Source organism: Equus asinus, chromosome 27 (genome assembly GCF_041296235.1).
Source record: "Equus asinus isolate D_3611 breed Donkey chromosome 27, EquAss-T2T_v2, whole genome shotgun sequence".
Taxonomy (NCBI): Eukaryota; Metazoa; Chordata; class Mammalia; order Perissodactyla; family Equidae; genus Equus; species Equus asinus.
The window spans coordinates 2212680-2355016 of record NC_091816.1 but is presented as its reverse complement, the minus strand read 5'-3'; the positions used below and the strand labels follow the sequence as shown (position 1 = coordinate 2355016).

The 142337-nt window shown below is 43.5% G+C and overlaps 2 protein-coding genes across 3 annotated transcripts; one reads left to right on the top strand and one right to left on the bottom strand.

Moving 5' to 3' along the window:
* The first annotated feature begins 57579 nt into the window (after window positions 1-57579).
* Window positions 57580-81077, top strand: AP3M2 (adaptor related protein complex 3 subunit mu 2). 2 transcript variants are annotated; one of them, XM_070500063.1, is made up of 9 exons: window positions 57580-57714; window positions 59062-59403; window positions 62414-62585; window positions 68459-68596; window positions 74567-74652; window positions 74911-75044; window positions 76315-76522; window positions 76789-76933; window positions 78929-81077. In XM_070500063.1, exons 2-9 carry the CDS (start codon window positions 59131-59133, stop codon window positions 79027-79029), a joined length of 1257 nt encoding a protein of 418 aa, XP_070356164.1. In that variant the 5' UTR covers window positions 57580-57714; window positions 59062-59130; the 3' UTR covers window positions 79030-81077. The 2 variants fall into 2 exon arrangements, with proteins under 2 accessions (XP_070356164.1, XP_070356165.1); XM_070500064.1 differs by lacking the exon at window positions 57580-57714 and adding an exon at window positions 57730-57884.
* Window positions 81078-84039: 2962 nt separating this feature from the next.
* Window positions 84040-106957, bottom strand: PLAT (plasminogen activator, tissue type). Its single transcript, XM_014837774.3, has 14 exons — window positions 106757-106957; window positions 95869-95966; window positions 94510-94558; window positions 92988-93125; window positions 92483-92593; window positions 91940-92114; window positions 91184-91275; window positions 89951-90125; window positions 89337-89422; window positions 87810-88005; window positions 87564-87700; window positions 87251-87391; window positions 86231-86397; window positions 84040-84944 (listed from the first exon to the last, which is right to left on the bottom strand). Exons 2-14 carry the CDS (start codon window positions 95941-95943, stop codon window positions 84786-84788), a joined length of 1701 nt encoding a protein of 566 aa, XP_014693260.1. The 5' UTR covers window positions 95944-95966; window positions 106757-106957; the 3' UTR covers window positions 84040-84785.
* Between the last annotated feature and the right edge of the window lie 35380 nt (window positions 106958-142337).

Genomic DNA, 142337 nt, shown 5'->3' with positions numbered 1-142337 from the left:
GGCACGGAAATCCGGTAGCAGATGGGATCTGAACTCTTGATGGCGTTTGTTGACAGTGAGCAGATCCTCCCTCCCCACTTCTGCGCCCTCACCCCGCTTCCACAGCGACGCTCCCGGAACCTGAGGCCGGGAGCCGGGGCATGGGGAGGGGGCCAAGGGCGGGGAGGAAGTCGCCTCCCTTTTTCATTCCGTTTCTGCTCGCACCCTCAGCCCCCACTGCTCACCCCTGCTGTAGGAAAGAGTAGGTGCGACGAGGCGCGGGTCAAGGGTAGAACTTTGACAGCCGTGTCAGGTCCTTTCACCACAATGACTTCGTCCTCCCCACAACTGAGAGACTTGTTGGACCTTAGCGTTTTTACGGTATTTTTATAGGAAACAGCACAGACTTATACAAGGTCACACAGCTATTTCGTGGCACACATCTGAGTTTAGACCTACAGCTGTCTTATTCCAAGGCCTGCCTTCTACTCATGCCCTATGCAGAATTGCTCGTGTCTGAATCTGTGGCTGAACCACAAACCAGCACTTTTTCGTGGTCTGTCTTCTACTGACTGCATTTATGTTTCTTTGTCTCGTCTCTCATCTAGTTTAAACTCCTTGAGGCCGAGATTGTCATACTTTTTTTTTCCTGCGTTCACTGGAAAAGCAGTAAATGACAAATACAAAGACATACCAAATGCTTAACAATTTTGCAAAGAAGGTTTTCCTGCTGCTGTACCTTCATCTGCTTTGTGCCCCGTGCGTGGACTGTCTTCCCCAATACTTTCTCATTTTATCTCAGCTTTACCTTTCAAAGACTACTCTCTCTCTCACTGCCTTAACTTTGATGTTTGCTTCCTTTTCTGAACTTTTGTAGTATTAACTATTTTGCCCTGTTGGTTTGGCGCTTGGTGTTCGGCTCTTATATACATTTTATAAATATATTCGCAGATACATGCTCTTCTAGGATGCCTCTTTGCATTTCCAGTGGCATAGTGTTGTACAAGTAGTACAGACGCAAAAAAAGGTGTATAGTGAATGAACATTCTTCTTCTTTTTTTTTTTTTTTTTTGAGGAAGATTAGCCCTGAGCTAACATCTGCTGCCAATCCTCCTCTTTTTGCTGAGGAAGACTGGCCCTGAGCTAATATCCGTGCCCGACTTCCTCCACTTTATATGTGGGACGTCTGCCACAGCATGGCTTGCCAAGCAGTGCCGGGATCCAAACCGGCGAACTCCGGCCACTGAAGCAGAACGTGTGAACTTAACTGCTATGCCACTGGCTAGCCCTGAATGAACATTTTTTAAGCCACTAAGAGAGAGAATTTCCACCCCCAACTCAAGCCCTGCCTTGTTTACACTTCAACCTATACCTTCCTATCTCTGTAGCTTTTCTCCACTCTAATCCTTAGCTTTATTGTTCTATACCATAAACTCTCTAGACCATTCACTGATAGCGTAAAAACATATTTTCAGATGATAGTCCAGCCAACTCAATATTCTCCCACTGACACTGATTTAAGTGTGGTGTGGTGAGATTCCTGAATCACTCTTTATCACCTATTTTCAAGAACTATCCCTACATTAAGAGAGAAATTTGGGGATACAAGATAATCTATTAGAAAGGACATTTTTCATCCTAGATAAATGAGGCATTCTCAGGTAAAGTGGGAGCTATTTGTAATAGAAATAGATCCAGAAAAAAAAGAGGGGATTCTGTTTTAGAAGAATAAACAAGGTCTTTTTCTCCCCTAAAGAGGACAGATAAAGTCATATTAATAGAAAGAAAATGAGTTCTTGTGAGACTAGTGTATGGTCTTCAGAAGAAGAATAATACAGAGATGAGTTGTGTTTGCTTTTGGATAATTTAGAAGAAAACTAGCTTCAGCCATTCCTGGGAAAAGACCAAAGTGGGGTCTAAACACACAGTAGCAAGAATTTAAAACAATTTGCGACAACAAAGCACAGTTTAGCTTTTCAAACAGCTTCCATAGAGAGTGTTTACTTTATATTTGCATAACTTAATGACACTTTCAGGAAGTCTTCTCATAATAAAAGGTTTGCAACAAAGACAGATTAAAGTCCTCATCTTCTGCATGTTAAAAAACAATCTGCATTACTGAAAGGACAGTTTTTCTTGGTTCAAACTTTACTCAGGATTTGTCCCTGTAGGGCTGGCAGCTAAAAGTTCTCTCTCCCTTCCACATTTTGCGCTAGGAATCCCTGCCTTTTCAGTTGTACTTGTAACTACATTTTATGCAGAGTCCGGCTAAGCCTAAAATTGCAAGGCTGCTCTATCAGGTTTCAACAGGAAAAGTTTTTAGTCCAGTTACATGTAATATAATTGCCGCTGTATCTGAATTTATACCTCCCATCTTACTATTTATTTCCTTTTGTCCATTTACTTTATATCCCTTATTTTCTTCTTTCTTGCCTTCTTTTGAATTAATTAAAATATTTTATTATACCATTAACCTCCTTGATTAGCTTAATTTTACATTCTTTTAGAAGTCTTAGAGATTACAACGTGCCTGTTTGATTTATTGCACTCTGATATAAATGCTTACTTGTACCACTTTCCCAAGAATGTCGAGATGTTAGAACACCATGCCTCCACTTACCCCTTCCCCTTTTGGGTTTGTCATGGATTTTAACTGTGCATATATTTTAAGCCACAAAAGATTTATAAGCATTGTTCTGTACAGTTACTGCTCATTATATTGCCCTTTATGTTGCTTCTTGTTCAAATATGCATTTATGTGCTTCTGACAGGATTTTTTTCCTCCTGTTTGAATAAGTCCTCTGTTCAGGGCAGGTCTGCTGGTGACAAGTTCTCTCTGTTTTTGTTTGCCTAAAAACTTTATTTTATGCTTCATATTTTTGCTGGTTGTAGCATTCTACTTTGGCAAGTTTTTTTCAACACTTTAAAGATGTCCTTCCATTGTCTTCTGGTTTCCATCATTCCTGTGTTACTCTTTTGAAAAGCAATGTCTTTTTCCCCCTGGCTCCTTTTAGCATTTTTTTTCCTTTAATTTTCAACTGTTTTCCTGTGATTTGTCTACATGTGATTTTCTTTCTGTTTATCTGGGTTCATGAGTAGGATAAGTGCCACTCATGGAGTACCTTTTATTTGTAGCTTGATATCTTTAATCTGTGTTAGAAAATTATTGGCCACTCTCTCTTATCTCTCTTTTCCTTTCAGGACTTCAATTCTACATATGTCAGAATTTTTCATTGTCTACCATCTGTATTTCCTATCATCTTTTCTGCCTGCTTCTTGTGCCTGAGTTTGTATATTTTCTACCCAACTATCCAAATCTTTTCCAAAATCTCCTTATTGAGTTCTCAATATTGGTCACTGTATTTTTAAGCGCTAGAATTTTCATATGATTTTTTAAAAAAATAAAATCCAATTCATTTGGAGAAATTCCCTATCTTTTTATTTATTTTCTCCACTTTTGCCTATACTTTCTTGAACATATCAATTCTAGCTATTTTAAATCTCTTTCTGAACATTACAATTGCTAGATCTTCTGTGAGTCTATTTCAGTTGTATATTCCTTCCCCTGGTTTTAGGTTGTTGTTTTGTTTTGTTTTACTGACTCTTGGCATGCCTGGTAATTTTTAATAGAATGCCACATATTAAGTATGAAAAATCATAGAGGCTCTGGATAATATTACTTTCATCCAGAGAAGGCTCACCCTGTCCTTGCAAAACAGAATGAGGGCTGAGCACCTTAATCAGTCAGAGACTGAGCTAACTTGAGGTTGGGTTTGGCAAGGCTTAATCCACCTCTTTTTTGCTGCTACTCCTACAGCACAGCCCTCCAGGTGTTCCAGTTGAGAGTCTTGTGTGTTCTCTGGGACCCTTGACCCCAGTGGATACTGAAGTCTAATCCTCATTTCCTCGGGACCATGAGACTGCAAAAAACTCTACTCCACTTTTCAGAGGCTTTCTGCTTGGTGTCTTAGCCTTCTAGCTCACGCATCTTCAGAATTTGGCAAGTGACTTGAGGGGAAACTGGCAGAGTATTAGGCTCCATTATTTACCTCCCTCTTCCCACTGGCAATCTGCTCCCTTGGGTCTTTAAGTTTTGTCTCTCCAGCCTTGCTTATCTGCCAAAATCCCTGCTGGTGTCTTTGCCTCTTAGGGATTCTTTCTTGGCTCCATTTCAAAACTCAGACTCTGGCCTTACATTCAGAATTTCCCTGAAGGACAAAGGTGCTGGAGAATGTCATCTCACCTCTGTGTAAGGCCTCCCCTTCTATGATGTGTCCTCTCAAGTCCTTGGTGCCTCAGCTGCTTGCCAATACTTTCAAATAGATGTTTTATATTGTATCTGCTCTCCTAATTGTTTTCAACTGGATCATTGGTTGGCTGTATGTACCCCATCAGACTCAGAACCACAAAAAGTTTTAAAAATGGAAACTTCTGGTCTTCCTTCTAATTAGGAAAATGTCTAAACAAGGCTTTGCCTGAGATATCAAGATACAGTTTCCAACACTGCGTGTGTATCAGAATCGCCTGAGTAGTTTTTAATAAGTAAAGAGTCCAGGATTCCACACCAGACCTACTAAATCTGAGTTTCTGAGAGTAAGATGAATTTGGTTCCGTATTTTAAAAAACTCTCCAGGTAAGAACTTCTACTGTGACCATGATTTAGTAATGGGGACTGGATTTATCCTCCCCTCTTAAGCAATGATAAAACCTGACAAAATATATGAAACAATGGTTTTCAGACGTTGGGCAATAGACACTGAAGGTCACTGATTACGGAAACAAGAGAAGTGAGCAAGTCGAGCCATACAATTGCCCCAGCCTCCTGCTTTGAGGCAGATTCCAGGCCACAGGACAGAGTTGGGGAGCCCAGAGCCCAGCAATATTCCTGAGTTGAGGAGACAAATAGCAGAACTGAAAGAGACCAAGGTAGCTAACGTCTGCAGGACAGAGAACCAGAAAGAGGGAAAATGCATTTCTAGAACTCCATATATCTACAGAGGAATCCTCTTGATTCTGTGGATGAGTATTGATTTGCACATGTTTGAGAAGAAACTAATTGGGGAAAAGGACCACCAAAAAAGGAGTAGGCAAAACGATTCCCAGAGCTCCCATATGGATGGAAATATAGTGCCTGTTTCCAGAAGCCGGAATGGAAAAACCTTTCAACACTTTAGGCCTTAAGTAGAGTCCTCAGGAAGGTATAATCTTATTAGTGAGGATGAATTTACCCTATATTGAAGGTTAGGGGAGATATTTGAGGAAATAATGGCAGGAATATTCCCAAATTGAATAAAAACTGTAAACGCACAAATTCAAAGAGTTCAATGAACACCAAGCAGAATAAGCAAAATCATAACCATACCAAAGCACATTATTAAAAAATTGCTGAAAGCCAATGATAAAGAGAAAAATCCTGAGTTGCTGGAGAAAAAAGACACATGACATATAAAGCAACAAAGATGAGAATTACATCAGACTTCTCATTAGAAACTATACAACCAAAAAGAAAATGAAAAAATATCTTTAGACTACTGAAAGACTAAAAAATCAACCTATAATTCTTTATTCAGCAAAAATGTCTTTCAGGAATGGGGGCAAAATGGACTTTTTCAGACACAAAAAAGCTAAGACAATTTATCACTAGCTGACCTGAACTGTCAGAAATGTTGAAAAACTTTCTTCAGAAAGAAGAGGAAAGGATATATCTTTTCTTAGATGGAAATTTGGATTTATAAAAGGTATTAAGAGTACTGGAAATGAGAAATATGTGGATAAGGATAATTTTTTTTTAATTTTAATCTTTTTAAAAGATGATTGATTTTAAGGCAAATTAATAACAATGCATGTGAGTTTAAAACGTATGTAGAAGTGAAATGGATGATGGGGTTTTCTGGGGGAGAGGGAGTAACTGTTGCCAAGTTTTACACTGTAAGTGCAGTGGCACAATGTCTGAAGGTAGACTGTGGTAAGCTTAAAGATGCGTATTGTAAACTCCAGAGCAAGCACTAAAAGTAGTAATAAAACTGAGGTATAGTTAATAGGCCAATTCTGGAAATAAAATAGGGTCATAAAATTACTCAATCTGGAAGACAGGAAAGGAAGGGAAAAGGAGCAAAGGATAGATGAGACAAATAGAAAACGGTAGCAAGATGATAGATTTAAACTCAACCATGTTGGTAATTATATTACAGTCGTGCATTGCTTAATGACAGGGATACATTCTGAGAAATACATTGTTAGGCAATTTTGTCATTGTGCGAACATCATAGAGTGCACTTACACAAACCTAGATGGCATAGCCTACTACACATCTAGGCCATATGGTACTAATCTAATGGGACCACCATCATATATGTGGCCCATCGTTAACTGAAATTTCATTATACAGTGTGTGACTGTAAATATAAATGATATAAACATCCAACTAAAAGCTACAGTTTATCAGATTGGATAAAGGTATGAACTAAATATGTGGTGTCTATAAGGAATACATTTCAAATAAAAAGACAAATAAATTAGAATTAAAAGAATGGGAAAAGATATACCATGCAAACCCTAATCAAAAGAATGCTAGGATAACTATATTAATATGAAAAGTAGATTTTAGAACAGGAAATATTGTCAGGAACAAAAAGGGATATTTTAGAATGATAAAAGGGTTGATTCATCAAAAGGACATAATCATAAATGTAAATGGAACTACTAACAGACCTTCAAAATACTGTAGCAAAAACTGATAGAAATGAAAAGAGAAATAGACAAATCTACAATTATAGTTAAAGATTTCAACATTCCTGTACCAATTATTGATAAAAAATCAGTAGAAAGAAAATGAGTGATGATACAAAATACTGGAAAAACATTGTCAACTAATTGAGATTTATAGAACATTGTACCCAACAACAGAATAATCCATGTTCTCTGCTAGTGCATACAAAATATTCACCAAGATAGACTATATTCTGGATCATAAAACAAGTTACAATAAATTTAAGAGGATTGAAATTATACAAAATATGATCTCTGACAAAACAAATTAAACTGAATACTAATTACAGAAATTTATCTGGAAAGTCAGCAAATATTTGCAAATCAACCAACACATGGATAAAAGAAGAAATTACAAGAGAAATTAGAAAATGTTTTAGTGAATGAAAATGAAAAGAATCATATCAAAACGTATGGAGTGCAGCTAAGTCAGTGCTTAAAGGAAAATTTAGAGCATTAAATGGTTATATTAGCAGAGAAAAAATGTCTCACGTCAATTAAATAAGTATCTATGTTAAGAAATTAGAAAAAGAAGAGCAAATAAAAAGTAAGCAGAATTGAGGAAATAATAAAGATCTGCAATCAATGAAATGTAAGGCAGAAAATCAATAGAGAAAAATTAGTGAAACTAAAAGATCGCTTGTTGAAAAGACTGATAAAATCAATTAAATTCTAAGAAGACTGACTGGGAAAACAAAGAGAGAAGACGTGAATTAACAACATAAAGACTGAAAGGGGAGACATAACCACAGATCCTACACACCTTAAAAGAACAATAAGGAATATTATGAACGACTTTATGCCAATATATTTGACAACTTAGATTAAATGCAAAAATTCCTTGAAAGACATAATCTACTAAAGGTCACACAAGAAGAAATAGATAATTTGAATAATCTTGCATCTATTAAAGGGATGGAATTTATACTTAAAAAAAAAAAACCTTCCACAAAGATACTTCAGGCATATATAGTCTCACTGGTAAATTCTACCAAACATTTAATAAAGAAATAAAACCAAGTCCAGATAAATTCTTCCAGAAAACTGAAGGGGTGGGAATATTTCCCAATTTATTTTTAGAGGTCAGCATTACTCCGACTCCAACACCAGACAAAGGCATTACTATAAAAAGAATTTCTTTCATGAACACAGATGCATAGATGCAAAATTTTTTTTAAACTTTTAGCAAATTGAAGCTGACTGTATGTAAAATGGATAATATATCATGACCAACTGGGTTTATCCCAGGAATGTAAATCTGATTTAACATTTGAAAATCAATTGATGTAAATCACCGCATTAGCAGACTAAAAAAGAAAAACCATATGATCTCTCAGTAGATATAGAAAAAGAACTGAACAAAGTCCAACATCATTGCTGATAAAAATCTCTCAACAAATTAGGAATAGAAGAGAACATTCTCACACTGATAAAAGACATTTATGAAAAATCTACAACCAATGTGATACTTAGTGATAAAGGACCAATAGTTTCCCTTTGAGACGTGATCAGAACAAATGCATCTGCTGTCACCACCTCTATTCAACATTGTGCTCTAGAGTCTAGCCAGATCAATAAGATAAGAAAATAAAAAGGCATCCAGATTGGAAAGAAAGAAATAAAACTGTCTTCATTCATAGATGACATGATTATCTATCTAGAAAATCCTAAAGAATCTACAAATAACTACAGTCATCCCTCGGTGTCTGGGGGGGATTAGTTCCAAGACCCTCACAGATACTAAAATCCACAGATGCTCAAGTTCCTTACATAAAATGGTGTAGTATTTGCATATAACTTACATATTTCCTCCCATATACCTTAAATCATCTCTAGATTACTTATTATACCTAATACAATGTAAATGCTGTGTAATTAGCTGTTATACTGTGTTGTTTAGGGAATCAAGATAAGAAAAATAATCTGTACATGTTCAGTACAGATGCAACCATCATAGGGCTTTTGAGCCATGGATGGTTGAATCTGTGGATGCAGAACCCACAGATACGGAGGGCCAATTGTACTCAAGTTAATGTTTATCAAGGTTCCAGATATAAGATCAATATACGAAAACCAAGTGTAAAAACAATGTGATTAAAAAATGGGGAAAGAATTTGAATTGACATTTCTCCAAAGAAGATATACAAATGGCCAATAAGCACACAAAAAGATGTTCAATATCACTAATCATTAGGGAAATGCAAAATCAAAACAACAATGAGATACCACCTCATACGCATTAGGATGTGTACTATGAAAAAACAAATAGGAAATAACAAGTATTAATGAGTATGTGGAGAAATTGGAACCCTTGTGCATTGTTTGTGGAAATGTAAAATGATGCAATCACAGTATGGTGGTTCCTAAAAAAATTAGAAGTAGAAACACCATATGATCCAGCAATCCCACCTTGGGGTATATATATCCAAAAGAATCAAAAGCAGGTCTTGAAGAAATAATTGCACATTCATATTTGTAGCAGAAATATTCACAGTACCCAAGGGGTGGAAGCAAGCCAAATGTCTATTGATGGATGAATGGATAAAGAAAATGCGGTATACACATTACAATGGAATATTATTCACCCTTAAAAATGAAGGAAATTCTGACACATGCTACAACATGCATGAACCTTGAGGACATTATGCTAAGTGAAATAAGCTAGTCACAAAAAGACAAAAACTTTATGATACCACTTATATGAAGTACCTAGAGTAGTCAAATTCGTAGAGACAGGAAGTAGAATGGTGGTTGCCAAGGGCTGGGGGAAGGAGGAAATGAGAGTTATTGTTTAATGAGTACAGAGTTTCAGTCTTGCAAGATGAAAAGAGTTTGAAGATGGATGGTGATGATGGTTGCACAACAATGTGAATGTACTTAACACCACTGAACTATACATTTAAAAATGGTTCAGATGGTAAATTTTATGTGTATTTCACTACAATTAAAAAAGTGTATTTCTATATACCATCAACAAACAATTGGAGACGAAAATGTAAAAAATAATACATTTTAAAACAGCATCAAAAATATGAAATGTTGACAACATGGATGGACCTTGAGGGTATTATGCTCAGTGAAATAAGTCAGAGGGAGAAAGTCAAATACCGTATGATCTCACTCATAAGTAGAAGATAAAAACAACGACAGACGCATAGCATTGGAGACTGGATTGGTGGTTACCATAGGGGAAGGGGGGAGGGCAAAAGGGGTGATGAGGCTCACATGTGAGGGGATGGACTATAATTAGTTTCTGGGTGGTGAACATGATGTAATCTACACAGAATCCGAAATATATTATTATGTACATCCGAAAGCTATGTAACGTTATAACCCAATGTTACTGCAATTAAAAAAATTAAAAATGAAAGATTTGAGAAACATAAAAAAAATATGAAATGTTTATGGGTAAATTTAACAACAGATGTGCAAGATATGTTCATTGAATACTACAAAATATTGCTGAGAGAAATTAAAGATGACCCAAGAAAATGGGAAGCTATACTTGTTCTTAGGTTGGAAATCTCGATATTGTTAAGATGTCAATTATTCCCAAATTGATTCATAGATTCAATGCAATCACAGCTATAATCCCAGCAGGATGTATTTGCAGAAACTGACAAGGAGATTCTAAAATTCTTATTGAAATACGAAAGATATAGTATTGTCATACAACTTTGAAAACGAACAAAGTTGAAAGAGTTATATGGCTTGACTTTAAGACTTTCTGAATTTTCTCATGCATGGCACATCAGTTAATAGTGCTTAATGCCTACCATGTTATCACATAGGAAAGTTGTGAGAATTTTAAAAGTTACTATAGTTATAGCGCTAAAATAGTCTGCATTATATAGTAAGCACACTATAATGTTAACTCATTATTATTGTAGTATTTTAATTTGCGTTTCCCCGATTACTAGTGAGATTGACCTTTTTTTCATATGTTTATTGGCCACTTGAATTTTCTTTTCTGTGAAGTCTTGTTCTAGTCTTTTGCCTATTTTTCTATTGTATTGCTTGTATCTTTCTTAGTTCTTTATATATTCCAAGTTCTGATACATGTCGGTTATATATGTTGCATGTTATTTCCCTAGTTTTTAGCTTATTTCCCTTTTCTTAACGCTGTCTTTTGGTGAACACTGGCTCCTATTAGTAATTTACATAAAAGTATCAATCCTCTCTTTTATCATTTGAATAGTGATAGTTGGTATGCTTGTCTTGCTTCTAATCTTAAAAAAGGAATGTTTTCAAAATGAGGATGATATTTGCTGTAGTTTTTGAGAATGCTCTTTAAGAGGACGAAGAACTTCTCTTCTATTCCCACATTGCTGAGAGTTTTTAACATTATCAAATGTTGAATTTTGTCAAATGCTTTTCCTGCAACTAATGACAGGATTTCTGATATTCTCCTTTAATCTCTGAATATAATGAGTGGCAATGATTGTTTTTCTTTTTCTTTTTTTTTTTGTTTTTTAAAGATTGGCACCTCAGCTAACAACTGTTGCCAATCTTCTTTTTTTTCCTTCTCCCCAAAGCCCCCCAGTACATAGTTGTATATTCTAGTTGTGAGTGCCTCTGGTTGTGCTGTGTGGGATGCTGCCCCAGCATGGCTTGATGAGCTGTGCCATGTCTGAGCCCGGGATCCGAACCAGCAAAACCCAAAACCCCGGGCCGCTGAAGCAGAGTGTGGGAACTCAACCACTTGGCCACGGGGCCGGCCCCAATGATTGTTTTTCTAATGTTAAATCAACTTTGCATTCCTGGGACAAACCCAACGTGGTCATGATATTACCTTTTTTTTTAAGAAATAACAGGATTAGATGCATCACTAATTTGTTTAGGATTTGTGTGATTATGTCCATGAGTGAATCTGATCTATAATTTTCCTGTCTTGATTTATTCTTGCTTGTTTTGGTATCAAAGTTATGCTGGCCTCATAAAATGAGAAAGGAGATTTCCTCCTTTTTCCATTCTCTAGGTAGCTTTATAAGATAAAATTATTTGTTGTTTACACATTTGGAAAAATCCACCAATAAAACTATCCAGATCTAGAGTTTTCTTTGTGGGAAAATGTTTGCATACTGATTCAATTCCTTAACAGTTGTAAAATTTTTATGGTTTTCTATCTTCTTTAATCAGTTTTGATAACATATTTTTCTCAGAATTTGCCCATTTCATTTTCATTTCCAGGAAGTTGTTTATAATATCCTTTTATAATCCGTGTAATTTCTGTAGTATCTGTAATTATGTTTTCTTCATTACTCTTAATATTGTTTATTTTTGTCATCTCGCCTTTTTTTCCTTGAGCGTTATTGGCAGAAGTTTATCAGCGCTATACATCTTTTCAAAGAAATAACTTCTGGATTTGCTGATCTTCTCTATTTTTTATTTATTTTTATTTCCTTAATTTCCATCTTTATCATTAATATTTCTTTTTCTCCTATTTTCTTTCGATTTATTCTTTTGTTCTCTAACTTGAGTGGATTTTTAGAACATTTTTTCTTCTTTTCTAATATAAGAATTTAACACTTTTACGTTTTCATATGTGGTATTTTCATCATTTTTACATTCTAAATATTTTTCTGTTATTTAAAATTGTATTTGTTAATTTTCAAATATAGGGAATTTTTTGCTTATCTTTTTATTATTCATTCCTAACTTAATTGAGCTATAATTAAAGAACGTAACCCACATAAGTTTAATCCTTTGAAAATTTGTTGAGAATTGCTTTATGGCCTAACGCATGTGATCAATTTCACAAATATTTCACTGTGCTTGAAAAAATATTGGAAAAAAATACTCTGTATCTGGAAATTGGATCTTCTTAATTCTGTTGGTTAAATCTTTAGTTTCCTTATGATGTTTTTCTCCTGCTTGATTTACCCATTGTTGAGAGTAATGTTGTAAAATCTACTATGATAATAGATGTCTATTTTCCCTTGAAATTCTCTCCAAGTTTAGAAATACAAATGTGCTTTTAGGCTATGTTATTAGGTGCATACACATTAGAATTGTGATATCATTCTAGGAAAGTGAACCTTTTTATCATTACAATCATGCTGTGCTTTACAATGGGGATATGTTCTGAGAAATGCGTTGTTAGGTGATTTCATCCTTGTGGGAACATCATAGAGTGTATTTACACAAACCTAGATGGTATAGCCTACTTCACACCTAGACTATATGGTACTAATTCTATGGGACCACTGTCACATATGTGGTCCATCATTGACCGAAACATCTTTATGTGGGGCATGACGGTATACTGTAATATATAAGCTCTAGTAGTGCTTTTTGCATTAAAGCTTATTAGCTTTCTTTTGGTTAGTATTTGCCTGCTATATCTTTTTCTGCTCTTTTCCTTCAACTTTCTGTATCTTTATGTCTTAGAAATGTCTCTTGTAAGCCATTTTATATCTTGATTTTTAAAAATATAGTATTTAGGGGCTGGCCTATAGCCTAGTGGTTAAGTTCAGCACTCTCTGCTTCAGCAGCCTGGGTTCTGTTTCTGGGTGTGGACCTACACATTCATTGGTGGCCATGTTGTGGCGGTGACCCACATACAAAATAGAGCAAGCCTCGCACAGATGTTAGCTCAGGGTGAATCTTCTTCAGCCAAAATATATATATATATATTTTTTTTTTCCTTAACTGAGCTTTTAGTCTGTTTATTTTTTATTTATATTTACTTCTACTATTTTATTTTGTAGTTTCTATTTATCCTGTCTTTTCTATATTCATTTGTAGTTACTTTCTTGCCTTATTTGGATTTTTTTAGATTTTTTAAAAGTCTCTACTGATTTGGATGATGAATATCCTTTTTTTAGTGGTAATGCCAGAAATTCTAATACGTATACTTGTCAAAGTTTAAAGTTAATATCTTTGTCATCTTCTTGAATGGCACAAGACTCCTAGGACATTTAAAGTGTGATCCTCCCCTCTTATGTACTTGATATTGTTTTCATGTATATTGTCTCTCTTTTTTAAGCCCTCAAAATGTTATTGTTTATATAGTTGATGTGCATTTAGAATTACCTAAATACTTATAATTTCTACTCATCATCCCTTCTGGAATCTCAGACCTTCACGTGGGATCATTTCACTCTGCTTAAAATATATCCTTAAAATTCTCTTCAGTGAAGATCTTTTGAAAGCAAAGGTATTATCCTATTTTTTTTTCTTACTTCTTAGTTTGAAATTATGTTTTTCACTGTTATTTTGAAATAATTTTCAATTTATGGAAGAGTTCCAAAGATAGTACAGAAAGTTCTATATACTTTTCCCCCAGCTTTTGGGAAGAATACCATGGAGACGATGTGCCCTTCTCTTCGCATCCTCTCAGGGGCTACATGATATTGATGTGCTATCATGATATATATCATGATGTTAATCTTGATGGCTTTGGTAAGGGGATTTCTCTTCCGTAAAGTTCCTGTTGTTCCATTCTATGCCCTGGAAGCCAGTCATCCAGGCCAGCCAGCAATCAAGGGGAAGGTGAACTCCACCTCCTGGAGCGAGGAGTATTAAAGAATTTGTGGACACGTGCTGAAGCCACCAAGCCCCCATGCACTGAATTATCCTCTAGATGGTGAAGGGATGGTGGCAAGGTTTGCAGAAAGAAGCAGGTTATGAGAGCTTCCCTCCAAACTGTAAATCGTACTGGAATTTGGGCTGGTCCCTGTCACTCTCATATGGCAACCTTTCTTGGCTCCCTATCACCTATGGAAGAAAGCCCACACTTCTTGGTGAGACCCACAAAGTTTCCCTGCTAACCCCATTTTCTTGTCCTCCCTGTCCTCTGCCTTCCTGAATTACCTGCAACGCTCAGACATGCTATGTTTTCTTGTATTTACATGAGTCTGCATATGTAGTTCCATTCTGACTGGAAAATTCTTTTCCTACTTTGTCTCTCTGAGGCTGTGGGGAATTATATTAATGTTCCCAACTGTCGACAATAGACCATTCCACCATTCCATAGGGGCAGCTAGCTATCTGCTGTTAGGTGATTGAATACGTGGTATTATCATTATCAGTTAATCCTGAGAAGATAAACCCATTACCTTTCTTCTTCTTCTTCTTCTTCTTTTTTTTTTTTGAGGAAGATTAGCCCTGAGCTAACATCTGCTGCCAATCCTCCTCTTTTTTCTGAAGAAGGCTGACCCTGAGCTAACATCCATGCTCATCTTCTTCTACTTTATATGTGGGACGCCTACCACAGCATGGCTTGCCAAGCGGTGCCATGTCCACACCCGGGATCTGAACCGGCGAACCCTGGGCCGCTGAAGCTGAATGTGTGCACTTAACTGCTGTGCCACGGGGCGAGCCCCTGTTGAGCATTTTGTCAAATGCTTTATCTGTATCTATTGGGATGATCAAATGGTTTTTGCCCTAAATTCTACAAATGTGGTGTATGACATTGATTTTCATATCTTAGACCAATCTGGAATTCCTAGAATAAATTCCACTTGGTCTTGGTATATAATCCTTTTTCTGTGTTGCTGGGTTCATTGTGGTAGTATTTGCTGAGGATTTTTACACTATATTCATAAGGGCTATTGTTCTATAGTTTTCCCCCGTTACTTGTGATCTTTGTCTGGTTTTGGAATCACGATAGTACTGCCCTCAGTGAATGAATTGGGAAGTGTTACTTCTTCTACATTTTGGAAGACTTTGTCAAGGATTGGTATGATTCTTCTTTAGATGTTTGGTAGAATTCACCAGTGCAGTCATCTGGGCCTGAGTTTTTCTTTGAGGTGACAAATAAAAATGGCAAGCAATAGGATATATTGGAGAATATGAGGAAGCCATTTGGTATAAACCTAATTCAGCCTGACCTTGTCTTTCCAAAAGGGCCTGACCGTGGCTGTTGAGCATGCATTGTATATCTGCTTTAGAGATTCCCTATGGCAAGAGCAAAAGGCCCTTGAGATAAAGGTGCAACTTCCCTCCCCCTCCCAACGTTGGCATCTCCTTAAGGATTAAGCATCTTTCCTTAGGCTAGAAACTGATTGCTGTGCTCACCTGTGACCGCCCAGCTGGAGACAATAGACTTGCCTCCTGCTACGCCCACCAAGATAGCAGACCCACTACCTGCTGTGTCCATCAAGCGCTGTGCCGACAGGGCAATCTTGTGACTATTGTGGGAGGGACATTTCAATCATATGTGAAACACCCTGTTTGGGGGTATACAACCACTCTGTGCACCCCACTTCTTCAGTGCCCTTTCTTCCTTTGGGAAGAAAGGCCCCGGGCCATGGTCCTCAGATTTCAGCACAGAATAAACTCACCCAAATTTTCATTTACAGATTGTTTATGGATTATTTTCGTCGACAGAGGGAAGTTTTTAAATTACTCATTCAATCTCTTAACTTGTTATAGGTCTATTCAGATTTTCTGTTTTGTCCTGAGTCAGTTTGGGTTCTTTTTGTTTTTCTAGGAGTTTGTCTGCTTCATCTAGTTATCTAATTTAGATATATACAGTTGTTCATAGTATTTCCTTTTAATCCCTTTTTTTCCCTGTAAAATTGGAGTGATGTCTCCTTTTTCATTTCTGACTTTAGTAATTTGAGTTTTCTTTCTTTTTCACTCCTCAGTCTAGCTAAAGGTTTATCAATTTTGTTGATATTTTTTAAGAACCAAACTTTCTCTATTGTTTTTCTATCCTCTGTTTCTATTTATTCCCACTCTAGTCTTTGTTGTTTCCCTCCTCCTGCTTGCTTTGGGTTTAGTTTTTTCTCTTTTTTCTAGTTTCTTTAATTGGCAAGTTATTGACTTGAGATATATCTTATTTTTTAATATAGATATTTAGTTGGTGAAGTTAATTCTGATCACCTGGCCAAGTTATTGTCTGGTTTCACAACCTTAGATTTACTATTTTTCTCCTTGTAACTAATAACCAATCTATGGGGAGACATTCTTTCAACTTTCTCCAGAGCTTTTCTGGTGAGGTAAACAGTTGTACATTGTTTTAAGGCACAAGCTATCAATGAAAAGTTTCCCCCCGCCTCGACGTCTAGTATCGCTCATACCAGATGTCTAGTGTAGCTCATAAGCCACCCCATCTTGGGAGTAGATTTTTTTCCTGAAACAAATCATTTGAGTAGCGCTTCTTAATTAGGCACTTAATTGCCCTGGGATAAGGATGTAGCATGACCATTTGTTAATGGCTTGACAAAGGCTGCCCCTCCCAATACTCCTTGCTATGATGCCAAGAGGAAAGGATATTTTGCGTAAAGACCAGGATTCCTCCAGAATATTGAGACCCTCATGCACACATTCCTCCCATCTTGAGGGACAATGTTAGAATATTTCAGCTGTGTTGAGTCAGACCTATCTGAAATACTTCATCAGGAAAAGATCCCAAGTGTCCCCAGGCAGTTGCTTATTATGAGGGAAGGGGAATCAGAACCAAAATCCAGGCTGGATTGTCAGGGTGGCTGTGTAACTAGGAGCATTGTCACATGGTGCAGACTGGGCGCGCCTCCTGACCCAACCATCCAGGGCGTGGTGAATTTGAGGAACTAAGGCAGCGTGTCTGAATAGGGAATAAAGAGCCCGTACCTGGGGAAGCCCAGGCAGGGAGTGGGCTCTGCAGTAATGGGAATGGGGGTCATTACAGGACCCAGCAGGGTCTCCAGTTCTCTCTCCAATGAGGTGGATTACTTTGAATATGTGACATTATGTGTGCACTGACCTGGTGAAGCTGGTTATTCCAGTTGTACTGTTTGGGTTTTATTTAATGTGGCTACTTTAATTGATTTACTTTTATATCATCTGTTATACCTAGAAAAAGATTAGCTTCCTAAGGTAAGATAGAATTCTGAAAGGAATTCTGCTCATTTTGTTTTACACACGTTAGTAATCAGATAAGGTCTGCCTGATTTAGATCTCCATATTTAACAAAATGTGAAGCAACGCTTTAACTTTATGAAATCAAAAGATCGTTTGATGAATAAAGAACACAGGTTTCCAGCAATAAGGCTAAATGGAGGCTCTCCAAAGCATCTGAAAGGCCAACCGAAATATTAAAGTCATTCATTTAAATAAGTGGATGCATCTGAGGACTTCAGGTGGGATTCCTCTGATGTCCTGAGCAAACAAGCGCAGTCCGTGGAAGGGAGGAAGGAAACGCTGAAGCTGCCGCTTCATACCCCACGCCTCTCCCCGGGCGCCTGGTGCCAGGCGCTGGGTGTGTACAGGCCAGGAGCCCCCCAGAGAAAGCCAGGACTCAGCAATGGGAAAACTGAACTAGGAGCATGTAAACCTAGAAGAGGCACATGGCAACTAAAATTGTTTCCACGTTATCTTTGTGCAGAAGGTTTTTATAAAAAAGAAAAAGCTTTCATTGACATTTTCTGGCTACTAGCTTTTTTTTTTTTTTTGAGAGTTCCTGGCCCAAATTTTCACTCTTGACATAGCCCAGAAAACTAATAGCTGAAAATTTTAGTTTCAAGTGGAGCAGATCTGTAGTGCCCCAGACACCTGGCAGAAGCAATGCGACATTCCCTGGAGGAAGGTACCTCCTCCTAGGCCTTGGAAAAAGTCTGACAGAAACATTTAAATAAAAATGAGCCAACAACCCCAAATCACAAAATGCACAAGGAAACAAGCCGTCATTAGCAAGATTCAGCAAAACAAATGAGCTAATCCTATTAAGACTTCAGATATGGGAATTATCAGATAATAGCCAGATAAAACATGGGGTGCCCCATTAAATTTGAATCCTACATAAGTAATGAATAAGTTTTAAGTATAAGTATGTCCCATGCAATATTTGGGACATGCTTATACTAAAAATTTATCATTTACCTGAAATTCAAATTTAATTTGGCATTGTGTATTTTTAATTGTTAAATGTCACAACCTTATAGACTGTAAAGTAAATATGTCTGATATGTTTATGAAATAAAAGAAGGAATTGGAAAGATGAGTCATGTGCAAAAAATCAGAAATGACTAGATAGATATGAAAAAGGCACAAATGGACCTTCTACAAGTGGAAAATATAAGAATTAAAAATAACTAAATAGAGGAATTAGGGATAAGTATACCAATGCTACAGCTTACTTTATGTACAACAAAAGCTGGACTGATGGATGTGTAGAGGGATAGACAGGTACAGAGATATATGAAAAAGCAAGTACAGTAAAATGTTGATTGTAGAGTATAGGTGGTGAGTATATGAGATTTTAGTGTAAAATTCTACTTATCTGTATTTTGAAAATTATCTTAATAAAATATCATGAAATAAAACCAGAAAAATTAGACAGCATAATGGATGAAGTTTAAATACTGAACTAGAAGACAAATCTGGAGGAATTTCAAAGAATGCAGCCCAGAACCAAAGAGATAGAGACTATGAAAGGCTAGTTAAGTTATGCATTGGTAAAGAGAGAAATTGCCATCTGTTCTAAGAGAGTTCCAGAAGGAGATAACAGAAAACGAGAGAAGCAATATTCAAAGTAATAGTGGCTGAGAATTTTTCATAACTGATGCAAGACAGTAATCCACAGATTCAACAATTCCAATAAATTCCAAGACAGAGAAATAAAAAGAAATTTACTTCATACTAAAGAAATTTCCAACGGAGTCACAAAGAATGAAAATGATCCTAGAAAGAAGATCTGAGATGTGAGAAATTCTAAACAAACATTGATTGTTATAAAACAGTAATAATAATGTTTAATTTGTGGGGTTAAAAAACTAGTGAGCTAGAACAACCTAGTTGGACCGCCGTAACAATGTAAGCCTGGAAGGGGGTTATTGGAGTTAGAGGATTATTTGGAGTTAAAGGTATCAATTATCTGTAGGGTTTTTTTAAAGGTAGATAGTCAAGCTAAAATTTGAAGCACAACTACTATAAGAAAAAACTTTTAATTCCTGTCTGTAAAGCCAGTAAAGAGCAAAAACTGAAAAGATTTTTCTTTTTTTTAAGGAAGATTAGCCCTGACCTAACTACTGCCAATCCTCCTCCTTTTGCTGAGGAAGACTGGCCCTGAGCTAACATCCGTGCCCATCTTCCTCTGCTTTATATGTGGGAGGCCTACCACAGCATGGCTTTTGCCAAGCAGTGCCATGTCTACACCTGGGATCCGAACCAGCAAACCCTGGGCCACCAAGAAGCGGAACGTGCGAACTTAACCACTGTGCCACTGGGCTGGACGCTGAAACGATGTTTTTTAAAACTTGGTATATTCTTTTTGCAGATAAAGAAATAAATCCAAATATGTCAGTAATAATAAATGTAAATAGATTGAAGAACACAGTAAGTATAGATTTCCAGACTCAGTGTGTCTGCCCAGTTCCTTCTCCCCAACTCACCTTTCGGATAAGTGGCTCCCACAGAATGAGAGGGGTGGAGGGAAGAGCACTGCTGCCCTCTCAGAAGCCCCTCCAAGGTGGAAACTGGAAGCTACAGAAACCCAACAACTTTTACCACTCTTAGGTTCTAGATACAGTTCTTTCTGTCTTTATGCTATTTCATAAAATTCAGTAAGATATGAGCTTCAAAAATATTTAAAAATCTACAAAGGATAAATTGTTGTTAGTGCCATGGAGTCAGTTCTGACTCCTAGCGCCCCAGCGTACAGCAGAGTGGAGCACTGCCCGGTCTTTCTGTGCCGTCCTCTCACCTTCCGGCGCTATATCAGACAATGCTCCGCTGCTATTCATAGGGTTTTCATGGCCAGTTTTTTCAGAAGTGGGTGGCCAGGTCCTTCTTCCTAGTCTGTCTTAGTCTGGAAGCTCCGCTGAAACCTGTCCACCATGGGGGACCCTGCTGGTATTTGAATTACAGGTAGCATAGCTTTCAGCATCACAGCAACACACAGCTGCCACAGTGTGACAATGGACAGACAGGTGGTGTGGTTCCCTGACTGGGAAATGAGTCCAGGGTGGGTGGGGAGAGTGCCGAATCTTAACCACTAGACCACCAGGGCTGGCATAACAGGTAGGAGATAACCACATATAAAATTTTCTTAGGAAAATACCATGTATGAATATATCCTGTACAGGGAAAAATGAAACTCTTGCCAAATACGACAGTAAGATTATGAATTTATATAGGTCTACTCCCTTTTACTATTTCTTCCCATTTCTCATTCTTATTTAATAAACTCAATTTTTACAATTTCTAAAGTAGTCCCATCTATAAGTAATAAACAATATTTTCGACCACTAATCGAAAACATTGTAATACATTCTATTTCATGATTATAACACTGGAATACAAAAATGTCTTCTGAAATCCTTTGGGAAAAAAAACTATAGACAACATTATGGCTGATGCTCCAATATCTACTCCAACTGTCCCCAGCAGCAGTGTGGTTGGGGGAACTGAGCTCAGATCATTGGGCGTGGCCCAATTAGTCTAAAGGTGTTCTTATCCTGGTCCATGCTTTGTTCAAGAAGGAGCATCTTTTTCCGTTTTAGTCAAGGAGACATGAGGAGAAGTTGGACCGAAGGTTTCTAGGAAACTTCTTTCTTGTCCTTAATGGGGAACTCTGGGAAGCTGGACGCATTCTGTCCCTGTGGATGTGAGGAAGAAGCATTTAGCCTCAACTTTTATCAGGAGCCATTCTGCCTGAAACATCTCCCAGGCCCACTCTGCCTCTGGATTTCACCAGCTAACCTAAACAAGGTCTTCGTTAGTTACGTCAGTTTGAGTCCTGTTTTCTATTACTAGGAGCCAAAAAGTCCCTAACTTATATGATAACTAAGGCTTCATATTGAGACATTATTGAAATATTCTCCTATAAAGCCACTGCTGAGACAGCTCACTTCTTAATGAGTTTGGAAAGCTTAACAAGAACTACTTAGTTTGCATATTAGTGAAATAAGGATATGCAACTTTCCTCTACATTTTCAAGTGTATGTGGGAATCATTATATGACAAACACTGGTAGTTGCCTACCCAATATCTTCTTTCTCCTTCTTTACTAATGGAACTCAGTTATATTCTGGACAGCAAAATGTGCCTTTAAGATGACATATCCTAGTTTCTCTTGAATCGAGGGAGACCATCAATGAAATGTAAAAGGAAGTTATTGGGTAGGACTTGCAGGAAAGCTCCTGAAAAGGGGAGAGACTCTGATATGTACTCTCTTACTTCTTGTACCTTCTTGTTTTCTGGAATGCTGACATAAGGGTTGGAACTCCAGGAGCCATTTTAGACCATGAAGCAAACTTGAGGATGGAAGCCACATGTTAAAATGGTGGATCCAAAAGATAGAAGGAGCTTGGGTATCTGATGACTGCAGAACTGCCATACCAGACCAGGGCTGCCTGCCTCTGATCTTCTTTTACATGAAAAGGAATACACCTGTATCTTGTCTGATTGCTTATTTGGATTTTCCATTCTATATGCCGCCAGAACCTAATCCTAATTAATGCATGGTGTGCCACAGTTAAGAACAGAAGTTCTGTAATGAGACAAATCTGAAGAACCTCCTCTGCAACTAATTAGCTAAGTGACCTTGGGCAAGTTAGTTAACCTAAGTCTCAGTTCATCATCTGTAAAATGGGGATAATGGATGGTACCTACACCATAGGGTTGTTGTGAAGATTGAATGTGATAATACATGGAAGATGCCCAGTACAGCCTGGCACAGGTTAACTATTTAGCGAATGTCAGTAGTATAATCTATTATTTCTAAATAAATGTAGAGACTAGCCAAACCAAGCCACCTGTATTATAGAGAGAAGGCAAAGAAGAAATCAGTGGTCTCCAGCCTGAGCTAAGACCTTGGCACTCCTTGTTAATCTTGCTATGTATCTTTTGTCATCTAGCTTTCCCATTCCTCAAACTTCCAGCATATTCTTTCCAAACCTGTGCCTCCTCTCAAGAACACTACCCCTCTCAGCATATGACATTGCTTCCTACTTCATAAAGAAAATTGGGATTAAACAGAGTGGAACCCCTGAATGTTCTGACCCCATACCAACTAACATCTTTCCGGGGAATTTCTTCTCCCTTCAGAAGCTAATCCTTCTACCCATAATTTGGACAATTCCTCTCATCAACTCAGAGAGCTAGGCTCATTATACCCCATCTCCCTCTCTTGCCTCTCAGTTTATAGACCTGCTCAATCTCAGCCAACTTACAAAAATCAAGACAAAACAAACGCTATCCCTTTTTTGACCCTTAGTACATCTGTAGCTATTGACCTTTATTCCTGCCACTCAGAGCCAAACTATTTATTAAGAGAATAGTCTACATTCATTATTTCCACTGCTAAATTGCATTGGCTGCTATTTGCCAAACATTTACTATGTGCCAGATGATTTATATACGTTATCTCCAGTCTTCAAATCAATACCACAAAGTAGGGCTATCACTGTTATTTTTTTAGGAATGAGGTAGTTGAAACTCAAAGAGATTTAAGTATCTTGTTCCAGCTCAAACAGACAGAATCAGGATTGGAACCCAGGTCTATTTGAATGCAAGTCATGTTATTTACATTCTATCAGTAGTTCCCAACCTGGCAGGGCATCAGAGTTACGTAGAGACATTAAAAAAATACAGATTTGTAGGTCCCAGCCCAGATCTACCAAATCCTAATCTCTTGATGAAGAACCCAGAAATCTATATGTTTCAAGCTCCTTGGGTGAATCTGATGCAGCCAGCTTGACATGGGTCTTCCCTACACTTCCTCTCACCCACGTGCTCCTCAGCTATCCCAATTTGGTTTCTAGTTTCAATCCTCAAATCAAACTGCTCCCAGAGACCTCCTTGTCACTCGATCCACCTGCCACTTTCCAATCTTCATCTTGAATGATTTAATAGCATTTGACAAGATGACCAATTTTTAGCTTTCTTTCACTTCCAGAATATCACACTCTACTCTTGGATTTCTTTCCTTCTTTCTGATCTTCCCTCCTCTGTCACTGTCTTCTCTGTGATCTGCCCACCTCTGGCCACCTCTTAAATGTTGGCACCCTCTACCTTGGTTTCTAACCTCACCCTCTTCCCACTCTAAACATTGTTTGGGTGATCTCATCCCTCCCATGTATCTAATTGCTGTTTAGAGATTGGTGACTCCCAAACCAGTATTTCTAGACTCACTCTTGGCTGCTAATATCTGTAATCCATATATGAGAAATTTCCAGCTGAATATTACTCAGGTCCCTTAAAACTCAACAGGTTCCTAATGGAATTCATGATCTTTGTCAAACGCCTGCTCCCAGGTCTGGCTTCATGGGTGTATTAGTCTGCTCAGGCTGCCATGACAAAGTACCACAGGCTGGGTGGCTTCACCAACAGGAATGTATTTTCTCACAGTTCTACAGGCTGTAAGTCTGAGATAAGGTGCCGGAAGGGTTGGGTTCTTATGAGAGCCCTCTTCCTAGGTGGCAAATGGCTGCCTTCTCACTGTGTTCCTGCATGACCTTTCCTCAGTGTATGTGTGTGTTCCTCTTCTTATAAGACCACTAATAGAATAACTATGATACTTTTTAAGAGCAAACTTCCCTTCCCCAAAAGCAGGGACCACAGAAGCTATTTAGGCCACGACAGAGATACCAGAGTAGAGACAGGTCAGATGGTTGCCATGAATATTTGTAGGTGTTTAAAGCATCTTTTTTTTTTTAATCGGGAATATTTTTTTAATTGAGTTAATGATAAGTTACAATCTTATGAAATTTCAGTTATGATAGGTTACAATCTTGTGAAATTTCAGTTGTACGTTAATGTTTGTCATTCGTGTTGTAGGTGTACCATTTCACCCTTTGTGCCCACTCCCGACCCCACCTTTCCCCTGGTATCTGCTAAACTGTTCCTAGTCCACATTTTTAAATTCCTCATATGAGTGGAGTCATACACAGATTGTCCTTCTCTCGCTGGCTTATTTCACTTAACATAATTCCCTCAAGGTCCATCCATGTTATTGCAAATGGAATGATTTTGTTCTGTTTTGCAGCTGAGTAGTATTCCATTGTATATATGTACCACATCTTTATCCACTCGTCTGTTGATGGGCACTTAGGCTGCTTCCATGTCTTGGCTATTGTAAATAATGCTGCAATGAACATTGGGGTACATATGACTTTTGGGATTGCTGACTTCAAGCTCTTTGGATAAATACCCAGTAGTGGGATGGCTGGATCGTATGGCAGTTCTATTTTTAACTTTCTGAGGAATCTCCATACTGTTTTCCATAGTGGCTGCACCAGTTTGCATTCCCACCAGCAGTGTATGAGGGTTCCTTTTTCTCCACAACCTCTCCAACATTTGTTACTATTAGTTTTAGATATTTTTGTCATTCTAATGGGTGTAAGGTGATATCTTAGTTTAGTTTTGATTTGCATTTTAAAGCATCTTTTTATGGGCCAGTTGGAAAGTGGCTCATGGGTGTGTCACGTTGGTATAAAGGTGTAGGATGCCAACAAAAAATATCACCTTCAGAGGGCTCTTCCTAAAACATCACTTTCTCCACGTCACCTGCATGCTGAACATCCTTCAGGAGTTTCCTAGCGTTTGACAGGAGAAAGCCCAACCTATTCAGGAAGATGTTCAAGACTCTCTACTCATGCCCTTACCTTACTGCACCAACATTTTATGTCACCGTTCCGCAACACCCAGCTTGCACAGAGATCAAGCCAATTTCTCTCCTGTCCTCTAGCTTTGCTACTTGTCCCTACCTCAGAAATCTCTTCACTCGTTTAACAATACTCATCCCATCCAACTGACGTTCTACCTCCAGTTCCACAAACACTCAAATAGCATTACTATGCATAGGCACTATTTAACTGCTTTACACATACTAATTATTTCAATCTGTACAACGTCCCTGGGACATATACACTGTTATCCATTGCCAACTTACAGATGAAGTTAACCAACTTTCCCAACAGCACAGAGCCGGGATTTGAGCCCAAATGCCTGCTCTGGACCAAAGTCCGTGCTCTCAACCCTATGCCGTGCTGCTTCCAGGCAGCCTTTTATGCCCACTCCAGCCCAAAGTGAATTCAGATTTGTTTGCTTATATTTAAAATGCTTGCTGGCATTTATGTCCTGATAAATCATGAAAGGCCCCTTCCATCCTCTTCTTACTTTTGGCATATCTTCACTTTATTGTATCTTAAAATGCTTGGAACAAGCATGTTACACATTACTCTACAGACAGATCAGCAGATACCTCTGTAGGTAAAAGAAAAGAAGAAAGACAAATAAATATGCAAGAGCTTAACTTACTTCTCATGGTTTTTTAGCACAAAATGACGTTTTATGCATTTTTTTCAATGGAGGGATCATATGGACATCAGTTCATGCAGTGGCCTGGGTATCAGGCATCAATAGCAGATTAGAAACTGCTGTGGCATCCTAAGCAGAAAAGGAGTTTAATCCAAGGAATTAGGTGCTTACAAAATTGTGTGAGGGGTTAGAAAAGCAGGCTGCAGGTGGAACCTTTAGGAAGGATTTTCAGAATGACTCTGCAGAAGGGACCCTCTGCTCTTCCCCAAAGCAGCCTCAAGTGATCTCTGAAAATGGGTCATTGCTCACTTAACCTGGAAACCCCCAGAAAATCATGCAAATCAAGAGGTTCAAATCTTCGTGTTCACTTCAAGGACACCTGTGAAACTGCCCAGGCCATGGAGGACATGCATATCTGAAAAGCCTACTAGTCTCTGAGAGATGCCACGTTACAGAAGCCACGTGTGCCATTAGGTGGTTACAATGGTGCCACTGTAGATGTGCCCAGACCCAACAGTGGGGCTGGACACAGGGTCAGGGACCCAAAAAGAGTGCTGAATTTTTGTTGCATATACTTAGACACGCAGACAGTAATGCTGACCTTCAGGATTTAGATGTCAGCTCTCTAGTCAAGGAGCTCACCCAGGCGAGCAAAGCCTCCAGAATGCACCTGTAGACTGGCAGAGCTCTTGGACCGTATATAACCTCTGAGTGAGTTCCTCCAGCCGCATTGAGATCACCTTTCCTGAAACAGAATAAATTGTTCCCAAACCCGAAGACGAGGTTGCACAGCAGAAAAAGATATCCCAGAAGCAACAAAAGCTTATGGCTTGGGAATAAATCCATCATAAAATGAAAGTAAATGCAAAAAACCCCTCCAAAACTCACCCTCTAAGGGAATGACTACTTTGCCGTGATCGGGAGCTTTGAGAATCAGGATGTCACCACCCAATGCTGGCTCTAGGACAGACACTGTTGACGTTTTGGACAGGATAGCTCTTTGTTGAGGCGGCCATCTGGTGCATTGCAGGATGTACCCACTGGATGCTGAAAGCATGCCCTCTGTCTTGACAATCAAAAATGCCTCCAGATTTTGCTAAATATCTGCTGGGTGCAGAATGGCCGCTGGTTGAGAACCACCGCTCTAGAATATCATAACCTTAGCCTCCGTCAGGAGTTCAGGAAGTTGCTGCCGTATCGTTCTTTCCAGGTGCATGCTGCCTTAGCGGTCATCTGTGGATTAGCAACATCACTGGAACAGTCAGCTCCAAAGCCACGCCCACCTACTGCAAGCCATGCCAGCAAAATGCATGCCTGTGCCTCCATTCCCACTTAACTCCATTTCAAATTCTGTTCTTACATGAAGGCACCTGATTGGTGGAACCTGAAGTATACCAGACCGCAAGCTGCAAGGGAGTCTGAGGACCACCCTTTTTAGCCTCTCTGTATTTGCAGTACAAGAAGGCATCCTAGAAGGAGGTTGAGGTAAGTATTGAAAGACAAACTACCGTATCTGCCACAGCACGTGAACTTTTTGTTCAGGCAAGATGAGAATGTTAATCTACTCGAGTGGAAGTGTTTTATAGTTACTCTGAAAAAAAAATGGGGCCAGAACACTCCACTCCACCAGCGTCCATTATCATGAAGAACATAGATTCTGGCACATGGTATTTTGTCACTCATTGTTTTAATCAGTCATGTGAACATTAACAATACTCTCCTGCAATTTCGTTTTCCCCGTGGAAAGTGTCTCCCTGAGAAGCTGCGAGCTCTTCAAGGGTAGACTGTGTATTCCCAAAATGCTTGAACATAGTTATAAGTATACAGTGGAGGTTGGGTAAGAATTATTAAGCATTTTTAAAAAGTAAGTTTAACTAATCATCAGAAGTAGTCAGGAATATTTATACCCACTTCTCTTTAGCCAGGATCTAAGAGTCTTTTCCTATCTCAAGATCATTTCCTAATTCCATAATTTAGAAATGTTGTGGGACCTTTAATATACCAGTTGTTGGCATTGAATCTGGACTGGGAAATATATTGAGGGTTAAGAGTTTAAGAATTTTAAAAAATTCATCTTAAATATGTACCACTATTACTCTATTTCCACCATGGTGGGGGTGGGGCCAGAATTACCCTTCTAACTGAAAAAACACCCAGCAACAGAAACAGACAAAATATACGAAACATTGGTTTTCAAGGCCCTGGACATTAGGCAACGGGCAGTGCTCCCTGTGAGAGAGGAAACAAATGAGGCGACCACTGCCCTGCCTCGGGTCCCTGCCTGAGTGAGCTCCCGGTAGGGCCGGGCACAGGGAGGAGGAGCTGAGAGAGAGCCCAGGGCATTCCCTGGGTCGAAGACGGTGCTGAAACTTGAGGAAGACCAAGGCGAGTAGCGCTCTCAGGACAGAGTACCAAAGAGGAGAGAGCTACACAGAGAGAGAACGCCAGAGGTCTGCAAAGGGTCCTCCTTGAGTCTTCAGCTGAGTACCTACAGCTCAGGTATGAGAGGAAACTCTTTGAGGTTGGGAAAGAGCCATCCAAAAGAGTGAAAGGTGACAGTGCCCAGGGCTCACACAGGACCTGGACTAGTGTCTATTTCCACCGGCCAGAGCAGAACCCTACTGAGTCCCAGGCACTGGGTGATCAGAGAGGTGTGGCCTCAGCAGTAGTGAATAATTAGCCCTAGACTGAGCACTGCTCCAGACCCTCCTAACAAATCGTAACAGCAAGACGCAAAGGATCAAACTGCTTCCAACCAACCTAACTGCGTCCCAGAACAAGGCTCAAGAATATTTATAGGGGGGCTGGCCCGGTGGCAGAGTGGTTAAGTCCTCGCGCTCCGCTGCAGGCGGCCCAGTGTTTCGTTGGTTCGAATCCTGGGCGCGGACGTGGTACTGCTCATCAAACCACGCTGAGGCAGCGTCCCACATGCCACAACTAGAAGGACCCACAGCGAAGAATATACAACTATGTACCAGGGGGCTTTGGGGAGAAAAAGGAAAAGATAAAAATCTTCATTAAAAAAAAAGGAATATTTATAGGAAAACAAAAATATCCAGCACCCAAGAAGGCAAAATTCACAATGTCAGACATTCAGTAAAAAAATTACCAGTCATGCAATGAAGAAAGAAAATGTGACCCATAATAAGGAGATAAATAAATCAAAACTGATGCAGAACTGACAGAGATGCCAGAATCAACAGACAAGGACGTTAAAACAATTATTATAACTGTACTCCAGATGTTCAAAAAGTGAAGTAGAGACTTTTATTGGCCTTCTTTCCTTCCTTCCCTCCTGAATAATTCAGTCCAAAGCCATCAGTGGGGCCAAGCAGGGTCAGTACCTGTGAAGGGGCCTGGAGCTGAGGCTGGGGCATGGTGGTGTCAGAGCCCTGGCGGGGTTAGAAGGACATTTGCATGGTGGGGTATCAGTAATGGGAGATTGGTTACACACCTGGGGTTGACTCAGAACATAAACATATTGAGGAAAATGGGAATCAGCTTTCTCATTATCGGAAAAGGGAGTTACAAAATGGGAAGGGAGAAAATTGGATGAATTAGAGGCAGTGGTGAGAACTCAGGTTTTCAACAAATAGAGATGGGTAACAAAATGAACGTAGATGTGGATGTGGACACATACGTATCTACAGATAGACATTCCCTGGCTCTGTCCACCGAGAGGGTCTGGGAGCAGCCTCACCCCAACATCATGGAGACACTTCTGATTAGAGGTCAAAGGAAAGGTATGTCCATAGAGGAGAAACCTCAGATCCATCTTCAAAGAATGTCTTTAGTCTTTACAAGTCATAAGGACAAATCAAGCACGTCAATGAACACTGAATTTCTACACTCAAAACTTTATTTTATAGACCTTAACTTATTTACAACATACAAAAATGATAGAAAAATAAAAGTGTGGCTTTGGGTTAATCCTGGGATCCAATTTCAACTCTAACATTTACTAATTTTGTGACCCTGGAGAATCATTTCATCTCTCAGATCCTCAATTTTCTCAAATGTAAAATGAATATACCTACCTTTTAGTGTTCTGTGTTATTAATCAGATCATGCACATCCCACAGCGCCTGGCATAAAATAAATGCTCAGCAAAGCATAGCCATTAGCACATTTGTGTGTGGTGTAAGTTGGGCAGGTTTTTACTATTTTGGTTTAACAGGAAAAGAAAGACATGGGGCAGCAAAGACACATCAGAGCAGAAAATATCAATTAATTCAGACAACAAATGACTTTTAAGTAGGAACTGGACATGCCCAGAGGGAGGAAGGCATTCCAGAGAGCTGGGAGGGGAGGAGTAAACTCCCAGGTAGGCAACAGCAGGGGGTGCATAGGCAGCATCACTGCCAGGGCTGCCCGGAGCACAGGAGCCAGAAGGAGGTGCGTGGGAAGTGAGGCTGTCAAGATGATTTGCTCCAGATTGTGTAGAGTTTCAATACAAAGCTATACTAAGTTTTATTCTGTAGCATCAACTCTTGTGTTTATGATTTATAGCCCATTAGCCCGTACTGTGTCTACATATCTCTTAATCAAGATTCACCTCTGATTTAGAGGAGTTACTCATTAGACGGTGTCCTAGCCAGGAGGCCTCTGCCTGCCCTGGGTTTCTCAGGTGAGCGCTGCTTTTCACTGTTGCTTGATGAGGAGTATTTAAGAGTGAGGAGCTATTGCTAACGTGAATAAAAGTTTGCTCCCTCAGTTTCCCCAGAGGGTTTCCCCAGAGCGTTTCCCCAGTAGTCCTCAGCAGGGAAGATCCCGGGGGGCAGCTCCTACATGGAACTGACACACACGTCTAAAGCACGTGAGAGGAATGCAGATTCAGGAAACAACACATATCAGGAAAAATATGTGGTTTCAAAAAGGTTAAACCTGGAATTATTTAATGATAAAAATATTGAAGTCAGTAACCTCCCTCCCATTCAAACAACTAAGCAAATAAAGGACTATTGTAAAGAGAATGCATATGTCTTGACCAAAATCTCAGAGATCTGAGATTTTGACAGAACTGTGTCCGTGATGTCGCCTATGCAGTAGGACTTGAAGGATACTGCAGGTCCAAGGGCTCCACACTTAAAACTAGCTTCAATGTTCCCCATGAGAGACAGGGCTTGTTCCTTCTCCCAGAAGGGTAGGGTGGAGCTGGGCACTGTTTCTCCATCAGTGTGTCCCGGCACTTGGTTTTCAGGGCTATTTATGATATCCTACCATCTTGGGTCTCTATACTCCACCACTTGGCAAAATTCTGCACAGGAGGAAGAAGCAGAGGTTGTGGTAACTGTTGTGAGAAAGGAGAATGGACAGATTTAACTAGAAAAAAAGTCTGGGTGGAAGATGTAGAGACTGGACTCAATGACTGAGAAAAGCAATGAAATCACCTTTCCTAGAAACAGCTGAAAAATACAATAAACGCTCATTTGTAAAAGTTAATGAGTTTGTTAAAATGAGTTAATTAATGCTACGGTAGGCACTAGGGATATGGGAAATAAAACCAAGGGCCTGCCCTCCAGGAGCTCACGGTTCCACAGGAAGGCAGACACACACACAAAGAACTCCCATGTCCCCACATCGCAGGGAGGGCCTCTAGCAGAGGTTTAGGGGTGGGGCTGGGGAGGACGAAGCGTCCAACTTCCAGAAGAAGTGAAGGAGAGCCTGAGACCATGGAGCAGCTGGACCCGGACTGGGAAGATAAGCCAGGATCCACCAGCAATACAACCCTTCACGGTGGGTGACGCAGAGTCGGGGGCTGTGCAAGGAGTTGGGGTCATCTCAGCCTTGGGGACAACGTTGACAAGTTTGGGTTTACAGATGTGTGTACACACATTGAGAAAAAGCTAGAAGGATATACACCTATAACATGGTACCCCAGTAAATGTCCACTGGATTGCTATCTTCATAACTAGTAGGCATGACCCCTAACCAGTCTTCCTGGGCTCAAGCCCCAGCTATGAGACTTACCAGCTGTGAGCCCTTGGGCAAGTTACTTAACCTCTCTGTGCCTCAATTTTCTCATCTGTGAAAAGAAGGTAGAGTAACACCTATCTGACAGGATTGTTGTGAATTAAAGGAACCAATATCTAAAAAGTGCTTAGACTACTGCATGGCACACAGAAAACACAATATAAGTGTTTGCGGTTATCTATCAACTGGGGAAGTTTTTGTGGGTTTTTTTCCTGAAAGAAGAAGATTCTTTTGCTGTAATTATTGGGGCTTCACCTCCTGTTTGTTTGTGTTCTGGGTGCCTGAGTGCCCAAAGGAGCTTAGAGAATGAAGGAAACGAGGGAGTGACATGGTATCTGTCCCTTCTTGCCAAGCTTGGAGACTCTGAACACAAGCAATGCCTCTTCAGGACCCAGTGACCCAGTCACCCCGGAGGATGGGGTAAGAGTGTTCTTTCCACTCTGTGTCAGGACACAGGGGCAGTGGGGCTGGCTGTGTCCAGTGGGAGGACTGGGAAACAGCATTCTCATGGCGGACGCCTGTAGCTGAGGCACCTTCCTTAAGGGCCGGAATGCAGCAGAACCTCCACGAGGAGGCTGAAGTGGAAGTGCTGACTTGCTCCTGAGCACATGTGAGATGCGTCCCAGACTCCTCAGAAAGAACCAAGGGAGCCTTTGAGGGCAGCACTGAGATCGACACTCTACAGTTGTGAGGTGGAGTCTAAAAGCCATCCTAACTCACGTGAAAGGGATCGAAACTGTTCCCAGAGAACATTCATGCTATGTAACAAAATATTTGCAGTTGTTATCTTTGGATGGTATAATTACCAGTGAATTTCAGCTTTTTCTATGTGCTTATCTATATTGCCAATTTTTTATTATAAGAATATAATCAGGAAAAACTTGTTGATTAAAAATATTTTCTTGCGCTGGCCCCGTGGCCGAGTGGTTAAGTTCGCGCACTCCGCTGCAGGCCGCCCAGTGTTTCGTTGGTTCGAATCCTGGGTGCGGACATGGGACTGTTCATCAAGCCACGCTGAGGCGGCGTCCCACATGCCACAACTAGAAGGACCCACAACAAAGAATATACAACTATGTACTGGGGGGCTTTGGGGAGAAAAGAGGAAAAAAATAAAATCTTTAAAAAAAATGTTTTCTTGGTTAAAAACAAGTCTGGATTTCACTGTAGACACCTGATGGGGTTTTGTAGAAGGATTTCAAGGGGTGGAGTGAATTGATCAATGCTTAGGGGATTGTGGAGGATTCATTAGAGTGGGGTGTGGACGGTGACAGAGCCATCAGTTAAGGTGATGTTTGCCATAGAGCAGAAGAGAAATGATTAATGCTTTGGTGGTGAGAACAGAGAGGAAAGGACAGATAACAAAACATTTAGCAGTTAGTTAGTTAGCCAGCCTGGGTCACATGATGTGGAGGAGGACACAGGGATGAGGCACGAATGGCACCTGCATAACATTCTCTCTGGCCACCCGGTAGCCCTCCGTGCCCACTCCTCTGTTGACTTCTGGAGAGCAGATAACACTTGATTCTTGCCAACAGGGCTCTGAATTCCAACATTTGGCACCATTTGTCCTGCTGAACTGCACCCATTCGCGAGCAAGGTCACAGATGAGTTTGCTGCAACTCTCTCCACTCTACTGGCAGGTAATTCCTCTGTGTGGACAGAAACCTAAGCCACGTAAGAACCTGACAAATGATCCCTTGTAATCATGTCCCTACTCTGCCTTCTTTGGTTTCCACTGTAAATAGTTGGGGAGCCCATGAAATTTAGGATTTCTCATCCAACTAATAACCTTCATGAAGGATGAATTCCTTCAGTTGCTACTCAAGTCATGCTCCCTAGCAGCTGACAGTTGCACAAGGCAGGAAGATGGGTGGATCCAAATGTACATGCAAGCCCAGATACTCTGTGGGCTTAGTACAAGGTGTTTTGAAGTGAACCGCAGCCAGCTTCACGGGATTCTGCAAAAGCAACTCAACCTGTGCAACCAGGTTCCAAGAGGTGTTCCTCATCTAGAGAAAGCTGACATTCACACATATGGATGCATTTTGGAACTCCATTGAGTGGTGCACGGCAACTGTGGCCACAGATCTTTCAGTCCGCTAATTACCACTGCCGTGGTTTTCCTTCAGCCTTGTTGGGCGACCACCTACAAGTACCATTTGAAGACGCTGAACTTCCCCCCAAGTGCATTTATTTTAGCAGTTATGGAGCACCTCAATCCATGCAATCTTTCATAAAATCCCATATGTAATCATGGGACTAAGTGACCACAAATAGACTTAATTAATGGAAAGTAGGACACATATACCTGATGTTAAGTGGCTAGACTTGGACATAGATAACCTCAGTTTGAAAAAAATTCATTGATTCTATTTCTCTTTCTAAATTGATATGTGAAACTTTGAGTTGCTTTTACTTCTGCATGCAAACCTCCGGGCGTTTCCAGAAGTCCACTCTATGAATTACTTTTGGGAAGTCTTTTTAGTTCACTTAGTCAAGTCCTCTCTCTTCCCACGGGCCTTCCTCCTAGCTGGGTTTGGCAGTGAGCTCTCCAGCTCGTACCTTTAGGGAACCCACCTGGCCTCCTCATGATAACTTTAATTTGCTCGTTCTGAGCCCTGTCACCCCCTAATTCCTGGGGCACAGAGCTCTTCTCTCCATCAAAGCCAAGGGCATGAACCCTACAAGTGCTTCTTGAGGGAAAGCTCCACTGCGTGGGTTCATCTGCTGATTCACCTCACCTGCCAGAACGACGGCCTCACTGAAAAATGTCCTGGGACCTCTGTTTATATTACAGAGCTCTGTCTGGCTTTGCCCCCCGCTACTGGGGCTCCCCAATTTCCTAGACCTGCTTTAGGGAGCCTGGGCTTGTACAAAGCCTGGCTAATGAAGACCCTCAATCTGGTGAGGCTCTGTTAAGTGATAAACGAAATACTGGATTCCCAGTCCATAGTTAGGAAACAGTACCCAAATCCATGTCTACAGCCGGTCCCTTCAGATGGTCCTAGAGCAGTGGATCCAGCCTCCTGTTTACCTGCAAAGCTTGAAATATATGTTTCACCACCCCAGGACTCTGAGATCCATGATGATTGGGCATGAAATTCAGGCTGCTAATTAAAATTAGTGGCAGGAGTCAAGGGCATCTTATGCATCCCTGAGCTCACCAAATGTTAGGGGATTATTCACATGCCTTTCAAAGGCTTGGCACGAAGTCCTCTTAAGTCCAAATCAGGAATACACTGACCCTTTTTTGATCACAGACCCTAAGACTCTGTCTTCTTTCCTCTTCTGCCATGGCTGCCACCTCCACTCTAATCTATGGTATTTTTCTCCATCCTTCCCTTCCCCCTCTCCTTAAGCCTGCTGACCAGTGAGCCACAACGTTACCTACCTTACCTTCAGCACTGCTCCCCACAAATGAGCACATAGGATTTGGGGCTTAATTTCTATCTGTTGTGGAAGAAACATGGAGATGTTAAGAAAGTTGGAAATTTGTGGCTCCTGATCTAATACACCTGAGAACCTTTGGGAATGGCTAAGGCTTTACCTCATGGCTTTTATTTCCAAGGATAAGACTTGCTACCCTATGACCCTCCTCTCTGATATAACCCCTATGAGTGCCCCTTGGAAACCCTTTCCCCAACCCCAAAATGTAAGTTGAACAATACATATTTCCTTGCCTCATGTGGAAATTTTGCATCTCTGGAATTATCTCTTCTGGGTGTTTCCTTATACGAAATATTATCAGCACTTTGTGGAATGCCCTCCTTCCTAAGGGTTTGCCTCAGACTCTCAGAAGAGAGGATGGCCAGTCCTATCATGCTCACTATTCTCCTCTGTGGTCGGCAGAATAATGGCGCCCCAAATATGCCTACGTCTGTGATGGTTAGTTTTTTTTTTTTTTTTGAGGAAGATTAGCCCTGAGCTAACTACTGCCAATCCTCCTCTTTTTGCTGAGGAAGACTGGCCCTGAGCTAACATCCACACCCATCTTCCTCTACTTTATACATGGAACGCCTACCACAGCATGGCTTATGCCAAGCAGTGCCTTGTCTGCACCGGGATCTGAACTGGAGAACCCTGGGCCACTGAGAAGCGGAACGTGCAAACTTAACCGCTGCGCCACCGGGCTGGCCCCTGTGATGGTTAGTTTTATGTGTCAACTTGGCTAGGCTATAGTACCCAGTTATTTAATCAAACACTAATCTAGATTTTGCTCCGAGAGCATTTTGTGGTGTGGTTATCATCTGCAATTAGTTGACTTTAACTAAAGGGAATTATCCTCAGTAATGTGGATGGGCTTCATCCAATCAATTAAAAGCCTTAAGAGCAAAACCGAGGTTTGCTGGAGAAGAAATTCTGTAAAAACAGCTATCCAAATCACAAAGTTGAAGAGGTGACAAATTCAAATCTGATCCAGCAGACCCACACTGTGATGTCAAAGGGATCTGGGACAGAAAGGGGATAGTGTTCTCAGCCTTAGAGTTACAGTCCATTCATCCATTCATTTACAAAAGATGTATTAAATGTCTACGATGATCTAGAACAAGGCCCTGGGCAGGAGCTGCAACTGAGAATAGTCCAGGATGATTCAGGAATCAACTAGAACTTGGAGGAGAACAGTGTCCAGTCTGGGAATTAGAGACTAGCAAGATCAGTTAACCGGGCTGAGATTCATGGCTGGGTTCCACCCCCAGGAATCTTTGCCTCAATGTCTGTTTCTGGAGAATCCAACCTGTGACAACAGTAATTAGAGAATAGTTTCCGTAAGCTCATAACACCAAACCTACATACTTATTTCCATCTGTTCACTGCACCTTTTCTCCTGTTACTATGAGTGAACCGCACACTTGGTCACTGTGGGTGAGTCCCAGCTCACCTGTCACTCCCTCAGCTTGCCCTATTCAGTGATTGTTCCTTCTTCTGAGTAAATTTTTCCCTTTCAACTGGCTCATTTCCATTAGCATATAAACCTACTGCTACTTCTCCCATTTACAAAACATACTAATGGCCTCTTTGATCCCACTACCTCCTCCAGCCATTGCCTCAGTTCTCTTCTTCTCTTTATAACAAAATTGTTTCAATGAGTTGCTCTAATTTCTGACCTCCCATTCTTTCTTTTTTTTTTTTATTGAGTTATTGATAGGTTACAATCTTGTGAAATTTCAGTTGTACATTAATGTTTGTCAGTCATGTTGTAGGTGCACCACTTCACCCTTTGTGCCCACCCCCCACCCCACCTTTCCCCTGGTATCCACTAAACTGTTCTTAGTCCATAATTTTAAATTCCTCATATGAGTGGAGTCATACACAGATTATCCTTCTCTCGCTGGCTTATTTCACTTAACATAATTCTCTCAAGGTCCATCCATGTTATTGCAAATGGAATGATTTTGTTCTGTTTTGCAGCTGAGTAGTATTCCATTGTATATATGTACCACATCTTCTTTATCCATTCGTCTGTTGCTGGACACTTAGGTTGCTTCCACGTCTTGGCTATTGTAAACAGTGCTGCAATAAACATTGGGGTGCATAGGACTTTTGGGATTGCTGACTTCAAGCTCTTTGGATAAATACCCAGTAGTGGGATGGCTGGATCGTATGGTAGTTCTATTTTTAATTTTTTGAGGAATCTCCATACTGTTTTCCATAGTGGCTGCACCAGTTTGCATTCCCACCAGCAGTGTATGAGCCTCCCATTCTTTCTTGAACTCCATCACTCCATTGAGACTTTTCTCTGATCTTGGTCTCCTTTAACCGTTACATTGTCCAATCTAATGAAAAATTCTCAGTCTCCATCGTACTTGACTTATCAACAACATTAGGCAGTTTACTATCTCCAGGGCCACAATCGTCAGGTTTCCTCTCTGGCTACTTCTCTGGCTCCTTTGCTTGTTCCTCCTCATCTTCCTCACTTCTGATGCTGGCATGGCCTCAGATGTCTTTTCTTTTCTGTCTACTTATTCCTTAGATAGCTTCATCCTGTCTTGGGCCTTTAAACGCTCTCCCTATGCTCATAGCTCACAGCGTTTTCCCACCAGCCCTGACCTTTTCTCTGAATCCAGTGACTTGAATATCCGACCACCTACTTTCTCCGTTTCCATCCCACCTGGTCTGACACCAGCTGAGAATGCTGCAGTACAATTCAATTCTGATGCCTCACCACCTGTGTCTCCAGGCCACCAGACTTCTGAGTGACTGGCTATAAATTTGGGGGTCCCTGAGACCCCTTAGGTTCAATAATTCACTAGAATGACTCACAGAAAGGGCTCTACTTAGAGTGAGTTTTATTATAAAGGGCACACACAGGACGTGATCTGGAGGGGAGCGCAGGGCTTCTCTGCCCTCTCCCCATGGAGTCGGTGCATCTCCCTCCTGGCACATCAACGTTTTCATCAACAAGGAAACTCCTCCACACCTCGGGTCCAGAGTTGTCCTTATGTAAGCACAATTGATTAAATCAGATTGCCCCCGAGACTAAACTCAATCTCCCACCACCCCCGCTTCATCCCCTAAGGTCAGGCTGGCCCTCAGTTCCAACACTCTAATCACATAGTTGGTCTCTCTGGTGACCAACTCCCGTCCTGAAGCCATCTAGAGGCTCACCGTGAGTCATTGCATTAGCATAAGAGACACACCCACCACTCAGGAAATTCCCAGGGTTTTTGAAGCTCTGTGCCAGGAAGTGGGGACAATGACTCGATGTGCTCTTTACTGTATCACACTACTCAACAGCTCCACTAGGAGGCGTCTCAAACGTAACCTGTCCCAAACTCACTCGGACATTTCACCCCAGACCTGCTCCTCCAGTACTCTTTATCTTGGTAAAGAGTTGCAATGTCATTCTTTTTCTGGGTGCTCAGGCCAATAACTTTAAAATCATTTTGACTCCTCTTTCTCTCACGCGTCACAATCAATCTGTTGACAAATCTTGTTGGCCCCACTTTCAATTACATAGAGAATCCAACTACTTCCTCTATCTCTACTGAGGCAACCCTGATCCTTTCTCACCTTAATTACCTGGTACCCCTGTTTCAGCCTTTGCCTCCTTTCAGCCTCCCTGACCTGCCGCTCCTCCCAAGTGATAGATGAGAAGAGAAAACAAGCAACCAGTTCTTACACATGGAGGTTGGAGGGATGGGGTAGAAAGGCAAGAAGACACTCACCCAATATTAGAGAAAACAGAATGTGAACAGGAAGCAGCCCAAGAATATGGAAAATGAAAAGAAATGCAAATATCACAGAACAATGAAAAGAAGGAGGAGGAGGGGAGAGATAATGGTTCCTATCTTTTTTTCCTGGCATTCTTTATTTATAGCTCTATTGAGATGCACCTTACATATCATAAAATTCACTCATTTAAAGCACACAGTTCAGTGGTTTTTAGTGTATTCACAAAGTTGCATAAGCATCACCACAATCTAATTTCAGATCTTTTTCATCACGCCCAAAAGAGACTCCATACACATTAGCTATCACTCCTCCTTCCCACTCTCCGTAACCCCAATCCCAGGCTAATCTACTTTCTGTCTCTCTGATTTACCTATTCTGGATATTTCATATAATATGTGATCTTTTGTGACTGGCTTCTTTCACTTAACATAATGCTTTCAAAGTTCGTCCTGTTGTAGCATGTATCAGGACTTATGCCATTGTGTGGATATACTTACATTTTGTTGATCTGTTCATCAATTGACGAACATTTGGTTTGTTTCCACTTTTTGGCAATTACGAATAATGCTGCTGTGAACATGCATTTACAAGTTTTTGTGTGAACATATGTTTTCAATTCTCTTGGGCATACACCTAGGAGTGAAATTGCTGAGTCATATGATAATTCTGTTTAACGTATTGGGAAACCACCAAACTCTTTTCCACAGCAGCTGTACCGTTTTACATTCCTACCAGAAATATATAAAGATTTTCATTTCTCCACATCCTTACCAACACTTGTTATTATCTTTTTTAATAGTAGCCATCTTAACGGATGCAAGGTGATACCTCACTGTGGTTTTGATTTGAATTTCCCTAGTGACTACTGATGTTGAGCATCTTTCCTATGCTTGTTGGCCATTTGTATGTATCTTTGGAGAAATGTCTATTCAAGTCTTCTCTTCTTTTCTTTTTTTGGGGGGTGAGGAAGATTGTCACTGAGCTAATGTCTGTGCCAATCTTCCTCTATTTTGTATGTGGGATGCCACCACGGCATGGCTTAATGAGTGGTATGTAGGTCCATGCCTGGGATCCAAATCCACAAACCCCAGGCCACCGAAGTGGAGCACACGAAATTAACTACTACACCACCAGGCCAGCTCCTTCTGTCCATTTTTTAATTAGGTTTTTTGTTGTTGTTGAGTTGTAGAAATTTTCTATATATTCTGAATATTAACCCCTTATCATTAATAAGCCTAGTAGTATACTGTGATGACATTTCTTTCTTTATAACCTTCTCTTTTTCCTGGAGTTACAATGATTTTGTGATGTCTTGTTTGCTCCCATTGCTGTGTACCCACATCATGCTTCCTTCGCTCTCCACTAGAACCAGAGAGCCCCCTCCACTATTTCCCATCTGGTCAAAGGCACCAGGTAACCTAGCATCTCTCCTCTTCTACTTCCTCCTCCTTTGCCTTTTTTTGAATTCATGTAGGTTTTAGATATTTCCTGGGGTTTTTTTGGTTTTTTTACTCTGGGTTGGTTTTCATTCTTTGACCTGCACACTTAGTAAATCCTTTTATTAAGATTGGCACCTGAGCCAACAACTGTTGCCAATCTTCTTTATTTTCCTGGTTTTTCTCCCCAAATCCCCCCAGTGCATAGTTGTATATTTTAGCTGTGGGTCCTTCTAGTTGTGGCATGTGGGACGCCGCCTCAGTGTGGCCCAACGAGCGGTGCCATGTCCGCGCCCAGGATTCGAACCAGTGAAACCCTGGGCCACTGACCGGAGCGCGCGAACTTAATCACTCGGCCATGGGACCGGCCCCCATCAGTAAGTCCTTTTAATTTAGATACTCAGGCCCTTCAGTAGTAGGCAATTTATGAGATTAAAAAGAAACTTCCTTCTCTCCATTTTCTCTATTCTCTATAGCATTCCTGTTAGTAAGATATTAGACTTCCTGCATTGCATCTCCGATTTTTCTTGTATTCTCTCTTCTGTTTTCTATACTTTGTCTTTTTTCCTATACTTTCTGGGATATTTCTAGATTTATTCTCCTAATGTTTTATTGAATGTCTTTGTTTAGATAGTCATATTTTAAATTTCTAAGAGTTCTTTCTTAGTCTTTGTTCTCTTTTTCTTATTGTCCTGTCTTCATTCCATGGATACGTTTTATCTCTCTGAAGCTTTTAACAGTGGTTTTCATTTTCCTCTTTTTCTAATGGAAGATGTTTAATTTTCTTTGCAATTTCTTCTATGATAATGAATCATTAATGTTTTCCACTTTTTCTTTGGTCACTTTTTATCATTTAAATTCTACCTGGAAATTATATATTTCATCTAGATCTTCAAATTTACTGACACAATAATTCATAATTTAATGAGGAAAAGTTTTTTAAAAATCTCTTCTATATCCACGGTTACATCTTTCATATTCTTTTTCATTTTTACTTTCTCTGTTTTCCTTGATCAGTTTTCAGTTTCATTAATTTCAACTTTTGTTATTTTCATTTTCCCTTCATGGTTTCTTTGTTTTATCTAATTTAGAAAAATAAGTACTTAGCTCCTGACGTGCTTAATCAAGAGACTTCTTGTAGAGTGGGGGATGGAGGTTAGATTGCTATTTCTGTAGTTAGTACTGTGAGGGATTCTGACTCCTAGCCACTCTGCGCCCAGCAGAGCTGAACCCTGCCCGGTCTTTTTGCGCCATTGTCTCACCTTCGGGCGCTGTATCAGACAAGGCTCTGCTGCTATTCACAGGGTTTTCACGACCAGCTTCTTTCGAAAGTGGGTGGCCAGGTCCTTCTTCCTAGTCTGTCTTACTCTGGAAGCTCCACTGCAACCGGTCCACCAGGGGTGACCCTTCTGGTATTTGAAATACCCGTGGCTTACAACAGATGGATGGTGTGGTTGCCTGACCATGACATGCACCCTCGCTGCAGCAGTGAGAGGACCGAATCTTAACCACTAGACCAGCAAGACTGGCCTAGGATGCCAGTATATTAATACTACATATTAATATGAAAAATAGCAGGTAGTAGGCTAAGAAAATTCATTGTCCAATTAACTAAATGAACAATGTTCATTAGTTACTTCATATTCTTTTCTATTGATTTGCATGTGTGCCAAAATAGCTAAGAGATGGATTGAGTACAAATCAGTGGGTAGTTGGCAGCAGTGGGAAGAAATGCCCACAGGCACTTAATAAGGAGATGAGAGGAAAGGAAACAGAAGACTTTGACATCTACATTGGGTTGAGTCTCTTTAGGAACTTCTGGTAAATGAAAGCCTGCAAAGAAGGTAATTTGGGAGTTAGAAACAAGAAATGGCAATTTAAAATTGAATATGAGGGAAAAAAAGAACATTTCACTCACACACACAACTAGTGCTATTACATTCTCTGACAATTTAAGAACGATACTGGGAATTATTTTTTTTAGAAAACGTCCGCATTATTTTCCCTAAAGTGTTTTCAACCCTAGGAAAAGAACATTGAAGTTATTTTAGCTTTTGAATTCCATCCCTTGTTTTTATTATTCATAGTATTCTTATGATCTTAAGTGAGAAGTTTTGTTTTGTTTTTGTGTGTGGGGGGGGCATATGTTTTTAAATGAGAAGTTCTATATTTTCTCAAATATCAATCTTGTTCTGTTCCTCAGACACTTGGAAAAAATGAATCTTTCAGATCAAAGTCTAATTTTTCCCCAAAATTAGATCAGAAAACATTTCAAACATATAGAAAATTCACCTAGATTCTACAGTCAGAATTTAATTTTTACTAGCTGGAATTAGCATTTGCCTAAACCCCTGAGTGATGTTGAATGGAGTGATTGCTGTACCATAATTACATAGGAAGTATTCTAAGCCCAGCGCTTCACAAGTGTTCTGTACTGCGGCCAATTCCATAAGTGCTTTAAACAAGCCAACACAGGTCAGCTGTTAGCTGGGTGGAGGACCTTCTAGAGAGTTCTTCCCAGCTTAAAAATACGAAATTACAAACTCAACAAGTCCTCTGGCTTGCTACCTAAAGACACCTACAGCTTTTTTTACACTTAGAAGCAGGTACTGTCCATAGGCAGAACCTAGGACTTTCTGGTTGTGCAACAAGGGAGCAACTGCTACTGCTCTAGGCTAAAAGGTGACAAGGACAGTGATGGCAAGGAGAGGCAACTGGGATTCACGTCATCCAACACCGATTTTCCTAAAGTTCCACTCTAAGACTAGTGGCAACTCTCTCCTGGATAACGCAGCGCTCTTTGCCCACGTGCTCTCTTCTGCAAATCCATCTCCATGTATCCCAGAGCCACTGAAGCTTTTAAAGAGAAAAGGGAACACTGTTCTTTGAAATCTAATGAAAACAGTGGCAGTCATCTCTCTAAGCTGGTTCCAACTACCGTATGTGATACCACAAGTTGTATATTTCGATTCACAATAATTCTTCATTTTGGCACAGCATTATATGTCCTTGGCTTCTTTCTTTTCCTGGAAGGTCTGTGGTCAAGAATAGTCTGCAAAGCAAAGGGATGTGAGCTCATCAGTGCGCTAGCTTCTTCTCCCAGAAAAAACAAGTATCATGGCTGAATGAAACTTATGGCAATACATATACCATTCTTAGGTGGTAAAAACTGAAGGAAGTTTCTCAGTGCTAAAGCCCTTTAGGACAGCCCTGAATGTACAATTTTGAACAGGAGTGGAATACTTGGGTGAATATAAAAACAACAGTTTTAGAATGGGGATAGTGCTTTTGAATTATAAAAGTGCTTCCCTCTTTTGCCTTTCTAAGTGTGTGACCTTAACTCTAGATCAAAGATCAGCAAACATTTTCTGCAGAGGGCCAAATAGTAAATATTTTCGTCTTTGCGGGCCATACAGTCTATCTTACAAGTTCTCACCTCTGCCATGAGAGTACAAAAGCAGCCACAGACAATACATAAATAAACAAGCATGATTGTATTCCAATTAAACTTTATTTATGGACACCTAAATAAAGACTATATTAGTTATTCACAAACAAAGACCTCATATTTACTCTGCACAACCAAGCTATAGCATGAGCTAAAAATTTACAGGCCCACCACACTGTTTACAACTCACAGTTCCACAAATATAGTCTAATATTTAGATACCTTTTATTCGATTTGTGAAACCATAGAGTCATATTGAGCCTCTATTTTCACCACAATTTAAAAAGACCACGTAGAGGAGGGGTTAGGAACACAGGTTTTAGAGTCAGTCAGATGGGAATTCAAATCCAGGCTCCACAGCTTTCTTAGCTTTGTGATATTACGTAAATTGAACATTTCTACATGTTTCTTCATGGTAAAATGGGCAAATGGTTTCTTGGGAAGATTAAAAGAAATAATGCATTTCAAACTTCACCCAGTGTTCTGTAAGCCACACAATAAATGCTCAATAGATGTTAACTCATTATCGTTATTAAATCAGTCATTGCTAAGTAACAATTTTTATTTTTATCTAAGTAGAAAGATCTTCCATGTCATTGAGGGTCAGTAGTCCACTTAACTGATTATATACCATTTTGTAATTAGGAAAATTGTTTAATTTGGAAGCCCTGTGATGAATTTGATATAATAAGGGATAGATTCTCCAGGGCGCTCCTCAAACGTCAGTTGGCTCCTGGAGGTGTGTATTTGCATGTTTGACTTGCTACTGTGGCTACCTTTACGTATCTGTGAGTTAATGGTATTTGTTTGTACATTTTTTTAAATTAATGTTTATTACAGCCTTAAAAAACAGACTTCAGACATCGTATGGAGGGTTCCAAATCTCATTAGTGTTCAAGCAAATGCAATTTGAAAGTTCTTTTTAAAAGCTATTTATTTTGTGTGTAGGTAACACATGGTACATAGGACGAAATTCAAAAGGTACAAAAGACTATACGATGAAAAGGAGGTCTTCTTCATCTCTGGACCACGTACTCCAGTCCCACAGATGTCCTCCGAAGAAGCAACCACTTTCAGGGGTGCAAACTCACACACACACCACCTATACTACGTGTGCATATACACACGTGCACACGCTCTTCACACTGTTCTGAACCTTGCTTTATTCCTTAGAATAGACCACAAATTACCCATCTCTCTGCATACAGGGCTGCCTTGTATTTCAATGGCGCTCACTGCTTCATCGGGGGGAGGTGCGCACATTATTTAACCAGCCCCAGGACGGACTTTTAGATCGTTTCCAATTGTTCGCTCTTATTAGGAAAATCGCAATGCTGCCATGTAACTTTTAATCTTCTTTATCCCGTGATTCTGTTCTTTTTCTTCCAGCACGACGGCAAAGTGATTCCCGAGGCCCCTGGCCCCAGACCTCAGCCGGGATTTGTGGAGTGACTGGTTCTTCCTTCCTCCAGCATTGTTGTTTTGAGTCTCTGTTCATCTGCCTGCTCAGGCCCAGGGGGGAGCCGAGCGTATTATTAACTGAGTGTCAGGCTGTGTGTGTCTGAGCGGCGGTGAGCGCACGTGTCCTACGCCGATTTCTGGTGCGCGCAGGCGGGGGAGGAAGCAATTCCAAGCGCAAGTGGCGGCTTGTCCCTTTCGCAGAGTGTGTTGCGCCGAGGTGGCGTTGCGATCCGTGGTATGTAGTGCTGGCCTGAAACTCCTGACGACACCGTCCCAAACGTGGTCCACAGTCCTCCCCCGAACGAAGGGAGGTGTTTAAAGGTGTCTCTGAGAAACAGGCGCAACCCAGGCAGCCCGGCTCCAGAACAATGGGTCCTTTCAGCCGCCCCCTTTAGATGTATGGCTCGTCACCATGACAACCACCCCATTATTGAAAGTCAGAGCCGGTCCCTGCCGCAGACGCTCTGCTCCCGGGCGCCCCTCCCCCGCCGGCCCGCCGTATGGTGTGTGTGGCACTGGCAGCTGTTGTCAAAAGAAGGCACTTCTTTGTCTCCAGGGGATGAAAGACATTTGGTTTTCATCGCCACCCTTTCTCTCCTCCCGACAACTTTTCTCCGCGCACGGCGCCCTGTCCCCAGAAGTGCCCCCTGGATGCTGGAGCCCGGCGCCGAGTCCCCGCCGTAACTTTGGTATAAATTTCCTCTCGGATTCGCTCTTCTCAGAGCGTTTCTGCCTGTCCCTCAAACTCCTCGATCCACTAGAAGTCTCACTTTCAACTGTAGTGTCCAAACGAGGGGAATTCACTTTAGAAATCCAGGTTTCTCTTTTCAGCTCTGTTCTCGGAGTTCTCGTGCGAGCCTGTGCCCCTCAGACCCAACAGCACCACCTTCCGTAGCGACGAGCTTATTACCGAGGCTGTCCCCCGGGCGCGCCCAGCTCGGCCACGCCGGTCCCCAGGACGGGGACGAGTGGTCAACTGTCTTAGGGATCTCGCACTCCAACAGCTGGATACCTTCTGGCTGAAGAAAAGGGGACACAATTATGTAAACAGTATGACCTGTATTTCTCTCAGACTTTAAAAGTATTATTAAAATATTTTTAAAGTTTTGTGTTACATTTAGTGAATACCTAGATATGATTTACCTTGTTTTGTCTGTGGAGGAACTTTATAAAAATTAAATTGAAAAACGAGAAAAAGTCTTTGGCTGACCGTATGTCTGGGATTTGGTGTTCAAAGAATATTGCCCCTCAAACTATCATCTGCACCAGGGATCCTAAAAGTGGAACAGATGGTGTTTTCGAGACCTGTCTGGAAATAAAAAAGGTCACAGCGGTGAGCGAAAAAGCAGGATCAAGGAAGAGGAGAGATGCCAGGACAGAGAAATGCAGGAACTTGTACCCACCAGTGTGGAGGGAAGGAGCAAAACTGGCTAGATTGAGGTACTGTGGAGATGAACTCGTGCTTTATGATTCCGTGGGGGGGAAAGATAATCAGAATATTCGTAAAATTTTATCTAATACTCAGAAGGGTAGAGACTAGAGGAAGAAATTTGGGGATAAGTGTTTCAGATCTCACTGAGTCTTTCTACTGCTATTTTTTGGAATAAATTAAAATTTGAAAGGACATTTTAAAAACTTTGGGAATGTTGACAGTATGACAAGTGAATGGGAAAGGAAGTTCAGCAGGTGACTGATAAGAAGGCCATTTTTCTGGTCTTTGAATTACCAATTACCAACAATTACTCTCAGTAAACAGGGAAGCAGCCAAGTCAGGCACACAGAAAACCAGTATTTGCAGAGCGAACGAAGGTTTGGGGTTTTTTCCCCTGAGAATAATTTTTATCTAAATAACTATCTAGAAAATAATAAGTATGTTACTCTGAAAACTTTTCTTTACAATCCAAGCTCCTTTCTTCCCGAATACTACTGAATACATTTTGGAGGAAGTTCTGTCAACTTTTCTGTGAGATTTGATGAATATTTCCCCAGTGATTTCAAACGAGAGTCACAATGGAGTGTCACAATTGAAATTCTAGTTATTTAACTTAATGGGTTTTTTAAGTGTTTAAGATTGTTATTAACAAGTAAAAGCAATTTTCCGTCTCTGACAGGAGTACTGGTCGTCATATATATACATTGTTTTATTTTATTAAAGTTGCACGTGGAACCAGGTAGTGTGTTCTGTGGAGCTCAGGGGCCACCGTGGGGATTAAGACTGAGGTCAAGTGGACAGAGCTCCAGGACTCTGATCCCTGTGTCAGCCAGAGCAACTCTGTGCTATGTGTTTTCAGTGCAAACTTTCATTTGTCTAAAAGATTTCACTGCTAAAAAGGAAAAAAAAACATTAAGCGCACTGTTAGAAGAGAAATTTAGAGTTGGAAAAGATCTTGGAGATAATTTAATCCAAACCTCTCAGTGTACAGATCAGGACGTTGAGATCCAAGGAATGTATCTAGATAACCTGCCCCAGATCACACCGTCAATCACATCAGGCTCTGTGACCACTTACCATCCCTACAGCCTTTTCAGACCAGACAGGACCACATTACCCCCTGCCTGGCCATCACTTTCTGGGCCTTCTTGTCACCATGGACATGTTTTCCTCTTTTCTTCTTATTTTAATCTACCTTGTGGAGCTTCAATAAAAGCTATCTTATGGAGCTTTCCTGTTTTCCAGTCTGCCTCCCTTACGTCCTTCAGTTTCAGACTATTTAAAATATCCAATCTATTCAATGATTGTATCTGATCTATTCATTCCCACTGGCTGTGGACACCCTGTTAGTTGCCTATCTAGTACCCATTTTTCTGTCTTCCTTATTAACAGAATCCTGTTTGGGGGGGTGTGGTAGCGATGAGCCCAGCTAAAAACATTCCCAGGACCTCTTTTAGCTCAATACTGAACAACAGAGCACAAGTGGCACTTCAGGAAAAGCTCATTAAAGGGAACTGACTCCATTGGCTCATGCACATTTGCTCTTTGTCTTTCCTCCTTCATTCTGCCTGGAATATAGCTTAATGACTGGAGCCTTGACAACAGTATTGTGAGCATGAGGGTGGAAGATTCACCCTAAGAATGGTGGAATGGCAAGCTAAGAGAAGCCTGAGTCCTTGATGTGAACCTGCCATTCCAGCCCTGGATTTCCTACCTCTTGACTTCTCATAATGTGAGAAAAATAAGCCCTATCTTGTTTAAGTCACTGTTATTTGGGTTTTCTGTTACATGCAGCTGAACATAATCCCCACTGGCTCCCATTTAGGACAAGAACAAAGTAGGCTAGGAATTCAGTTTTATTGAATGATCCTTTTTTTTTTTTTAAAGATTGGCCTCTGAGCTAACATCTGTTGCCAGATCTTTTTTTTTCCTTCTTCTTCTCCCCAAAGCCCCGCAGTACATAGTTGTATATTCTAGTTGTAGGTCCTTCTAGCTGAGCTATGTGGGATGCCGCCTCAGCGTGGCTTGATGAGCAGTGGTAGGTCTGCGCCCAGGATCTGAACCGGTGAAACCCTGGGCCGCTGAAGCAGAGCGTGCAAACTTAACCACTTGGCCATGGGGCCAGCCCCTGAATGATCCTTTTTTTGAACTCATACTAATTGCTCATATAGTAGCCTGTATATACACCATCACAGGGCTTATAGCATAATAATAATTCATTCACATAGTCATGTAATGAAGCAATCTTCTCCCCCCACTCCCTACCCCTAGCTACTAAATGTGTGCATCTCTTGTCCAGATGCTAGGTCTATGTATTATAAGACCTAAAATTCGAGCGCTGCCTTAACATCTTTGAGCACCACAGGGCCCAAAGCCTAACTGTGAATTCCTCCACTCCCACCAGATGTGCCCCCCACCAGCAGGGACGTCTCCCTGCCGGGCCAGTTCCCCATCAGCTAGATAATCATGCAGCCCTCAGACTTTGGGATCTCACCTCCCTGTCAGCCCTCGAAATCATTCAAAAGAGCCGATTACATAGTCCTGCAGGAGCCGAGGGCCAGCCCACCCTCTTGTCATTGCAAACCTGCCTCGCACAGCCCCTGCTGGTTCACTCTCTTCCACGGGGCAGCCCCTGTGTGGTCCTGCGTGGTGTGCAATGTCCTCTTCCCTGGGCTGTGAATATCCATCTCAGAAAACTGCTGTCAATGTCACCTGTCCAGTGTCGAGTGTCCTGTGTTTGGTCGTCTCACACTCTCTAGGGTGAGGATCCTTCCTTCACCAACAGGGTGAGTAGGAGGTGATCAGAACAGTCCACTTATTCAACAAACATTTATTGAGGCCTCTTGGGTGCCAGGTACTATGCCAGGCAATGGCTGTGCGGGTGAGAAAAACAATACAGTGCCTGCCCTCGAGACACACATACTCCACTGGGAAGATTTACAAAGACAAGACGACAGGAGAGAAAGAAATGGAGTAATTAGCAGCTGTGGTGGGTGTTTAGATAGAAATCAGCCTAGAGTGGCAGAGGGAGACGAAGAAGGGGGTGGGAAATTTGGATAAGATGGTAATGGAAGACTCTCTGGGAAAGTGACATAAGGAAGAAAAGGAGCTAACTATGTGAAGACCGGGGCAAGAGCCTTTCGAGCAGAGGAAACAACGCATTCTAGGGCCCAGCAGCAGGGTGCCGGGAGACGGCAAGAGATTCAACTGGAGAGATGGGAGAGGACAGATAAAAGAAGCGTGCCTTAGTCCATTTGGGCTGCTATAACAAAAATACCACAGACTGAGTGACTTAAACAACAAACCTTTATTTCTTACAGTTCCAGAGGCTGAGAAGTCCAAGATCCAGGCACTGGCAAATTCAGCGTCTATGAGGACCTGCTTCCTGGTTCACAGACAGCCATCTTTTCGCTGTGTCCTCATGTGGTAGAATGGGCAAGGCTGCCCTCTGGGGTCTCCTTTATAAGAGACCCATTCATGAGGGCTACCGAGGGTGCCACTCTCCTGACTTAAGCACCTCCCAAGGGCCCCACTTCCAAATACCATCCCAGTGGGCGTTAGGATTTAACATATGAATTTTGAGGCGACACAAACCTTCGGTCTACAGCAGGGTGGTAAAAGCATTGGGCTTTAACACCATGGGAAGGCATTCAAGGGTTCTAAGCTACAGATAACTGTTCACAGTTTTCTTTCTTTTTTTTTAAGGAAAGGATTTTTTTTTTGTTTTTTTTGCTGAGAAAGATTTGCCCTGAGCTAACATCTGTTGCCAATCTTCCTCTTTTTTTTGTATGTGAGCCACTGCCACAGCAAGGCCACTGACAAATGAGTGGTGTAGGTCTGCATCCAGGAACCGAACCCAGGCCACTGAAGTGGAGCACACCAAACTTAACCACTCGGCCACCGGGGCTGGCCCTGTTCACAGTTTTAAAAGCTCACTTTTGCTGCTGTATAGAAAATGGATTGAAAGAGCTGAGAGAGGACCTGGGAGACCAGTCTGGAGGTGGTTTATAGTCTTCCAGGCAAGAGGTGATGGTGGCCTGGACTAGGGTGGTGACAGTAGAGTTGGAGAGAGGATGGATTCTTGAAGCACTTTAGTGATAGAATAAACAGGCTTTGTTTCTGGATTAGACGAAGGAATGAGGGTAATGGAGGCTTGAGGATGATGCATGGGTATTGGTTTGAGTAGTTGAATGGTTACTGAGGGGAAAACTGGCGGTTGAGGAGGGCTGAAGGAAGGAACAGATTTGGGAAGGAAATTCAAGAGTTGCTTTTTGGGGGCCGGCCCGGTGGCGCAGCAGTTAAGTGTGCACATTCTGCTTCTCGGCGGCCCGGGGTTCACTGATTCGGATCCCGGGTGCGGACATGGCACCGCTTGGCAAGCCATGCTGTGGTAGGCGTCCCACGTATAAAGTAGAGGAAGATGGGCATGGATGTTAGCTCAGGGCCAGTCTTCCTCAGCAAAAAGAGGAGGATTGGCAGTAGTTAGCTCAGGGCTAATCTTCCTCAAAAAAAGAGTTCCTTTTTGCCCTATTAAGATGTCTGTGAAGCACCTGAGTGGGGATGTCAAATGGGTAATTGGAGATGGGGTCTGGAGGTCTGTGAAGAAGTTGAGATTGGACACATAAAATCAAGTGTCGCCATCATTAAAATAGTACTTATGCTCATGAGGTCATCTAGGCAAAGAGTGCAGAGAGAGAATGGAGGATGTCTCATAGGAAGCCAAGAATAATGCCATGCCCCTGAGGTGTGAGTGGGGCCTCACAGTTGGATATTCCCGGGCTTAATTGGAAAGGGGCCATCTGGTGCGATGATTTCTTCCCTCAGGAGACTGGACCCAGGAAGCCTGCCTGAGGCTGCCTGCGCAGGGCTGCTGCTGTCTCCCTGTCAGGCAGGGCTTGGATTTCGGGAACTTGAGATGGCTTTACTGGGGCTCCTGGGGAAGCCGAGTTACAGAGAACCTCTGCCACCTGGAAGCAGGTGTGCATCCCGTGACACCCTGATTACGTCACATCCTGTGAGCTGCGGCATTATTAGCCACATGTTCTTGCTCTTTCTGGTCATTTCCCTTTTATTATCCTCAAGTCTTCAGACAAGTTTTGTATAAGCGTCCAACCTGGTCTCTGCTCTGCTATGGGAAATTAAACAAAAACTAGTGTGTCTACACTGGTGTGAAGAGTTAAAGGGATACCGAGCCTTCCAAGTCCAGCCTGTGGAGGCAGCAGCCAGCAGTGGGAGGTCTGTAAGGGGAAGGTGGGTGTCTTGTTGGAGAGTAGGGGTGTCAGCTTCAGGCTCCCTTCTCCACAAAGACAGGCTCCTTCCATGGCCAGCCTTAAAGGAGCTGGTTTTGATTTTTTGAAAGGACTTGGTCTTTTCTTTACAGTTTTTTTCCACATTTGATGGTAAACTCTTTGAAGACACGCTTTAATTATCTTCGCACCCTCAGTGTCCAGGAGGTAGCAGGTCCTCCATAAATGTTAGCTACATGGATGAATGAATGCATGTAAGGCATTGAGATGTACATACTATGGTTCTCAAAGAGTTTCCAGTCCAGTTATGTGATCAGACTACATACACAAATGCACGGCAATGGCAAAAGCTCTGTGGGTTACATGAAAGAGCTGTGAAATGCTATTTGATCACAGAGGAGGGAGAAATTACTTCCAATTTGGAGGCATCAAGCTTGGGACAGACTTCATGGAGGAGAAAACATATGGCTGGACCTTGAGAGCTGGAGAGAATTTCCACAAATAAGATGAGTACGAGAGAAATACATGCCAAGTAGAGGGATCAGTGAGAACAAAGACACGGATGGGTGGCGTTCCATTTCTTCAGTGCGTGACCAGTAGTGAGGTGTGATGCAAGGGTAGGAGGAGGAAATATCAAAGCCAGAGAGGTGCTTTGGGGCCCACTGCACAGCCCTTAAAAATGCCTTTCTCAGTGAGCAAGGCCTCTCTTGTCTCAGACCAAATAATAATGATAATAGTAATAATAATAATTAATTAACTAACGAGTCCCAGGGACCCCTGATAGGACTGGCTTTTCATGGTAGAAAAACTTCTCAGCAGTGAAAACTGTTAAACACTGGGATGGTTTGTCAGTGGCAGCTTTAGAAAACCTTTTCCTAGAGATTTTTATGCATAAAACAGACTTGCCATTTGTCAATGATTTCCTGTGGTCTCTTTTAAAACCATGGGAATGTACTATATGAGCTGATTAAACTCAAAGAATATTTGAGTGTTGACTGTGTACATGACCCTGGGCATTGCTATGACTGAATTCATGCTGCCTGCCCCGCCCCTCAATATGCCTCTCTTTCAGTGATCTCCACCTCAACAAATGACACTTCCATTCATACAGCTGCCCAAATCAGAAACCTACGAATAATCCTCCATTCCTCATTCCCCTTCACCACTCACTTTCAATCACTCCCCAATCTCTATCCCTCCACCTCAGAAACACCTCTGGAATTTGTCCATTTCTCTCCAGCCCCCATCCTGGCTGCAGTCACTAGCATCTCTCGTGTGGATTACTGCAACAGTCTAAATGATCTCCCTGCCTCCAAGCTTGGCCTTCTCCCATCGATCCTGCATGCATGGACTTTCTGAAATGTAAATCTGAAAGCATTTCACTCTCCCACTTACCACTTCTTCAGTGGGCTCCAAGGCTTTTGAGAAAGGCAGGAGGTGTGCACTCCAGGCCAGACTGCTTAGATCTTCCTGTGGGCTTGAATTCCAGCTCAGCTACTTACCTGCTTCCTGGACCTTCGGCAAGTTGCTTAACCACTCCCTGCAGTTTTCTCAACTATAAAAAGTGGATCATAACAGAAATTCATTTAGGGTAGTTGGGAAGATCAAATGAATCTACAGCTTCCTCTCCTCTATGAACCCTTAAATTTGGAGTGCCCCTAGACTCTGGTCCTCTTCTTTCTCCATGCTCACTCCCTGAGTCATTTCAACTGGTCTCATGGCTTTTAATATCCATATACTGATAACTCCAAAATTTACATCTCCAGCTCAGACCTTCCTCCTGAACCCCAGACTCATACATATCCAGCTGCCTCCTCAACACCTCCACCTGGATGGCTAATAGAGCTAAGAGATACATTAAATTTAACATGTCCAAAGCTGAACTCCTAATTTTCTTCCTTCAAGCCTGTTCCACCCATAGTTCTTTTAATCTCAGGTGGTGGAACAATCCTTCCAGGTGCTCAGATTCAGTCGTCCTTCACTTTTCTCTTGTTCTCACTTCCCACATCCCATCCATCTGGAAATCCAGCTAGCTCCTTCTTCAGGCTGCATACAGAATCTGACTCTTCCTTGCCACCCCCATGGCCACACCCTGTTCCAAGCCCCATTGTCTCTCCCCCAGATTACTGCAGCAGCCTCCTGACTGATCTCTTTCCACTCCCGCCCATCTACAGTTTCTTCTCAACCCAACAAATTGATGCATCAGATCCTGTCACACCTTTGCTCTGACTGTCCATTGGCTCCCCATTTCACAACCACTACAAGCCAAAATCTTTAAAATAGATTTCAAGATCCTACATAATTAGGTCCCCACCCTCAACCCCGTAACCTCATCTCCTACTTTACCCCTTGCTCATTCTGTTCCAGCTACACTATCATCCTTACTGTGCCTGGGACTTCTCTGGTCTTAAGGCCTTTGCACTGCCTTTTCCCTTTACTGGAATGCTCTTCCCACAGATATCCCTGTAGCTAACTCCTTCTCCTCCTTCAAGTCTTTGCTCAAATGTCTCTTCTCGATGAGACTTACTTTCACTATCCTTTTAAAAACTGTATCTTGCCCTCTAGTCCCAGGACACTCCTGACCTCCCTTCTGGTTTTTTCCATTGTCCTTACCACCTTCTATCATACTATATTCTTTCCTTATTGATTGTTATCTGTCTTTCTCCACTAGAATGGAAGCTCCTCTAGGGCAGGGATGTCGGCCTCACGGTCACTGGCATTGTGTATCCCAGCATGGGAACAGTGCCTGGCGCCTGGAGGACCCACTAAATATTTATGGAATGAACGGACAGTGCATGGCACAAAGTGCTTTATAACTGTTAACAGTTCTCACAAAGCTCACAACCACCTGGCTCCTACTTGCCTTCCTAATCTCATTTTAGGAAAAAAAGAAAGTCTGCACTCTTTCCTCCATTCTGGCTCAGGTATAGTCAATGCTCTAGTCTCTAGAGCTTTCCACAGGTACTCTTCTCTCTGTCCTTCCACCCCAGTGGAATCCATATTCATTGTTCAGGTTTCAGTTTAGAAAGACTTCCCTGACTCTAGGTCAGCCCCCTCCACCAGCATCCCCCACCTCATGTGCTCCTTGCTCATCACACTGTTTTGTGATTACTTGCTTCTCATTTGTCTTCCCAGCTAGGCTCTGTGACGACAGAGACAATGTCTGTGATATCAGTCACTGCAGCACCCCTGGCACAGGGCTTGACACATGGGAGGCTCTCAGTAGATGTTAACTCAATGAATGAATGAGAGAGGCCCACAGCAGTGATTGAATTTCTGCACCTTAGACACACACTGCTTAGTAACTATGTGTAATTGTATTTTGTGCTGCTTCTTAGGCGATAATAATTGCTAACACATTTCTAACTCAAGCCTCACAACAACTCAACGAAGTACGTACTATTAGTGTTCTTATATGAGAAGTGAGAAACTTGAAGTATAGAGAAGTTAAGATACTTTCTCAAGGTCACACAGCTGGTAAGTGTTGGAGCAGGATTCAAACCCAGGCAGTCTGAGACCAGAGCCCCTAAGCTAATAGGATACCACATCATTCAGCCATTTTGATTTTGAATTTTCTTTTTCACTTAGTTCAAAATTGGCCAACTACAAGGGAAAACAGGATTAAAATGAAAAGACAACCCACCAACTGGGAAAAAATATTTGCAAATCATATATCCGACAAAGGGTTAATCTCCATAATATATAAAGAACTCATACATCTCAACAACAAAAAATCAAACAGCCTGATCAAAAAATGGGCAGGGGATATGAACAGACATTTCTCCAAAGAAGATATACGGATGGCAAATAGGCACCTGAAAAGATGCTCATCATCATATCACCAGGGAAATGCAAATCAAAACTACACTAAGATATCACCTTACACCCATTAGAATGGCTATAATAACCAAGACAAAAAATGAGAAGTGTTGGAGAGGTTGTGGAGAAAAAGGAACCCTCATACACTGCTGGTGGGAATGCAAACTGGTGCTGCCACTATGGAAAACAGTATGGAGATGTCTCAAAAAATTAAAAATAGAACTACCATATGATCGAACCATCCCACTACTGGGTATCTATGCAAAGAAGGTGAAGTCAGCAATTCAAGAGACTTATGCACCCCTATGTTCACTGCAGCATTATTCACAATAGCCGAGACTTGGAAGCAACCTAAAAGCCCATCAACTGATGACTGGATAAAGAAGATATGGTATATATATATACAACGGAATACGACTCAGTCATAAATGACAAAATTGTCCCACTCACAACATGGATGGACCTTGAGGGTATTATGTTAAGAGAAATAAGCCACATAGAGAAAGACAAACTCTGTATGCTTCCACTCATATGTGGAAGATAAACAAACACATGGACAAAGAGAACAGGTTAGTGGTTACCAGGGGGAAGGTGGGTGGAGGGTGGGCACAAAGGGTGAAGGGGCACACCTAAAGATGACTGACTAATAAAAATGTACAACTGAAATTTCACAGTGCTGTAAACTATCATAACCTGAATTTTAAAAAATGGCCAACTGCCCTTAATAACTATGGCAAAGAACAATCCACATGACCTTCAATAAATATTCATCATGGTCCTGTGTAAGGAGGAGCTGCCACTCATGCTCCATTCTACCAAAGGGAAAACTAAGCCCATGTCATCTAGGTCGACATCATGACCATCGTCACCACAGCTTACCATTTTATTGAACACATTCAATGTAGCAGGCACCAAGGCAAATCCTTTCCACGCCTCATCTCATTTAATAACTAATTTTTCATTTAACTGAAGTTGAACCTTGTCTTCTGACTTATACTCCATGCTTTTCTGTATCACAATGATTTGAATCACTTAAACTTAAACAGTAGTATCAAAGTCATTAGAGCCCCAGTGTAATTTGGAGAGAGACCTGTCCAACCTCCTCATTTCCAGATGTGAGAACTGAGATACTGAAAGGTTAAGCGCCTTGCCCAAGGTCAAGCAGGGGGCGGTCCACCTGTGGCAGGAAGAGGCGTCCTGAATCCAGGTCCAGAGCTCTCGCTAAGACGCTATACAGCCAATCACCTTTATTTTACCCAAGGCACGTAAACGAACAGGCATCGTGTCTCTTTTTAGATGCACTTCTCTAATGGAGAGCACTTATTACTGCTCATCATTTATTATCCATGATATGCTGCTATATGATAAATCGTGCCCCGGAAATCACACTTTCTAGTATCCCCCTTGAGGCGCATTCCGCGGTGATGCAGGTGGCAGCGGTAGCCGCCCCGGCCCTTTGTGACTGGGTGACTAGAGGCCAGGCGCCCGCAGACTGTTCACGGCAGCCAATCAGGGTTCGCAGCCACAGAGCTGCACCAATCGGAGATGACTGAACCCTAAGGCCAACGGGCGGCTCGAGCCAGAGCCGCGGACGGCGATCAATCAGAGGGGAGAGCCGATCGCCGACGCCCAATCAGCGGCCTTTCGGAGCTCGGTTGCGGGCGGCGCTGGCGCGAGTCCCGCGGGCCGGCCAATCAGCGGACGAGCGCGGGCGGCGCGGGCGCGGGGGGCGGCCGGGGGCGGGGCCTGTCCGCGCGGCGGAACGGTGGGCGCTGCGAAGATCGAGGCCGGGTGAGGCGGGCCGGCGACTCGGGTCGCCGGTGGGGGCGGCGTGCGCACGCACGCAGCGGCGGGGCGGGGGCTGGCGCGCGCGAGGGTCACAGCGGGGGCGCGCAGGGCTGGGACCGGTCGCCAGATGCCGCCGGACTGACCCCCCGAGCTGGGGGCTGCGGCGGGGAGAGGTGAGGGACCGAGGACCGGGCTGGGGAGGTGGCCCGCTCCGGCCCGAAGGCTGAGGGAGGAGGGGACACTGTTGCCATGGCAACGCATGTGAGCAAACTGGCGACCCTTTTCACCCCCGGAACGTGCGCACCCCTTAAATGCGCCCGCTGTCCACCCTGGCCCTAAACGGCCTCCGCCATCCCTGGCTCGCGGGCGGCTAGCCTGGGACCGGCGCGAAAATAGCCCACTTTTGGCAGCCGCCTCTCTTCCTGCGCATCCTAGCCGCCCGCCGCCTTCCCTTCCTCCTGGCGTCTCGTTCTCGGGCAGAGGGATTAAGCTCGCCCTGGGGCACTTGGTACAACAGGCCTTTGCGGTTGACCGCCTGGGCCAGTTTGCAGCCAGTTCGCGGAATGGCCACAGCTGAGCTCCAGCGCGGCCCCCTCATTTAGGGGACTGGCGCTGTACAGATGCCGCGTGAGGGACCCGGGGTCCCCCAGAGGGTTTTTTTTTAAGGCTTCCAACCGAGAGCCTTGTGCTAACAAGTACTTGGAGAATGGGGTCTGACCGAATGAATAAAAAATTTTAATATATATTATTTAACCCAATATATCCAAACTATCAGTATTACATTAATATCAATTATTAACTTAATCAATATTAAGTTATTCGTAAGATAAATTATTTTCATACAACGCCTTCAAAATCTGGCGTGTATCTTGTTCTTATAGCACGTCTCAGTTCGGACCAGCCACATTTCAAGTGCTCAGTGGCCCCATTTGGCTAGTGGCTGCCATGTGAAACTGCACAGCCATGAACTTCTCTTGTGTATGTGTGAGTTGTGGCCCAGTACATGAAACTCATCGCTGTTCTTTGCAGCGCTCTTGTATGCAAGGAGGCACTGTGCAGTGAGGCCGCAGAAAACATGCATGATCTTTTTCCTCCAGCTTCCAGTTCAGTTGAGAAAGTAGACATCCAAAAATTAAGTCGAATTGTAAATAGATATAATTCAAGCAATAGTAATGATAACTGGGCAGTATATGATTGATTGACAAACGAGATAGCTGATAATTATCCTTAGGAATTCTAGGGAGGGATACTTCAGGCCCATGCGGTAGAGAAAGACATGAGTCTATTCTTGGAAGATGGGGAACATATTTTGGTTGAATGGAACTGACTAGAGCTGCTTTTGTTTTCAAGGTTGAAAATTTGCAGTCCTGAGGCTTTCAGACTGAAAAAGGCTTTCATCTCTCTCTGACAATCTCCACCATGATTCATAGTCTTTTCTTGATCAACTCCTCTGGAGATATTTTCCTGGAGAAACATTGGAAAAGTGTGGTCAGCCGTTCCGTTTGTGATTACTTTTTTGAGGCGCAAGAGAGAGCAACTGAGGCAGAAAATGTGCCTCCAGTTATCCCTACCCCTCACCACTATCTCTTAAGTGTTTACCGTCACAAGATCTTTTTTGTGGCTGTCATCCAGACGGAGGTCCCGCCTCTGTTTGTCATCGAGTTCCTTCACCGAGTAGTGGACACGTTTCAGGTGCGTAAATCTAAGGAGGTCTGTGCATGTAAATTGTAAAGTGTCTTTATAGTTGTTTCCATTGTGCTCAGCTTCAGTTAAGGAACTTTTTTAGAAATCTAAACTCTAACATTGCTCACTTCCTCTCCCATCTAATAAGATTCTTGTTTCTATCGATTGAATTGGCTGCATCTAAAATGACAAATTGAATACCTTTGAACCTGTCGCCTGAGAAAGCCACCCTACTTGGTATGATTGTGTACAGTCATTTTAGTTCTGGAAATTGGAATTGTCCTACTTTTTGTTCACAAATCAGAGGAGTTTGGGTTTAAATAGAGGAGTTGATGTTAACCATTGTTAACTACCTCACTTTGAGTTGCGTTAAAAAGTGATGATTATGTAAAGATAAATTTTTTTAAAAAGTAGAAGCAGCTAAGTAATGCTTGTTTTCACTCTCCCTGGCAGGAGTATTTTGTGAACCCACACTTCACCTTGGGTTTGGGGTGCTTATCCACAGCATATGAGTACTAGTGATGAACTCTTGTTGCAAACCTAAAATAAGATTGGAAAATTGTCTGTACCCATAAGAATTTAAATGACACATTTTACAAGATACAGTTTTCATTTTGAATTTTTCTTGCAGGAATAGATTTGAAGGTCCTGGGGAATGGGATGTCGGCCCCATTTATAGCACAGAATTTTAGGTTGCCCAGACTCTGGATTCAGACAGTAGAATCTTCTCCCTAAAGGAATTGCTCAACTTCTAACAGTTGTAGTTATTTGCATAACTCAAATGACAAATGAGAAGCAGGGCCCTTTGGTGTAACTTCTATGTCATGTAAGGCCTCGAACTGGTCACATGAATACAGAAATTGTGGAATTGGAGAGGAGAATGAGGACTCAAGCATTATGATAAAAATTAAAAAGCAAATCAAAGAGTCCTTTCATTTGCACTCACATCCACATCACATGTCTAGAACAGCTTTCATTCCAAGAGAGTTAAAATAGATTTAATAATTTTTTCCCACAAATACTTTCTGGTGGTACGATTCTGGGATTCCAGTTCTCATGTGACATCCCAGTTCCTTCACACAGTGAAAACCTAAGAATTATAAACCCCAGTTGTGTGGAGGAACTTGAAGTCGAAGAACCCAGTAGTCATGATTCTAAACCCCTCTGGCTGGGCCTTGGTATGATTTCCACTTATGACACTTTACCCCATTCTAAGATCAACAGTCCCACTGGTGAAACTCAACATCTGCTGCGTAGCGAGATTATGTAATTTGTTACAAGACAGGAAGTGAGAAAAGTTATTTAATCTAGTGGAAACGACAGAGGAATTTGGGAAAAGAGTAAAGTTGTAGTTGGGAAGTCTGGCACTTTAGAGCTTGTCATTTTTGAAGCATTTGTTAAAAGTATGTGGATACATCCTGATTTTGATGTATCTTATCTGGCTGCATCATTCTTCTTGGACTAGACGACGATGGAAGAGTTCCGGCTGTGGAGCCGCAGGCCCTCTTCCTGTAGCACTTTGTCATCCTTAGAGTCTCCTTTCCAGCTGCTCAGTTCATATTATGCCTGGTTTATAAAATCTAGCAAGGTGTTTTATTTTTCAAAATAAAATCACTCTTGAGAAGGAAATGTGTAACTTTTTTTCCTTAAATCCTCATTTTTTAAGAAGAAATCTTTTTATTTTAGAAACACATTTCTTACTCCTAAGTGCTCTCAGATATTGGAATGGCTCTGATAATTGACATTATCTGATGTAATTTATGACACATCTAGAGTCTGTGTTCACTTTTGGATGTCATAATTTGGGGAGAATATTGGAAAACTAGAAATGGCAAGATGACAGAAAGATCTAGGAACCATACCGTAATGTGAACAGTAGAAGGATCAGACAGGGAATCTGGCCCTAAGGAAAAAACGCTGGAGTGAAAGGTTGTAGTTGTCTTCAAATAACCGAGGCACTGTTGTGTAAACTTGTTCTGTAAGGCAGAGCTAGGAAGCAAATTTCAGTCTAGCAAAAGAAAGAACTTTCTAATAATCAGAGCTGTCCATGGCTAGAATGGGGTTTCTCAAAAGGAGTAAATTTCCCGTCAGTGGATGAATTCAAGGAGGACCGTGTGACCATCTCAGAGGTCCAGTAGAAGACGTGACTGACATTGCTAGGAGGTGACAACAGATGACTACAAGCGTTTGTTTCTAAATCATTGTATCATCACGCGTCACATTTTGCATAGTGCTTTATAGTTTACAAAGTGCTTTCACACATATCATCATTTAATCAGTCATGCTGCTTACAACATCCCTGTATGGCCAATGGTGTTATCCTGATTATACTAGTAGGGAAATCAGGACCCAAATTAGTTAGCATGACTTAATCTAGTAAGTAACAAGATTATAACCCAGGTCTTCTGATTTGGGATCCAGTGCTTTTTCCACAACCCGGATAATTTAGTATCTGTAAGTGTAGGCTTTGTTAATAAACGAACAAAGCCTCCTTAGAGTCCCAGCATCTTAGAGGAGGGATGATCCAAAGACATTTTCTGGTGTGCTAGCTCGTCCTCCTCATTTCATTTCCCTCTCAGTTCTTATTTGCTGCATGAATGTTAAGGAATAGCACAACAATAAGGGTTAAAAAGGTTTTCAGGGCCAACCTATGTCAGATCAAATATTATCCTTTTGCATAGTTCTTTCAAATTCTTGTTCATAAGCACATATAATATTCAGTTATATATTCTACATATTTTATCTAGTTGAAGAAACTAACCCAAAGACTTTAAATGACTTACTCTAGTTTATAAAAGAAGTTAATGATGACACTAGTACTATAAGCCAGTCCAGCGTTCTCTCTACCACAAGGGGCTGCCTAAGAGAACCATGGTTGTGCTTCATTCCCTCCTCGTAGAAGAGTATCCCAGAAGCTGAGTCAACACACATGGACGGGAGTAGATCCTTATTCTCTAAGAATGTTCTGTCACTTGTTACAGTCTCTGAGTGATAAATGTATATATTGTGTTTTCATCAGGATTATTTTGGAGTCTGTTCAGAGCCGGTGATCAAAGACAATGTGGTTGTGGTTTATGAGGTGTTGGAAGAGATGCTTGACAATGGGTTTCCATTGGCTACTGAGTCGAACATCCTCAAAGAACTGATAAAGCCTCCCACTATTCTGCGCACAGTTGTCAACACCATAACAGGTATGGAGAAGGGGACCCGCAGAAAGCTACCGCCCAGGATGTGGCTCAGCCCAGAGAGGCGCATTATCCTGAGTGCCTCTCTCTGGGGATGTCAGATGTCCAGGGCCTTTAATCTTGCTCTTTCTAGTCTTTGAGCATAACCTGAAAAATATTTTTGTTGTGTAGAAAATATCCTGATTTCAATGACAGAATGAAGTGTTCTCCTTTGAAAATATTTTTCTCTTGATTACAGAAGGAACACATGATTATTATAGAAACATCAGGGGCCGGCCTGGTGGCTGAGGGGTTAAGTTCACGCACTCTGCTTCGGTGGCCCAGGGTTTTGTCAGTTCGGATCCTGGGCGCCGACATGGCACTGTTCATCAGGCCACGCTGAGGTGGCGTCCCACATAGCACAGCCAGAGGCACTCACAACTAGAGTATACAGCTATGTACTGGGGGGCGTTGGGGAGAAAAAGCAGGGGGGAAAAAAGAAGATTAGCAACAGTTGTTAGCTCAGGTGCCAATCTTTAAAAAAAAAAAGAAAAAAAAGAAACATCAGAAATACAGAAATGCACAAAGAACATGAAAATACCTCTTAATGCCACCACACTTTTAACATACTAGTGAGTATATTTTTTGTCTTTTCCAGACAGATGGATAAGGAATGGTAATAGAATTTTTTTTAAACAATTCTTGTATATTATTTAAAACTTATCTTCTCTCAACATTAGTTTTATCAAGAAGGTTTTATCAACCTTTTGTGAACAGTATCCCATTATGATAAATATTGATCTAAATCATTTTTAGTGACTTTACAATTTTCTGCCGTACAGAATAGACCCTAAGTTATTTACTCAGTCCCTGTTTGTTTGTAATGTTTCTGATTTTTTATTTTTTTAAATAACAAGGAATCAGCATTCTTTTTTTTTTGAAAGATTTTTATTTTTTTCCTTTTTCTCCCCAAAGCCCTCTCCGGTACGGTACATAGTTGTGTATTCTTCGTTGTGGGTCCTTCTAGTTGTGGCATGTGGGACGCTGCCTCAGCGTGGTTTGATGAGCAGTGCCATGTCCGCGCCTGGAATTCGAACCAACGAAACACTGGGCTGCCTGCAGCGGAGCGCGCGAACCCAACCACTCGGCCACGGGGCCAGCCCCGGAATCAGCATTCTTATACTAAAAACTTCGTGCACATCTAGGATGATTTCTTTTCAGTACTAGGAATGGAAGTGCTGGATCAAAGGGTGTTCATATTTTAAGGACTTTAATGCATTGTGCCAAATTGCTGTCCAGAAGAGTCACACCAGTTTATACTTCTGTTAACAATTTCTACGCAACCTAGACAATCCTATTATTATTATTAATTTTTTAAACGTTGCAATTTGATAGTTTTGTGATATCTTGTTATTTACACACTCATTTATTATTATTAAAGTAGTTAAAACCTGTACAAGCATTTACCAACTGTTTTTCCTTTATTGTGAATTATCTTTTTGGGTCCTTTGCCCATTTTTTTGTTGTTGTTGAAATGCTTTTCTTTTTTCATACTAGTTTAAAAGAATTCTTGGGGCCAGCCCCATGGCCGAGTGGTTAAGTTTGCATGCTCTGCTTCGGCAGTCTGGAGTTCACTGGTTTGCCTCCTGGGCACGGACCTACATACCACTCATCAAGTCATGTTGTGGCAGCATCCCACATAAAAGAGCTAGAAAAACTTGCAACTGGGACACACAACTATGTACTGGGGCTTTGGGGAGGGAAAAAAGAAGAAAGAGGAAGATCGGCAACAGGTGTTAGCTCAGAGCTAATCTTCCTCACCAAAAAAATAAATAAAATAAAACAGAAGAATATTTTCATTTAAGAATATTAAGTTATAGACCCCTGGGCTAACAGCCCAAGGGATGCACCTCAGTGGCCCCCACCAGTGTCCGTATCAGCGTGCCTGGACCAGCTCAGAACAACGGCCCCCACCAATGTCTCAGTCTCTGGAGAGGATCCTCCTCTCACCAAGATGCCCCCAGAGCCCACCAGGAGGATTCTCTACCAGGGAAGACTGTGAAATCAATTGAAGAGTAATCTCCTTGGAGAAATAGTGCTGCTATAGGAGGCGATGTAACTGACTGCTCTCCACTAGGGAGCTGAGCTCAGGTGGCATTTGGACGGAGGACTTTCAGCCATAACCTGCTATGTCTCTGAAATTGGTCTTGGTGCCTTGTCCTGTTTATACTGCATGACTGCCTCGCATGTGAAGGGATGGGGCTGCCTCCACTGGGTGCCACTTACTACTGTACTTTATTTATGTATCACCTGTGACCTTGACTGCAGCCCTGAAAGAGACATCTTGGTATTATTCCTACTTAGCTAGTAAATAAATGGAGTCAGAGGTTAAAAAAAAAAAAAAAAGAATATTAAGTTATCATATGTTGGAAATATTACATCATCATTTGTAAGAGTTATATATTTTGAATACTCTGTTACAGATATTTTCTCACAATCTGTCATGTGTCATTTAACATTGTTCATGGTGTTTTTTATTTAGCCACATTTAAAATGTTCTGATTTAGTCAAATTAATAATTCTGTTTCATTAAGGTTTTACATTTTGGGTCTTGCTTTCATGAAATTTGACAAACTGATTGAAAACTACATTTGATAAAGTATAAATATGCAAGAGTATCCATGATAATTTTGAAAAAGAATTACAAAGGGGTTGGAAGGATTTGCTCTGTCAAATATCAAGACATATTAAGTTCATATGGTCCATGAGACAAAAGCTCATAGAATAGATATGCTGTAAGAGCCAAGACAGTTTTGAGAATAAATAGTTTTTTAAAAGAGCAAGAGAGAAAATGTGTCATATCAGATACAAAATATATTATGAAGTTTTGGTAATTTTAAAAGTGTCATATTGGCCAGTAATAGACAAACAGATGATTGGGATAAGATATAAAGTCCAGAAATAGACCCTTGCTTTTATAGAAATTTGGATAGATGTGGTCATATATCAAATCAGTGAACCAGGGACCAATTTTTAAATATATTGTTTTGGGACAGTCTGCTTTGATGTAGAAAAAAAAAAAATAGAGCCCTGATGGCCTAGTGGTTAAATTTCAGCGCGCTCCACTTCAGCGGCCTGGGTTCCGTTCCCGGGCGTGGAACCACACCACTCGCCTATCAGTAGCCATGCTGTGGTGGCGGCTCATGTAGAAGAACCGGAAGGGCTTACAACTAGAATATACGTCTATGTACTGGGGCTTTGAGGAGGAAAAAAAGAGAGAGGAAGATTGGCAACAGATGTTAGCTCAGGGCAGATCTTTCCCAGCAAAAATAAATAAATAAATAAGTCTCTCTATACAGAATAAATTCCAACTGGATGAAAGATTTAAACATAAACTTTATAATTGTTGAAAGAAAACATAAGAGATTGCTTTCTTGATCTTGGAGAAAGGAAGATGTTTTTTAAAAGGTATATTTTCCTCTGGTTCTTTTATGGTTTTATTTTTTGATTTTATTTGGAAATTATCTTGGTATTCAACATAAGGTAAGGCTGTATGTTTATTTCTCCAAAATTGTCAGCCAGTTTTTCTAGCACCATTTATTGAATAATGTATCCTTTTCCCCTGTTTTAAAATGATATTTTTATCTTATACTAAGTTATGATAGGTTCTTGGGCTGTTTTTAGGTTTTTCTGCCTTAATTATTGTAGCTGTTTTAATTATTATAGCTCGATGTATGTTTTAATATATAGTGCCCCTCTCTCTTTTTATTTTTTGGCAAGGAAGATTGTTGCTGAGCTAACATCTGTGCCAGTCTTCCTCTATTTTGTATATGGGATGCTGCAAGAGCATGGCTTGATGAGTGGTTTGTAGGTCTGCGCCCAGGATCCGAACCTGCAAACCCCAGGCCACCAAAGTGGAGCATGTGAACTTACCCACTATGCCACTGGGCCTACCTCAGTGCCTCTTTTTTTTTTTTTTTTTTTTTTGAGGAAGATTAGCCCTGAGCTAACATCTGCTGCCAATCCTCCTCTTTTTTTTTGCTGAGGAAGACACCCTGAGCTAACATCCATGCCCGTCTTCCTCTACTTTATATGTGGGACATCTGCCACAGCACGGCTTGACAAGTGGTATATAGGTCCACACCTGGGATCTGAACCAGCGAACCCTGGGTGGCTGAAGTGGAACATGTGAACTTAACCACCGTGCCACCGGGCTGGCCCATCCTAGTGCCTCTTTTTAAGGAAACATATTTGTTGGGTTTTTCAATATTCTGGGCTCACTTTAAACCTTAAAATCTTTTGGGGCTGGCCCCATGGCCGAGCGGTTGTTTGTGTGCTCCACTTTGGCGGCCCAGAGTTTTGCCAGTTTGGATCCTGGGTGTGGACCTGGTACCCCTCATCAAGCCATACTGAGGCAGCATCCCATATGACACAACTAGAAGGACCCACAACTAAAAATATACAACTATGTACTGGGGGGCTTTGGGGAGAAAAAGGAAAAAAAAAATAAAATCTTTAAACCTTAAAAACTTCGTTGATACCTGAGTCATTTATGAACACTATGAAGTCATTTTCCTGAATATCTCTTAAATCTAGTAAAAGGTATGTGAGAACCACTTTTGAAAAGCTGAAATGTTTATAAACATGCTGAATATATGCATTTATTTAATGTTTCTTTCATTAGATTAAAAACATCTATGTTACAGAAGAAGGAAATAGGTTTTTTTTTTAAAGATTCACACCTGAGCTAACATCTGTTGCCAATCTTTTTTTTTCTTCTTCTTCTTCTCCCCAAAGCCCCCCACACATGGTTGTATACTCTAGTTGTGGGTCCTTCCGGTTGTAGCATGTGGGATGCCGCCTCAGCATGGCCTGATGAGCGGTGCCATGTCCGCACCCAGGATCTGAACCAGCGAAACCCTGGGCCACCGAAGCAGAGCATGTGAACTTAACCACTTGGCCACGGGGCAGGCCCCCAGGAATAGGTTTTAAATTAGTTATAATACTTCAAAATTTCAGTATAGAACCTTTGAATTAAAAAAATATATATTTTTGGACGCTGGCCCCGTGGCCAAGTGGTTAAAGTTGCTCATGCTCCACTTCAGCATCCTGGGTGTGGGACCTGCTTCACTCATTGGCCATTCTGTCACCACAAAATGTGCATCCCACATACAAAACAGAGGAAGATTGGCACACGTGATAGCTCACGGTGTATCTTCCTCAAGCAGAAAGAGGAGGATTAGCAGCAGATGTTAGCTTAGGGCAAATCTTCCTCACAGACACACACACACACACACACAAAATGTATGCATATGTATATGTGATGCCTGAGCTGGGTGGGGGCAACAAGTCAGGAATTAGTGTACAACTTACAGACAGGGAAAGATCTAATTTGTATTCTTTTCTTAAGTTTCAGTATTGGTTTGAGAGAGATTATTTTGATGTATACATTTACATTTTAATACCTAGCATAAATGTACCTAAGAACCTCCCTCAAACTAGAATATAGTTTTTACCCATGAAAATTTTATATCAATATGTAGATTACCATCCCTACTGAAAGCCAATACATTATTTAAGCTGCAAGCTATTGTGGAATTTGATAGACCAAGTTCAGGTTACTTTCAAAACTAAAATATGATATCTGTTTCTCAGGTAGCATTTTTAATCTTTATTCTGCTTGAGGAGGCAGACCACATGGTGACAAGTTTTTAAAATAGGCTGGGTTACCCTTACAGGAGTTGGGAAAATGCTCATCTTTTTTTTTTTTAATTCATCAATTGAGTGCATGAATAGTGGGAGCATAGAAATTTCCAGGGAAGTATTCTGTGGTTATTAGGTAATTGGTTACATCCAATTATCAAATTGGAATTAAATTACAATCATATTCCTTGTCTCAGGAAGCACCAATGTGGGGGACCAGCTTCCCACTGGGCAGCTGTCAGTGGTGCCTTGGCGACGGACTGGAGTGAAATACACCAACAATGAGGCCTATTTTGATGTGGTTGAAGAGATTGATGCCATCATTGATAAATCAGGTGGGTGCTTTAGTCTGTTCTCAGAACTATGGAAATAGAGGCCCCTTTCACAGAATGCTTGTAATATCAGAATTCTCCCCCATCGTGATCGGTTGTTTGAGCCTGCTCTCTACTTTGTGTCAGGTGCTGTGCTAGACACTGGGAATGGACTTAAATATTACGACGCAGATGACGTGACTGTATATGCAGAAACCCCTAAAGACACAACAAAAAACTGTTAGAACTAATAAACAAATTCAGTAAAGTTGCAGGATATAAAATCAACGTACAAAAGTCAGTGACCTTTCTATATACAACTAATGAACTATCTGAAAAGGAAATTAAGAAAACAGTCCCATTTACAATAGCAACGAAAAGAGTAAAATACTTAGGAATATATTTAACCAAAGAGGTGAAAGACTTGTACCTTGAAACTTATAAAAGATTGATTAAGGAAATTAAAGAAGATACAGATAAGTGGAAAGACATCCTGTGTTCATGGATTGAAAGAATTAATATTGTTAAAATATCCATAATACCCAAAGTGATCTGTAGATTCAATGCTAGTCCCATCAAAATCCCAATGACATCCTTTTCAGAAATAGAAAAAACAATCCTAATATTCATGTGCAACCACAAAAGACCCCAAATAACAAAAGCAGCCCTGAGCAAGGTGAACAAAGCTTGAGACTTCACACTTCCTGACTTTAAAATATATTACAAACCACAGTATTCAAAACTGTATGGTACTGTGTGGTACTGGTGTAAAAACAGACTTATAGACCAATGAAACAGAAGAGAGATCTCAGAAATGAATCCATGGGTTGACAGTCAACTGATCTTTGACAAGGTTGCCAAGAACACGCGATGGGGCAAAGATCGTCTCTCTTCATCAAATGGTGTTCGGATGACTGGTTATCCACATGAAGAAGAAGAAAATTGGACTCTTACTTCATACCATATACAAAAATCAACTCAAAACAGATAAAAGACTTAAACATTAAGACCTGAAACTGTAAAACTACTAGAAGAAAACATGGGGAAAAAGCTTCTTGACACTGGTCCGGGCAATGATTTTTTTGAATATGACACCAAAAGCAAAGGCAACAAAAGCAAAAATAGATAAAAGAGATTGCATCAAACTAAAAAGCTTCCACATAACAAGAGTGAAAAGGCAACATACAAATGGGAGGAAATATTTGCAAACAATATATATGATAAGAGGTTAATATTCAAAGTATATAAGGAACTCTACAACTCAATAGCAAAAATACAAATATCCTGATTAAAAAGTGGGCAGAAAACCTGATTAAAAAGTTTTCTTTTGAATAGACATTTTTCAAAAGAAGACATACATTGGCCAGCATGTATGTGAAAAGGTGCTCAAATCACTAATCAGGGAAGTGCAAATCAAAACCGCAATGAGATATCACCTCACACCAGTTAGAATGGCCGTCATCAAAAAGAAAAAACATAAGTGTTGACAATGATGTGGAGAAAAGGAAACCCTCATATAATGTTGGTGGGAATGGAAATTGGTACAGCCACTATGGAAAACAGTACCAAAGTTCCTCAAAAAATTAAAAATAGAACTACTTTATTATCAAACAATCCCACTCTGGGTATATCCAAAAGAAATGAGGGACTGGCCCCGTGGCTGAGTGGTTAAGTTCACACACACTGCTTTGGTGGCCCAGGATTTTTCCGGTTCGGATTCTGGGCGCGGACATGGCACTGCTCATCAGGTCACGCTGAGGCGGCATCCCACATGCCACAACTAGAAGGACCCACAACTAAAATACACAACTATGTAATGGGGGTTTTGGGGAGAAAAAGCAGAAAAAAAAAAGATTGGCAACAGTTGTTAGTGCAGATGCCAGTCTTTAAAAAAAAAAAAAGGGCTGGCCCCGTGTCCGAGTGGTTAAGTTCGCGTGCTCCGCTGCAGGCGGCTTAGTGTTTTGTTGGTTTGAATCCTGGGCACAGACATGGCACTGCTCATCAAACCACGCTGAGGCAGTGTCCCACATGCCACAACTAGAAGGACCCACAACGAAGAATATACAACTATGTACTGGGGGGCTTTGGGGAGAAAAAGGAAAAAAAGAAAATCTTTAAAAAAAGAAAAAACAAAAAAGCAAAAAATATATCAGCATCTTGTAGAGATATCTGGACCCCCATGTTCATTGCAGCATTATTCACAATAGCCAAGACATGGAAACAGCCTAAATGTCTGTCGATGGATGAAGAAAATTTGAGATAGGTACACATACACACAGACATGCAAACGCATACTGGCATATTATCCAGCCATAAAAAAAAAGAAGGAAATCCTGTCTTTTGTGACAGCGTGGATGAATCTGGGGGACGTTATGCTGAGTGAAATACGCCTGATACAGAAAGACAAATACTATGTGATCTCACTCAACTGTAAAATCTAAAGTAGTTGAACTCATAGAAGCAGAGGGAAGAATGGTGGTCACCAGGGGCGGGGGAGGGGGAGGTGGGGAGATGTTGATCACAGGGTACAAAGTTTCAGTTATGCAGGATGAGTAAGTTCTGGAGATTTAATGTACAACATGGTGACTATAGTTAACAATACTGTATTGCATACTTTTTTTCAGCTTTGTTAAAGTATAGTTGAGAAATAAAATTGTAAGATATTTTAAATGTACATTGTGGTGATTTGATATATGTATCCATTGATAAAGGATTCCACTCATCTAGTTAGATCAGCACATCCATCACTTCACATATGTATTGTATACATGAAGTTTACTAAGAGGGTGAATCTTAAGTGCTTTCACCACACACACAAAAAATAATAGTAACTGTGAGGTGGTGGATATGTTAATTAGCTTGATTGTGGTGATCATTTTGCAATGTATATGTATATCAAAACATCAAGTTGTACACCTTAAACATATATACAATTTTTATTTGTTAATTATACCTCAATAAAGCCAAAAACAATAAAAAATACTGTGATGCATACCAATGCTTGTCTCACACTTCTACTGGTTTTATAGATTTTATCCTCTTGAATAAAAAGGAAAAGTAACAAAGTAATTTCTTGTTGGTTAGATTTCCTTTGCAAGTGTTTGACTTCCAGTTCTGATGGCAGAACTAAAGTTGTAATCACTAAAATGCAGGGAGCCCTCTTTTCTGTCTGTTCTGAATTAGGTTAACATGACTAGAAGTCTTAGAGCCTAGACATTTGTGGGAAGTTCTCTTCACTTTAGTGACTCATTCATTCCACGGATGCTGGTTGAAACCTGCTGTGCTGTAGCACAGTAGTGGAAAGTGGGCGTTTGATGGTGAATAAGGCACGGTCTGGGGGTGTTCCAACTGTGCACAGCCCCTCCCCACTGAGAATCTTTGCTGACAATGGTGTAATAATAATGACAGTGGTGTACTTGGAGGTGTCCTCGATGTGAAGATGTCACACATGAGAACCATGTGGAGAGAGACAAGGCTGAGAACCCCTGGAAATAAACAAGGGAGAAAGAAAGGAATCCCTTCACTGCAAATGAAAGATACCAAACACATATTTGAAGATGAGATATAGACGCTTTCAAAGAGGAAAGTAAACCAAAGTAAAGTATTAAACCATTGAATACCTATAATACCCCATCCCAAACAATATAGGAAAATAGCACTTCTTTGTTAATAATGAAGAGAGGTATGTCGTTTGCAGGGACAGTTGGTCATTATGTGGCATTCACTTGGCCTAGAGCTGGGGGTCTTCATCTTTCCCATGACAAGCCTTCGAGATTCCTGTTATGTAATTGTGGGTGGGTGGCAGCTGGCTTTTGGTATAATTATGATATTTTCAGCATTTTTTGACTAATAATTTCTAAATTCTGTAGCAAAGGCTTTCCAAAACCTTAATTCTGAATTGTTTTCAATATTCAAAATTCTGGACCTCTTTATGCGCTGCCTTCATTATAAGTGTTCTTGATGATGATGATATTTTGTTGTTGATGATCATGAGGTTGTATGAATAAAGTAGACAAAAGGAGTAAAAAAAAGAGACAGTCGATGGCTGCAGGAAGCTTACTTAAGTCTAGTGAGGGAGAGAGAAAGGTAAAAAGATGGAGCATAAAAGACGTACCCCACTCACCCACCCATCCAAAGAATATTGTAAAGAGGGGGATAGCGTTTACGCTTCATCTGTAGAAAGAGCAGGAGTTATTAAGACCTGCGTGGATTTGGGAGCAGAATATGTGCAAACACTTTGAGATGAATAACATGTTGTTGGGAAATAAAGTAGTTGAATACAACTGAATTGAGAGCAATAAAAAAAGAAAAGTAAGTGATGAGGCTTTAAAACTAAGTAGGCATAGCAGCTTTCCATATTAGCCCCAAACTAGAAATAACCCAGATGTCCATCAGTAATAAAAAGGTTAAGTAAATTTTTATATGGTCATATAACAGAATATTATACAGTAATGAAAAAGAATGAACTGTTGATACACCCAACAACATGAATGAATCTCACAGTGTTGGGCAAAAAAAGTCAGATGCATAAGATTATATACAGTTTTCTGCATTTATATGAAGTTTGAAAACAGGTGCAACTTAATCTAAGGTAATAGAAGTCAGAATTTTAGGGACTTGGATTAACTAGGATGGGCAACAGGAGCATGCTGGGATGCTGCGAAGGTTCCACATCTTGATGTGGGTGATATTTGCATAGGTGTCTACATATCTAAAAATTCATCAAGCTGTACATTTAACATTTTTGCATTTTCCTATAAGTCTTACCTCAATGAAAAAGTTAAAAAAAAACACAACTACATGGCTGGATCATGAAGAGCTTTCCTTGTATGCCATTTTAAGGTGGGCCATTTGGAGTAGCCATTTGGAGTAATCGAAGAGTTTTAAGTTGGGGAGTCACTTGATCAGATTTGTAGTTTTAGAACTATCAGTCTGGCTGCAGTGTGAAGACTGACTTGAAGTGGGGTAAGACTGACAGGAAGGACAGCAGGGGCCCGTTGCTGAAGTCCAGGCACAAAATAGAGATGCCTGTAATGGTAGTGAGGATGGAGAGTCAAGAGGCAAAAGTCATGGGAAAGAGTGGAATTGGAATTGATTGGCTAGGGCGCTGAAGAAGTAGAAGTCGAGGACGCATCTGTGTTTCCGGCGTAGGCGACAAGATAGATGGTGTCATCAGGAAGTTATGGGAAGTAGGAGGAGCAGATCCAGGAATAGAGGTAATGAATTCTCTTTTTGACATGGAGAGTTGGAAGTGCTTCAGTGACATCCAAGTAGAGCTGTCCAATTGGTATGAGTGAGGATGAACTGGAAAAAAGATTAGGAAATAATTGGCCACCAATGAAAACTGATGGCTTGGCAAGTAGATAAAGTAGCTCACGGAGAGTATGTTCAGTGAAGGAAAAGAGAATTTCAGACTGTGACATTTAAAGGGTGTGGAAAGAAAGAGAAACCTGCAGAAGGACTGAGGACGAGGAGCTAGAAAAATAGAAAATTAGGAGAGGTTAGGAGAAAGGAACATTTTGAAAATGAAGAAGTGGTCAACAAGGACGCATGCTACAGAGAGATGCTGTAGGAAAAGACCAGAAGTGTCTATTCGATTTAGCCCCAAAGCTCCTCAGTGGCCTTAGGGAGAACAGTTTCTGATAGGAAACTTTCTGAACCAGTGGTTAGGATAATGATGTTCTGTTTGATTCTGGTACTAGACTGAAAACTCCATTAGGCTAATAACTATCTCACAAATCTTTCATCCCCATTACTTCATTGGAGTGTCTCGATAAGCAGTTGATAAATGTTTGGAAGGATGGACAAATGAATTAGGTAGATGAATTGGATGGATGGACAGAAGGAAAGAAGACAGAGAGAGGGAGGAAGGGAACAAGTTGGGAAGGAAAAGAGAAAGTTAAAGAAGGAGGGAAGGAGGCAGGAAGGTGGTTTGGAAGGACAGAGAAGTGTGCAGTAGCCGCTTACCTGTGTCTGCCTTGTTTCCCGCCCCAGGTTCCACCATCACTGCGGAGATCCAGGGGGTGATTGACGCCTGTGTCAAGCTGACTGGAATGCCAGATCTTACGCTTTCCTTCATGGTAAAATACCGGACCAGAGATTTAGTTCTTGGGATGGGAAATGAAATGCTTCTGGAAAGATAGAGCGGTGGGAATGGAATAGAACAAGAAGTCATTAAGGACAGCCACAAAGCTTATATCAGGCTTGAATTTTCTATAAGTAACGACAGGATTTGTGTGTGTGTGTGTTTTAATAAAAACAGCATCTAAATGACTTTCCTGAAAGAAATATGGGTGTTTAATTCCTCCTTCTTGCTTTTCCCTGCCTGGTAACTACAGAACCCCAGGTTGTTGGATGATGTCAGCTTCCATCCTTGTGTTCGTTTCAAGCGCTGGGAATCTGAGCGTATTCTCTCCTTCATCCCTCCTGATGGAAACTTTCGCCTGCTCTCTTACCATGTCAGTGCACAGAAGTAAGCGACTCTCATAATTAAGAATGGAATCTGTGTCTGTGTGTGTGTGGAAGCAATATCCGTAGTGATTAAGAACTCAGGCTCTAGAGTTAGCGAGGTTCACATTCTAGCTTCTGTACTTACTAATTGGGTAACCTCAGGGGCGTAGCTTAACCTTTCTGTGTCTGTTTTCTTATCTGTAAGTTGAAAAATGATGAAAGTGCCTTGTTATGAGGATTAAATAAAAGGATCTAAACAGTGCTTAACGCAAAGTGAGTGCTCCTTAAGTTTGCTGCTGTTATTTCTGTTATTATTATGTCTAAAGGAGAACATTTGTGTGCACCTGTATTTAATCCCCTTGACCCAAAAAAGTGTTAAATTGTGCTTTAAAAAACCGTAAAATCCAGTGAGTTTTGGTCTTGAACATCTCTTTGAGATGGAGTCTAGAGGCTTTTGGAAGCCCTTAGTAGAAGGTGTGCAGACTGAAGAGAGCACGGGACCTCAGCCACCGGTACCTTCCTATGTGATTCGGAATAAATAATTTAGGCAAACATCTGAGTGCTTGAGAGCACAGGCTCTGGAATCAGACTGCCAGCACTTAAACCCCACTTTCAGTGCTTACGATATATGACCTTAGGCAAGTTACTTAACCTCAGTTAAGCATGAGGACATCAGTATTCATGTATAAAATCAGGACTGTAGCAGTATTTTTTTCACACTTATTGAGAGGGTTGAATGAGATAATGGAGATGAAGCATTTAGCATAGTGCTGGCTGGAACACAGGAAGCGCTCAATAGATGTTGAGAACTGTTAGTACCTTAGTATTCTTCTGTGACTTCTCTATTTCCTTTTCTGTCAAGTCATGACAGCTTACCCTATCCTTTTGTAAGGATCAGATGAGGTCGGGTTACGAAAGGTCCATGAGGTATGAATATTACTCTCCCAAGTACAGACAGTTATTAGTCACATGTCACAAAGTACAACACAAAAATATGGTGACTCCTAATTTTTGTTTTTAATGCCCTTCTCATAGTAGGCTTAGTATACTCTGATTTTGTTGATATTATTCAAAGAGTCATTTGAAGAGTTAATTTACTTACTAGACAGCATCTTAGCTTTACAAAAAGAAAAAAATTAAAGCTGACTAGGTTTTTTCCTATGCTTAACTTTTAAGTTAAGGAGTAAGGAAGCAGGTAAGGGAGGAAAAGCTGCCAGCAGAGCAAAAAAGGAGGAAAGGTTGCCATTTCTCCAGGACAGTAATAAAATGGGCTTTTTGTCTCTCTTTTCCAGTCTGGTGGCAATTCCAGTGTATGTCAAACATAACATCAGCTTCCGGGACAGCAGTTCACTTGGACGCTTTGAAATAACGGTGGGACCTAAGCAGACTATGGGGAAGACCATAGAGGGAGTGATTGTCACCAGCCAGATGCCCAAAGGGGTCCTGAACATGAGCCTCTCTCCATCTCAGGGGACACACACATTCGACCCAGTTACCAAGGTAGGAGAATGGGCGGAGGGCTTGATTGCTGATGTTAAGTAGAGGTGACTGCAGGAGCTCTCCACGCGGCCTGTCTACCTTGTTTGAAGGAGAGAGTCACCAGAGGGACATTGTGTAATCCTTGGGATGATTTATGGTAGCAAGTAGTATTCTCCACTGAGAAGCACTCTAGCAGGAGCTTGTAGCATTGGGAACAGACGCCCTGAGGGGAGAGCTCAGCCACCTCAAATGAAGGCTCCATTGTTATTGCTGTTTTTTCTTTGAAGATGCTGTCTTGGGATGTAGGAAAAATAAATCCCCAAAAGCTACCAAGTTTGAAGGGGACCGTGAGCCTTCAGGCTGGAGCTTCCAGACCAGATGAGAACCCCACAATTAACCTGCAGTTTAAGATCCAGCAGCTGGCCATTTCTGGTAAGTGACCCGTAACTTCGGGGCCTTTGAAGAGAACAGAATGGCTTTCTCCAGTAGGGCACCGATATCAGAAAGCCTGCCGATGGCTCCCCGTTTACAAAGGTGGTTTCATTACCTGATATGTGATCTTTAGTCAAATCTTTTCTAGCACGTTTCTGAGAAAGGTTTATAATCCTGACTTTGAAGTTGGCTTAAGTGACTGAATGAAAGTGTCTAAGACACAAATGAGGAAGAACGGAATGGAGGACAGAAGTGTCGACAGGCATTGTGGGTCATCCGAGGGTCGTTAATTTGAGGTTCCCAAGGTTTTCAGTATGGGAATGCTTCTGCATTCTCGGCTGGTAACTGAAAAGAATCATTTCCCCTTCTCTCCCCCAGTTTCAGAAGACTTTCACATGTGCTTTTATTACCCTTTGAACCCCTGGGCCATCCAAGGCCCTTCACCATGCTCTACACCCACCTTAGGATGATAGTAATAATAATACTTACCTCTTACCGGACACTTACCGGGTGCCAGGCACCATTTTAGGCTTTTTTCATTTATTATTTAATACTTAAAACAGCCCTATAAGATAAATAGCAGATGACTTTAGCTTTATATTAAGTTCCTAGTTTTCTTTACCAACAGACCTTGTCTAATTTAAATGATGAGAATTCATTTAAATTATAAGCTCTTTCATCTTAAAACGTTTAATAAACTTTAAAGTTCTATACAATATAAAATATTTTTTGTTGGGGGGCCCGCCCTGTGGCCGAGTCATTAAGTTCGCACGCTCTGCTTCAGTGGCCCAGGGTTTCACTGGTTCGGATCCTGGGTGCGGACATGGCACTGCTCATCAGGCCATGCTGAAGCGGCATCCCACATGCCACAACTAGAAGGACCCACAACTAAAAATATACAACTATGTGCTGGGGGGATTTGGGGAGGGAAAAAAAGGCAGAAAAAACATATATTTTTTGCTTGGTACACTGATTATTTATTATATTATTAATTCATTATTTTTCATTATTCATTTACTTATAATTTATTTCATTATTAATTCATTAATTTTGTTATTACTAATTCATATATTCAGTCCAATAACTTGAGAAAAACATACAGTGGCTTCATCTTGCCTTACCCTTGTTTCAGTCTGTGTATAACTTTCTGCCCTTTCCACTTCCAGAACAGGTCTTCTAATGGATAGCTGTTTGTTGGAGCAGTTTTTTTTTAATTGAGGTCATAATAGTTTGTAACATTGTGAAATTTCAGGTGTATGTTATTATTTAACATTATTAATTATATGGTCAGTCACCATATAAATGTGCCCCTTTACCCCTTATGCCCACCCCCCAACCCCCTTCCCCTCTGGTAACCATTAATCTGTTCTCTTTATCCTTGTGTTACATGTGAATGAAGTCATGAGGTGTTTTTCTTTCTCTGTCTGGCTTATTTTGCTTAATGTAATACCCTCAAGTTCCATCCATGTTGTTGCAAATAGGACGATTTTGTCTTTTTTATGGCTGAATAGTATTCCATTGTGTATATATACCACATCTTCTTTAGCCAATCATCAGTTGATGGGCACTTGGGTTGCTTCCATGTGTTGGCTATTGTGAATAATGCTGCAATTAACATAGGGGTACATGGGTCTCTTTGAATTGTTGATTTCAAGTTCTTTGGATAAATACCCAGCTGTGGGATAGCTGAGTCATATGGTAGTTCTATTTTTAATTCTTTGAGAAATCTCCATACTGTTTTCCATTGTGGCTGCACGAGTTTGCAATCTCACCAGCAGCGTATGAGGGTTGTTGGAGCAATTTTTTGTTATCATTGTACATACCAAGAGTGAAGAATCTGTCAGCTTCATGGAAGTAATATAAATAAGTGAAAGTAATTTTTGGTTCATTGTTACAACCATCTCTATCCTACTCATCTGTCTGATTGGAAATGAATTTAACAGTTACGCTACATCCTTTGAATAATGCTTATGTCTTGTTCTTTCCTCCTCTCAGGGCTCAAAGTGAATCGTCTGGATATGTATGGAGAAAAGTACAAACCCTTTAAGGGCATAAAATACATGACCAAAGCTGGAAAGTTCCAAGTTCGAACCTGAAAGGAGAGTTTGGGAAGGGAACAGTCATGAACACTTTTTCATTTCTGACTTGTCTAAAAGTAAAAACTATCAGCCTGTCTCCTAGGTCAGTCCCCTCCCGGACCCACCGCTCCCTTTGTCCTTAGCCTTCAGTGCCGTGGAAGTAATCAAGGGAGAGCGGGTCTCCAGGGAGAACTGGACAGAACTGACACACAGTCAGCGCCAACTCAGTTCTCAGAGAAGAGATGGCAAGGGAGGGTAGAGATACTTGACACCATATTGGACTTTTGTAACGTGGTCACCTTAGGAAAGATCCAGCATTTGTTCCTTGCTTGGCTTTAATTATCTAAAGCCAATGAAAGACTTCCTTGTTTTTGAAGGTGGAAGGAAAGATTAGAAAGAAAGAAAGCAAGCTTGGAAGAGAATGACTGTTAGTCAAGGAAAGGCCAGTTAAGGATCTGCCCGATGAGGGAGAAGAAAGAGGAAACAGTGTTAAAGACGTGTGAGGCCGCATAGGAAAGGGAAGTGGCATGAAAGGCCGTCAAGCTCCACGTGAAGGAGGGCTGGAAAGAACAGGGTTGAGCTGGTTTCTTTCTGATTCTCTGTTTTCATTTACAAAAGAAAATTGTGCTTCTAGAAATGAACTGTAAACTTCTTAACTTCAAGTCCCCTATTGACATGGAAACCCCAGTAGAATCAGACTTTTCCCTTAAAGACCGTGAAGGTGTTTGACCACTAGTTTTCAGATAGAACTGCTGCTTGCCGTTGGCACTCGGTCTGTCATGTCCAGTGAGACAGTGACCTGCCCTCTTCCAGGTGGGGGTTGCATGAAATGCCTCTCTCCCTAACCCAGAACAGTTCTACTCACTCTGCTTTACAGAATGCGCCAGGCTTTTTCCTGTTGGCTGAGGAGAGTTTAAGAAAAGCCTCCCCCGGGACCCTGGGCAGCCAGCTTTTGTGTGCCATAGTGCTGGAGTGCAGACGGCCAGCTCGCTCCTCGTGAGGGTACCACGGCTGTAGCCCAGTGATTCCTTATTTTCGTTGGTCAGTGCTGGACTGGCACTGGAGTCTAAGCCTTCCTGTCTGGAACTTTCCCATCGGTAATCCTAAGTGGAAAGAGTGCTCCCCGTTGAGGGCATGGCTGATGCTTGAAGCTGCTCATAAAGTGATTTCCTCAGAGTCTTTTGTACTCTATAATGCGTTTCTTAGCAGTGGCTATCTCCCAGTCCATTTTTGTTTTAAGGCAAAAAAAAAAATCCCTTAAATCTTTGAGTAAAAGTAAAGTAGTACCTCAGGCTTTCTCACTGGGTGATTTTTATTCTAGTTCAATGTGTCTGTTACTCATTTAAATATTTATATGAAAGATAGGGTTTTTTTTATTAGTATAGCTTTAAGGAGTGACATTGTGCTCTGCTTCATGCATGGAGAAAAATGAAGACCTATACTCTCCAAATCCTACAGTTTTTCTCTGAAGCCCTGTTTCCAAATACTTAGGCAATTTTTTTGCTCGTTTTATCTTCCTACTTCCTGGACTTGTTTTTGCTGCACATGTTGCTTTGTGGTTTTCCTCTGGGGTAAATTGTGTGTATACAACCAGATGTGTTTCATATCCATCACTCAAGAATTTGTCCTGGATTACTATGTCCCATATACACACCTACCAAAGTAGGGGAAACATCTCTGCCTGTGGATTCCAGAATACTTGAAATTACTTCTCCTGAGGGCTCTGAAGGATTTTAAAGTTTCCTAGATCACAGGAAACATAGTCTTCGTCCTTGAACATTTTTAGGTTTGTAAGTCTAGCTGTTTCATTTCCTCCAGGACAGCTCATCCTAATTTCAAGGGAAGAACTTAAGGAGAAGTAAAGGCTCTAGGGTGTGGGGCCTGCAGGCCTGCACATATGGAGTCGCTGCCGCCTCTGTCTGTGGGTGGCAGACCCCGAGCGCAGTGGAGCTGTGTGTTAGTGTCCATGCGGCTGGCTTTCTCCCTGAGCCGTCCGGTTCCATACGTGTTGAACATGTGCAGAAGCATCTTCTCTGTTTAAGTCTTAATAAAGTCGAGTTTTGCCAGTGCTCCGTGTCCTACGTGTTTTGTGACTAGGACTAATGATAAAGCTGTGCTGTGCGTGCCTTAGTAGGAGCAGTTCAGGGGTCTTACTACTTTCGTGCTTTCCAGCCGGCAGACCTCACGCATGTGTATGGTTTGAGTCTCCAGTCACCTCTGGAAGATAGAGGATGCTGGTATTCATGTCATTTTTAAGGTTGTGAGAACGAAAGTCCAGATCAATCAAATTATTTTGCCCCATTGGGTAAAGGACAAACCCATTAAAGCTACTGGTGTCTGTTCTCATGCTTCCCCCCGTTCTCGATTTTCTTCTTAGGTTGATTAATTCAGGCGTGAAACAGGGCTTCAGGGTCCTAGACATCTTTTTTTTTTAAGATTTTATTTTTCCTTTTTCTCCCCAAAGCCCCCCTGTACATAGTTGCATATTTTCAGTTGTGGGTCCTTCTAGTTGTGGCATGTGGGATGCTGCCTCAGCCTGGCCTGACGAGTGGCGCCGTGTCCGTGCCCAGGGTCCGAACCGGCGAAACCCTGGGCCCCCGAAGCGGAGCGTGAACTTAACCACTCGGCCATGGGGCCCGCCCCCAGGGTCCTAGACATCTTAATTGTAGTGGAGATTTCTTGGGAGATAAGACATTGGGAGTCTCTGTAAAGCTTAGACGCTGGTTGTTATCCCCTATCTGTACTAATTTCCTTCTGTAAATTGGTTGTGAAGAAACTTTAAGACTTCTTTCTGTTTCCTAAGCACAAGTGGTTAGTGTCTGTTAACACTCCACCCTCTCCGTCTTAGTCGTTGTTGAGATCTCTTGGCCTCGGCCTGGCTGTTTTGGTAGCGTTGTGGTGTGACCAGGTCAATTTTATAATACTTGTACTTCCCTCTGTTGCCAGTAGGTGGTGACTCAGGGCCAGCAATGAGATTAATTTTTTAAATTAGACTTTTAATAGAGGAATTAAATTGGAAACTTTCCCCAAGATCCCAAATCCTGGGGATCGTGTGAGTCTTTGGCTTTTGAAGTTTAATGTGGAACCAGAAGTTTATGACACTCTTTCTGATAACCAGACTTAAGATGGGGGCTCCAGGAGGATAGCGGAGTCGCCCTTCTGAGTTCCTGCAGTCTCTACCCGCTAGGACTACCGGCAGAATCAGCTGAGAACCTTCCTGTTCTTCAGTCAGTTGGCATCTGTTTCATTAACCAGCTTGGGATAATAAGGAAATACTGTTTCATTTCCCCGGATACCCAATTCCTTCCCCTGATGAGTCCCGGCTGTTTTATCCTGACTCTCCTAACCAGCACTAGGCAAGGAGGTGTCGCTCTTTGAGGGTATTTAGTACAATTCAGATGAATCTGTCTTGCAGGGCTGGGACTGCCCTGCAGCTCGGTCAGTGGCCTCCTCTGAGCAATTGTCTTCATCCAGTCTGGTTTCCAGCACTTCGCTCAGGAATGCCGGGGGCTTTTACCCCTGGGTTCCATCCCAGGAGGCCTTGCTGCTTCAGTTCATTTCATTAACCTGACCATCTGAAGAAAAGCTTGCCATACAAGGGGCGGGGACAAAACCAGCAGAATTCCTGCCAGAGACGTAGTAGCTGGGTGTCTTGCTTATTGCTCTCCTCGAGTGACATTTCTCTGAAACACTGAGACGCACGTCTGTCTGCCACTTGCACAGGGACGTGTAAGTGAGCAGTCTGGCGTCAAGGAATCTGTGACTCAAGTTTCTGTGATCTGCATTTGGTTAACTGGCCCGGAGACCTCAGCATCTCAGGGGAGCTGGTTTTCTTCCCCTGAATCCAGCTCTTGGGCTTTAAGAGTCTGTCTTTTGTGAGTTGAAACTACTGCTCTTCTAAGAACCTCTAAACTGAGCAGTTCGGACAACCTCTCTCTCTCTCTCTCTCTCTCTCTCTCTCGAGTGCCAACTACGACCACCTCTTCTCCTCTCCTAGAAACCATCAGCACATACTCAACAGTAAGCATTGCATCATCAGATCTGTTCTTGGGTCTGGGCTGTCAGTGATGATAAAACTGTCAGGCGGCAGCCAGGAATATGGGCTGCATCTCAGGAGTAGTTAAGAAAGTAGTCTAAGGGAAGCAGAAAGCAGCATTACTTAAGTAACATACTTGTATGGACTGGTCTGGGAGTTAATTCTTTCAGATGAATAGGAAAGCAAAATAGAATGGGGAAAAAATGGCCCAAATACTAGCTTCTAGTCGGAACCAAGCATTGGGGTGTTGCTATGTTAGCAAGGGCATGCCGAGGCGGCTCTCACCCCTCCTTTCTCCTTTGTACTACTGTGGTTCTGCCAGGCAGTCTCCTTACCTAATCTGCTCTCCCACCATCCCTTGGTTACTTTCCCTAAGACATGCTCAGTTCATCACTTCCTGTAAGCACAATCCTCACTGGCTCCCAGTTGCCTACAGAATTAAGTCCAAACTCAGTCTGGCATTCCAAGTCCCCGTAATCTCAATTGCTCCCTATGTTCTTCAGGAGCTTCACTGCAGGTGAATTGTACTGCTCAATTCCTTCCCATGCTCCCGCTGCCTTTTTTGCTCTCCGGACCTTCATATTTTCATGCCGTGATATTCCTTGTCTCCAGAATGCCTTTCCCACGCCTCTCCACCAGTCCCAATCTCGCCCCGTTTTTGAAAGCCCTGCCTAATCCTATTTTTTTGTTGAGTCCCTAATCCCTCCTGCAAGTGAATGCCAGTAAGAGTTTCTCTTGCCATTTTGTAGTCCATCTCCATTCTACCTTGTTATTTCTCTCATACCTTATGTTCCTGTCAAACCACGACCTCCTTCCTTCCCCTTGTTTACTGTCCAGAGCACCTACCACATTGCCTTGTATGCAGCAAGTGTTCCATGTATGGTGAGTGAACAAAAGGAAACATTTCAAAGGATTTAAAACTGCGAACATGAGAAACGTGAACAAACAAGCTGTGGGATACTACATACGTAACACAACTGTTCCACTCCGGGTTGGGAAATGTGTGAAAAATACATCTGAGTTTATTATTTCAGTACAGTATAATACAGGATTGTGGCAACAAAAAATAAAAACTAAGATGGATTGATATAAATATGCTAAAGCCTAGTTTATCAGTTAGGAAAATGATACAAGTCTCCTGTTCTGTTATAAAGTCTGTAAAGAGAAAAGATTTATACTGTACACAAAGGATTCCTTTCCAAGAGCTGTAAGGTGGAGAAAGGGGAAAGCCAAACGATTGCAAGGATGGCTTTAAGGAACACGGTCTGGCCAGCCAGCCCATCCCTTCTTAGGAGGCCCCCGTTGGGCTTCCTTGCGCCTATAAACAGACATTCTATTTCTAATGCAATCCTTCTTCCCCGAAGGACCAGGTCACTTGTTCCTATTAAGACACACTTGCATCTTTGTGGTCCCATTTCAAAGCTGCTCACGTTGACAGATTGGAGGCTGGGCTTGTCTACCTCTCTTCTGCCCTAGATGGTGGTATCCAGGAGGGGCTGGCCTTGATCTGTCTTCTGGTCTGACAGAATACATTCTGACATCAGACCTGAATCCCTGAAAACTTCCAAATGGGGAAGTACCCATGAAAATATATCCTTTCTCTTCTGCCAGTTCTCCCCTCACTTGTCCTGTGTGATGGCTCATGGAGAAATCTGGGTAAGGAAGCACCGCCGTGGGGTGCTTTCTGAAGTGGAAGAAGTAGGGTCTCCTGTGATTTCAGGGAATGGGCTGTTCTTGGTCATGGCCGCATGTTGTCTTGAATCCAGGCTAGGTAATTAGTGACCTTGGTGTATACACCCGGAACATCTTTCCTCCCACAGCCAAGGCCCCAACTGATGATTCCAACCAAAGTCATGTGGTTGTCCTGCATACACACCAAGGGGCCTCCTGAGTCACCCTGCAAAAGAGAACCGGTTAGTTTGCCAAAAATGCAGACTCGGGGGGAGGGTCAGAGTTAATCATTGCAGCGTTAATACTGTATTCTTCAAAGTGCTTGCTTCAGAGAGGGAAAATTTGCTCTCAATGATCTTGATCCTTGAGAGAATTAGATTCTATCTACATTGTAAAGTGAAACTGAGATACCTGCTTAGACATTTCAGGGCTCAACCCTGGTTTTAATCCCCCACTTGGTAGCTGTGTGACCTTAGGCTAACTGTGCTTTGATATTCTTATCTGTAAAATAGAGACAAGACTATCTACCTTATGAGATGCTGTTGGGAATTAGTTGGGAGAAAGCTTGAAATGATGGGAGAGCGATGTATGACGCTTAGTAAAACTCTTGGTGATTGTTGGCTGTTATTGTCTGACTGAGTCAAAACAATTTTTTGTTTTTGTTTTAACTTAAAACTTGCAGCTACATCATGGTTCCACTTTGCAAACAACGTTTTTATGACTGTTGAGCTGGGTGGTACAGCTGAGGTTTCTGAAGAAACGATTCAAAAGAGGCCAAAGGTTGTCAAGGAACCCAGGGAGGAAATGCTGGTAGGATCACCTTCCAGAAGACAGTCCACAAAGTCTTCAGGCAAGATCCTGGCCTTCCTTCTTCCATAAGGCCCCTCGCCCCAGCCCCTCAGTGGAGAGGCTGGCACACATAGGCACGAAAATGTCTCGTCAACAGGCCTGGGCTGTATTTAGGTCCTCCTACTGCAGATTGGATAGCATTGTCTTGCTATCATGAAACAGAAGGACTGATAAGGATACTTAGATACTTATCAGATAACTCTGAGAAGGATGCCAACACAGCCTAAAATGGTTTGCTTTCCCAGGGTCTTGGGGCGGAATGTGCATTTTTGAAACTTATTTCTCACAAATCCCCCCTCTCCTGCTTCCCAGTAAATTGCTGGTCCTCCTCCCCTTCTACAAAGCGGACTCCAATTCACCAGCACCGACACAAGTCAAGAATTTCTTAATTCGTGTTGATTTATCCATCACTTCAATAGTCAATTAATTGCCTGGGCTTACAGGAAATCTTGAACAGGTGGAGTTTCCTGTGTAGACACTGGGGAAATTTCCTGCAGTTTAGATTTCTTAACTTTGGGTAACTTTGATCTTTCTCCAATTGCTTTATTCTCTGAGGCCCTCGTCTAGAATTCCCAGCGCCTCACTGAGATGGAACCCTCCATTCTGGCTCTAACTTGTTCTCAGTCTCCGGAGGACTCAGGATGGAGAGGTGCTCGTGTTTACCTGGCAGGCGTCATGCAGGTTCGCCTGGTTCCCTCCAGTCCGTGTGTCCCCAGCACACAGCATGTTGTCCGTGATGGTCCTGTTAGACAAGTACTGCGACGTGCAGCGGCTGGCCGGGTACAGTCTGACGTGCGCCTCCTTCAGCCGCTCAGAATAGAAAGGAGAGGCTGAAACAGAGGAGGGAAGGTGACTTGATGGCCTTAGGGAAAGTTCTTTGTAAATGTTCTGGAAGGAGAACGCCAAATTCTCCAATAACGGCTCACATTTATCAAGCTTCTACACATATTAGGTTGAATCCTATGGAATTGCAAATATTTTATTGTTTTGACTTACAAAACCAGCAATTTTATCGATTCAACCCAGAGTTTCTCAATAGCAGCACTATTGACATTTTAGACCAGATAATTCTTGGGGGGCGGGGTGCGCGGAGGGGCTGTCCTGTGCATTGTGGATGTTTGACAACACCCTTGGCTTCTCTTTAATGCCAGTATAAACCTCCTTCCTGAGTTTTAACAATCAAAAATGCCTCCAGACATTGCCAAAAGTGTTCTGGGGGCAAAATCACCCCAGTTGAGAACCACTGGTTTAATCTCATTTAACCCTCATAATCTAATGAGGTGGCTGGTTCGATCCCTCTCTTACCAGTGAGAACTGGGGCTTGGAGCAGTGTAAAAAGCCATGTCCAGGGTCACACTGCTGGCAAGGTGCAGAGCTAGCATTTGAACACAGGTCTTCACGGCTACAGAGTCCAAGAACCCACACCCTTAATTACCATACTCCACTTCTTATCAGAACCTTCTTGAAATCTCAAGCTCTTCAAAGCACTTGTACTACTGAGACCCTCCTTGACCTGCACAGTGACCCTGTGAGGCAGGGAGGGCGGACGATGCCTACAGTTACACAGCAACAGGGTCTGGACGGGCTAGAACCACTCTCGAGACCACGTCTTGCTGTCTGGTCAGCAACTGCACCCCTGCTGTCCTGCACTGTCAGGACGGGCTGAAACTGCCTTCCACTTACTCGCCTCGTGCTTGCCGTAGCCAGACAGCTCACATTCCGTCCAGTCGGGCAGCTGCAGGTCGGCTTCAGGGAGGCAGACGGTGCGGACAGTGTCGCTCTCCTGGGCACACTGCATGGAATCCGACTTCAGCTGCAGCAGTGCTGGGAAGGGGAGGGAGGGAGGGAAAAAGCCCAGTGTGAAGGGCTGCTTCGGATCTCAGGGCAGGACGATGAAGGAGAGGGCGAGGGTTTGGAAGGAGGAGCTGCACTCGTGTGGGTGAGTGTTGTGCGATCTAGAGTTTGAACTGGAGCAGGGAGAATAATGACAACTTACCAATGTCATTGTCGTAAGTGTCATCATCAAATTCCTGATGGACGATGTACTTTTCTACTTCAAACTTCTGCTCCTCCTCTCCAGGGACCAATCGGTATGTTCTGCCCAAGACCACCTTAAGGTGATGGGGAGGAAACCTAGTGGAGAAATGGACTTAGCATGCTCTTCCTGCTGTGAGGTTTCCTCCAATGGCCTGGTTTCAAGGCCTTGCAGTAGGACAACTTCCAGGGTTTTCTAGGTCCCTACCTCTCCTGGAAGCAGTGGGCAGCAGACAGGAGCCAGCAAGAACTGATCAGTATTCCCCCACACAAAAACCTCTCTCCTGGTGTCTTCCTGTTCTTGGCAAAGATGGCGGCCTGCCACGGATGAGAGGCAATGTCCGCGTAGAGTCCTCCTTTAATGCGAAACTGAGGCTGCGTATACTGTCTCAGGCCACAGGTGGCTGGGGGAAGAAAAGACAGAGAAGGGAGATGAGACCTGTGGGCCTGAGGTGAAGTCCTTGAGCGCCATCTGGGCTTCTTCTCTTGAAACCCCAAGTTTCTGCAGGCTATTGCACTTCTCAGTCCCATGGTCATGAAAACCACAGCTTTCCTTTGTTGAGTACACAGTGTGTGCCAACCACTGTATCCACATTATCTTTAACCGTCACAGTGCTGGACTTCAGAGAGGCTGTGAAATTCCTGCCCGAGGTCACCATGGCACCTGGATTAGTCTAGATCTCTCTAACTCCCAAACTGGGGATCTGCTATGCTTCATTACCTCTAGTTTTTTCCCGCAGCTGCCTCCTGGCTTAAGAAATAATGAAGCATTGCAACCTCATCCCGGGGAATGTCTACCCCATTTCTTTTCCACCTCTCCTTCCTTCCCAGCCTTCAAGGCCCGGCTGAAGTCTACTTCCTCATGAAGCTTGCCTAACAGTCCCAGCCCACTGGGCTCTTGAGCGAGCTTCTGATGTGGCTCTCTGAGGACCTGGGCTGTGAGTTAGCTGGTAGCTTGTGTCTCACCTGCTCAGTTAGACTCTGTTCCAGCCAGAGGAACATTCTGGCTGATCTGTGTGTTCACAGGAACTGAGTAATAATAATCTATTCTCAGATAATTTCCAAACTAAAGTTTTATTTTTTTAGCAAATGTGCCAACTGGAATTTTCTCTCTGTCTCCCACCCCCGTCACTAACCCAGTTCCCCTGTGTTAACAGGGTTCTGTGAGAAAAGTGGGGGAGTTCACAGAAGTACAAGTCTTAGAGTGAGAGGATGTGGGGCTCCCACCTCTACCTCTCAGAGCTCAGCAAGCTTGGGCAGGACCCGTGACTTCTGAGAGATCGTTTCCTAGTCGGTAAACTGGAGAGAGGGAGATGACCTCTCGCCACACTGCTGGGGGAGGCTGGGAGAGCCCTTTGTTATCTAGGGAGCCACACATTTGAACTACCCTCCTCCTCATAGTCACCACTACTGTCATCACCATCATTAATAAAGTCAGCTAGAGAGAAAAGTTTACAGCCTACTGAACTGTAAGGGAACTCGGTGTGTTCTCGTCTTTCTTTTTTCCCCTCCCCAACACCCTCGTGCATGGGATGGGAGGTGGATACCTGCCCAAAAGTGTTGTCATCCCATCCATTCAGTAATTGAAGCCCCCTCCCCACCAAGGCCTGGCCTTCCTGAAAATCTGGCAGCAACACAATCTGAAGCAGACAGCTGTGAAGACACAGGAAGTGGCAGAGGAAATGGTCAAGAAGTGAGGCTAGGTAAAGAGAGGTGGCCAAGGGCCAGCCCTTACAGCACTGGGGTACGTCACAGTATTCCCACGTCAGCTTGCGGTCCTTCAGCACATGGCACCAAGGCTTGGCATCCCCATCTGGATTCCTAGATGAAAGGAGTTTAAGGTTTTCAATCACATCACGAGCCATGTAAGAGCGGAAGGAGGCTCAGCGAACTAAAGGCAAATACACTGAGCAGGGCGGGAGGACCCTGAGTCCTCGACTTGGCTCTGCACAGACCTCACCATCGGAAAACAACTTCAACTTCGCTTTTCTATGAGCAACATAACATTCTCATCTCACGGGCATGTTGGGAGGAACTCTGAGCTGTGATGTGAGGAAACTCTTAGGATTTGTTGGAATAAAAATGCCACGTGAGAGTGGAGCAGACGAGGACTAAGTGGCCATGGGACAGCACCTCTAACTTGGGATTTGGGTTGAAAAACTGGTGGACTTTGCTTTTCATAATAGGTGTTATTCTAGCAAATGCAAAGTTGGACTGGATGATATCCACGATTCTTTCCAACCCAGTGGGTCCTACATATAACTTTAGGCATCAATTCTTCTCCCACCCCACGCCCTAATCCTGCCTTCTTCCCAGACATGAACCTCTTAGAGACCCTGTGCTCCGTACCGGCAGTAATTGTGCTTGCCCAGGCCCAGTGCCTGGGCGTTGGTCATCCACGCTGTATAAACCTTGCCTATCAGGGTCATGGAATTCCACTGGAGGCAGGAGGAACCAGACGTGGTGAGGCTGTGGGTGCCGCGGTATGCCAATCCTCTTCCAGTGTAGCAGTCCCCATTTTTTTCTGGAACAAAAGAAATCTCAAACTGAAACAGAACTGATTAAATGCTAAAGTAGGCAAGTTGAGGTTTGCAGCAGGGCCTGAAGTGGAGCTGCTGGCCTGAGAAGTCGAAGGCAGCCAGTCCACCTGGGAGAAGGGTGTGGTCCCATCCTAACCTCCCCTTTCCCTCTTCAAGTGCTTTTATATGGGCATGGCAAATGGCTTTCATCTGGAGCGCCAACTTCCGTCAACTGGATGGATCTCTAAGATCATCTAGACGGGGGAGTCCTAACCTGGACCGGATCCTGGGGGATGGGGAGGATGCTTTAGAGCGACTGTAAACAGTCCTCAAATTCACAGATAGATCAGCATTACCTGGAGGTCGATTGCACGGTATTTTTGTACATGTATACTTAGAACTTTAAAACATGTTTTTCACACTATTGTAATAAATAACAACTATTTTGAAAGCACCACTGAATTCATAGCACTTTTTTTCCTCCCCAAAGTCCCAGTACATAGTTGTATATCCCAGTTGTAGGTCCCTCTAGTCTTTCTGTGTGGGGTGCTGCCACAGCCTGGCTTGATGAATGGTGTGTAGGCCCACTCCCAGGATTCGAACCTGCCAATCCTGGGCTGCCGAAGTGGACTGCGCAAACTTCACCACTACGCAACCAGGCTGGCCCCTCGTAGTACTTTTTTGTAACTTAGAATTTTTTAAATCTGGGAAATTTTCTCACATTAAAAGTCTTTAAAGGGAGAGAGAGATTGAGACATAGGCCCATCAGTCACAAAGGGAGAATCTCCATCCATCTTCAGAAGGACTGGAAAGCACGGATGCAGCCCCATCTTCTCCTCTGTAGGTGAGGAAACTGAGGCTCAGGGGTAAAGAGGTTAGCTCAAGCCAGTTAGAGGCCAAGCCCGGGAGAGGACCTGAATCTCCTGACTTTCTTCCTTCCGGAACCAAAATGACGAGCTACCAGCCTGCTCCTTCGTCTCCACAGCCGTAGAAAGACTGTCAGCCCCGTCCTCCCGCCTCTTCGCCCCATCCCCACAGGGGAGGGTGGGAAGGCCGCACTCACCCTTGGAGCAGCTGGGTGTGCTGCACGGCTCGGAGCTGTACTTCCCCGCCTTGAAGACGTAGCACCAGGGCTTCGAGTCTTGGTCTGGGTTTCTGGAAAAGTCAGGCAGGGTGGGCCAGGGGAGGTTAAAAGCGAAGACTCCCTCTCAGCCCCAAGGCCTTTGCATCCTCTTCTGGGGCGAGTTAGTGCACCCTGGGTTGTACCCAGGATACTTGTACCACATTCGGTGGCAGTGGGACCCAGTTATTGTCTTCATCTGGAGATGAAGTAGGGTTTAAGGAGATGTGTATGGGTGCCAAGGGGACAAGGGGTGGACTGTGATGGTTAGTTTTATGTGTTAACTTGGCTAGGCTATAGCGCCCAGTTATTTAATCAGATACCAGCCTGGGTGTTGTTGTGAAGGGACTGTGCAGATGTAGCTAACATCTACAATTAGTCCACGTTAGTAAAGGAGACTGTCCTTGATAACGTGGGTGGGCCTCGTGCAATCAGTAAATGGCCTTCAGAGCAGAAGCTGAGAAGATGTTCTGCCTTGAGACTGCAACATCAACTCTTGTCTGAGTTTCCAGCTTGCTGGGCTCCCTGTAGCCCCCACAATCATATGAGCTAATTCCTAAAATAAACCGCTATGTGTGTACATATATCCTCTTGTTTCTCTTTCTCTGGAGATCCCTGACAGATCTGATACAGGTCTTTTCCCCACTGTAACAGCTTCTCATGAGAAAAACCTCAGCAGTCAGGAGATGGCCCTCTCACCTGCAGTAATTGTGGTTCCCGAGGCCCAGCCTGATGGCATCTGGTCTCCGCCCATTGTAGGGCTTCAGGGCCAGTACACTGCTGTTCCAGTTGACACACTCGGACCCACTCTCTGCTGTGCTCCACGTGCCCCTATAGGTGACACCCTGGTCCTCGTAGCATGTGGCACTGGCATCTGATTGAAAGCAAGACACATGACACCTCACATATGAATCCCCCTTTCATTTAGTTTTTCAAAGGGGTTTCCCATCCACTCTGTCATCACCCCAAACCAATGAGCAGCTGGCTGCTGAAACGACTGGAGCGCCAGAGGTCAGTGCGGGGGCTGGGGTCACCCAGCAGACTGGTGGCAGAGCCAGACTCCAGAGTCACCCCCAAGGCTCTGCCCACTGGGCCGGGCACTTTGGTTCCTAACCAACCCCTGGATGACCCTTCCCTGTGTCCACCCGACACGTGCCCCTGTCACCACACACTTCCTTTCCTTTCTGGGTGGATTTGATAATTGGGGTTTCAGTTCCTCTCACACCACCCCCCACCACTCACCTATTTCACAGCGTTTCCCAACAAATCCTTCAGGGCACTGGCAGACAAAATCTGAGAAATACAGAGCCTGCCAACACGTCCCCCCATTGAAGCACCGTGGTTCGCTGCAACCTGTCCAGTGTAAACAAGGAAACCGCTAATTATTTTCCAAGTAGCTCCAAGAATAACAGGAGATAAAGTTTTAAGAGCGCTCTCCACACGTCGGGCGCTATTCTAAGCAGTTTCCAAAAATTAACTCATCAAATCCTCCCAGCAAACCATGAAATCTGCACTATGATTATCCTCATTTCACAGGAGGAAACTGAGGCTCGGCAGCTGAAGGTGTCTGCCTGAGGTCACACAGCCTCGCTCCTTTTTTGCTGGCACCTTCCCCCCCCCCCCCCACCTCAGGCAGAACTGGAGGGAATCTGCATGTGAAGATTTGAACAGCGGGGGACCATGAGTGACAGGGTATGGCCCATGGGACTGTGGTGAAGCCCAAAGCCTGGGCTGGAGTCGTGCGTACCTTTGACGGGCACCGAGTGGCACTGCGGCCGGCCACTGTCGCACCAGCAGTATTCAACCCGGTTGCCCCTGAGCATGGGGCGCAGCCACGACTCGTGTTGCCGGTAGGTCATCTGTGTTTTTTCATCCCTGCAGGTCACTATAACAAAAGACAGGCTGCCCTCTTTAGGGCGCATCTCACCGAAACTGACCCCCCAGCCACCCCACCGTCCTTCTCAGACAAGCCCTCCCTCCTTCTCGGTGTAACCCAGCCTTTAGTCCTTTCTTGCTCTCAGCTGGAAGACAACAAATGCCTAATACTTTGTCAGCAAAGATCCTTGTTATTGTTTGTCCTCTGATGGGTCCTTGTTTTGAAATAATTTATCTATCAAAATACATTTATTGAGTAATACTCTAATTTTTCATTTTGATTCATCAAAAATATACACATGTATATAACTGCCTACCAGAGTTTTTGATCCACGTGAGTATCACCACACTGAAATAATGCATTTCTGGCCCCAAACAAAGAAAACTGACATTTTAGTCCATGCAGAAAATGTGCTGCTTCCCTTAGTGCTTGTGGTGTAATGAAAATAGTGGAAGTACTTCCGTTAACATTCTTTCCCTTTCTCTCTCTGCAAACCAGAATGCCACCTTAAAAACTCTTTAACTTTTAATTATTTAAAGAAGCAACCTGTGCTCATTGTAGATAACGCTGTTGTTTCTTTTGAGGGTCTGTTGGAGCCAGGAGACCCCGTAGGAAACGCTGTGCTGTCCCACAGTGAGGGCACTCAGAGTTAAGGTGTGACTTGCTGGGGAAGCTTCCAGTTTCAAAGGGAGTTGCAAAGACTCCCAGACCCAAAGGCACTGGGTCACGAAGGAGATGAGGCCCTAGGTGGTAGTTTTGGACCTGTGGCTGGGCCTAGACTTCTTGAAATCAGAGTCAAGACAATCCGGCTGTTAGAATTTTTACTCTTGGAATCCTAGCGGGCGTGTTCCTCAGATTTCTAGAGTCGCTCTGGACAGTCTTATACAGAGCGTCTTCTCACACCACTTAGGGGAGGTGCCCGTTATCCCCACTCTACCAACCAAAAGAGACAGAGGCGCAGAGATGTTAGTTAGCAAAGATGCCGAGCGGACTCCAGAGGGATGGAATCACTGCCCAGGGAAAGACCCCAGAGGAGCAGGACAGCTGTGGCTGGCAGCACTGCGGCCTCGGGCGAGTCACAGCATCTCCCCAGGCTCTGTTTCTCATCCCTGTAACAGGACTTTGGGCCACTGAGCTCGTGGGCTCCCTGACAGCCTGACTCCGTTCCTGTCCTCAGAACCCAGCTCGCTGGCTTCAGCTACCTGGGGCAATGGTGAGTGAGTGATGGAAGGGCGACTCAGGTATCTTTGCAGAATCACCCTGCAAATTTCACCCTCATCCAGCTTAAGTTTGCAGGTCGTGGGGAGAAGATAAATCCCCCGACAGCCTGAGGCACCCTGAGCCCCCATGCCCTGAGCCTGCCTCCGGCCTCCGGCCATCCATTTCATCTTACCTCTGTAAGATCTGGCTCCTCTTCTGAATAGCGTGTGCGTGTGCGTTTCCTGCAAAGAAACCAGGGATGGAGGAAGGATCAGCGCATGCTGGGTGTCTTAAGAAGAAAGGTGGCCAGGGGCCAGCCCCGTGGCCGAGTGGTTAAGTTCGCGCGCTCTGCTTCAGCAGCCCAGGGTTTCCCTGGTTCGGATCCTGGGCACGGACATGGCACCGCTCATTGGGCCATGCTGAGGCAGCATCCCACATGCCACAACTAGAAGGACTCACGACTAAAATAGGCAACTATGTGCCGGGGGGACTTGGGGAGAAAAAGGAAAAATAAAATCTTTAAAACAAAAAAAAGAATAAAGGTGGCCAAAGCAGAAGACTATCCATCAACCCACCGATCAGATGCCACCTCTCCAGAGAGTCCCTCTCCAGTAACTGGCCCTCGGCAGAATGTCCATTTCTTCCCTTCTCGTCTAATTTTTCCTCCCCTTCTGGACTAGCATGTCCAAAAGAACTTTCTGAATGATGGAAATGTTTAATATCTGTGCTAATACGGTAGCCACTAGACACATGTTGCGACTGAGCACTTTTAATGTGGCTGGTGTGACTGAACTGAATTTTTAATTTTATTAGTTTTAAATTGAAATAGCTACATGTGGCTAGTGGCTCCATATTGGACGGTGGAGATGCAGCGCCCGGCTCTTCCATGTAGCGCCCGGCTCCTCCACATAGCCATCCTGACACTCCCTTCCCTAAACTCCTGCGGCTCAGGCACTGCTCCTGGGCCTCACATGACACCCTTTGTTGCAGGGCATTTTCAGAGACCATGTGTATTGTGTGGCTTCCGTCCCAACTAGACAGTAAGCAGCATGAGGGCAGCTTGCCTGCATTGACGGCTCACAGCACTTGCCTTGTCTTTTATAAATACTTTATGGGTTAATTCAAACACATTCTTTAAAAATACCCCAGAGGGGCTGGCCCGGTGGCACAGCAGTTAAGTTCGCATGTTCCACTTTGGTGGCCCGGGGTTCGCCGGTTTGGATCCCAGGTGTGGACGTATGCACCACTTGGCAAGCCATGCTGTGGCAGGCATGCCAGATATAAAGTACAGGAAGATGGGCATGGATGCTAGCTCAGGGCCAGTCTTCCTCAGCACAAAAGGAGGAAGATTGGTGGCAAACGTTAGCTTAGGGCTAATCTTACTCAAAAAAAAAAAAAAGGGTTGATACGTGTGTTTGGTGGCTCTGGCCCTCTGTCCCTTTGCCCCTCCACTCGACACCATCCCCCCCTTGGGGCCTGGTTACACTGAGGAGCATCTAGAAGTGGCACAGCCTTGAGGGGCAGGGCACACACAGGGGGACTGCACGCCTACCTGGCTGGGCAAAATGAAGAGTGCTCCACAAAGCAGCAGCACACACAGCAGCTCCCTCTTCATTTTGTTCTTCATTTCTTCGGAGCGTCCCTTAAATTCTAGAGAAGAGAGGAAAAAAGCTTAGTTGTGTGACCTGAGAGATTAAAGAGTACGAGAAAGTTGAAGAACCTGCAACTTTATCACGGTGGGGCCTCCAGCATCAGCTCCCACAGCAGGAAATGCCACGACAAGGACCTAGAAGACATTTGTTTTTTATCGTATGCATTTTTTTTTTTTGAGGAAGATTAGCCTTGAGCTAATATCTGTGGTCAATCCTCCTCTTTTTTTTTTTTTTTTAAAGATTGGCACCTGGGCTAACAACTGTTGCCAATCTTCCTTTTTTTTTTTTTTAGGATTAAATCCTCCTCTTTTTGCTAAGGAAGACTGGCCCTGAGCTAACATCCGTGCCCATCTTCCTCTACTTTATATGTGGGACGCCTACCACAGCATGGCTTGCCAAGTAGTGCCATGTCCGCACCCAGGATCCAAACCAGCGAACCCTGGGCCTCCGAAGCCGAACATGCGAACTTAACCGCTGTGCCACTGGGCCGGCACCTGTATGTATATTTTATTATGGTAAAATACACATAGCATAAAATTTACCATCTTAACCATTTTTTAGTGTACAGCTCAGTGGCATTAAGAACATTCACACGGTTCTGCAGCCATCACTGCCCTCCATCTCCAAACTTTCGTCCTCCCAAACTTTGACTACACGCCCATCAAACCACAGCTCCCCAGCCCTGGCACCCGCCCTTCTACTTTCTGTCTCTGTGAGTTTGACGACTCGAGCTACCTCCTAGAAGTGGAGTCACACAGCATTTGTCCTTTTGTGACTGGCTTATTTCACTGAGCATAATCCCCTCAAAGTTTATCCATGTTGTAGCGTGTGTCAGAATTTCCTTCTTTTTTAAGGCTGAATAATATTCCACTGTCTGTATAGACCACATTTTGTTGACCCATTCATCCACTCATGGACACAGGTTGCTGGAAGATGGTTTTGCCCAGAGACGTCTATGGGCTGAGGGGTGAGCCCATCTCTGGCCTTCGCTGCAGCCGGGGACCACAGTGAGTTGGCTTGGTTTCTCTGGAAGTAAATTCCTGTCCTGGGGTTGGCTAGATGGAGCCACAGCAATGTCCCCTGTCTAACTTTTTCTGAGGACACTGTAGGGATCTTATTGCCGGCACATCACGGAACCAGCCGACCTCAGATTGCCCCAGCTCTTCCACTGACAACTTCAAGTCCACCTCGTCCAACAAAGGAAAGACTCCAGCGCGCCCGCTGCCCCCTCCCCCTCGGACCGGCTGCCTCCTTTTTATAGACAGGCTCTGCTTGGTGCAGATTCGCAGCGAGGAGTGGAGGCATCTGGTCTTGGGCCATTAGACTCAGATCTTCCTGGACCCAGAATTCCTGGTTTCCATGTGCCTTTTTCCAGCGGTCTTGCCCTCAGCAGCCCAAAGTAGGTTGGTTGGTCAGGGTGTTATTTTGTGGTCTGGCAGGCCCACTCACTCCTGCGTTCAGGAGAATTAAATCTGGGCATTTCTTCCCTTGACTCATTTCCCTTCAGTCACAACAACTTCAGGTCCCACCCCTCCCCCTCTTCCCAAGGATCTGAAGGGCCCTGCTGGTTCAGAGGCTTCCAGAACTTCCATCCTGGCCTGGCTGCGGCTCTGGCTCCTTCTCTGTTTCTTCACAAACAACTCCCCTGCTGAAGTGCCCTTCCCCTCCCACGGCCCCGAGCTCCCTTCAGAGCAAGGATAAAAATATAGGGGGTGGGGGTGGGAAACTGTACGCTGCACAGATTCTGCTGGGGCTGCTGGTGACGGGAGGGAAAGGGAGCCGGGGTGAGGGAGCCTCCCCTGCCTGCCCGGCCCATCGTGAGAAAGAAGCGCAGGATCTGGCCCTTTGTTCTAATTTGGTGCGCCCAAGCCCCTTCCTGGGCAGGGTGGGGGCCCTTCCTCACTCCTAGGGGGAAGCTTGTCACTCCTGACCACTTCCAGAAGAAAGAAGTAGCAAGTTGAGGCCAGCCAACACAGGAGCACAGCCTGGAATCTTCCTATCACAGGGAATTGTTCCAGATTTTCTTTCTAAGCTTTCCTCAAATTTCCCCTTTCTCAAAATTTCCCAAAATCCCTCTCAAATGTTCCTTCTTAATTTTATCCCATTACTTATAACCTTTGAAAATAGATCTTCTTAAATGTGTTTCTTTCTGACGTTAATCCTTTTTCCTGTATTTATAGATTGTCCCACCCTTTGTTATCTCAGGCCTTGAGGCTGGGAGGAGCTCTAAACTCTGAGGACTTTATGAAGAAATTCTGCATAAGACAATGAAGGAGTGAGTGAATGAAGCAGCAGCCAGGCGAGGAAGTAAGCGGCCGGCCCTTTCCACACACTCGCTCCCCCAGGCCCAGGGGATGCTTTTGGCTTTTCTCTGGATGCCCGCCAAGGTGCTGTTTTATATCAAGAACTCCAGGTCCGCCTAAATGGAACACAATTCTAGATAGTGGAAAATTGCAAAGTGAGAAGTGAAGTATTAACACATTTGCATTCCCTGGACAGCTGGGGAGGAGTGAGCCTTGGGGACGTGTGTAAAGTCTCCAGCAGCTGCATCGTGTTAAACCCTTTGCCACTAGGGAATCAGCACTGGGGGAAAGGGGCATGGCTTTGTCTCCTCCCGGGACAGTGAGACGGTCTCGCCTCTATCAGTCCTTGTCCTCCTCCACCTCTGCTGGCCCTCCTGGGGCTTGAGCTGAGCCACTGCCGGAGAGTCTCTCACACAAGGCGCCGGCTCCCTCCCCGCTGCACAGAGGCAATGAGAGCAGCCGGACAGGCCCAACGGGTGAGAGGATGACAAAGAAATGAGTCACCGCCAGCAGAGTGAAGACAAGGGAGAAAGGAGAGGGAGGGAAGATGTGTCCTTGTTTTGCCTTTGTTAGAGAGGTGGGTGTGGAGGGCTGGGGGCAGCGCCTGGACAAAGAGCAGAGTGAATGCCAGGAATCCGGGGGGCCACGCCGGACAGACTTCCACCTCGTGGACCACAGGCTCCCACCCAAGGGAGAAGCACCAGGTGCTCATAATGGGGCCAGGGTGGGACGTGAGATTTGAAGAATAAGTGTAAGAAATCCTTTGGACGCTCATTTTATAAATACAGAGACTTGTAATTTTTTTTCTATGTTCTCTTCCTTTTGCTGTGTTTAATGGTTTCCCAGAATCAAAGAACTAAAAAAACAAGGAAGCAAGAGGAAGGAAGGAAAGAAGGAACGAAGAAAGGGAGCAAGGAAGGAAGAGAGGGAAGGAAAAAGAAATCCATGAGGCTGTCTCACTTTAGTTAGACTGGAGTCCCTGAATCCCTGAGAGCATCAGTGTGTGAGAGCAGCAGTGGAATGGCCAAGAGGCCTGAGGTCCCCAAGGTGTCAAGGCTCCAGCCCTGGCAGGCCAACCCTAGCACACAAAGTTGATTTTTGCAGATTTGCAAAAGGCACCCTCTCTGGTGGGTGGAGTTCAACAGACACAAAGTCTGGCAAGTTGACAAAGAATCGGTGCAAATTAGAAAAAATAGCGCACATGGCTTGGCAAATAAAGCGTGGCCTGGATTTCAAGGACGTCAGGCGTCCTTGTGCGGGACCCAGCCTGCAGGTCTGCATTCGGCAGCCTCCTGGGCTTCCAGAGCATCTCTGACCTTGCTGCCTGGAAACCGTGTTGGGTCCTGCTGGCTGCAGCAACAGAGTGGCTCAGTTCACTGGCCCTCTGAACAACCGTGGATGATGTCTGCTCTAGGGAAAAAGAATGGAACAATAGTCTGGTAACCAGGGAGGGGATTACTCTAGAGCCAAGGATGTGTGCCATTGTGGCCAAGAAATCAATGATCACACCAGCCAGAAACTCAGCGTTCACTTCTGCAGTGGTAACACGGGGGATGCTGACTGACGGGCAAAAGTTAACAAATGTTTGCGCGCAGACTGGGTGAAGCTGTTGGAATGGCAGCAGGACAGCTCAAGGACAGACCTGGGACAGGAGATGAAGTGTTGTCCTCAGTGTCTTTCCACTTCCCTTTGCATGACCTTTCCCTCCACTCTCCTGCCCTCTCCATCTTCCCCAGAAAAACCTGCTTTCAGGAAAGGGACTGACACACTCGCTCACAGATTAAAATGGCTGCACAACAATTAACGCGCAGCCCTTCCATATTTTGAGATGTAAAATCTGCTCCCAGGGATGCAAAATCAAGCGGGCTGGACTCTCAAGCTTTCCTCCAGGGTACCATTCTGTGATTTTCATTGTTGTGAGAACAAATGATACGCAGTGAATGCACACGTGCTGTGTAAACTGTGAAACCCTAGTGAGCGGGTAGAGGCACTTTTATGTAAATACTTCCCCACGTGCTGTAAAGTGATTTGCAATAACAAAACTGTACAAATGCAGTCAATCAATCAATCAATCAAGTTCTGTGAGTCTAGCTACATACGGTGCAATCGCCCCAGACGCTACAGAACTCAAGGGCTTGTAGTTTCCACTCTTGCCAGCAAAAAAAGTCAGAAACATGAGCAAGCTGGAGGAGGATGGAAATTCAAGGGAAAAACAAAAGTAAATTGATACTATTATCAACTTTTACACAGTGTGCAAGGTCTGCTACCTGAGTCTTTGGTAAAGGAGATTCTTGGGTTACTCTTGCTTTGCAAAGCTGCTGTGGAAATCTAAGTAAGAAAGAGTCAGGCTCCAGGAATACAAATACCCTAAAATGACTCATGGCTTTAAAACAACCACCCTCCCTCTACCCCCAACCACCATGGCCCAGAATGGATGCCAACAAATTAGAAAAGAAACGGTCAGAACTCATTGGAATGGCAAAGGCATGTCACTAGGGTCAGGACAAGAGATGAGGTGAGATGGGAGGAAGAACCATGCCTTGGAAAGGGTGATGAGCTCCCAGAAAAGCTCCCCTTTTCATGGGCCAGAGGCAGAGCTCAGGACAGGAGCCGTTAGCCTGGCAGCTCTGGCCCCATTTAGGCAGGTCCTGCTTTTTATGGAGGCCCTGCTCTCAGAATAAAAACCATTTTCAAAAACTGCCATACACAACCAGAAGAACCTGCAGCTAAGATATGCAATTATGTATGGGGGGTGGGGGTGGGGGGGATTTGGGGAAATAAAGCAGAAAGAAAAAAAAGAAGATTGGCAACAGTTGTTAGCTCAGGTGCCAATCTTTAAAAAAAAAAAACCTGCCATCATATAAGCAATTTTTAACTTCTCAAAAAGGTGATTTTCTATATGCCAAACCTCATTTTCTCTCTTCTTGAACAGATCTCTTTATAACGAAGGGACAGGAGAGGCAGAGTCTGTTTCTTATCTAATTTGATCAATTCCAATTAAGTGACTAGAATCCTCTCCTGGCAACGCACCTCCCACTCCCCCCACCCCCCAGCCCCAACTCCACTCAATTACTCAGGGCAGAATGCTCCCCAAAGCACCTGCAAAATAGAGGCATCTGAGCTGCACCTAAGTTATATGACATGAACCTGGCTACTCAGGAAGATCTATACTGAGCAGTGTCATCTCCTCAACTCTCCACCCTCTGCCAGGTAATCCTGGTTATTCGGAGGAACTAGGGCAGTGTGGGTTATGGGTCTAGGAAAACAGAAGTCCATCCTGCATCCTATCATCATCCTGCCTCCTCCTGCGATAAAAACAAATGAAATTCTTTCCTAATAAACTTACATCCTTGTGAAGAAAAAACAAGCTTCAGCTGGCAAAAGCTAAGCCCTTTAGTCAGTACAACAAAATGTTAAGCCCCAAGTCTGAATCCCAAAACCCTGTAATCTAATGTTAATCTACAAGCGTCTTGTTAAGAATGAGGCTAGTTCCTCTCGTTCCTTCCACTCCCTGGAGTAAACATCACTATGAGGTAATTCAATACGCGATAATTCTTCAGTCTACCTGGAGATCTCAACACACTTGAATCAGGAAAAAATGGTCGGAAGCTTTCATTGTATTATTACATGAATTTGTCCACATTTTACTGGGCTCACGTGGAAGAGACATGATAGCATATTTCTGAGAAATGTGTGTGGATTAATGCCACTTACTCAACAGGTATTTGAGTACTTACTGCTTACCAGGAATGCACAGAATCATTTAAGGCGATATTACTATCTTGTTTTTACAGATGAGAGAATTGAACTTCATAGAAGTCTAAGGGCCTTTGGCCCTAAGGTGACACACCTTCTAAGGTGGTGTCAGGATTCAAACCCCAGATCCCCAGTTCTTCTACTGAAAACCCAACATTCTTTCCACTCTTCCTTACTGTGTCCTGACGCTGGATTATGAGGTTTTCAATGTGCTCAGAGCTGCTACTTGAGAGGAGCAGCATGTTGCAATGCAAGGAGCATGGCCTCTGGAGCCTCAGCTTCAAACTCCCACTCCCACTTACAGGCTGCATGGTTTCCTGGTTTTTCTCTTGGCTAATCATTTCCGCCTTGCTGAGTCGTTACGGCAAATAGAGAAGAAACAGGCAGGTAAAGGCCCTATGCCATGGCTGGTGCACAGTAGGGTTAACCGTACTCACTGTCATGAGCATCCTTCAGAAATGGGAGCACAAAAGTTTGCAGCTTCTCCCTGGAACGATAACTAGAAGCTTCCACAGCAGAAGGGATGCCAAGCTCTATGGGGTCCTCATCATGTTCAAGTGTTATTACCATACAGTTCCCAGATCACCTGGACATCTCATGGTAACCTATAACCCAGGCCTTTACAACTGACATACAAGTTCATGCCCTTCATCTACGTGCACAGATCAGTATTAACAGGAGCCATTATTTCCTGAATATGAGGTGGTGTCTTTCATCCTACTTTTAATCTGTTTTTTTATTTGCCTTTCCCAGGCCTATTTACACCACACAAGCCAGGGCTATTCTGGACTCTCCAAGGAAGTTGGAATTAGCTGCCGGGACGAACTGGAAGATAGGCCCTCATGACTGATAAGGCCCATCTGATGCAGACCACAGGATGTTTGAAAACCAGAGACCTTTCACAGGAGAAATGAGGAAACAGGAGCTTCCCAGAAAAACAAACCCACCTTCCCTTTCTCTCTGCAGCCCGGGGGGGCAGACACCGCCTCTTGCTACAATGAGGCAAAATAAAGCAAGTTTCTCTTTTCTGTGAACATGCCAAAATGTCAATAGCTGGCAGAGATCAAGGCGACTGGTAGTCTCTCTTTTAGGTTATTCGTAATAGGTTACTGGGTTCAGCTTCTCCGTGGAGACCCCTGTCGCCTACCTTCAAGAAACTCAGCTGACATCAAACTGCTCCTGCAAAGATCTCTAACCAAGGGGCTTGGGAACCTCCCTGGGGGCAATCCTCCCAGGCCTGTCAGATGCCCTCCCATCCACCTCCACCCTCAGCCCCTGCTCAGTCCAATGTCCTCCCTTCCTGGATTCCCAGGTGATGATTCACTCACTCTATGTATTCACACCATCAGACATTTATTGAGCACCAACCGTGCACCAGGGACAGGTTCCGTTGTATAAAGAGACATATGTTCTATCTTCAAAACCTCATAGTTTGGGAAGAGGACAGACAAGAAACTAGACAATGACAGCACAGTGTGAGCAGCACTGGGGATGGAAGGGGGGCGTGCAGAGGAAGAACCGGTCCTGCCAGAAGGTGGGGGAAGGGGATCTCTCTCCCTCTTGTTGAGGTGGGGGGCAGTCAAGCTTGGCTTTCTGGAATGGATACTATATAAGCTGTTTATTAAACAAGAGTAGGAGTTAGCCAGGCAATGAAGGGGTGTTCCTGACAGAGCATATCCCCAAGATGGACCCACCATTTGGGGCCCAGGGTAACAGCAGCAAGCAGCTTACTCTTGGGCAAAAACACTTTCTTCAGGCAAAGGAGTATGATTCACAGAGCGCAGGCTCCTTCTTCAAGGGTATTCCCAGGAGGAAGTGTGGCTTGGAAAGCCCAAGAGTTCTAAAGATGTAGGGGCCTTTGGGGAGAAGTTCAGTGTGGATTCCCTAATGCCTAGTTGTAAGTTAATGGGATATTTGTGACTATATAATAAACAGAAAAGGCTCTTAATACAAAAGTTTCCCAGTGTCTGGGTTCAGCCTGACCTTGAAGTGGTCACTTCAGAGGCTCCAGGTAGAAGCAGGTCTTGCAGGTCAATTCCCAAACAAAGCTCTTCAAGCCACTGGTGTTATGTGTCAAGAGCATCACATAGCCATCCTGGGCACCTCGGCTGGGCCTATTGGCCAAGAGTCACCTCTGGATCATGGCCATTGGCACAGATGGTGCTGGGCAGCCGCTAAGGACCCTCAGTTGTATTAGTTCTATAGGAGGAACGACTGGTTAGCATTTCCCAGGTAATCATCATCAGCATCAGGACTTGCCTGAGTCATCCCTTCAAAAACCATTTATGAAATGCCTGTGTGTGCCTGGTTCATTTTCCCTTCTGTGATAGGTCTTATTTTCCAGGTGATCACGAGGTTTATCCTTCCCTCTGTCCCTTTCTACGGAAGTCTATTTCCCAGGCAGGATAGTGGAATATAAGATGTACAAAATATCACGAAGAAAATGTGCTGTCCTTATATGTAAGTAGACAACTAAGCCAGTATCAGAAGACCACGTGGCTGGACTTGGGGTTGGACCAGGGAGGACGATCTCTAAGATTCTCTCGCTCTACCTTTCTGTGAGTCTAACTCATCCTCACTTTTCTATCCGGTTCGATTTGAGACCCAACACATGGTTATATAAGCTGGTTAAGTAGGATGAGGTGTAGAGCCTGAAAACTATGGACAGAATTTTTCTCCATGAGAAGCAAATGACCCAAAGAAGGGATGAACAGAATATTCTGGTCACTTGTTCAACCTAGCCATCTTATCAGAACAGATGAAAATCACTCACAGAAAATAGAAATTTTATTCTGAGACTACCATGCCAAATAACCAGGTGAAAGTGAACATTTCAACTAAAAACTCAAAATTTTCCTTACCAGCAGACACTTGTCTCAGATAAGCACATGAATTTTGAATTTTGACCGGAGCCAAGTCCAATCCATTGCTATGAACGATGTTGCCACTTCAGCTGTCTGATCAAAATAACCTGCATTCGCTCTGGAAGCTTTGGAAGTCCTGAAGCCAGCACTTCTCCTTCCAAATGATGATCCTAGCCAAAGGGCCCCTTAAGCTGCTATAAAACCCTGTGACCAGAAGAACTCCTGTTGGCGGAAAAGTAACAGGCCTCACCTGCACAGTAAGTTTCCCCCAATGCTCTGTGGGCCTGGCCACTCATTTCTGAAAGCCTTGCAAGGTTATGGTCACCAGGCGTGGCTGGGCTGCTTGTTACAATAGTTTGAAATGCACTGATCATCGACTCTTAGGCCCTGGGGAAATAAAAGGCGAGTCCAGTCTGGGAATCTTGCCTCAGTGAGCACACACTAACAGTCTCACTGCTCTTCTCAGCTACGCCCTGGTGGCATGAACCGTCCCAGGCCTGCGATGCAGCACAGACACTGTGAGACTGATACGAGGTCTCACAAAGTAAACTGATGAGCTGGGGGAGTCTGGACAGAGACTGAGCCATTTGGGCAGAGGGTAGCTATTATTGGCTCTTGACAAGATCCAGAGATTCGAGGCTGGCATCTCTGAGAACATTTTAGGTTGAATAAATTGATGAGTGGGATGGGACTATTTCTATTTCAATATTCACGGCGCCCTTGCTGGTGCTCAGCGTCTGGCTCTGCTCTCACAGGAAGCACTCACCCGGCAGCTCACACTGACCGTCATATATTGATTCTGGACAAGTCAGTGTCTAGATTGCAGGAGGAGTCTTCCTGCCCACAGGCAAGAATTGCAAGAAAGTCCCTTTGAGGGAACTCAGCTTAACAGTTGGATTTGCAGAATTTCTTCATGGGATTGCAAATCTACCCACACACACATATAATTTTTTCTCTCATCAATCGGCTGCAGGAGACCACCATTATTATTCCAACTTGGCCACCAAATAAGCGTCTTTGCGCTTGAGTTTGTCAATAGTTACCTGGGAGCTCAGCATGTTTTCCTCCTTCCCTTCCTGCCTCCCTCCCTCACTGTGAGGATAAGAAAACAAAGATAATAACAGTGAAAATCTAGAGAGCCCCCCCCGCTATGCCTCCTGCAGAGAGCTTTAGGAATAAAAGACACTGATGTCAGTTTCCCCTGTAATTGAAAAGTCCTTAAAGAGGACCTCACGCTGGGCAAGAAGCCAGAGGACAAAACTGACCAGTGAAGATGCCGGGCATGGGGGGAGGTCCAAGACCTTTCTACAGCATTCTCCTCCTTCTCTTTCCCAGTACTTCCAACCCAGCGGATCATGCTCTGGAGGTAAGTCACTCTCTGCCCCATCCCCAGCTTCAGTCCCGTAAGGGGCTCATTTGGGGAGAGAGGCAGCCAGACACCCCCAAGGGCACTCCGGCCCTGACGGCCCTGACAGCCGTGTGTCCCGAAAGCAGCTGATTTTTTCATTTCTTGCCCGTTAGTCACGAGATGCTTTCATTGTCTATTGAGAGCATTTCTGTATAATTCTTTTCACTTTCCCCTTTACTCTGCATGAGAGATTTCTTCTCCAAGACATTTCTTCTGCCTCCTAGTCTCTCTCCTCCCTCACCACCCCCACCCCTCCAGAACACTTCAGCCTCTCCCCATTCAATGCAGACTCAGGAAGAAATCTCCCTTTGGGCGCAGATTCCAGTTTACCCTTTTTGCCTGAATTACAAAGTCGGTCCCTCACTTAGGCATTCCTTTACAGGCTCAGTTTGCCGGGGAGACTTTTAAGAGAGAGAAGAGGAGATGTGTGGACACAGAGGCACAGAATTCAACCTACCGCGCTCCTTCCTTCCTTCCTTCCTTCCTTCCTTCGGAGAGGCTTTCTCTGCAGCCCGGGGATCTTGCAGGACCTCAGCTCCAATCTCCCTGCACAGCTCTGGCCTCCTTTAAATTTCAAGGCAGGGGGTGGGGTCGGTGGCCCTGGGTGGGCGGGTTCCTCTGCAGCGGGAGGATGCCCAGTGGACAGGGCCACGGAGGAGCCAAGCCGGGGCGGGCCTGTTTTTATAAAGAGGGGGAGGAAGTGCATGATGGAAACAGCTCTGCCCATCCTGGCTTCAGGCCAGTCTGATTATTCACAGTCCTGATGTCATCAAATCACAGGAATTCGGGAGTTGGATGGGACCTGAAGAATCATCTTCCTTTAGAATCCTAGTCTCAACGACCTAAAGGGGACCCTCGGGATGAGCTGGCTCTAAGCCCCTAGCGTGAAAAGAAGTGTTTACAATTCTAAACAAACACGCGCCCTGAGCAGACAAGGGGCCCTTCGGGGATCCCCAGCAGTAACTCTGCCCCTCTGGACACAGAGGTTGGGAGGACTGAACAGGTGGGCCAGTGCCCTCCAGACAGAGGAAATGCCGAGGGTTGGAGCGTTGGGGGGAGGGTGGGGCGGTGAACGAGGCTCACCTGCCATGGAAAGTGCCCTGCCTGGAAGCTGCTTCCTCAGGCCCCTGCCCGTCCCCTCCCCAGCTCTATAACCTCAGGGAGAATCGTTTTCACCTCTCTGTAAAGTGAAGGGCAGGAATGGGTGGTCGCTGAGGTCTTTGCAGCTCCAGCCTTCTTGAGTGGGACCATGGAACAGGGGGGGCCCTGCGCCAGTGCTCTGCTGAACTGTTCTGCACAGCCTTGCCTGAAATTCCGTCACTAGCCATCCATCCCTTAAGTGGCCGGAGCTTTTCAGTGCCGTGGCATGTGCTCTTAAATGTAAGTGCTCCTGGAAAAGGATAACCTGTTTTGACCTGTTGACTTGATCACCTTGCAGATCACTCATAAAGAAGAGCAGCGCGTGTAGGAGAAAGGCTGGGCTTGAGTCGGCTGTACCAGTAATGAGGGATGTGACCTCAGCTTTCCAATTATGCTGAGCTTTCGAATCTGCAGGTTACGTGCGACTGGAGAGAGGTCCCTGGTGCATCACAGGGCTCTCAGTAAGCAGCATGTGTTATTACTGGAAAGTGTATAGCTGAGACACGGCATGTGAAAGTAAGAAAGAAGTAAGAGAAAGGATGCCAGGAGAGGGAACAGGAGGTTGGCAGAGGGAATTGTGGGATGACCAGCTATTCTAGGAGAGGCCAAATTCCATATATTCAGATCTGAAATATGCTCATATTTGTCAGGCGATGAGAGCTGACTTTGAGGCTGGAAAAGAAGGCAGTTGTGGCCAAAATCAAATGGTTTTTCAGTATTTTTATCAGGCCACAGCTCTGGCAACGGCCCTTGCAGATCGGAGACAGGAGGACTGAGTTAGCTACAGAGCACTGGAGACAGGACATCAGAGAAGCTGCAGCAGAGGGTGGCCTGGGGTCTCTCTCCTGGAACGTGTAACCAGAAGGAGGGTCAGACGCTTTTGTTTGCATTTTGGTTCAGCAGGGGTTGGGGGCGGGATGGTAGTGTGACTTTGATTTGACCTCCTGTGGAGGATAATTTGCTCCTGAACGATCACGTTAAACCCTTAGATCCCTGAGAGACTGCAGTCTGGGTACTGGGTCCTGAAGCCTGAGCAGGGAGCAGACAGACGGGGCAGGAGGGGCGTACAGGGCGGTGGAGGAGGGAGCAGGGAGAGTCCTGCCCCCGCCCGTCAGGACGCCTGCAGCGGCACCTTTAGAAACAAGTTGCCATAGGTTTTCAGCCCTAATTCAAATGCAAATTTGATCGGTTAACCTTCAAAGGAGTCTCCTGTGGGGCAAGGCTGTCTGCTGGGCCCCGGGGGCCTGCGGGGGATCTTGAGGGAGAGGGCGGACCGAGCCAGGACACTGCGAGGAGAGGGTGTTCAGGTGACCCACAGGTGCCCCTGAGCGTTGCTGAAATACACCCAGATGACTCAGCCCAGTGAACACGCCGGTCCTACGAACGGGGCCTTTGTGCTCCTACTCATTTGAGATTGTTCTCCGTTTCACAAATTCCACGGAAGCTGAGAAGGAGGAATGGGTGCAGGGAGGCTGTGCGGTTACAATGGGGGCCTTGATTTTAGTCAAGGGATTGCTGTGGGGGAAGAAAAGATAAAAAGAAATCTTGATGAAATCACATTCTGGGAAAACTGTATCAAAGGCCTTTGCTTTCAAGGAAAAGAAAGAAACCCAGGTGCAGATAACACGGAGGCAAAGTGGGCGCGGGCGGCTGGAAGGAAGTAGCGGGAGAGCTTTCCCAGCCGGCGCTGTTTCTGTGGGCGACCCCTCCCCCGCAGGACGCGTGACTCACCAGCGGGGCCCTAATCGCCCGAGTTGACGCAGGGATGGGGCATCGGAAGGAGGACCACGCTGAGACCCCATCGGCTGCGTAAGAAATGATGTAATGTCTGTAGAAACTTGAGGAAAAGAGAGATGGATCAGAGGCTTATGACGAGATGGTTTGGGACCAGAAGACAGATTTTGTGCACAGTCTCAGAACGTTTAATTTTGGTAGCCATCTGGTTTTTCAGGGGGTGGATAGATACCACAGCGGGTTTGAAGTGGATCTTATTGTGGTGTGCCCTGTCGAGGCTTTCCTCCACACTGGAGACTCTCACGGTGGGCAGCTGCACCGGGGACGCGAATGCCCCAAACAGCCAGAAACGTCAGTCAGACAGGCCGACTGCAGGGGAAGCGCCCTCGCAAGCAGTGGTTCTGCGGCCAGCTGGTGGCGCAGCGGTTAGGTTCTGCTCTGCACCTCGGCAGCCCCGAGTTTGCGGGCTCGGATCCTGGGTAAGGACCTACAGAAGCTGAGCTGTGGTAGCATCCCACTAGAACGACTTACAACTAGGATATAACTATGTGCTGGGGCTTGGGGGGGGGGAGGGCAGGAAGATTGGCAACAGATGTTAGCTCAGGGCCAATCTTCCTCACCTAAAAGGAAAAAAAACGGTTGTTCTTGTTGAGAAATATTCACCTGGTGGTATGAGTTCTTTGCACTATTCTTGCAACTCTTCTGTAAGTTTAAAATTATTTCAAAATAAAAAGATAAAAACTGGATTATTCTCTTGGAGTAGTAATTCAACTTCTGAATATTTAGTGCAATGAAATAAAAACTTTAAATTCCTATACAAGAAAACAATATGTACAAAACATTATGTTGGCTGTCTAAAAACTAAAAGTAACATATGTCCAAAAATAGGGCAATAGCACTATATAACACGTCAGTATAGTGCAATATTGTGTAGCCATTATTAGGATTGATAATATAATTATATAGAATCTCAAAGTCAATCATGAGTTACCTTACCGAAAAGAATTGGAAAAGAACTTTGGCTATGAACTGTGATGTGAGCTATATAAATACCATGCATCTGTGTGGATCAAGATTGGAAGAGAAAAATCCGGTGTTGGAGTGTGGTAAGCTTTGGGTGAGCTTCTTGCAGTCCAGCACTTGTAAACTGCTTTAAGAAAAAGAGGCTTACTCACTGCACACTGGATCCAGGCGAGTCTGAGTGAGCCCGGCAGTGTCTCTCTGACATGGGCACTGAGGTCAGACGTGTCTTGAATACATCTCAGCTTCAGTCAGTTACTTGATGGAGGGGATTGAGTGTCTCAGGTTGGCCTCCCAATTCCCTGGGACAGAGCGTCCTGTCCTTGGTCCTGAGGCCAGCCCTTCTGACCTTTGAGTGTCACGCCCGGTTTCAGGCTTCCAGGAGTCGGTAAACCAGCGCATGTCCACTTGTGCTCTCGGATGCGCCATGCGGGTTGGCAGAGCCAGCCTGTGGTGGCCGGTCAGGCAGTTTACCTTCTTTTCTCCGAAATTAGTTGCATGACTTGGGCCAGTTTGCCTTGTGCTCCAGCGTCCTTGTGTTTCAGACGAGCAGTAAACCGACAGGATGACCATTTGGCTCTAACAGACTAGCACAGGGAAGAAAATGCTTTGAGACAAATGACATGCTATTGGTGATGTAACAAGCTGTTTTATAAAATTTCTGCAGCTTCGCCCCATTCTTATATCTGTTCTCAAGTGGAAAGCCCTTCGCAGGGGAAAGCCTCTCACTCTTTTTCCAGAGAGGCCGAAAGGGACCTTGAAGAGCATGTGCCTCAAATTTTCTCAAACTGTCTTCCAAGCAGCATTACTGTCACACATGTGGGGAAAAAAAAATCAATGCTAATAATACTTTTTCTTTTAAAAACAATTTTACCACACTAAACACAAATTAATAATGGCGGAAACTGTGGGAGGGGAGGGAAGGGTAGATCGGAAAATTCTCTACTTTCTGCTTAATTTTTCTGAAAACCTAAAATTTCTCTAAAAAATAGTCCATTAATTAAAAAAAATATTTACTCGAAAATGCAAAATATGGCCATTTTTTATTTAAAATTATAATATTATATTTCTGTATATGTATTATACACAAGAAACAAATTTTTTATAGTTTTTTTGCAGAGATTATCTGTGAAACCATCCACGGCCATCTCCTTCTATCCAGGCAGAGCCTGTCTAATTGAGGTCTGTACGCAGTCTAATCAGCATCTTATGATTTAAGGATGTCTGTGGTCAAGTAAGTTTCGGTAAATGGAGCTCTTCTAATCTCTTAAGGTTAAGTCACTGAGAGTCACAGGGCAGGCGCTGCCGGGTGGTGCTGGAAAGCTGGCCCCCTCGGCTTCTGTAAGCCTTTCTTCTGTTGTACCTAGTGCCACCAAACCTTTGGCCTCATTTGAAATACTTGGTTTGTTTCCTTGTAGCCTTTGTGATCATTTCTTTAAAAAAAAAATAAGGACAGCAGCGATAATCCAAACCAAGTGGCCGCAGGTCGCTGGATCAGTTCTGCCCCTCTGCTGACCCCAGAGACGGGGGCTTGCTGTGTCTGGGACGTGCTCCGTGGAGAGATCCGCGAAGCCCTCTTTGCCTCAGCGATGAGATCATCCCAGATACAGATGGTGGATTCCAGGGGTGGGGACTTACGCAGGGAAGGCCCCCGCATCCCCGGTCACCAGCTGGTCACCAGCTGGGGGACTGCACATGTTCGAGGTGACAGGAACCACTGTTTACACTGGACCCACCTTCCCACTGCGGCGCCCCAGGACTCCTGCTGCCGCAGCCTTCTTCCTGACTCAGGCATGTTTGCCCGGTGAATACGGTTCTGGTGTGGCTTTCCGCAGCCCTCTCTCCCTCACCCCAGGGAGGTGATGTGCACTTTACGAGACACTCTTTTACCTCATTCTGACTGACTTGGACATTTTTTCTCCAGCCTGCCTTTATCTGTGGGGCACAGGGCTTCCTGTTTGATTTCAGATTGATGGCTTCAGTCACACTCCAGACGACACTTGTCCCATAGCACTGTGTTGATTCAACAGCAGCTCAGTCCACAGCTCTTATTAGAAATTGAAGTAAACTACCAGAATGCAGAGCTCGGAAGAAACTCTTATTGATCGGAATAATCTGAACTATCCTTCCATTTAAAAGAAAGACATTTGTGAGCACATACTTCCCAACCTGTCATGACCATCACAGCTGTAACAGGTCAGGGACGCACACCCACCCATTCTCAAATCGCTGTTTTGCTGTGTTTGGGCTAATATGGAAATTACTCTGGAATGTGAGGAACACGTCAGGTTGAAGCACTATGACACCGACTTTTAAAAAACACACCCTCTCCAGAGGTTAACAGCTTGGAGAGGTTGGAGCTGAAGATTTGAAAGGCAGCTGCTCTGAAATAATATTTGAAACCAAGGGAGTATGTGAGTCCCTCAGAGGAGAGTGTGGAGAGAACCAAGGTCCGAAGCTTGGATTTAAAAAAACAAACTGAGAGTTTCTAGCATGTTAGTGGGGCTGTGGGAATGGGTCATTGAGTCCAGGCTGGCAGAAGGCAAAGGGGTCAAGGACAGGGAGGGGTGGTGCAGAAGAGCAGAGGGGGCTTGAGGGCCAGGAGGAGGAGAACCCGGAAGGCTATGGGGGTAACGTGACGCTGGGAAGGAAGTGGCTTCTTGGGGAAGTGAAAGGTAATCTGAGTCATCGAGGAAGGTAGAGATTATTCCTGAGGGGTGGTGCTGATGGCGTGGCCCTCCGAGTCACCATACCGCAGCTGTGATGCCTAGGGGACTGTGACTCTTTGGAGAGACGTTGGAGACTTCAAACAAGGAGGAGCCACGTGCTCTCAGTGCGAGCCTTCCTTGCAGACACCTTGTGGTCGTGGGCTAATAACTAATTTTATACAGTTCTTTGTCTTTTACAAAGCTCTTTCGTATACACGCTCACTTCTATTCTTCACAAAGGTGATTTCCTATGAGAGGGACAGAGAAGGTATTAGACCCAATTCAAAGAGTAGGAAACTGAGGCCCAGAGGGGACTTGCCTGTGGCCACAGAATTGCTCACTAGTGTATGAAGGAACCCCAGAAAGTCAACCGAAATAAAACCTGGGCTCCGGCCAGGACACCACCAAGCAGAGGTGCTCTCTTCCTTTCGGCCACTGTCAGTGGGTGAATAGAGAAGCCAGCACCAGCTCTCCTGGGAGGAAATCAAATGAGGGTTGTTTGTTGATGTTTTTGTCTGTCCTGCTACCAGCAGAACCCAAACCACATCAGAAACAGACTCTCATGGCGTGTTGGCCAGAAGGGATCCTGTTGTGGCAGGTTCACACGCCAAGTGGCTTCCTGTAGCATGCGCCACCCCTGTGCTCTTCATGTCCTCAAGGCAGAGCCAGCCAGCTGGGCTCTTGTCTCCACAGAATGTTCCAGAGACTGCATGTTGTATTTCCTCCTACTTGTCTCCCTCACTAATGGGAAGAGAAGACCCCTTCCGCTAGTCCTATGCTGCCCTCTCGTCTCCTCCTGGGCCTCCAGCTCCCACGCCCCAGTCCAGGAGCCCCTGGACCCCCAGGAACCTGGTCTGAAATGGCCACAGCCTCCTGGATGGGGGAGGGCATTGGTGCCCAGGAGCTGCAGCTCAGCTTTGCCCTCCCACCTGCCTCCACCCTGTCGGGCTGGGGACAGATCATTCCTTTTCCATCCCCAGAGATGCCAAAGGCGTGCCCTTGCCAGGGTCATAAAGTTGTCTCTGTAGCTGTGACCTCCCACTGGGCTGCGAGCCCCTTAGTGGGGGCTACGCCTGGCCTCAGCTCGTGAGCGGCCAGGATGTGGGAGCTGGGGGATGTTGTGCTCCGCTCGGGGAGCAGCCCTGCCTGCTGCCACAGGGCCCGGCTGGGGAAGCTGCTTTCCTGTTGAGAGGCAGTGGGAGGCAGGTGAGATGAACAGGCTTGCCTCTGGAACACGTCTGCCCAAAGGCTCGACAGCCTGTATTCGCACTGACGGTCCAGAGGTCAAACGATACTCCAGCCCATTTGTCGTGGGCCCCAGCCAGTTTCCTCATCATTCAGTAAAATGGGACTGAAATCCAACACTACCTACTTTCAGAGGGGTTTTGGAGGATCGCATGATAATTGGTGAGACGTTGCTATGCAAATGTGAGCTATATCATTATGCCCTAGGAAGTACCTTCATAAAGGCACAGACCGGGCGGAGGGTGGGAGCGGGGAAGGTGGGGAAGGAAGTGCCCCCTCTGCACAATCAACCTCGGTGGGATTTTGTTCCGGCCGTCCCAGGATGGTCCAGCCGTGCTGGTGGGACTATAGGCCAGGAGGTTGGCAACACTGGGCGCAGAGGGCTGGACAGGCCAGCCGGCACCATTTCCCTTAAGCACTTCTGCCTGTCCCAGACAGGAAGTGGTGCCTGAGTGCTGAATTCCTATAAATGATTGAAGGCAAAGCCATAAAGAAAAATACGCCTGAAGTGGTCCTATCCGGCTGGGAGTCAGACAAAAAGTTGAACACAATTGTTTGTTAGTGTACGCACACCCTCCCGTGCTGAAAGGAGACTGTATTTCAATCACTGTCTAAACTTCCTCAATTGCAACAGATGTCAAAGGACGGGACTCCCCTGGCAGCACGCATCAGCACGTCCCACTGGAGGGGACATTTCAGGAACCCAGGAACCTGCATTTTTATCCCAGTGAATTTAGGCCATTTGCAAACACACAGTTCTATGCAGATCTGCTGGGCCGCCATCGATGACCCCTGAGGAAGGCTGCCTCGGGTCCTGCCTCATGCTAGAATGAACACGGTGACCACCGACACCCATGTTGTCAAGGTGTCAAACATTTCACCGCTTCTGGCTCCCTTGACCCCACCATAATTTTAAGAACTATTTTTCTAGTTTTATTAAAAGGAGGATTGGGTTACGCTGGAGACTATTAACAGCCCCCTCTTACGTAGCACTTTCCATGTGCGGCGCGTCACAGATATCCAACTCTGTAAGGTAGGTGCTGTACTTGTCCCCAGTTTGCAGATGAGGAAACAGAGGCACTGAGAGCTGACGTCATTTCCCCAATGTTATGCTAGTAAGTGTCAGAACCAGGATCTAATCCAACATGACTCCAGAGTCTGCCTGGGCAAATACAGTGCCACACTGTCTGGGAAAGACAGGAGCTCCCAGACGAGACCCCCAGAGAGAACGGTGTGGAGGATCAGAATTGGCCACCCCATAATGTGTCTCTTTGGCACAAGGATTATTTGGGGCTGGTTACTTTTAAAAACTGCAGTCATGAGAGAAACTCTGAAAAGTAGAAATTACCCTTTGTAAGAGACATTTACATTTGCAAAGGAAATCTCGGTCTGTCAAGGTGTCTCACCTCTCTGTACCAGGAAGAAGGGAGGATGACCTTATCTCTAGAAACTCTTATCAATGCGGAAGGCAAGGACTCAAGTCTGCATAATAACCTGACTCTTGTTTACTGTTCTTGTCTGGTAATCTCCTATGATTGACTCCCCCACCCCCAACATCCGCCTTTGTCTTTAGCTGAAGATAGTATTTAAGATTCTCATCCTCCTCCATCCTTTAAGATTTAAATACCTCAGCCATTTGGCGAGTGGCTCAGTTTTCCTGAATGTCTCCCATGTAGACATGTTATAAAGCTTTGTTTGATATTCTCCTGTTATTATGTCTCATGTCAATTTAATTCGTGGCCCAGCCAGAAGGACCCAGACAGTAGAGGAAGTGTCTTTCTCCTCTACAACAGAAAGGGCGTTAGAAAAGGTAGCTCTTTAGGCCCAAAGTAGGTGGCTGCCTGAGATGCTGTGGAAAGGCTGGGACTCTTCTGTGTGTGGTGAGGGATGACCCCCACCCCCCACCCCCACCCCCGAGCCATCTTGAGCAGGGAAGGGGGTTTATGGCCAAGGAAATCAGTAAGCTGGCCTGATGGGTAGCAGACCCTGGGGCTTGGCCACTATCTCTCCCTTCTCTCTGCATGACAGCTCCTTTCAGACTGGCGCTCCACACCTCCGGGGCACACAGACATTACAGCTCCAGGCTCCAATTCTTGCAGCCCATCACCACAGAAAGAGCCTGGGGACCGGCCCAGCCTGGGTCAGGTGTCTACTTCCATGGCTTGGGCACTGGGGACGGTTACCAGAAGCAGCAGAAGGGATGAAAGACACAAACAGTGGCCACAACATGCTGCCTCTTGAGAACATATACAGTCTCTCTCTGGACAGAAATCCTTGTACCTTAGTCCCGTGAACGGGGGAGAAACTTGTACAAAGCCGGGGGAAAACAAATCAGGTTTACAGAATTAGCAAAGCCTTACATTTCACTTGGTTTAGCCTGTGCTTGGCACTTCCACTTCTCGGGACCTGTAGGTACTCAACCAGTTGGCGTAGACCTGGGGCTCCAGGGTCCTTGGCCCGGCCCAGGGCTGTCTCTGGAATACCATGAAATAAACGTTTGCTCCAAAGACACTGTAACCGCAGGACCAGGAATGGAATTTGCCACCCAAAAATATACCTGGCACAAGAATTATTTCAGGCTGATTATTTTTAAGAAACAGCAGACACAGGGAAAGCTCTGAAAACCTAGAAGTTATCCATTTGTAAGGGAAATTTACATTTATAAGAGAAATCTCTGTTTGTAAGGGTGACTTCCTCTCCGTGTGAGGAAGGAGAGGATGACCAAATCTCCAGAAACTCTTAATAGAGAAGGCATTGACTTAAATCTGTGTAACAGCTTTACCCTCGCTCACTGTGCTGACCTCATCCTAACGACAGAGTGCTAATACTACTTCTCACCGGCAGCATCTGCCAATCGAAACTCATCTTGCCAGCATGTCCACATACCAGCCTGCCCTCCCTGACCCCTGGAACCTTCCCTTGTACCCTGGGTCAGCGACACGGAGTTGAGAGCCTTTCCTTCTGCCTCCATACCAATGGATGGCGCATAACTGCGTCCTCCCTCAAACACTGGGGGACCGCGGACTGGCTTCTGTGCGTATGGGGTGGAGAGCCCTTCCTCGGTAACAGCGGGAAATCAGACGAAATTCAACATGGCTACAGTGTAAGAGAGGCTGTCTATTTGAAGCACGCCTCAGTTATGACCCTCCACAAAAGTAGGTATAAAAAGCCCCCGCCAATTTAAGGCGTGAAGTCGCTGTCACTTCATGACAGACTGATCTGCTCACTTGTTTTCCCTCTTTACGAAATCCGGCTGCCTAACTCTTCCTCAGACAGCAGCAAGGGCGCACAACTTCTGCTGGGTTTTTCTGCTGTTTCTTTCTTTCTTTCGTTAGAGTCTGTTTACAGTTCTAGGAGCCATCTTCAGGAGCACTTTCCGGAAAGGGCGAATCTCTCGTATGCGACCCAGCTTTTCATGATCCAGATAAAATGCTTTATTTCACCATTTCATTCTGATATACTTACTGGGCTCCAGGAAACCTCCTCTCAGTCAAACCAATCGTGTGCCTCTAAATTCAAGGCGCACTGTGGGTCCTCACTCCACCTGGGGATAGGAAGACAGAGGAGACACATGGGTCCATAGAGTTCTGTGTTCAGTCTTTCACTCCTCAAACCTTCACTGGATTCTTGCTATGTGCCAGGCAGTGTGCTACATGCTAGGGGTACAGAGGCAAGTCACACTCACTCTGCCCTCCAGTGGCTCGCAGTCAAGTGAGGGGAACAGGTATGCAGTAGTAGAGAAGGCGGTTGGCAAAATTCTTCTGTAAAGAGCCAGACAGTAAATCCTCTAGGTTGTACAGGCCGTACGATCATAACTACTCAACTCTGTCATTGTAGCATGAAAGCAGCCGGAAACAGTGTGTAAGCTCATGAGTGTAGCTGTGTTCTGATAAAACCGTATTTACCAAATCAAGTAGCAAGTTGGATTTGGCCCGAGGACTGCAGTTCGCAATGCCTGCCCTAGAATGTAGGCGTACAGGACAGAAATGAGCACCTGGTCCAGCATGGCTCAAAGGTGGCAGTCGTCACTGTTACTGGGGAGATGTTAGGACAGAGCAGGCTTTGTGAAGGAGGCATTACTGTGCTGAGTTGAACAAGAGAAGTGTGAATTTGCCACGTGGGCCAGGATGAGTGGCTGCATTGTTGGACAGAGAGGCACATGGTGAAGCAAAGGCCCTGTGGCTTGGCATGGCCCCGGAGTTCAGGCAGCCACAACCAACTAGTGTGACTAGATTGGGGTGAAATGGGGAGCCAGAGATGAGGTGAGAGAAGGAGATGGGGCCACTCAGAGAGCCTCTTTGAGCCATGCTGATGTTACCAAGCCCTAAGGGACCAGTGACGCACAAGCAGGTCCTTTTGCCTGGAGCAAAAGATCGTGCCAATAGAACGGGACCAGGTTTGGAATAGCAGAGCGGAAACTTTATTCGTTGATGAAGCAATGGAGAAGGAAGCTTGTGCTCTAAAACACTCTCTTCCCGACAGGGAAATGGGGAACTTTTAGAGGGCAAGGCGTCCTGGCGTCATCAGGGTTCCAGAGAAAGGGGCGAGACTTCCAGGAAGAGTCGGTGCGTACAGAGTCTTCCGAATTCCTTGGCACACGGCACGAAATGTGCCTGGCAGCATAGGCAGGGGAGGTTTCTGTATGGTAAAGAAGCAGAGGCCACTTCAGGGCGCCTCCAAGTCCCCCTGCGCAGGTGCTGCCCCCGTGATCGGCTTGGAGCTGGTTTAGAGCGTTTGCAGTCACGATTTCTCTGAGGTGGAGGCCAGCTCAGCTGAAAGCATCTCAGAGGAAGACGTCAGGTGGGGGCCGAAGCTACGTGTCTGTTAGGCATCCATGTCGGTGCACCAGCGGTATGTGTGGGTGACACTGAGGACTTTGGTCTCTACCTTCAGGGCAGAGGGGGAGAGGAGCAGACATACATGAAGCTTCTGTGTCCCCCCACTACTCTAGACGTTTACATAAACAAGCCAATTTTCAGGCTCACAAAATTCAGTGAGGTTGGTCATTATTAATCCCATTTTGTGATGGGAACACTGGTCAGAATTCAAACCCAGGTGTGTTTGATGCCAGGTCCCTGACCCTGTCCACACTGCTGCCCCTTGTCGGCCCGAGCGCCGAGGAGCCTTTTCTCCTTTGTCCACAGCCAGTGGCCTCCCCCTGCCAGCAGGAAATGCTTAAAGAATGCCCCCAGAGTTAAGGGGACTTCGATGGTTATGGGGAAGAAAGTTAAATCCTGGGAGGTGCAGGGAGAGGATCTGGAGGAGAAGGGGCGTCAGCCAGTCACCCCGTTGGTGTGGTCGGGTGGGGAGGGCCGCAGGCGTTCTGGGTGCTGGAGCGTGCCCCAGAGGCTCCCGGGGCGGAGCAGGGAGAGCCTTTGGGGCAGAGTGTTGCTCTGCTCCGTCCTGCTTGGCCGAGGCCCACCTGGAGTCCTCTGCTCTCTCTGCCTGAGGGCACTAAGTGACAGGAATTCCACAGATTCCTGCCGAGGAGTCACCCCGGCTCCTCTCCTCCCTGTGCCGAGTTTACTTGGTTGCTTAGCTGCTGAATGTTTTGGTACTTTGATTCCACCCTCTGAAATTTAAAGCAATTCGCAAGTACAGGTCTCTTTTTCCTGCACCAAATCTGCCAAGCATTTGGTAAGTGCTCAATAAATATTTGTTGAATTAAATAATTAATATTGAAGTATATCGTTTATACAAATGCCTTTTATTTAGTTCTTCACATTTGCTCCACGCCAAGGCCTTCTGAAGCCATTTGACAGAGGTTCATCCTTTACAGCAGTCTGGCTCCTTGCTACCCGAGTGTGCGCTCAGACCAGCAGCATTGGCACCAACGGGGAGAGTCTTAGGGCCCTCCCCAGACCTACTAAATCAGAACCTTTATTCTAATAAGAGCCCCAGGGAATTCATATGCATATTTAAGTTTGAGAACACCGCAACATGATTTTGTGACTTGACACAGAAATGGTTAGTAACCCCATTTCTGTTCCTTAAATAACCTGTAAAGCGATATTCTTTATATATTCTGAATCCAGCTATATTCGGAGTCCAGAAAACATTATCAACTCACACAAATCTCTCCCATTCCCAACTCTTTCCCTTGCGTGTATCTGCCCCATGCCTCCTTCCAGCGGTGATGGTAGTTGAGTAGATAGATTTCCAGCGGCAACAGTAGTTGAGTAGGTAGATTTCCAGCGGCGACGGTGGCTGGGTAGGTAGATTTCCAGCGGCGATGGTAGTTGAGTAGGTAGATTTCCAGCGGCGATGGTAGTTGAGTAGGTAGATTTCCAGCGGCGATGGTAGTTGGATAGGCAGACTTCCAATGGTGATGGTAGTTGGACAGGTAAGAAGGAAGTGAGAGTAGAAAAATCTGTAAGTGACACATTTGAGGGTCAGAGCCAAATACCTCACCCCTGAAATCCCCATCTTACGTAGGCTATGTACATCCTGTGTCCTATTTCTTCATTCCTTTGGCAAGCCTGTAGAGATTTAGAGTAAAGGTAAGATGACTTTCCCAAGCTCACACAGCTAGCAAAGTGGCAAGGGATGGGCAGGAGGAAGAGGGTCCCCTAGTGGCATCACTGTTCCTGGAACCAGAGCAGAAGCCCTACAGCCCTCTGAGGGCTTCTGTGCACAGAAGGCAGGGTTTCTGCATGGCTGAGTACGGCAGGTGCTGTCTTCATGGCTACTGCCTGGGGTAGAGGAAGAATGCCAGCTTCAGAATTTGATCTTACATCCACAAATTGCCAGCGTGAGGCCTCTGGTGGGATACGTGCCCTCTGAGCCTGCTCCTCATTTTGTAAAACAAGGGCAATATTCACTCTGCAGAGTGACTGTGAGGCTTCGAGAAAGAATGTACCCCAGAGCCTGGCACGTATTGGATGCCCCCAAATTACTCATTATTTTTTTTTTTTTCCTTTTTCTCCTCAAAGCCCCTGGTACATAGTTGTATATTCTTAGTTGTGGGTCCTTCTAGTTGTGGCATGTGGGATGCTGCCTCAGCGTGGTTCGATGAGCAGTGCCATGTCTGCACCCAGGATTCGAACCGACAAAACACTGGGCCGCCTGCAGCGGAGCGCGCGAACTTAACCACTCGGCCACAGGGCCAGCCCCCTCTTTAGTTTTTAGAGAGTTGTTCCCAACCATCTCCTGGCAATGCTTTCATATTGTCACCTTGCTCAAAACACTCACTGGCTCCCTGCCACCTATGGGAGAATGTGAAAGCTGTTTGGAACTCAAAGCCTTTCCTGTCTGGTCCCCATTGTACCTTTCCAGCCTTGTAGCCTACTTCTCCTCTAAACGACAGGGTGCTAAGAAACCTGATTTTCTTATTTCTAACTTATGTAAGTATTATTTCTTCTAAAATATGTAGATTAGTCCAATAGTTTCTTAAGAGTGCTAGTTGATTACAGAAATTAAGCCACTTAATTGATGCCTTCTCTTATGCCTACTAGGAATTTTTCATATTTTTCTTTATTAACAAAAAATATTTCCTGTTTCAAAAGACCATACCTTCTTTTTCTGTTAAATAAGCTTGAGGTTATTATAGCTAAAAGTGTGTTTAAAGTTTAACCTCAATTTCATTTTAAGGTTAATTCCAATTTCCAGAAACTGTTTCTAGGCGGAGGTGGCCTCTCCCCTCTACTAATAAATCCTCTTACTATTTTGCAACATAGCTGACTTCATTCTGTTAGTTGTTCATGAGTTGTTCATTTAGTTATGGGATTTTAAATTGATAAGATCTGAGATGTTGCAGTTTTGGTTAATTTTTTATGCCAAAGATGTAAGTTTCAGTCTTTGGTCTTTGGTCAAAGTTACCAATTACTTTGGTAATTGTGGAAGTAACTTTTACAATTACTTTGACTGTTTATCCTTTTCTTTTAACACTTTAAAAAAATCTCCAGTATTTTTTCACTTCTATGAGTGCACATGAATGTTTTAGGAAATATTAAGCACAGTTTAATTAGATTTAGGAAAGGACTAGGGTGAGTCCAGAGTAATCAGTGTCCCCCCAAACGGCCCCAATTCCGTTGAGCACTTGGCTTGAGCTAGAGTTGAATCCATCCAAGTGTACCTTCCATTCTGGTTGCCTCCTCTATAAGTTCCAATAAAATACCTCATATTCTGAATTATAGATTTTTCATGAGGAGAGAAGGAGGTGGTGTATGAGTGCTTTACAGAGTGTTTTAATTAATTATTAAATCTCCTTTGGACTATTTACCCAACGCTTTCATAAACACCGTGCTCTAAACTGGAGAATGTAGTTTGCTTATTCTTAACCCAAATAGTGTGCCTTTCGGGATGGTTTTGACTACTCTTGTGCTTACTCTTCTACTCAACTAAGACTTTGCTGATATAGAGGGCACATAGCTGAGGCTTCCAGCAGAAGATCCGTTACAGAACAGACTCAGAGAGGTAGAAGCAGCACACATTATTTGTGTTTTAAGCCCTTACTAGCAGTTCCCTGGCAAAAACGCTTTGTCTATCAGTTTAGGATGAAGCATGGTAAAGCACCTAATTCTTGTCAGGGTTTTGACTTATGTAGTCTCTAATATTAAAGTCATTTTCTTTTTTTTTTTTTTTTAAGATTGGCTCTGAGCTAACATCTGTTACCAATCTTCCTCCCTTTTTTCCTTCTCCCCAACACCCTGCAGTACATAGCTGTATATTCCAGTTGTGGGTCCCTCTAGTTGAGCTCTGTGGGACGCCGCCTCAGCATGGATTGAGGAGTGGCTCGAAATCTGCGCCCAGGATCCGAGCTTGGAAACCCTGGGCCGCTGAAGCAGTGCGTGTGAACTCAACCACTTGGCCAGGGGGCCGGCCCCTAAAGTCATTTTCTTAAAATCACCAATTTTCAACCTCATATGTAATAATTTATCCAATCAACAATCATTAATAGGTGCTAAAACTATTAGGTAAAAGATTGTTAGTGAGCAGAGTATTTTCATGGCAACAAAGAACCATCCCCAGATTAATTGTGGATTGAAAGAGAAAACGCACCTTTAAAATGAAGAGATCTGGTGGTCATCACTTGAATCAAGTGATCAAAGTTATCCTCACAAATAGTGGGACAACCTGACTATATGTGCCTCCTAATATGATGCGAAAAGCATAGAGTATCACCCATAAAGTATTTCTTGTCCAAAATGCTTAATCTGAGTCTAAATCAAGGCTGTTGATTAGACTTCCGGTTCACAGGAAGTACAGGGGAAGGAGAAAAAGTTAAATGACAGCAAGAGACCAATTAGACAAATCTCGGCAAATCCAGACCGTGGAACATTCCACAAGACAACTGTCCTGGACGCATCAAAAAGTCAAGGTCATTGAGGAAAAAGAAGGGTGGGGGTGTTACTGGACCAAAGGGGACTGAAGAATGTGTGACAAGCAATGATAAGGCAATAAAAGCTATAAAAACATTCTTGGGGGGCTGGCCCCGTGGCCGAGTGGTTAAGTTTGCGCGCTCCGCTGCAGGCGGCCCAGTGTTTCATTAGTTCGAATCCTGGGCGCGGACATGGCACTGCTCATCAGACCACGCTGAGGCAGCGTCCCACATGCCACAACTAGAAGGACCCACAACGAAGAATACACAACTATGTACCGGGGGGCTTTGGGGAGAAAAAGGAAAAAATAAAATCTTTAAAAAAAAAAAAAATTCTTGGGACAACTTAGGGAATTTGCATATGGACTGTGCAGAGATGTTATTATGGAATGATTATTAGTTTGTTCAGGTGTGATAATAGTACTGTAGTTATGTAGGAGAATGTTCTTATTCATAGAGGATTCACGCTGGAATATTCAGGGATGACCTGTCATCCTGTCATAATGTCTACAACTCACTTTCAAATGACACAGCAAAACATAAACAAAAAGTATGTAACTACCTCTGTCTGTCTATCGCTCTCTCAATCAAATGATCTCTCAAGACAGAGAGACTGAGAGAGAGAGACAGAGGGCACAAATATGGCAAAATGTTAGCAATTGTTTGATCTAGGTAGAAAGAATATAGATTTTCATTGTACCATTCTTTCAACTTTTCTGTATATTTGAAACCTCCCCCCCACAAAAAAAAGGGAAAAAATTAAGTATCTTCATTTTTATTTCAGATGGAGCTATCCACAGTTCAGTTGAATTTTAACTCCACTTTTAAAATCTTAAACGTGCTTCACATTGGGGAGTATTGGTTTAGTCAATTATATGAACTCAATTGCTGGGATGAATTTACCATTCGAAAGCCAGCTTAGTCAAACTCTCATTTATTGCTTGATTTAAAAAAAATCCCGACTAATTCCATAGGGACATAGTCAAACAGGACGTGGTGAGCTCCTTACGGTGCTCTTGGCGCTGGGGCCTTTCAGTGACCTGGAGGCCCCTTCTTCCCGCTGTGCGGACGTTGCACGCGCAATTCTGCTGACAGCAATAATGCCAGGCCTGACCTGCATGTTTACGGGGCTATAAAAGCCCACGTGGACATTTCCGTTGCCCGGTTTTAATACAGGGTAAATGAACTCAGGGCAGTTTGTGTGCTGTATCTGTATTGAAGCATAGCATCAGGTAATTCACAAAATGTAAAACCAAGGTAAAAATTCTATAGGATACACTAGCAATTTTAACATTATTTATAACATTATTACATTTGTACATTTATAACTGTATAAATTATAACACATAACATTAAACTTAGTCTTTTAATACAGGATAATAGCTACTGCTGTTGTAAATACTAATCTTACCTTAGAGGTCTAACAAGGTATTAAGAATATCAGGGCTAGGTAATTCAGGGAGGGGGGAGGGTTTGCAGTAAGCTAATTAAATTAGATTAATTTTATATTTATTTCTAGTTTATACTTAACTAACTCATGTGTATTTGTGCCCATGTGTATATCTTTATTATATGTTGCTTCTGATAAAATAAGGATTTATATTATTTGATGTCTCACAATCATTAGGTAAATAGCATTTATAGATGACGTGCTATGATTTCTTAGACTATAATTAGGTTTTTGTGGCCATATCTGGATTACAGCATCTCCTTCATTTAGTAAGACACCATGTGATCTGGATGCTGTCAGGCTGTACTCTTATAATTTATAGACTTTTCTGTGTGTGTGTTAAGGTTACAGTAAAACAAAAAATATCCAGCTGATAAAACCGCAGTTACGTGTGGTTATGGACCAGTTAGTCATAAATTCAGTGTCATGATGTTTTATTTAAGAGGAATTAAGGGCAATTTTAGGTTGCATAATCTTAAAGAAAGAACCAGATACCAGGTTTCTGTTGTTCAGCTTAGAAACTGCTTTGAACAACGGATCAGGACCAAGAAGAATCTTCTCCAACAGGTTTGCTGGTTTGAGCAAGGAAAAAAAGTACAGATGATATGCGTGGTGATAAGGCTTACAAATAGTATGCGATATGTCTCATCGAAAGTGTAATGTACTTTGTCTTTTAAAAATGCTAATGAAGCAAATGTGGCAAAATGCTAACATCTAATTTTAAATTAGTGGTGGATATTTGGCTGTCTGTTGTATTATTTTCTCTCCTTTCCTAAAGGTTGAAATATTTCACAATTTATAATTTTTAAAAATGTACTAGAGAAAACATTCAACTAAAGGGAGGCTATCAGCTACTGAAGATGATACAGTAAAAAGGAAGGATGAGAACAGGCGTTGCGTCTTACAAACGTCTTGTTCATCATTAAAGCTGTGATTAATAGAGCCTCACACATACATAAAATTGCTTTCAAAAAACCATGTGTTTAGAGTAAAGGATTTTAAGTACATTGCCTTAATTCTAATTGGTATTATTAGTCCTGGCAGACAAAAGTTGAAAAACCAACAATTTCTTTAAAATGTTTTAAAAATAGATTTTATTTTTAGTGCAGTTCACAGTATCAAGCAGAAGGTACAGAAAGTTCTCATATACAGCCCTTGCTCTCAGGCTAGCACAGCCCCTCCACCATCGGCATCCTCCACCAGAGAGGTACATTTGCTACAACTGATGAACCTATATTGACACATCATTAACACCCAAACTCCATTGTTTGTATTAGGGTTCACTTTTGATGTACATTCTACAGGTTTGGACAAATGTGTCCTCTTCTGTAGCATCATACAGAATAGTTCCACTGCCCTATAACCCCCCAGTGCCCCACCTGTGCATCCCTCCCTCTCTTCTACCCTCTGGCCACCGCTGAGTTTTTACTGTCTCCATAGTTTTGCCTTTTCCAAAGTGTCAGATAGTTGGAATCACACAGTATGTAGCCTTTTCACAGTGGCTTCTTTCACTTGGTAATATACATTTCAAGTTTCTCCATGTCTTTTCATGGCTTGACAGCTCATTTCTTTTTAGTGCTGAATAAATTTCCATTGTTTGGATGTACCAAAGTTTACCCATTTACCTAGTGAAGGACATCTTGGCTGCATCTAAGTTTTGGCAATTATGAATAAAGCTGCTATAAACATCCGGGTGCAGGATTTTGTGTGGACATGTTTTCAACTCATTTGAGTAAATACCAAGGAGCACAATTGCTGGATCATGCAGTAAGAGTATGTTTAGTTTTAAAAGAAACCGCCAAACTGTCTTCTGAAGTGGCTGTACCATTTTGCATTCCCACCAGCAATAAATGAGAGATTTCCTGTTGCTCCACATCTTTGCCAGTATTTGGTGTTGTCAGTGTTTTGGATTTTGGCCATCCTAACAGATGTGTAGTGGTATCTTATTGTTCTTTTAATTTGCATTTCCTTAATAACATATGATGTGGAGCATCTTTTCATATGCTTATTTGTCATCTGTGCATCTTCTTTTTAGATAGGATTGATTAATTCTAATTGTAATTATTATTACTCCTAGTAGGTCAAAAGTTGAAAAAGCAACTATTTTTTAAATATAATTTTTTCGTAGAACTTAGATTGCCATAAATAGTGTTGCCTGGGCTCATAAAAAGAGGTTAAAGGTTTAAATGTTTTGTTTTATTTGATTTTCTCTAGGAAATACTAGATTCAGATTAGTATAAACAAACTCTGTTCCCACTCATGTCCTGGAATGTGGTAAGGCTGTTAATGGTGGGAGACTTCTACTGTAGAAGGCAGTTAGGACCAGAAGCCAAACTGGGGTGATTTCTTAGGTACTTCAAGTGATCCTAAAGTGGGTAGCCAAGAAGGATTGATTATAAAAGTTAGTTAAGGGGACCTGCCCCGTGGCCGAGTGGTTAAGTTCGCGCGCTCTGCTGCGGCGGCCCAGGGTTTCGCTGGTTCGGATCCTGGGCGCGGACAGGGCACTGCTCGTCAGGCCACATTGAGGCAGCATCCCATATGCCACAACTAGAAGGACCTGCAACTAAGATATACAACTACATACCAGGGGGGATTTGGGGAGATAAAGCAGAAAAAAAAAAAAGATAGGCCACAGTTGTTACCTCAGGGGCCAATCTTTAAAAAAAAAAATTAGTTAAAAGCTTATGAAATAGAGTTAATTATACATTTTTCAACACCTGATTCAAAGCTGACTTTTTCACCACAGTTACAGAGAACCACTTGGAGGGGATGCTGCGTTTGTATCTGTTTGATCATATCATTAACGAATTAACAACATGATATAACTTCTATGCCTTCTTACCTGATAAAAAGTTTGAAAATATTGTTAGAAGTAATTTGATACAGTGACACAAATAAGGGTAAAATTTTAAAGTAATTGATTAATATCTAAATAAGTATGTATTCATTTTCGAAAATTTCAAAATTGACTATGTTATTAAAAGGGAGTAGGTGGGGTTGGCCCGGTGGCGCATCAGTTAAGTGCGCACGTTCCCGCTTTGGCGACCTGGGGTTTGTGGGTTCGGATCCCAGGCACTGCTGTGGCAGGCGTCCCACATATAAAGTAGAGGAGGATGGGCACAGATGTTAGCTCAGGGCCAGTCTTCCTCAGCAAAAAGAGGAGGAGGGGCAGTAGATGTTAGCTCAGGACTAATCTTCCTCAAAAAAAAAGGGGGGGGAGAAGTAGGAATAAAGATTACCGAAATACAATCAAATTTAGCATCTATGATTAGCCTAATGATTGGATATTGGTCAATGCAATTTTGAAATGATAGTCATCTGACCTGTATTAGTAAATGTAAGACGAGGGAGAAGACTGGTTATAAAGGCATGTGAAATAGTTATTTTAAGATAATTTGAATATTAATATGACTTGTTTGAATGTGTGGATAATGTAGGAAAAGTGATCATCAGGTTATTACCATTAAAGTATTAAATGTATTAATACTTTTTAATTTGGAGAACCACCTACTTTTTGGCTCCTAAAGCCAAAAAATAACTACCATTATCTAAAATCTAAAAAAAACCCCACTGTTACATAAAGTAACAGGAATTAGAAATTCTTAAAATCTTTTTTTAGTAAATAAGAAGTAATGAGCTTCTCTTAGCAGAATGAGAACCCAAGGTTTAAATTGTATTTATAGTACTCGAGCCCAAAAATGGTTTTAGGGTTAAGTTATGAGTAGAAGAGAGATTACAGGTAAATTAGTGTGGGTAGGTTTATATATAAAAGATGGGTTACTGCCATTAAAATGATATATATATATGCTACATTCTATTATAATGACTTTCTATAATTAGAAAGAGCTATAATTACTAAATTTGGACCTATCAGTAAAAAAATAATGCTTGATGAAAAGAAAGCAGCATTAGTTACCAGTTTGCTCCAATTAGATTAACAGGAGGAAAAAAATCTAGGTTTGTTAAATCAGCTAGTAGTAATGTTCATAATCCTCACACAAATAAATAGTACTACTAGCAATTTCCTTGTAATTTGAATTACCAAATAAAGAATAGAAGTGAAACCGTGAGAGATCATAAGAGCTTTTGTCTCTACAAACCTTCACGTACTTGCCTTAGTGCTGCTGTTGCCAGTGCTGATGAAGACGCATTTGTGATTTTTTAGTCTTGTTATAAATATATCTCCTATGGGCAGTGTTAGGAATGGACAAGTTCTTCTGCTTCTGGGAAGATGGAGTAGATGTGTTTCTCCCTTTTCCTCCTGCTAAGTACAACTAGAAACCCTGGACATTATGTATAAGAAGACAGAGTGGCTAGGGACAGCAAGACCCAAGGAACAACATGGTGGTGAGTTCCCTGGGCTTCCTGTTCGCCTCATATGTCCCAGACTTGGAGGTGAAGAAGTGAGCCACCTTAAGAAAAGCCCGCTCTCTCTAGCCAAAAGAGCACGGAAGGGGCAGCCTCGCAACACAGAATTGTAGACAATACCTCTCCCCTAGGCTAACATCACAGAAAACCCATGGACCCTCGCCCACCCACACCAGCAAAGGCCCAGGGAGGAGCTTAGACTTCCAGTTCCTCCGCTGGAAGGAGGTGCTCCTACCCCTCCCGACTGGGAGCTGTCAGAGGAGCAGAGTGGAGAAAAGGACTTTCTCCACCACCCAGGGGTAAGAAGGTCACTCTGCCAACTGGGCATCAGTGGAGGACACATGGGGAGCTGAAACTCCCATCCCCACCCCGAAGTAAAGAGGAGCCCCACCCTCCGGAATCACCGTTGGCGGAATGGGGAAAATTTGTAACTGTGTGGTGACTGATGTTAACTAACTTACTGTGCAATATACACATAGACGGAATCATTATGTTCTACCCCTGAAACTAATATAATGTTACATGTCAATTACATTTCAATTAAAAAATAGAGGGAACTGAGGAACATGCTAAATGACCCCAGGAGTCAATCAGTCAAATCTATAAATTAAATCTATAAAATTTCCTATAAAATAGGAAAATCTATATTCAATTGACCTATTTTATTCAATAAATACATGGCCTGGGAAAAAGATGGAATAGGAAAATGTTACCAATTTTAAAAAGACTTAAGAGATATATCAGCCAGATGCGATATGTGAACCTTGTTTGGATCTTATTTCAAGCAAACCAACTGTAACAAATAATTTCAGGTACAATTGGGCAACGTTAAAAACAGATTGAGTTTTAGGAAACATTAAGAAATTATTGTTAATTTTGTTATATAATAGTATTGTGATTATGTTTTACTTTTATTTTTATTTTTTCGGAGGAAGATTAGCCCTGAGCTAACATCTGCCACACGTCCTCCTCTTTTTGCTGAGGACGACTGGCTCTGAGGGGCCAGCCTGGTGGTGCAGCAGTTAAGCGGGAATGTTCTACTTCTCAGCAGCCCGGGGTTTGCCCATTCGGATCACGGGTGTGGACATGGCACTGCTTGGCACGCCATGCTGTGGTAGGTGTCCCACATAGAAAGTAGAGGAAGATGGGCACGAATGTTAGCTCAGGGCCAGTCTTCCTCAGTGAAAAGAGGAGGATTGGCAGCAGATGTTAGCTCAGGGCTGATCTTCCTAAAAAAAAAAAAAGGGAAAAAAGAGACTGGCCCTGAGCTAACATCCATGCCCGTCTTCCTCCATTTCACATGTGGGACACCTGCCACAGCATGGCTTGACAAGCGGTGCATAGGTCCGTGCCTGGGATCCAAACAGGTGAACCCCAGGCCGCCAAAGTGGAGCATGCACTGTGCCACCAGGCCGGTCCCTGTGATTGTGTTTTTTAAAGGCTCTATCTGTAGAGGTACATTCTGACTTATTTACGGGTGAAATTATATGATATTTTGAATTGGTTTTAAAATAATTCAGCTTTAAAGAAAAAGAGAGAGAGAGAGAGGAGGGGGGAGTAGATGAAAGAATGGCCGGTGTTGATAGCGTTGGAGCTGAGCGATCGCACATGTGTGGACATTATGTTGTTTTCTCCACTTTGTGTCTATTTAAAAATTACCATAAAGTGCTCTTGTTTTATAAAAGAAAGAGAAAAACTGGCTGAGAGGGAAGCTGGACTTCTGCCCCTCCTGGCTGTAAGGAGGCGGCACCTTCCCCTCCCGGAGTGCTGTCAGAGGCAGCAAGCTAAAACGCACGGTTTAGAAATGATCTGGAGCCTCATAACGTAGCACCCAAAACAGCCAGGTTTAATCAGAAATCACTCATCATACCAAGAACCAGGAGGATCTCAAACTACGTGCAAAAAGATGGTCAATGGATGCCAAGCCTGAGATGACAGAGACGTTAGAATCATCTGACGAAGACTTGAAAGCTATAGTAAAAATGCTCAGTGAGGGGCCGGCCCCGTGGCCCAGTGGTTAAGTCCGCGCACTCCACCTCAGTGACCCAGGGTCTGAGACGGCGTCCCACATAGCACAACCAGAGGGACCTACAACTAGAATGTACAACTGTGTACTGGGGGGCTCCGGGGGAGAGGAGGAGGAGAGGGAGGGGGAGCGGGAGGGGGGAGAAGAAGAAGAAAAATTGGCAACAGATGTTACCTCAGGTGCCAATCTTTAAAAAAAGAGAAAAAGCTTCAGTGAGCAATTATGAGCACCCTGGAAACTATATGAAAAAAACAGAAAGTCTCAGCCATTGTAGTGGACCATGGTGGAATTAATATGGAAATACAAGCTCATCTGCTTATAAGTAGTAGGGTGAAAGTAATGCTGTGACTACTGGTAGGAGAAGAGAAAGAGAATGGATGCCACTGGTCAGTGTGGACTTCAAGCTTAGATCAGATAGCCAATTTACTTACATTGGGCTAGAGAGGCTCCTTATATCTCTAAATAAAGAGCATCAATTTAAAATAAGGCTGGTTTACTGCATCATCTCTGTAGTTGGGATAAAAATTTCTAGCACTGGGGCAAGCCCCGGTGGTTGAGTGGTTGTGTTCGCGCACTCCACTTCGGCAGCCCAGGGTTTCACTTCGGATCCTGGGCACAGACATGGCACCACTCATCAGGCCATGCTGAGGTGGCATCCCACATAGGACAACTAGAAGGACCTACAACTAGCATCTACAACTATGTACTAGGGGGCTTTGGGGAGAAGAAAAAGAAAAAGAAATTCTAGCATTGAAAAACAGTTAAGATTTTAAATAGAACCAATATTGCAAGTGTTAGATGCCATTTTAGCAAGCCTCATCTTACAGCACTACATCGAAGCAGCACTGTACAATGAAATGATAGAAAAATTAGAGACATTAAGGTAGATGTCAAGTGGATGTATAAAGGAGGTAGGGCCCCTTTAGGAAATAATAAAGGTATAATGAAAACTCTATACACGTGGTTGGTCAATTCATTGTAGCTGAGTTCTGTAGGGGGCGGGGGCGCACTCTGGTGCCTGCTACTTTCTGTCACCCTCCTCAAAGATGTCAACCTATTCTGCTTGATGATTGGTCATTGTCCCTGCTCTCTGTGGCATCTGCCACTGCTGCCCACAGTCCTTCCGTGGCTCTTGCTTATAAAGCCCGTGCCATATCTGCTAATGGTGTCCCCTCATTCCTGCTGAGAGGCTCCTGCTGGTCCTCAGAGCCTCTCCCAGTCACGTCTGATGCTCTCCAGGAGGGCTGAGGGGCTCTGGGGACTGGCCACACCTAGTCCATGACTGCTGTGGACCCAGGCTTGCTGACAACAGGCAGGTCACTCTGGATACAGGCACGCATCTTCTCTCTTCTCAGAGCCCCAAAACATTTCGGGGGGTTTATGTCTCCCGACTTCTCTGAGTTGTGGTTAGGATTAATAATAATAATATCAATTAACATGATAGACAACAGAATGACAATTAGCATCACTTCCTATGCCATTGTTTGTGCTCTGCTCATAGCACTGCATAAGGCCACTTTGGTTCAAGGTCGAGTCAGATCATAGGAGTGAGTTTCAGTGAAACAGACAGTACGGACAGGAACCTGAAGTCTATAACTGCAAGTGAGTACGGTGATGGACTGGTGTTCAGACATTAAAATAAGCATAAACAGCCCTGGTTCTTTGCTTTATAATTTTAAGAGCATCTGTAGTTGGACACATAATATTTGAGCTTTTAGAATTCCATGTGGTCTAGAATTTTGTATATATTGGAAAAATTAGAACATAGATAGAGGCTAGGCTGAGCTCTGATGGTGGAGGACTTTCGTCACGGGCACATGTGCTTTATCAGTGGTTACCCCATGAGGGTATTCTAACTTGACTTCTAGGTTGTGTACCCTGCTGTCTATTTAAACTCCAAAACAGGTTTGCTGTAATTTCGGGTAATGACGACTGGTAACTACCAGTAACTACTTCTGGTAACCAGCTTTTGGTTCCATTGATGATACATGGACACTTTTCATAAAATGTGTTAATTATTTTATTTGGGAGTTTTGTCATGCTTTGAGGCCATCCATCCAAAATGTGGAATTCAGCCCCATGCATTTGTCACATTGGTGGGGTAATTTTATTTGAGAGGATTAATTCCTTAAAGCATCGCAGTTTGCCAATGTGACCCCCACTCAGCACAAGGTGGTTAGTTCACCTGACTGGGAGAAGAAGATAGTCAAACAGAGACCGTTCTGTTTCCTCTTTAGAAAGTAAGGGACAATGCGTCCTTGGCGGTCCCCACGCCGTGGCTCTTGGACACGTGACTGGACAGGCAGTGCCTCTGACACATACGATGCTGCAGGTTATATTTTGAGCCAACAGGCCTGATTTAAGTATGCTAAGTTCCTTTTGCTTCTTTTATTTTTTTAATTTTTTTTTTTCCGAGGAAGATTAGCCCTGAGCTAACATCTGCCAATCCTCCTCTTTTTGCTGAGGAAGCCTGGCCCTGAGCTAACATCCGTGCCCATCTTCCTCTACTTTCTATGTGGGAATCCTACCACAACATGGCTTGCCGAGCAGTGCCATGTCCATACCCGGATACGAACCCGCGAACCCCGGGCCGCTGAAGCAGAACGTGCGCACTTAACCGCTGCGCCACGGGGCCGGCCCCATCCTTTTGTTCTTTTAATCTTCTTGATTGTACTCCTGTGTTGGACTAACAATGATTTTAAAAAGTACTTTAAAATGGAGAATCTGAATAAGCCAATCACAAGTAAGGAAATAGAAACAGTAATCAAAAACCTCCCCAAAAATAAGAGTCCAGGACCAGACGGCTTCTCTGGAGAATTCTACCAAACATTCAAAGAAGACAATACCTATTCTCCTCAAACTGTTCCAGAAAATTGAGAAAGATGGAGAACTCCCTAACACATTCTATGAAGCCAACATCACTCTGATCCCCAAACCTGACAAGGACAACACAAAGAAGGAGAACTACAGGCCGATATCACTGATGAACATAGATGCAAAAATCCTCAACAAAATTCTGGCAAACCGAATACAGCAATACATCAAAAAGATTATACACCATGATCAAGTGGGATTTATACCAGGGACACAGGGATGGTTCAACATCCGCAAGTCAATCAACGTGATACAGTACATCAACAAAATGAAAAACAAAAACCAAATGATCATCTCAATAGATGCAGAGAAAGCATTCCACAAGATCCAACACCCATTTATGATAAAAACCCTCAATAAAATGGGTATAGAAGGAAAGTACCTCAACACAATAAAGGCCATATATGACAGACCCACAGCCAACATCATACTCAATGGACAAAAACTGAAAGCCATCCCTCTGAGGACAGGAACAAGACAAGGGTGCCCGCTTTCACCACTCCTATTCAACATAGTACTGGAGGTGTTGGCCAGAGCAATTCGGCAGGAAAAAGAAATAAAAGGAATCCAAATAGGTAATGAAGAAGTAAAACTCTCGCTGTTTGCAGACGACATGATCTTATATATAGTAAACCCCAAAGAATCCATAGAAAAACTATTAGAAATAATCAACAACTACAGCAAAGTAGCAGGGTATAAAATCAACATACATAAATCAGTAGCATTTCTATACACTAACAATGAACTAACAGAAAAAGAACTCAAGAACTCAATCCCATTCACAATTGCAATGAAAAGAATAAAATACCTTGGGATAAACTTAACCAAGGAAGTGAAGGATCTATACAATGAAAACTACAAGACTTTCCTGAAAGAAATTGACGACGACATAAAGAGATGGAAAGACATTCCATGCACATGGATTGGAAGAATAAACATAGTTAAAATGTCCATACTACCTAAAGCAATCTACAGATTCAATGCTATCTCAATCAGTATCCCAAGAACATTCTTCACAGAAATTGAACAAAGAATCCTAAAATTCATATGGGGCAACAAAAGACCGCGAATTGCTAAAGCAATCCTGAGCAAGAAAAACAAAGCCGGCGGAATCACAATCCCCAATTCCAAAACATACTACAAAGCTACAGTGATCAAAACAGCATGGTACTGGTACAAAAACAGGTCCACAGATCAATGGAACAGAATTGAAAGCCCAGAGATAAAACCACACATCTATGGACAGCTAATCTTCGACAAAGGAGCAGAGGGCCTACAATGGAGAAAAGAAAGTCTCTTCAACAAATGGTGCTGGGAAAACTGGACAGCCACACGCAAAAGATTGAAAATTGACCATTCTTTTTCACCATTCACCAAAATAAACTCAAAATGGATCAAAGACCTAAAGATTAGGCCTGAAACAATAAGTCTTCTAGAAGAGAATATAGGCAGTACGCTCTTTGACATCAGTTTCAAAAGAATCTTTTCGGACACTATAACTCCTCAGTTGAGGGAAACAATAGAAAGAATAAACAAATGGGACTTCATCAGACTAGAGAGCTTCTTCAAGGCAAGGGAAAACAGGATTGAAACAAAAAAACAGCTCACTAATTGGGAAAAAATATTTACAAGCCACTTATCCGACAAAGGGTTAATCTCCATAATATACAAAGAACTCACACGGCTTAACAACAAAAAAACAAACAACCCGATCAAAAAATGGGCAGAGGACATGAACAGACATTTCTCAAAAGAAGATATAAATATGGCCAATAGACACATGAAAAGATGTTCATCATCGCTAATCATCAGGGAAATGCAAATCAAAACTACACTAAGATATCACCTTACACCCGTTAGGATGGCAAAAACATCTAAGACTAATAGTAACAAATGTTGGAGAGGTTGTGGAGAAAAAGGAACCCTCATACACTGCTGGTGGGAATGCAAACTGGTGCAGCCACTATGGAAAACAGTATGGAGATTCCTCAAAAAATTAAAAATAGAACTACCATACGATCCAGCCATCCCACTACTGGGTATTTATCCAAAGAGCTTGAAGTCAGCAATCCCAAAAGTCCTATGCACCCCAATGTTTATTGCAGCACTGTTTACAATAGCCAAGATGTGGAAGCAACCTAAGTGTCCAGCAACAGACGAATGGATAAAGAAGATGTGGTACATATATACAATGGAATACTACTCAGCTGCAAAACAGAACAAAATCATTCCATTTGCAATAACATGGATGGACCTTGAGAGAATTATGTTAAGTGAAATAAGCCAGCGAGAGAAGGACAATCTGTGTATGACTCCACTCATATGAGGAATTTAAAATTATGGACTAAGAACAGTTTAGTGGATACCAGGGGAAAGGGGGGGTGGGGGGTGGGCACAAAGGGTGAAATGGTGCACCTACAACATGACTGACAAACATTAATGTACAACTGAAATTTCACAAGATTGTAACCTATCAATAACTCAATTAAAAAAAAAACTTCATCCTAGTAAAAAAAAAGTACTTTATAATTAATTTTATATGTTACACTGTAAGCCATCAATGGACTATCCAGCCACACTGAGCTGCTCCTCGTACTTGAGCCAGGGACTGGAAGGCAGCATCCAGACTGAGGAAAGGCAGTAAGGACTACTTCCTGAACTGCACCGGGCGGGCCTGCGCGTCAGCACCATCCGTGGGCTCTGTTTTACACCCTATTGAGGAAGGTCTGCTGCTGCATTCAAGAGACTGGTCTGAGGGTGTGTTGTTGCCAAAAACGATTTCTTTTGAGTTCCAAGAGTAAGTTCCAAGGTAATAATAATTTATATTTACATACTAAAGTTCGTGTGTATTTCTCGTTTCTTCCTCATGCCAACCTAGTGAGGCAGTTACTATCCTCCCACTTTATCAGGCTAGAGAGGCTGACCTCATGTCAGCACCAGGCCTGACACTCAGGTCAGCTGCCTACAAAGCCCAGCTGTGTGGAGCATCCTCCCCTCCAGGTGAGGGCGGGGCAGGCAGGCAGCCAGCTCCCGACAGACCATGCCCATTTTGTTTTGTTTTCAAAGTCCTAGCCCTCACGTTTCCTGTGCAGAGGGCTTGTGTGAGCAAGCTGCTTGTGTTCCCCAGTTGGTTGTAGGGAAGTGGCTCTCAGATGCGTGGGCTTAGGAACCATCTGAACTTGTCAAGAGGCAGATTCCCAGGCTCCTCTTCCTACAGTCCGATCCTATAGGTTGGGGGTAAGGCCCAAGAATCTGAACTTTTAAGAAACGTGATTTATGGGGCACACTTTTGAGGAACAATGTAGGCCCTACATCGGAGGCAAACTATCATGGACTTTTAAAACATTTTTAATTGCAGCAAAATACACGTAACATAAAATTTACCATCCTAGCCATTTTTAAGTGTACAATTCAGTGGCATTAAGTATATTTACATTGCTGTGCAATCACCACCAACATCCATCTCCAGGACTCTTTTCACCTTGGAAAATCTGCAGCTCTATACCCATTAATCAAGAATTCCCCATTCCCCTCTCCCCTTAGCCCCTGGAAACCTCTAATCTATGTTCTGCCTGTATGAGTTTGACTACTCTAGGTACCTCATATACGTGGAATCTTACAGTATTTGTCTTTCTGTGACTGGCTTATTTCACTTCGCATAATACTCCCAAAGTGGTCCACATTGTAGCATGCGTCACACTCTCCTTCCTTTTTAAGAGTGAATAATATTCCGTTGTGTGTATATATCACATTTTGTTCACTCACTCATCCACCACTGGACACTTGAGTTGCTTCCACATCTTGGCTCCTGTGAATGATGCTGCTGTGAACACAGGTGCACAATCTCTCTTCAAGTGCCTGCTCTCAGTTACCTGGGGCATGTACCCAGGAGTGAGGTTGCTGGGTCATATGCTAACTCTGTTGTTAACTTTTTATGGAACTGCCGTACTGATTTTTATAGTGGCTCCACCATTTTACACTCTCAAATAGCAGAGTACAAGCGTTCCAATTTCCTTACATCCCCGCCAACACTTGTTATTTTCTGTTTTTTGATCGTAGCTATCCTGATGGATATGAGGTGGTGTCTCGTTGTGGTTTTGATTTGAATTTCCTTAGTGATTAGTGATGTTGAGTATCTTTTCATCTGCTTATTGGCCATTTGTATATCTTCTTTGGAGAAATGTCTATTCAAGTCCTTTGCCCATTTTTAAATTATTTGTTGTTGTTGTTGAATTGTAAGAGCTCTCTATATATTCTGGATATTAAGCCCTTATCAAATATATGATTTGCAAATATTTTCTTCCATTCTGTGAGTTGCCTTTTCACTCTGTTGATGTCCTTTGATGCACAGAACTTTTAAATTTTGATGTCATCCAATTTATCTATTTTTTCTTTTGTTGCCTGTATTTTTAGTGTCATATCCAAGAAAGTACCACCAAACCCAATGTTGTGAAGCTTTTCCTGTATGTGTTCTTCTAAGAGTTTTATAGTTTCAGCTCTTACATTTAGGTCTATGATCCATTTCTTGCAAATAGTTTTTTCCAATTTTATTGAGATGTAATTGACATATGACACTGTATAAGTTTAAGGTATACAGTGTAATGATTTGACTTACATATATTGTGGAATGATTGCCACAATAAGTTTAATTAGCAGCCATCATCTCACATAGATACAAAAAAAAAAAAAAACAGACAAAAAAGGTTTTTTTTTTTGTGGTGAGAACCCTTAGGAATTACTCTCTTAAGAACTTCCAAATATAGCACACAGCAGAGTTAACTATAGTCACTATGGTGTACAGCACATCCCCAGGACTTATTTATCTTATAACTAGAAGTTTGTACCTTTTGGCCACCTTCATCCAATTCTCCTGCCCTCTATACTCTGCCTCTGGTAACCACAATTCTGATCTCTTCTTCTATGAGTTTGGTTTTTTGTTTTTAGATTCCACATATAAGTGATATCATACAGTATTTGTCTTTCTCTGTCTGACTTATTTCACTCAGCATGATGCCCTCAAGCTCCATCCATGTTGCCACAAATGGCAAGATTTCCTTCTTTTTTATGGCTGAATAATACTCCATCATGTGTATGTATATATATACACCACAGTTTCTTTATCCATTTCTCTGTCAGTGGACTCTTAGGATGTCTCCATGTCTTGGCTATCGTAGACAATGTTGCAATGAACATAGGGGTGCACAAATCTCTTCAACACAGTGTTTTCTTTTCCTTCAGCTGTATTCCCAGAAGCAGAATTGCTGGGTCACATGATAGTTCTATTTTTGTTTTTTTGAGGAACTTCCATGTTGTTTTCCATAGGAGGCTGCATCAATTTACAACCCCACCAAAAGTGCACAAGGGTTCCCTTTGCTCCACATCCTCACCAGCATTTGTTATCTCTTGTCTTTTTGCCGTTCCAACAGGTGTGAAGTGATATCTCCTTGTGGCTTTGATTTGCATTTCCTTAATGATTAGTGATGTTGACTACCTTTTCATATGCCTGTTGACCATTTGTACATCTTCTTTGGAAAAACGTCTGTTCAGGTCCTTTGCTCATATTTTAATTGGATTGTTTGGGTTTTTGCTATTGAGTTGCATATGATCCATCTTTAGTTAGTTTTTGTATATTGTGTGAGTAAAGGCTCAATTTCATTCTTTTCATATGGATATAGAATTTTCCCCAACGTCATTTGTTGAAAAGACTATTCTTTCCCTAGCATAGGCTTTTGATCAGGAAGACCTGGGTTCAGATACTGATTCCCTCACTGACTAGTCCGGAGATATATGGAAGACGCTCAGGAAAATCTCCTACAAGTGAACTTTCCCTCTGAACAGAAGTCAGTGGGATGTATAGGCTGTGGTTTGTCTGTTGTTCCTGAGCCAGCTGCCCCAAGGTCTTGCCCAGACAGAGGGCACACCTGCAATGAGGGGCAGGATCACAGGACACCTGGAAAGCCCTGGCCGAGAGGGCTTTTAGGCCCTTTGTTCAGACACTACACTTTTTATGATTCTGTACATGTTAGGAACACCTCTCCCTTTTCCCCTCAGTACCTACTCTCAAAGAAGGGAGAGCTTTGTGATGGGTTGACGCCATGGGTCTATAACTTCTGATCTGAGGAAAGCAACAAAATAAGTCAGCAGCCCTCATCCCCTCAGGACCACAGACTGACTGTGCACACAGAGGCTCAGCGACGGTCGGCAACCATCTGTCAGCAGTGCCCAGGCAGCCACCCAGCTCTGGGGCGGAGAGGCGTTTGGGGGGTCGAGAATCATATGGGCGGGTAGAGAACAGTGTGGAATTTAACAGGACACCACTTGGCAGGTATTCGACAGCAAAATCAAAGGAGAGTGAGACTGTGTCTCTAGGAGCCCATAGTTTCATCTCACTGTGATCACAAGAGACTCACGTACTCTCGGGCTCAGAGAGGAAAGGCAGCCCTTCGTTTACCGAACACAAGAGCCCTTATCTTGGAAATGCTTGTAAAACATAAACATTTTGGAGAGGAATTTGGCAATAACTACACCAATATTTATGTTTACATACTTTTGAACTCGCAATTCCACTTCCAGGAAGTTCCTGACGTGCATGCAAAGATACATGTACAAGGATGATTACTGCAACACTGTTATAACAGCTGAAATTTGGAACAACCACCAATGGGGTAACGATTAAGAAGTGATACATCCATCCAATGGGATACAAAGCTGTTGTTAAAAAGAATAAGAATTGACACAGATATATTTTCAAGACATAGTATTAAGTGGGAAAAAGTACAGAAGAGTTTATTTCTGTGAGTGGCCTTGTGGGAATTTCCACTTTCCGTATTATATGTTTCTGTATTGCTTTGTTTCCCCCCTGAGATGTAATGTTTTGCATTTAAATCATTTAAATAGGAAAGGGTGTATATAACAAAACTTATATATGGGGATCCAATGAGATTGATAAAGCCCCTAGCACAGATCAGGCATGGAGTGATGCTCGCTACATCTTACCTCTGTGATATCAGGAAACATCAGGGTGCAATAGACACCTTTTGATCCTGTTTTGGAAAACAGCACTTCAGTGAGGAGAGCCAGTGGAAAACAGTTTCTTAAACAGCTTTTCTGCCCTCTCTGTCCCTACATGCCAATTTCAAGTTTCCTGTCTAAGGATGATGAAATGGTTTCTTAGACTGCTGATACCATCATTTGTCTTGCTTGTCATTTTTGAGAGACTACTGTTCAATGAATTTCACACGCTGGCGAAGTAATAAGAAGGATGTTCTCCAGGAACCACTGATCTTTACCTTAGAGTCTAACCCTATTGCTCCATTCACAGATATCTTTGGTCTTCACCACACCTGCCATAGATGCGATTGGACTCTACTAGGCAGGTATGCCTCTTTTTAAGAGACTCAGATGCCCTCTCCAAATTTGAATTACAAAACAGCTAAGTGAAGGAGCAAATTTTACAATTGCAAAAGGACTCTGCTTTACTAGAAGATCTCTGAAGAGTTCCTTTCAACAGAGACCTTCTCTGGTTCATTTGCGAAAGGACTGACTTTAAAAAAACTGGATAATGCACGCTTTCAGAAACATCTATTACATATAGCAAGGAATATTTCTATTAACTGAGACTATCAAAGATTAATTGCAAGAACTTTGATTGTCCCAGGGGAAACCTGATGACTTCTGAGTGCTAGTAAGGCAGCGGAACCCACCAGGCCCCACTGTCAGGCCACACATTCAAGAGCCCTGGAGGAGGTGGAGAGACTGGTGTTGGTCCCAGCATGCTACTGACTCCTCTGCAGCCAGGACAGGCTGCCGCATCTTTTCCATTTCCTCATTAGCAGGGATGGGAGAAACATGTTTCTCCTGGAGTTATCTTGAGGTTTAAATGAGATCACGTATCATCTTCCAGATATTAAAACATATTATGAAGCTACAATAATTAAAAGTTTTTTTCCAGAAGAATAAAAGACAGCTGAATTAAACAAGTAGAGTTCAGAAATAGAATCAAAATAAACAAGAATGAAGTTTCTGATAAAGGTGGCATTTCAATGCAGTGAAAAATAAGATGGATTTTTTAATCGACCCAGAAATAAATGGTTGGAACAAGAAGCTAGCCACTGGTGGGGGGCAGGGAATAGTGCTGAATCCCCACCTCGTCCC

Excerpts from the sequence above, each read along its gene's own strand:
- PLAT (XM_014837774.3), bottom strand. The coding sequence starts at position 95,943 with ATGAAGAACAAAATGAAGAGGGAGCTGCTGTGTGTGCTGCTGCTTTGT. Across the intron at positions 90,126-91,183 it reads CACACCCAGCTGCTCCAAGG|AAAAAAATGGGGACTGCTAC; the intron begins GTGAGTGCGGCC and ends CTTTTGTTCCAG. Across the intron at positions 87,701-87,809 it reads GCCCACTGCTTCCAGGAGAG|GTTTCCTCCCCATCACCTTA; the intron begins GTAGGGACCTAG and ends TTTCTCCACTAG.
- AP3M2 (XM_070500063.1), top strand. The coding sequence starts at position 59,131 with ATGATTCATAGTCTTTTCTTGATCAACTCCTCTGGAGATATTTTCCTG. Across the intron at positions 59,404-62,413 it reads GAGTAGTGGACACGTTTCAG|GATTATTTTGGAGTCTGTTC; the intron begins GTGCGTAAATCT and ends TGTTTTCATCAG. Across the intron at positions 76,934-78,928 it reads CCAGCAGCTGGCCATTTCTG|GGCTCAAAGTGAATCGTCTG; the intron begins GTAAGTGACCCG and ends TCCTCCTCTCAG.